General features: G+C 43.3%; 8 protein-coding genes and 2 pseudogenes across 12 annotated transcripts; 5 read left to right on the plus strand and 5 right to left on the minus strand.

Moving 5' to 3' along the window:
• Positions 1-4,899: 4,899 nt before the first annotated feature.
• On the minus strand, positions 4,900-7,255 carry tyw3 (tRNA-yW synthesizing protein 3 homolog; the record flags this gene model as incomplete). Its single annotated transcript, XM_084182769.1, is given in 6 exon segments — positions 4,900-5,025; positions 5,551-5,616; positions 5,732-5,803; positions 6,002-6,064; positions 6,066-6,154; positions 7,204-7,255. Coding segments are annotated over 6 exon segments (468 nt in total).
• Positions 7,256-7,877: 622 nt separating this feature from the next.
• cryz (crystallin, zeta (quinone reductase)) lies at positions 7,878-12,422 on the plus strand. The gene is made up of 9 exons (XM_084183054.1): positions 7,878-7,985; positions 8,266-8,376; positions 8,570-8,722; positions 8,980-9,143; positions 9,497-9,548; positions 9,734-9,883; positions 10,162-10,263; positions 11,810-11,905; positions 12,016-12,422. Exons 1-9 carry the CDS (start codon positions 7,983-7,985, stop codon positions 12,175-12,177), a joined length of 993 nt encoding a protein of 330 aa, XP_084039180.1. The 5' UTR covers positions 7,878-7,982; the 3' UTR covers positions 12,178-12,422.
• An 805-nt stretch (positions 12,423-13,227) lies between these two features.
• Positions 13,228-20,156, plus strand: lrrc53 (leucine rich repeat containing 53). The gene is made up of 6 exons (XM_084183100.1): positions 13,228-13,385; positions 13,610-13,729; positions 14,153-14,781; positions 15,017-15,209; positions 15,441-15,929; positions 16,062-20,156. Exons 1-6 carry the CDS (start codon positions 13,379-13,381, stop codon positions 19,655-19,657), a joined length of 5,034 nt encoding a protein of 1,677 aa, XP_084039226.1. The 5' UTR covers positions 13,228-13,378; the 3' UTR covers positions 19,658-20,156.
• A 2,437-nt stretch (positions 20,157-22,593) lies between these two features.
• Positions 22,594-33,284, plus strand: fam151a (family with sequence similarity 151 member A). Its single transcript, XM_084183927.1, has 9 exons — positions 22,594-22,858; positions 28,083-28,371; positions 28,669-28,818; positions 29,109-29,258; positions 30,938-31,100; positions 31,374-31,598; positions 31,726-31,865; positions 32,306-32,440; positions 32,613-33,284. The coding sequence occupies exons 2-9, from the start codon at positions 28,146-28,148 to the stop codon at positions 33,257-33,259; spliced, it is 1,836 nt and encodes a 611-aa protein (XP_084040053.1). The 5' UTR covers positions 22,594-22,858; positions 28,083-28,145; the 3' UTR covers positions 33,260-33,284.
• A 76-nt stretch (positions 33,285-33,360) lies between these two features.
• On the minus strand, positions 33,361-56,924 carry LOC311147258 (acyl-coenzyme A thioesterase 11-like; annotated as a pseudogene). Its single transcript, XR_014615613.1, has 19 exons — positions 56,431-56,924; positions 56,075-56,258; positions 55,749-55,864; positions 55,133-55,345; positions 39,820-39,977; positions 38,339-38,408; positions 38,060-38,120; positions 37,823-37,924; positions 37,511-37,646; positions 37,208-37,361; positions 36,700-36,819; positions 36,196-36,334; positions 36,027-36,082; positions 35,847-35,913; positions 35,363-35,446; positions 35,049-35,182; positions 34,661-34,825; positions 34,394-34,520; positions 33,361-34,185 (listed from the first exon to the last, which is right to left on the minus strand). The product of XR_014615613.1 is annotated as an acyl-coenzyme A thioesterase 11-like (transcript).
• A 2,663-nt stretch (positions 56,925-59,587) lies between these two features.
• Positions 59,588-63,574, minus strand: LOC311146817 (piggyBac transposable element-derived protein 4-like). Its single transcript, XM_084183416.1, has 5 exons — positions 63,388-63,574; positions 62,861-62,958; positions 62,588-62,722; positions 61,898-62,188; positions 59,588-61,695 (listed from the first exon to the last, which is right to left on the minus strand). Exons 2-5 carry the CDS (start codon positions 62,932-62,934, stop codon positions 59,667-59,669), a joined length of 2,529 nt encoding a protein of 842 aa, XP_084039542.1. The 5' UTR covers positions 62,935-62,958; positions 63,388-63,574; the 3' UTR covers positions 59,588-59,666.
• A 302-nt stretch (positions 63,575-63,876) lies between these two features.
• On the plus strand, positions 63,877-70,470 carry LOC311146389 (calreticulin-like). The gene is given in 17 exon segments (XM_084182888.1): positions 63,877-63,941; positions 64,386-64,449; positions 64,631-64,679; positions 64,816-64,880; positions 65,078-65,131; positions 65,320-65,388; positions 65,571-65,643; positions 66,010-66,703; positions 67,021-67,122; positions 67,381-67,519; positions 67,521-67,582; positions 67,737-67,831; positions 67,920-68,129; positions 68,379-68,492; positions 68,664-68,807; positions 69,021-69,113; positions 69,418-70,470. Coding segments are annotated over 10 exon segments (1,224 nt in total). The 5' UTR covers positions 63,877-63,941; positions 64,386-64,449; positions 64,631-64,679; positions 64,816-64,880; positions 65,078-65,131; positions 65,320-65,388; positions 65,571-65,643; positions 66,010-66,615; the 3' UTR covers positions 69,595-70,470.
• A 13,437-nt stretch (positions 70,471-83,907) lies between these two features.
• On the minus strand, positions 83,908-98,542 carry LOC311146871 (histone deacetylase complex subunit SAP130-like). 2 transcript variants are annotated; one of them, XM_084183486.1, is made up of 19 exons: positions 98,484-98,542; positions 96,972-97,099; positions 96,543-96,820; positions 96,302-96,463; positions 96,057-96,162; positions 95,634-95,877; positions 93,187-93,425; positions 92,426-92,521; positions 92,062-92,173; positions 91,677-91,795; positions 91,012-91,290; positions 90,585-90,759; positions 90,415-90,465; positions 89,728-90,080; positions 89,276-89,500; positions 88,879-89,004; positions 86,832-86,935; positions 86,420-86,533; positions 83,908-86,028 (listed from the first exon to the last, which is right to left on the minus strand). In XM_084183486.1, exons 2-19 carry the CDS (start codon positions 97,078-97,080, stop codon positions 85,870-85,872), a joined length of 3,051 nt encoding a protein of 1,016 aa, XP_084039612.1. In that variant the 5' UTR covers positions 97,081-97,099; positions 98,484-98,542; the 3' UTR covers positions 83,908-85,869. The 2 variants fall into 2 exon arrangements, with proteins under 2 accessions (XP_084039612.1, XP_084039613.1); XM_084183487.1 differs by having other exon boundaries at positions 96,302-96,457; positions 98,484-98,538.
• A 465-nt stretch (positions 98,543-99,007) lies between these two features.
• Positions 99,008-115,850, plus strand: LOC311147259 (ATP-binding cassette sub-family D member 3-like). 2 transcript variants are annotated; one of them, XM_084183928.1, is made up of 22 exons: positions 99,008-99,140; positions 99,758-99,794; positions 102,188-102,283; positions 102,447-102,535; positions 105,671-105,740; positions 106,168-106,265; positions 107,180-107,303; positions 107,521-107,577; positions 107,737-107,879; positions 108,005-108,074; positions 108,507-108,576; positions 108,682-108,779; positions 108,869-108,960; positions 109,547-109,641; positions 109,800-109,872; positions 109,977-110,040; positions 110,198-110,275; positions 110,374-110,529; positions 112,400-112,519; positions 114,357-114,461; positions 114,721-114,777; positions 115,013-115,850. In XM_084183928.1, the coding sequence occupies exons 1-22, from the start codon at positions 99,031-99,033 to the stop codon at positions 115,088-115,090; spliced, it is 1,980 nt and encodes a 659-aa protein (XP_084040054.1). In that variant the 5' UTR covers positions 99,008-99,030; the 3' UTR covers positions 115,091-115,850. The 2 variants fall into 2 exon arrangements, with proteins under 2 accessions (XP_084040054.1, XP_084040055.1); XM_084183929.1 differs by lacking the exons at positions 105,671-105,740; positions 106,168-106,265 and having other exon boundaries at positions 99,024-99,140.
• Positions 115,851-118,553: 2,703 nt separating this feature from the next.
• LOC311147032 (tissue factor-like) lies at positions 118,554-121,589 on the minus strand (annotated as a pseudogene). The gene is made up of 6 exons (XR_014615614.1): positions 121,407-121,589; positions 120,234-120,348; positions 119,760-119,953; positions 119,360-119,541; positions 119,052-119,220; positions 118,554-118,796 (listed from the first exon to the last, which is right to left on the minus strand). The product of XR_014615614.1 is annotated as a tissue factor-like (transcript).
• Positions 121,590-143,551: the final 21,962 nt, after the last annotated feature.

Here is a 143,551-nt window from a genome sequence, read left to right on the forward strand (position 1 = left end):
CTGGAAGGAACAATGATAATTCTACATGCCCTTTAAAGTACAAGGCAATTTGCTCTCTGTTCTATGAGGGCCAATTTCTGTCAGACGAAGGGGGAGGAGATTGTCCAACTAAGGTCAGATTGACAGTAAGAGCAGTAATTACTTGGAGTGACTGAGGAACGGACTCAGCTATCCAATCAGCCACTGAAGGGACATCCAGCAGTCCAATCAGGTGTAGGACCCTAGTCACTAATCTGTAGCAGAATAGCCCACTTGACAATGAGACAGGAGGATTCCCAATTCAAAACTGATTGCAGAGTTCCTATGCCTCCCCTTGAAACCCTCAACCAACCCCACCAGCCTAGAGACACTGCCAATCCTAATCTCTCACAACAAGCCACCCTGGACGTATAAGGCTCTATCAGTGAAGGGTGCATGCAGAATAATGATGCATTCAGGTGTCTCTACAATTTCCCGCTCGGTTAAAATCAATTATAGTTTATTTGTCTTATCCACCTTGAGGTCTGTGGCCAGCCACATGTTTATACTGCAGCATACAGATTAAAAGGCACTCTAGCCTCCTCTTGAGGCCAAGTCCAAACATGGATGCAAGTGAAGCTGCAGTGTGACCCATATCATACAGTTCTCTGCTGATTAGCAAAACGCCCTCTAACATTTTTGTCATTTAGCAGATGTTCTTATCCAAAGAGCAATTAGGGTTAAGTGCCTTGCTCAAGGGCACATCAACAGATTTTTCACCTAGTTGGCTCGGAGATTCGAACCAGGGACCTTTCGGTTACTAGCCCAAAACTCTTAACCGCTAGGCTACCTGCTGCCCCAAGCATGATATTCACATTTTCTTAAACAATAGCAAGGCAAATTTATTCAGACAGGTGTGCTATTGAGTCAGGCGGGGGGGGGCAAAATAATAGTAGGTCAAACACTGAACCATAAATGGCCTCTGACATCAAAATGTTATATTGAAACGTCTGTGTAACACTAGGGGAAACCCTGAAGTGAAGCTGGGCCTCCTGGTGGTTCAAAGCAGAGCCGATGCAGTTATTCCTGGTTAATGAGGCGGGTCTCCCTAATGAAGCATGCAGCAGGAACCAACCGGCCCTGGGCAGAACCTGACTGACTGGGTTCTGATCCGCAGGAAATGGGCTCTTAACCGCATGCCATATCCCCATCAGAGATGAAAAAGGTGCTCGGTGGTCTGTTGATGTATTACCCTATAGTACTAATGAGTACTAACATCTCTCTCTTCACAGGCAAAGAGACCATCAGAGAGCGGCTGACTTTGTACTCAAATACAAAGTACAAATACATACACACATGGATGTACCTATGCTCGTGTGTGTGTGTGTTCTCCTGCACACTTTGAGACATGATGGTGGGTGGTTTAAGCTAAAACAGACTGGAGGAAGTTGCACGGGAAGAGAAAGCAAACACGAACCTGCACTTAGTTTTTTTGTTACACAGGCGCCAGTTATCAAAAACAAAGGGAAGAGGTGGATTATTTAGTGAGATTAGATTCACAGTAAATTTACATCAAGGAAAAATATGCATGCACTCCAGCCTTTGTTTTATGGCTATGTCTGTGACTGACCTTGTCATAGACTTACACTGTGGTTGGCAATGGATCTTTAAATGTCCTTCTGCTTTAGTCTGCGAATAACACCATAGTTGTATACACTCCACTCTTTGTTCTGTCTAGACTCTAGAGCAGGGGTATTCAACTCTTAAAGACAATTGATGCTTGATCTGGAAATGTGGTCAGAGGCTCCGTATGGAGGGTGTGACGCAATTGCGGAGCCTCCGGAGGCATGCAGAGGCCAAATTGAGCTCCGTACCTCATCACCGTGCGCCTACCATATTTTTTAACTACGCGGAGGGCTCCGAATATCTCCGCATTAACATGATTGGTTGACGGTAGGTGGGGGCGGAAGGTCCTGTGTAAACACAAACTCACTTCCTTGACAATAGCTCTACTCAACAGCTCTGCACTGCTCCGCGAAGTACAATAAGTATGAATACCCTGACTTCTGCAGAGGCATATCACCGTAAATGCTAAATGGCCAATGAATTCTACAGGAGAATGTCAGACCATCCGTCTGTGAGCTGAAGCTGAAGTGCAGCTGGGTCATGCAGCAAGACAATGATCCAAAACACACAATCACGTCTACATGAACATTGCTAAAAAGCAACAAATTGGAAGTTTTGGAATGGCCTAGTCAAAGTCGAGACCTAATCCCAATTGAGATGTTGTGGCAGGACTTGAAACGAGCAGTTCATGCTTGAAAACCCACGTCACTGAGTTAAAGCAGTTCTGCATGGACGAGTGGGCCAAAATTCCACCACAGTGACGTGAGAGACTGATCAACAACTACAGGAAGCATTTGTTTGGATTCATTGCAGCTAAAGGTGGCACAACCAGTTATTGAGTGTAAGGGGGCAATTACTTTTTCACACAGGGTAATTGGGTGTTGCATAACTTTGTTTATGAAATAAATGAAATAAATATGTAATTGTTGTGTTATTTGTTCACTTATGTTCCCTTTATCTAATATTAGGTTTTGGTTGAAGATCTGATAACATTCAGTATCACAAATATGCAAAAGTAGAGAAAATTAGAAAGGGGGCAAATACTTTTTCATAGCACTGTAGACAGATGTGGGCCTTTCCAAATCATGTCCAATAAATTTAATTTACCACAGATGCTCCAATCAAGTTGTAGAAACATCTCAAAGATTATCAATGGAAACAGGATGCACCTGAGCTCAATTTCGAGTCTCATACCAAATAAGGTATTTCTGTTTGGTTTTTTATATATAAATTTGCAAAAATGTATAGAAACCTGTTTTCGCTTTGTCATTATGGAGTATTGTGTGTAGATTGATGAGGATTTTTAAAAATTTAATCCATATTAAAAATAAGGCTGTAACGTAACAAAATGTGGAAAAAGTCAAGGGGTCTGAATACTTTCCGAATGCACTGTATGTGTATATTATGTGTGAGTGAGCTGATGATGGAGTGAGTGTAGGTGTGAGTGTGTAGGGCCCTGTGAGTGTGCATAGAGACGGTGCAAAAATAAAAATAAAAGGTAAATAAAGATACAAGGTTAACTCTGTGTAGCTGCAGTGTGGGAAAAAAGTATTTGATCCCCTGCTGATTTTGTACGTTTGCCCACTGACAAAGAAATGATCAGTCTATAATTTTAATGGTAGGTTTATTTGAACAGTGAGAGACAGAATAACAACAACAAAAATCCAGAAAAACGCATGTCAAAAATGTTATAAATTGATTTGCATTTTAATGAGGGAAATAAGTATTTGACCCCCTCTCAATCAGAAAGATTTCTGGCTCCCAGGTGTCTTTTATACAGGTAACGAGCTGAGATTAGGAGCACACTCTTAAAGGGAGTGCTCCTAATCTCAGCTTGTTACCTGTATAAAAGACAACTGTCCACAGAAGCAATCAATCAATCAGATTCCAAACTCTCCACCATGGCCAAGACCAAAGAGCTCTCCAAGGATGTCAGGGACAAGATTGTAGACCTACACAAGGCTGGAATGGGCTACAAGACCATCGCCAAGCAGCTTGATGAGAAGGTGACAACAGTTGGTGCGATTATTTGCAAATGGAAGAAACACAAAAGCACTGTCAATCTCCCTCGGCCTGGGGCTCCATGCAAGATCTCACCTCGTGGAGTTGCAATGATCATGAGAACGGTGAGGAATCAGCCCAGAACTACACGGGAGGATCTTGTCAATGATCTCAAGGCAGCTGGGACCATAGTCACCAAGAAAACAATTGGTAACACACTACGCATTGAAGGACTGAAATCCTGCAGCGCCCGCAAGGTCCCCCTGCTCAAGAAAGCACATATACAGGCCCGTCTAAAGTTTGCCAATGAACATCTGAATGATTCAGAGGAGAACTGGGTGAAAGTGTTGTGGTCAGATGAGACCAAAATCGAGCTCTTTGGCATCAACTCAACTCGCCGTGTTTGGAGGAGGAGGAATGCTGCCTATGACCCCAAGAACACCATCCCCACCGTCAAACATGGAGGTGGAAACATTATGCTTTGGGGGTGTTTGTCTGCTAAGGGGACAGGACAACTTCACCGCATCAAAGGGACGATGGACGGGGCCATGTACCGTCAAATCTTGGGTGAGAACCTCCTTCCCTCAGCCAGGGCATTGAAAATGGGTCGTGGATGGGTATTCCAGCATGACAATGACCCAAAACACACGGCCAAGGCAACAAAGGAGTGGCTCAAGAAGAAGCACATTAAGGTGCTGGAGTGGCCTAGCCTGTCTCCAGACCTTAATCCCATAGAAAATCTGTGGAGGGAGCTGAAGGTTTGAGTTGCCAAACGTCAGCCTTGAAACCTTAATGACTTGGAGAAGATCTGCAAAGAGGAGTGGGACAAAAACCCTCCTGAGATGTGTGCAAACTTGGTGGCCAACTACAAGAAACGTCTGACCTCTGTGATTGCCAGCAAGGGTTTTGCCACCAAGTACTAAGTCATGTTTTGCAGAGGGGTCAAATACTTATTTCCCTCATTAAAATGCAAATCAATGTATAACATTTTTGACATGCGTTTTTCTGGATTTTGTTGTTATTCTGTCTCTCACTGTTCAAATAAACCTACCATTAAAATTATAGACTGATCATGTCTTTGTCAGTGGGCAAACGTACAAAATCAGCAGGGGATCAAATACTTAATTCCCTCCCTGTATTTTGTTAGCTATTTATCAGTCTTATTGTTTGTGGATGGAAGCTGTTCCAAGAACATGCACCAGTACCGCTCGCCATGCGGAAGCAGAGAGTCTGAAAACATGGAGGTCTGACAAGTTTTCAATTCCAATAAATTCAGAGCACTTTTTGTAAATCAAGTCATGAACTTAACTTTGATCATAATCTTACACAGTGATATCTAGCTAGCTGCTGTAGTTGGTAATGGACAATTGACCTCTCTATTCGTTTGAGATTTTCCTCCATTTTCTGATTGGCTACTTCCACCAGGAAACGTATATAGTCCTCCACCAGCACAGAGAGGAAGAGGAAGAGAGAAGCCGAACTCGGAGGGAAATCTGTCTCCCTCCAGCAGGTGGCGATTTTTCGTTGTTTCGCCCATCAAGCAAAGAGTTTTTGTATGGAGGTCAATGAGAGAGTGTTGAATTTGGTAATCACAAAAATGAATGGCTTATTTGCTACTTGAGGTGTATTTGATTGAATAGAAGTTTTGTAATGCTTAAGTTGTTACAAGTGTACTGATATAAGTAGGACACGTGACATCCCGGCAACTTTGAGAAAAAAACTATTTATATCTGAGTTGTCTCAAGATGGCTATGTATATTCATGGCATGAGGCTAGTTGCATAAAATACAGGCGGTTGACATCAACAACCCTCATCGAATATTCCAAAAAGGAGTACAATAATGAGACGTAATCCACCAATCCAAAGAAAGGATAGGCGGAGCTAGACAGCCCGACGTGCCGCTTTGTGGACAACGACTCCCACTGTTAGGGAAGAGAGACATGTATCTTGTCAGTATATACATATTCTTTGACCAGGACCTGTCCTTTGTGGCTCAGTGGAACCTTCTGACCATGGGTACTTTGGACTGCCTAGAGAGATATCACACTCAGAATAAAACACAGAACCACCTCTGTTACACAAGCATATCAGTAAGGCACTTCATACAGAATAATTAATTAATACATGAAAAACTAAATTACAAACCGATATGATTTTTCCCTTCTTGCTGACAGTTAATCCGGAGTTTCTAAAGCCAGAGTTTATTGCCACAGAGTGCTGTAAAATAAACATCAGCTCACATGAACAATCACAGCTGTGTCTTTCTGGCAACAAATGAAGATCAATCCAAAGTTCATGGTACAGTAGTTTCAATATAAGCAAGGATACACAGGCAACTGTAATATGTTGTAAACTAGTCTGGAGAGTTTGATATTTTCAATGAGAACTACAGAGCAGGAGGGTTATCTGATTTACCAGAAGCTGCGCTTCATCAAGCTGTCTGCATTGGACATGAAGCACAATAGGCTCAAACTTCACATGACTTCTCCAAACCAGACACAAAATCTCCCATTTTACATGTATTGTGTGTGACAAAAAGCCAGGAGCAGATCAAAACAGATCTGATCCCTACACAGGCTCGAGGGGAACCTGGGAGGGTGGGTCTTCTGGCGCTAGTACCCCTTGCAAGTCTTCAGATGTAAAATCCTTCAGTCCCAAAAATGTATCTGCCGCAGCCACAATAATGTCCAGTTTCTTAGACTTCTTTGAGACTTGTGTTGTACAGTTTATAACTGTGGCAGACAGGGTATCTTTTATCTGGCAGCAAACATTTACTACAGGCTGTGGTGCGTCCACTACCATATCTTCACTAGCATCACTTGTTTTCTCAATTATTTTAAGGAGATTCGATTGACCGCTCTAACTTTTGCCACCTCAATCTCCTTCACCCTTGCAGGGCAGTCCAGGAACTCAGGATCATGACCCCCACCACAATTGCAACACTGTCGTCCTTCTACACACCGTTCTTCAGTATACTCTGTTCGTCTGCACTTCACTTGAAACATGGCCAAATCCTTTACAATTCTTACACTGCAGTGGTTTGGGCGTATCTTACATAACCAAGCTTCACATGTGTAGATATTTGCTCTTTATCAAAAAACAACAGGACCTACAGACTTTCTTATTTTTCTCCATTCACCCAGCAGGTCAGACACTTTTTACAGCATGACATCACAATCAGAACACGATCAGAACGATTGGGAACTATTTCATGCTGGGAAGATTTTTACATGACACTGGGCACCAACCACACCAGGAATTCTCTTCAAGTATTCAACCTGAACATCCGTCGTCACCCCTGAGATGACTCTTTTTACGGGTGCTCTACTCCGAAGTTCAAAACACAAAACTTATGTTGTCCGGATTCTTTTGAGGCCCACTGCAATCTTCCTCTGCTCTTCAGAAATACAATTAATCCAAATAAGACCACTCCTGGTCTTCACAATTTGACACCTCAAACGGGTTTCCCACATATGCATCCTTACTTAACAAACGCATCCCAACAAGATGCGATTCATTATCATTCACACACATATCCTCCGCTGCAATTTTAGACAATTTCCATTTTGTTCCTGTTTTCGATACTACTGTCGTCCATTCAGAACATTCGTCTTCACCAAATTTGCTCGACGCGCTGCTTGATTCGAACTCAGCATCAACTTCCGCCATCTTCCCCCTTCTTGCCTAATGTTGTTTCTTCTTCTTCTTCTTCTTCTTCTTCTTCTTCTTCTGTGGGTTTTATGGCGGACTACATCCAAAAGTTGTATTGCCGCCACCAACTGGACGATTTGAAACCAAAATAAATAAATAAATCCATACTTAATAGTGATTCTAACAATCCACCCTAATAAAGATATTACATTTCCAAAACAAACAAAACTCCCACTTCTTCCTTCTTTTAGTTCTCCATATCTCGCTTCTCAGGCTCTAGGACCTGAGAAGGTGTTACAGCTTTTGCTAATATTCCATGTAAATCCTTTGCTGTGAAATCTTTCAGCCCCAGGATCCGCTCCACCGCAATCACAATGATTTCAATCTTCCTAGATCTTTTCTCCACCTTGGCAGTGCCATTTATCACCATTGCGATAAAGGCCACAAAGTCCACCTTTTTAACCTTTAAAATGTCAGGATCCTCTTGGTGTAAGACAACCCCTGCAGCCTGCAGTGAAGGCCTATCCACTACAATGGACTCTTCTGGTGCAACATTCAAACCCTCAACCCTTTTCATTGCATAATGTTTTGAATGAAATGCAATATTTATCAAATGAGAAAAGCGTTTTACGGTGGCTGAGAGTGTCAAATTCGGATGTTGATAATGTCATGCTGTCGCCACCGTGAGGCAAGTGGGGAGGATAATTATTTTGGGACAGAAGTTACTAAAAGCTTTCTTACATAAATGGTGAGTCCGTTTTGACTTTCATTGCCTTGATATAAAGTTTATGCTAGTTGTATTTTTAGAAACATTATAGTATTTGTACTCAAACGTCCTGCTGAAGTGATAGCTAGGTAACCAGACAGTACAGTTGCTCGTTTGGTAACGTTAGCTAGCTAATGCCACTGCACTGTCCCAAAGTCCATAAGCCACTCGTGTGTCTTCTACTAACGCTACTACTTGCCAGCTAACGTTAGCTGCATGTAAAGGTTTTAGCCAACTAGTTAGCTACTCGATTTGTGTGCAGATGGCAACAACGTCCAAGTTAATGAGAGCCATTCGAGTGAGTGAGTTTGGCGGACCCTCCGTTTTGAAACTCTGCTCCAACATACCTTTGCCAAATCCAGGTCAGAAACAGGTAAAAAAAATATTTCAAAAACTTGAGTAACTTACTATTACTTTTGCTAACTGTAAAGTGCAAAAGACAATGGATGCCTTTTACATTTATTGTATTGCACTTCTACCTGTAGCTGTTTTCTATGTTGTATTATGTTACTTAATTCTAGGTCTGCAGAAGGTTCTCTATGTATGAAACAGCCTGTGTTCTCCAGGTGCTAATCCGTGTGCATGCGTGTGGAGTGAACCCTGTGGAGACCTACATCCGCTCTGGGACCTATGCCAGGAAGCCCAGCCTGCCCTACACTCCAGGGACTGACGTGTCAGGGGTCGTGGAAGCAGTCGGAGACGGGGTCCAACTCTTACAGGTGCTGATCTTACTGTACCATCCATCCCTAGGCTACCTGTAACATTATGATCACTGATGGTAATTGGTAACTATGCGCATGCGGCATGTGTAGTTTGTGAGAAAGTAATTGCCCACCAACATTTTGCTTTCAACTCTCCTTGATTATATAGACTGAAGTACTATGAGTACTCATTGTGTGAATGTGTTCATATTGAGTTTGTGTATGACTATACCATTAGGCGCTGAAGTGGAAGTCTGGTCTGTTTCACCTTTCAGGCTGGTGACCGTGTGTTCACCACTGCCACAGAGACAGGAGGGTATGCTGAATACACCGTTGTGTCTGAGGACTGTGTCTACCGGCTGCCAGACCCCTTAGACTACAAACAGGGAGCTGCCATTGGGATCCCCTACTGCACAGCATACAGAGCTCTCTTCCATAAGTAAGACACCGGCATTTTTTTGTTTAGTTTAAGGAGAACGGAATTCTGAGCGTATTATTTTTATGACAGGATAGGAGCAGAAGCAGGGAGACAGTAGAAGTGTTTAGGGCTCACCGCTCCCACACCAATGCTTTGGTTGAGGTCTTTGGATTTGACATGGTTAAACAGACTCAGCATCACAATCAAAATTATGTTCAAATCAGTTGAGATTCATCGACTCTGCTGCAAAATAAGACTTTTGTTTTATATTATTGAAATCTGTATGTCTGTTATTTTACTAATAGTCTTTGTTGGTGGGGCGTGTACAGTATGATGAGTGACGGGGTCTTGTGATCCATTGTCTTATGATCCAGAGCACATGCTAAAGCAGGCGAGACAGTACTCATCCATGGAGCCAGTGGCGGGGTAAGATCAATGCCCTCTTCTGTTTAATGTCTGTGCAATAGTTATTTTCCCCCATTTTCATTTAATAAAGATCAAATGAATCCAAATGACCTTTATTGCACTGCTTAAAGACAAGTGTTTTTGGGGGGTTAATTTACTAGGACCCAGTGTTTGTGACCTTTTCTTGGTGGTGTGTATCTTGTCAGGTGGGGGTGGCAGCGTGTCAGATGGCCAGAGCCTTGGGCCTGAGGGTCCTGGGGACAGCAGGAACCCCAGAGGGACTGGAGCTGGTCCTGAGGAATGGAGCTCACCAGGCTTTCAACCACAGAGAGGAAGGATACACTAGCAAGATCATGGTAGGTGGGAAGGAGTCATAGTGGCGGTCTCCTTTAGACCTGAATTAATTTTAAGGACATTTTGTGTATGTCTTTCAGTGAGTGACTACTACTAGGCTATACATTGTAGCTGCTAAACCAGAGTGGGTAAAATAAAACACTTGTTATTACAGATGAGGTGTTAATTTTTCTCATTTCTAACATGCCATGTTAGCCTAGGATAAGTTAAGAACTGAGGTGCCGCTTTTGTAAACACAGGTTGTCTTAATGAGTTATGTCTGGGCAATTTGTTTTTACAGGATGCTACCAAGGGGCAAGGTGTAAATGTGATTGTGGAGATGCTGTCTAATGTGAACCTCAGTAGTGACCTGCAGATGCTGGCCTACGGGGGGAGAGTGACGGTCAGTATACAGTGCCTTCGGAAAGTATTCAGACCCCTTGACTTTTTCCACATTTTGTTACGTTACAGCCTTATTAAATAAATAAAAATCCTCAGCAATCTACACAGAATACCCCATAATGACAAAGCGAAAATAGGTTTTTAGACATTTTTGCAAAAAATAATAATAAAGATAAACTGAAATACCTTATTTACAGAAGTATTCAGACCCTTTGCTATGAGACTCGATATTGAGCTCAGGTGCATCCTGTTTCCATTGATCATCCTTGAGATGTTTCTACAACTTGATTGGAGTCCATCTGTGGTAAATTCAATTGATTGGACATTATTTGGAAAGGCACACACCTGTCTATATAAGGTTTAAAAACATATGGAAATGTCTGCTCTACCCAAAATTACAACCAAATAATTGCAGCCTTACCGCAAAAATGGAAGAGGAAAGTGGAAGGGGGAGAAAGTAAGGAACTTGTCTGTCGGCCTTGCATTAAAGAACAAAATTGGTTAAGGAAAACTGTGATAAATAAAAAAGAAATCAGTTTCATTTAAGGAACAAAGGATTGACAGCCGTCCCATATAGATTGCAAAATAGTTGGGAAGAGATTTTTGACGTACCGATCCCATGGCATAGTGTTTATGAACTGATACGCAAAACGACACCGGATTCAAAACTTAGAATCTTTCAATTTAAATTATTATATAAAATTCTTGCTACCAATAGAATGTTATTTATATGGGGGATACAATCTTCCCAGCTCTGCAGATTTAGCTGCGAAGAGACAGAATCATTAGATCATTTGTTTTGGTACTGTCCATTTGTAGCTTGTTTTTGGACACAGGTCCAGGAATGGCTAAAGGATTGCAATATTTACCTGGAGCTAACCTTGCAGATAGCATTACTGGGTGATCTGAAAAGTCATAGTCAATCGATTAATAATATAATAATACTTTTAGCAAAAATGTTTATTTTTAATTCACAATCTATAGAAACAATGAGAATAGAAAGGTTCAGAACTTTTGTAAGACATCACAGTACAGTTGAAATATATATGGCAAATATAAATCCTATATGGATGGTGTTAAGAGATAGATGGGAGGTGTTGAATGGAATTGAAGGATGGGACTAATAACAACTAGCAACGCTCCCCATCCAACCTGACAGAGCTTGAGTGGATCTGCAGAGAAGAATGGGAGAAACTTCCCAAATACAGGTGTGCCAAGCTTGTAGCGTCATACCCAAGAAGACTCGAGACTGTAATTGCTGCCAAAGGTGCTTCAACAAAGTACTGAGTAAAGGGTCTGAATACTTATGTAAATGTAATATTTAAACATTTATTTTTAATAAATTAGCAGAAACTTATAAAAAGCGTGTTTTTGCTTTGTCATTATGGGGTATTGTGTGTAGATTGATGAGGGGGAAACAACTATTTCATCCATTTTAGAATAAGGCTGTAACCTAACAAAATGTGGAAAAATTCAAGGAGTCTGAATACTTTCCGTTAGCATGTGTAATTTATTTTAGACTTTTATTTTTCTCTTTTGTTGTTTAGGTTGTTGGCAGTAGAGGCCCTATTGAAATCAACCCTCGAGACACCATGGCCAAAGAGTCCAGCATCATTGGTGTTGCCTTACCCTACGCTACTGTTGTAAGAGTCTAGATTCCTAGTATAATGTTGATTCTCATTCAGGCAGTAGTCATTCTATAAATCATACATTATATAGTCTAAATTATATTTTCTGTCTCTCACCTCTACAGGAAGAGAAGGCTGAGTGTGCCGCAGCCCTGTTTGCAGGGTTGGATGCTGGTTGGCTGAAGCCTGCAGTAGGAAAACAGTACACCCTGGACATGGCCTCCCAGGCCCATATTGACATCATAGACTGCCCTGGGGCTTCTGGGAAGATGGTACTGACCATGTGAATGGAACATCTGTAGGACTACTGTGAAATGTTACTGATTGACAGTGGGATGAAATTCTGATTACTTTACATGCGTTTCATGCATATGGAATTCAAATTGCTTGAAATCTTGCCACAGACGAAGATGATGGGGCTCACTTTCGGTGATCTTCTTGATTAATCATGTGAATTTCTAAACCAATTTGTTGTCATTTCAATGCATTGGGTCGATAAGAAAAATTTGAAATAATAAATATTTTCATTGAATGCAATTTTTGTAAAATATTACAAAGGGAATTCCTCCTTTTCCAGAGTAAATAATAGCATTGAAGTGCTCAATCTTTTACCTCTGTCAGACACAAGTTAAGTCAGGGGTGTGTGTGACACCGTCCCATCCGGTGCCATCTCAGGTAACAGACCTGCGAACTGAGCATGCTCAGAGAAGCACAGGTAACCTTACCCAGCCTCTCCAATACGAACACAGACTGTTGACTGTGAAACAGTAGGAGTGACAACCGTAACCTGGGTTGGTCAATGTTGAAATGATGAAGCACAATGAGTGCTTATATGATGTTATATTGGACTGGTTGTAGAACTAATGTTTTCACCTGTAATGGGACTCGCAGCTGATCTGTGAGCGGTCTATGACGGTGTTTTTGGATGGTTGGATTCTCTGGTCCATTTAGGCCTGCAGGTAAGACTTGATCTGGATCATGTTTATCTATGTATGACTCAGATAGGTAACATGGGTGAACTGAATAGACTCCAGGGGGGTCATCATGCATGTTTCATTTTAATATGCCATTTAGCAGACGCTTTTATCCAAAGCGACTTACAGTCATGCGTGCAAAAAAAAAATGTTTTGTTTATGGGTGGTCCCGGGGATCGAAGCCACTACCCTGGCATTACAAGCGCCGTGCTCTACCAGCTGAGCTACAGAGGAATCCCAGGTTTCATGAATCCCAGGTTGTTACCATTGCTTTCACCCCAGTTTATTTGGTCTCCTAGCAACACAAGCCAAATTAGCAAAGTATTTGTTACTGAGCTGAATATGTTTTTATAAAAAAATATATAATAATTACATATTATTAAGACGGTGGTTATATATCTGTAGGAGCAGTATGACCAGACCTGTAAAGGAGTTGAGACAAGATGATAAGGCCCTGAGACCACTTACATGGGAGAGCCAACACAACACCATGCAGCCTGGCCAATAACAAACCATGAGAAGTATGTCTACCGTAACATTTCAACACCGATTTGTCAATATTCAACACATGAAAGGTATATTCTCTCTCTACACGTGCTGTTCAGGTATTGGATTAATGCTTCACAATGTAGGTCTATTGAATGTGTGAACAGCTAAGATATTAAATATACCGACAAGAAATGTTGATATACCATTCCCCCTCCAAGCTAACCAGCTGTGTGTGTGTGCCCTTGGTGAAACCCAGGTGTTTTCCTGATGCTGATGCTGTCAATCACACATACCCAGAGCCTCTCCTCATGTCCAGCCTCCTGTGTGGTGTGTTCTGAAGATGCTGTCATCTGTTACAAGCTCTCCAACATCCTAGGTAAGAATGATCATTGACTGCCGAGTTGAGATTAAGAAATATCGCCCTCTACTAATGATCTAAGATGGCATTCATTTGAGCAAGATTTGTTGGAATGTCTTGCTCCACACTAGCCTATGGTTATCATCACACCCGTCGCTATGGGCGGGCCATAGGGGGCCGGGCCCGCCCCCAAAAATGCTTGTGCCCCCCCCCCCCCCCCCCACTTGAGGGAATTTATTATTAAATATACGTACTGTAGGCTAATAATAATTGTGCCCTGCCCTCCCATGCATTTCATATGCCCCCCTTAAGACTGAGGTCTGGCGACGGGTCTGGCTATCATAAAGATCCTGACTCTTTGTGTCAAAAGCTATCTGTGTAGCCAGCCCTATTAAAGCAGTAATGATTGACAACCAGGTCTGTGTTTTCTTCCACCTCTAGAGGCCCCTGAGACCACCAAGGCCCTGATGCTAACCGACGGCTCCATCGTGTCCGTGGACCGCCACTTCCTGTCTGACATGTCCAGCATGACCGTGCTGTCCCTCAGCCACAACGCTATCGCCACCATCTCCCACGACGCCTTCCAGAACCTCACTGTCCTCCACACCCTCCTCCTGGACCACAACCGCCTCTCCAGCCAAGCCCTGGGGAGGGACACTTTCTCCTGGCTGCCCAGGTTGGAGATCCTCCAGCTGGGGAACAACGCCCTGGGGGAGGTCAACGGCTCCTGGTTCCACGCCGCTGGGGCACTGCGGACGCTGCAGCTGGAGGGGAACCACCTCTCCAGGCTGGATGCCACCACCTTTGCCTCGGCTGACCTCCAGGGGCTGGAGATCCTGGATCTGTCCGATAATCTGATCACATATCTGGGGAGGGATAGCTTCCGGGGCCTGCTGGGGCTCCGGAGTCTGGATCTGTCCAGGAATCAGCTCCGGAGCGCCCCGACAGAGGCGTTTTCGTACCTGTCGTGGATGTCTAGTCTGAACCTGGAACTAAACCGGTGGGACTGTACGTGTGAGCTGAGGGAGCTGGCGTCTTTCCTCACCAGCTATATGGAGGCTGCGGATAAGGTTGTTATCTTCAGTTTTCTTTTTATACTTTGATTTATTGTATTCCTTTTTTTACCAATGTGTTTTATTATTTTGAATTAGGGGTTACACATACGTTGGCTGCCTGCAAGTATTATAAGAAAGGTGCTTTATGAATCTATGGTGTATAAACTATATTGTATGAAAGGTGCTATGTAGATGTGTGTTGTTATCATTGTTGTAACAGGATGATTGCTAAAATAACATTCTTGTTCAGGTACTGTTCAATGGGCGTAGGATGGTGTGTGTGAGTTCTGACAACCCGGCAGTGAAGACTGTGCTGGAGCTGACAGAGGCCAACTGTGTTCCGCCCAATCAGAACATCACAGTGCAGGTTGAGGCTAAGAACTCCATCTCCTCTCAGCGCTATACCAGAGACCTGGCTCTGGCTGCAGCCTTCTGCTTCGCTGGTCAGTACCTCAGAAACTACATCCTCCATGGCCACTTTCTAGCCACACGTAACTTTTCTCTACTCAAATAGTGGTAAATATATGAAATTGTATAGGACAATGTGACTTCTGTATCATGCAACTCTGTAAAGTGTATCAACACTGTAAAATAAAGTGTGTTTTTTATTTTATCCCACTACATAAAGCTTAGGTCAGTCAGCTGTAACTCATAACTATGCTAATAACGTATAGGTGGCGTTGGACTCACCCTAGCTGTGGTGTATATCGTTTACCGTAAACTGGGGATGAACAAGAGCCTCAAGGTCTGGAGAGACAGGACTGGAGCTAAGGAGGAGGAGAGTGGGAGGACAGCTCCCACCCAAACAGTCACCCAGTGGGATCTGAGCAGGGAGAATGAGGCCCTACGTATGGCTCAAATGGGACTGGAAACCAAGCTGATGATTCCCAATAGCCACCTTCAGCCCTGGGACAGGGAGAGAGCCATGTTTGACCTGAGAATAGGCAAAGATGGCAGCCATTTTACATGCCCCCATTGTGGCCCTACAGTCAGTGGGTCTGCAATTGAACAGGGGGTAGGAGATGGACACTTAGGGGCAGCCCTGCACATGCTCAGACAAGGAGGAGGCCAGCCCAACAAGATGGAGAGTCTGGCCATGACAGAGGAGAGCGATGAGAGGAAGAGACATGTGCCCCAGCAAACACTCATGTCAAAGACAGAAGGTGAGCATGTTTTGATTCATATTTCACTGCATAGACTGATTAGGATTATATCAGTGATGAGACTATAGGCAGACACACGCACACAAACTGCAGATGCTTTGTCTAACTCTCTTTCCCTGTTGTCATTCACAGATCTAAGGGGTCAAAGGTTATTGGTCGGGCCACCAGAGGGTCAGAGCAACCATATTCTTAGTCAGGAGGAGTTACTCTATCACCAGCAGGGTTTTAATATAAAAAGCCATGATGGTCCTAATGGCAACAATAAGCTATTGGGTGGCAGCAGTTACTATTCACCTCCACATAGAAACATGCCCACACATAAAAGTCTAAAAGATGAGATGGTAAGGCCTGGAAATCACGTAGGCCTTGACTACAGACCGTCAAAAATGGACTTCCAATCAGAGCATGGTAGACCTGTACCTGACTACCAACCCCAAACCGTCAGCTGTGTGAACTGTTACAGAACCTATGAGTACGGACAGCCAGGGGAGAAAGTCAGAGATGTATTGTATGAAGTCAATTCAAGAGAATCTGCTGGGTATGATGGTTCTCCCAACCACAACCCACTGACAAGACTAAACATCCGAAGGAACATGAACTACAACCAGTCTAATATGGATATCTATGCAAAGCATGCAATCAAGCAGAGGAGTGTGACTTTTGACTTGGAAAGATCTGGAGTGCATGTCGTTGATGTACAAAGGATGAACCATGATAGGAAAGGTAAACATGACAGGATTAAAAGTTATAGGAAAGCGGAATATGGTGATAAACAGATCCTGAGCTATGAAAGCATTGGACGATCTGTGAGGAGTAATGGTCTTGAAAGAGAGGACCACTCCAAAAGGGATAAACATAAAGCCCAGTCAGATGGTTTACTAAAAGTGAAGCTCAACCTTAACCCTCTTAAGAAAAGCAAGGTCCATCCAGGGAAAAACAGCCACGAGAAACTAGAACAGGGTGATAGAGAACGAACTGACTCCAAGAACCGAAAACAACTGAAAACGAGGGGTAAATATGCCAAAGGCAAAAGGCACAACCAGGAAGAGTCTATAGAAAAAACAGACAAATCCAATAAAGGAAACTCGTCTCACAAAAACAAAGCCAATCAGTCATCCAAAAAGATATCTACCACCACTAAGTCTAAAGAAACTGATGACAATGAAGATGATGATGATCAGGAGAAGGAAGATCCAGTGCCACAGGAAAACAATGCATCCTCCAAGCAAAAAAAGACAACCTCAAAATCAAAATATCAGGAGGGCTCGAATGGTGACCATTCCAAGGAGAGTAGAGCGGCTCAAGATCAGAAGACCGAAGTCTCACAAGATAAAACTGGAGGAGAAACAGAGGAATCTGGTGGAGCACCTATACCAAGTAATGTGAGTCCTTACCAGTCATACCTCAACAGAGCTGGTGAGAGTTCAACCCATGGGCAACAGGTGGAACAATACAGAAATGGACAAGGCCAAGCACTGATCACTGAGGTGCCCCAACACCCCGGTTACCTAAGCGATGGAGTGACTCTTCAGAGGGCATTGAGTAGCCCACAACTGTCAGCAGCAAAGTCCCTCAAAGGAATGGAAAGGACTTCCAGTTACAGTAACCTTGCTGTCCAGGGAGGAAACTCTATACTATTACAAAACACTGTTGCACCAAACACCATTTACGGTGGCAACTCACAGGCTCAAAGTCTGAGTAGACAAGGCAGTTTAGGTCCGCCATCTTTACTGACTAACATCCCACACACATCCCCACTATATACAGGCAATGCAGGGAGCTCACCTGTAAATCCACTGATTCAGCTGTTGTCACAGTCAGTTCCAGGCAACTTTAACCAGGGGGCCATGATCGGCTCTCAGCCAGCCCAGTTTCCAGTACTCCAAAGAGTGGTAGATCTCACTCTGCTTGCCCAGGGTCCAGGCTCACTAAATGGGCAGAATATATTGCCGCTTGCACAGGGTCCTGGTTCACTAAATGGGCAGAATATCTCTCCACTTGCCCAGGGTCCTGGATCACTAAATGGGCAGAATATGTCTCAGGTTGCCCAGGGTCCTGGATCACTAAATGGGCAGAATATGTCTCAGGTTGCCCAGGGTCCTGGATCACTAAATGGGCAGAATATCTCTCCACTTGCCCAGGGTCCTGGATCACTAAATGGGCAGAATATATCTCCACTTGCCCAGGGTCCTGGATCACTAAATGAGCAGAATATATCTCAGCTTGCTCAGGGTCCTGGATCACTAAATGGGCAGAATATATCTCAGCTTGCCCAGGGTCCTGGATTACTAAATGAGCAGAATATCTCTCAGTTTGCTCAGGGTCCTGGATCACTAAATGAGCAGAATATCTCTCAGCTTGCTCAGGGTCCTGGATCACTAAATGAGCAGAATATCTCTCAGCTTGCTCAGGGTCCTGGATCACTAAATGGGCAGAATATCTCTCAGCTTGCTCAGGGTCCTGGATCACTAAATGAGCAGAATATATCTCAGCTTGCCCAGGGTCCTGGATCACTAAATGGGCAGAATATCTCTCAGCTTGCTCAGGGTCCTGGATCACTAAATGAGCAGAATATCTCTCAGCTTGCTCAGGGTCCTGGATCACTAAATGAGCAGAATATATCTCAGTTTGCCCAGGGTCCTGGATCACTAAATGAGCAGAATATCTCTCAGCTTGCCCAGGGTCCTGGATCACTAAATGAGCAGAATATCTCTCAGCTTGCTCAGGGTCCTGGATCACTAAATGGGCAGGTAATCTCTCAGCTTGTTCAGGTTCCTGGATCACTAAATGGGCAGGTAATCTCTCAGCTTGCCCAGGGTCCTGGATCACTAAATGAGCAGAATATCTCTCAGCTTGCTCAGGGTCCTGGATCACTAAATGGGCAGGTAATCTCTCAGCTTGCTCAGGGTCCTGGATCACTAAATGAGCAGAATATATCTCAGCTTGCTCAGGGTCCTGGATCACTAAATGGGCAGAATATATCTCAGTTTGCCCAGGGTCCTGGATCACTAAATGAGCAGAATATCTCTCAGTTTGCTCAGGGTCCTGGATCACTAAATGAGCAGAATATCTCTCAGCTTGCTCAGGGTCCTGGATCACTAAATGAGCAGAATATCTCTCAGCTTGCTCAGGGTCCTGGATCACTAAATGGGCAGAATATCTCTCAGCTTGCTCAGGGTCCTGGATCACTAAATGAGCAGAATATATCTCAGCTTGCCCAGGGTCCTGGATCACTAAATGGGCAGAATATCTCTCAGCTTGCTCAGGGTCCTGGATCACTAAATGAGCAGAATATCTCTCAGCTTGCTCAGGGTCCTGGATCACTAAATGAGCAGAATATATCTCAGTTTGCCCAGGGTCCTGGATCACTAAATGAGCAGAATATCTCTCAGCTTGCCCAGGGTCCTGGATCACTAAATGAGCAGAATATCTCTCAGCTTGCTCAGGGTCCTGGATCACTAAATGAGCAGGTAATCTCTCAGCTTGCTCAGGGTCCTGGATCACTAAATGAGCAGAATATCTCTCAGCTTGCTAAGGGTTCTAGTTCAGGTCCAGGCTCACTAAATGTAGAGAGTCTCTCTAACAACAACAGTATGAACCCCGTGGCCGCCCCTGTTCTACAGGAGTACCTGTCCTCAGCAGAAGGCTCACCCAGAAGGATTAGACTGGTGCTGCCTGAGAAAACCACTAACAGACCGCCAACTGCTCTGGAGAGGAAAATCCGATAATAAGTAGATTTGAATTGTCCAATTGGGTTTTCTTATGGACTCAAAAAAGGGATCACTCAAAAATAACACTTCATCTTAATGCTCAAGTGAACTTAGAATGATCCTGTCTATGACAGTGTCACGATCGTCGGGAACAGAGGACCAAGGCGCAGCGTTGAATGCGAACATACTTTTTTATTAGTGATTACACGAACAAAAACAACAAACGATAACGTGACGTCCTCGGTCTAACACAAACCACACTGGAAACAAGATCCCACAAACACTGTGGGAAAACTGGCTGCTTAAGTATGGTTCCCAATCAGAGACAACAAGCAACAGCTGATACACGTTGCCTCTGATTGAGAACCACACCGGCCAACATAGAAATACAACACTAGAACGGACACAACGAGCACAAAACATAAAGAACACTCACACCCTGGCTCAACATACAAGCGTCCCCAGAGCCAGGGCGTGACAGTACCCCCCCCAAAGGCGCGGACTCCGACCGCGCCAACAGAACACCACAGGGGAGGGACCGGGTGGGCACTCCGCCTTGGCGGCGGATCCGGCTCTGGGCATGATCCCCACTCCCTCTCTAACCCCCTACAGTACCCCTGGTCCGGTCTGGCCCTGCTGGCCGGAGCTGGACTGAACACTGGTGGAGCGGATTGCTCTAGCTCCGACGTGGAGCAGCTGACCGGTACCGGACCAGGCACCGGTGGAACAGGCACGGGCTGTGCCGGACTGACGACGCACACCACTGGCTTGGTGTGGGGAGCAGGAACAGGCCGAGCCGGGCTGACGAAGCGCACCACTGACTTGGTGCGGAGAGCAGGAATGGACCGGGCCGGGCTGGCGACGCGCACCACTGACTTGGTGCGGGGAGCAGGAACAGGCCGGGCCGGGCTGGCGACGCGCACCATAGGCTTGGTGCGGGGAGCAGGAACAGGCCGGACCGGGCTGGCGACGCGCACCATAGGCTTGGTGCGGGGAGCAGGAACAGGCCGGGCCGGGCTGGCGACGCGCACCATAGGCTTGGTGCCGGAGCAGGAACAGGCCGGGCCGGGCTGGCGACGCGCACCATAGGCTTGGTGCGGGGAGCAGGAACAGGCCGGGCCAGGCTGGCGACGCGCACCATAGGCTTGGTGCGGGGAGCAGGAACAGGCCGGACCGGGCTGGCGACGCGCACCATAGGCTTGGTGCGGGGAGCAGGAACAGGCCGGACCGGGCTGGCGACGCGCACCACAGGCTCGATGCGGGGAGCAGGAACAGGCCAGACCGGGCTGGCGACGCGCACCATAGGCTTGGTGCGGGGAGCAGGAACAGGCCGGGACGGGCTGGCGACGTGCACCATAGGCTTGGTGCGGGGAGCAGGAACGGGCCGGACCGGGCTGGCGACGCGCACCACAGGCTCGATGCGGGGAGCAGGAACAGACCGGACCGGGCTGGCGACGCGCACCACAGGCTCGATGCGAGGAACAGGAACAGGCCGGACCGTACTGGGGACACACACCACTGGCCCTACGCGGGGATCAGGAACGGGCCAGACCGGACTGGTAACACACCCCAGTACCTCTCGCCGTGCCTCTACACTTTCCTTCCCCTTTGTGACCAGTGGCCCCCGTAACCTGGCGGCCTCCTCTGCCAACCCGCTGGACCGCTCTATCGCGGCCTCCTGCTGCCCCGTCGTCCACGGCGTGAGCCCCCCCCTAAAAATGTTCTGGGTGTCTCTCCTCCCCGTGGACCAGGCCTCCATATCTCTCGCCAGACTCTCACCCCACTGCTCCAAAGTCCAACCTCTCTGCTCTTCACTTGGCTTGGCCCAGTCGAGACTCTTACACCACTGCTCCAAAGTCCAACCTCTCTGCTCTTCACTTGGCTTGGCCCAGTCGAGGTTGCAAAGGCGATCCGCTAGAGATTCCCCTGGCGATGGCTCCTGGACACGCTGCTTGGTCCAGTTTTGGTGGGATCTTCTGTCACGATCGTCGGGAACAGAGGACCAAGGCGCAGCGTTGAATGCAAACATACTTTTTTATTAGTGATTACACGAACAAAAACAACAAACGATAACGTGACGTCCTCGGTCTAACACAAACCACACTGGAAACAAGATCCCACAAACACTGTGGGAAAACTGGCTGCTTAAGTATGGTTCCCAATCAGAGACAACAAGCAACAGCTGATACACGTTGCCTCTGATTGAGAACCACACCGGCCAACATAGAAATACAACACTAGAACGGACACAACGAGCACAAAACATAAAGAACACTCACACCCTGGCTCAACATACAAGCGTCCCCAGAGCCAGGGCGTGACAGACAGTCTAAGCACCTCTCTTCATAATGTACATGGAATATTTACTGTATCTGTCAGCCAATGCACTTACTCAACCTGTCTTCCTATTGTTAATACCTGCCTCAAAGCATTATAAACTATTTAATGTTTGTCAAGTGTGTGGATTGGTAGGTGACTTGCTTGTATTTTTATAAATTCAGTTTAACACAGGGTAGACACATGGCAGTATATAGGGTTTAGTTTGAAACCCCTATTGACCCCTAATTGAAACCCCTAATTGCCCCACAGCTGTGGTGCTGTGCAGGTTGAAGTGGAAGGTTGTGCTTTGTCTGCCTCTGTTGAATTATCATGGTCTGTAGGCCAAAACAATCACATATATGTGTAGTTGAACAGAAACAACTTAGAACTCTCCATGTAATTTGTCCTGCGATGGCAGTGACGATCTGTAAATGCATAGAATATTTCTTAAATTAATGAACATACAGGAAATCTCTAACACATTATATTGAGTAATTTAAGTGTTTACTAAAAGTGTTAACATAATTAAAAGATAAAGAGTGATTTGAAAATCTACAATTTGATCTACATTTTGTCATTACAAATCTATAGTTTTACATTAAATATTACCTGGTGTATTTTCATTGTTCCACGGATCGTCTCGTGACGATCTGGTAGCAGGGGATCCATTTTCTCAATCTCTTTCTCTGTGACGTAAAAGAGCTTCACATTTGACTGCTCTTTTGAAAGTTCCCCGTAGAAAACTTTTCCGTTCTGAAGGTCCTTTTCTTTTGCCACCATCAAATCAGCTTTTCTCTTCACAGCTGCACCGATTCCATCCGCAGGACCTTTCCCATGTCCAGCCTCCAAAAAATCCCATGTGATCTTCTGAAACCCCAGTTGAAGTGGAATTGTGCTCAGGTAGAATACATTCTTCTAGGATCTGTACTGTGTGGTTGGTCCATCACTTACAACATGGAGGACAGTGGCAGATGGATTCAACTCACAGAGGTGGGAGAGAATTTTGGAGAGGTGTCAAAATTGCTGAGGGGTCATGACGCATTGATGAGCTTACTGAGCACACTGACACAACACCTTCTTTAGTGCATACAACCCCAGTGTGAAGTGTTGTCTGCTGGTGAGAGTCACCAAAATGCACCGCCAGTATTTCAGAGGCATACATGCATAGGTAGTTCTCGGCGAAATCCACATGAAGGATTAGGTCAACTTCTCTAAGATTTTCTCTGACCTTTTAATGTGGAGTACTGATGTCTGATATTGTCTTTCACTGATGGATTGACAATCCTAAAGGGACATCTTTTGGTGAGCTCTGTGTATGACAGTTTGACCTCTGGTAGTTCTATCTTGAACTTCTGATAGAGTTTTGCCAGTGTGTCGTTCAGTTATCACTTCTGCATTTTATTATTGTGTCTTGTCAATGTGTCCCTTTTTCCTTTTGATGCTTGACTGTTATCACATTCAAATAACCTTTTTATTTAATCTTCTATTGCTGGGCTGATTGCATTCAAATGTTTATTTCTTGAGTACTGCAGACAGGTTGGCCGTTTGTTGTTTACCCGCATTGTCTTCGCGGAGAATTCAAATTATCTTTGTGCCATTTTCACCATGCAATACTTTTTCAGTATTTTCCCAGCCAAAACCTTGCATATCACTTGTTGGTCTTTTGCACTCTGTTGCTTCTGGTATTTCTCTCACAGCTCTGAGATGATGGTGTTATGGAACAGAAGTATTCTTCTCAGATTCTGTGGCTTTGACCGCATTTGGTGTTGTATTTTTGATCTGGGGAATCCAAAATGCGGATCTTCTCTGACAATCTATCATATATTGTTTTATACTTTCTCAGTTTTCTTTCCGCGGCCTCCAACTTCATATTGTTCATACATACAGTGATGGAAAAAAGTATTTGATCCCCTGCTGATTTTGTACGTTTGCCCACTGACAAAGAAATGATCAGTGTATAATGTTAATGGTAGGTTTATTTGAACAGTGAGAGACAGAATAACAACAACAAAATCCAGAAAAACGCATGTCAAAAATGTTATAAATTTATTTTGCATTTTAATGAGGGAAATAAGTATTTGACCCCCTCTCAATCAGAAAGATTTCTGGCTCCCAGGTGTCTTTTATACAGGTAACGAGCTGAGATTAGGAGCACACTCTTAAAGGGAGTGCTCCTAATCTCAGCTTGTTACCTGTATAAAAGACACCTGTCCACAGAAGCAATCAATCAATCAGATTCCAAACTCTCCACCATGGCCAAGACCAAAGAGCTCTCCAAGGATGTCAGGGACAAGATTGTAGACCTACACAAGGCTGGAATGGGCTACAAGACCATCGCCAAGCAGCTTGATGAGAAGGTGACAACAGTTGGTGCGATTATTTGCAAATGGAAGAAACACAAAAGCACTGTCAATCTCCCTCGGCCTGGGGCTCCATGCAAGATCTCACCTCGTGGAGTTGCAATGATCATGAGAATGGTGAGGAATCAGCCCAGAACTACACGGGAGGATCTTGTCAATGATCTCAAGGCAGCTGGGACCATAGTCACCAAGAAAACAATTGGTAACACACTACGCCTTGAAGGACTGAAATCCTGCAGCGCCCGCAAGGTCCCCCTGCTCAAGAAAGCACATATACAGGCCCGTCTGAAGTTTGCCAATGAACATCTGAATGATTCAGAGGAGAACTGGGTGAAAGTGTTGTGGTCAGATGAGACCAAAATCGAGCTCTTTGGCATCAACTCAACTCGCCATGTTTGGAGGAGGAGGAATGCTGCCTATGACCCCAAGAACACCATCCCCACCGTCAAACATGGAGGTGGAAACATTATGCTTTGTGGGTGTTTATCTGCTAAATGGACAGGACAACTTCAACGCATCAAAGGGATGATGGACGGGGCCATGTACCGTCAAATCTTGGATGAGAACCTCCTTCCCTCAGCCAGGGCATTGAAAATGGGTCGTGGATGGGTATTCCAGCATGACAATGACCCAAAACACATGGCCAAGGCAACAAAGGAGTGGCTCAAGAAGAAGCACATTAAGGTCCTGGAGTGGCCTAGCCAGTCTCCAGACCTTAATCCCATAGAAAATCTGTGGAGGGAGCTGAAGGTTCGAGTTGCCAAACATCAGCCTCGAAACCTTAATGACTTGGAGAAGATCTGCAAAGAGGAGTGGAACAAAATCCCTCCTGAGATGTGTGCAAACCTGGTGGCCAACTACAAGAAACATCTGACCTCTGTGATTGCCAACAAGGGTTTTTCCACCAAGTACTAAGTCATGTTTTGCAGAGGGGTCAAATACTTATTTCCCTCATTAAAATGCAAATCAATTCATAAAATTTTTGACATGCGTTGTTCTGGATTTTTATGTTGTTATTCTGTCTCTCACTGTTCAAATAAACCTACCATTAAAATTATAGACTGATCATGTCTTTGTCAGTGGGCAAACTTACAAAATTAGCAGGGGATCAAATACTTGTTTCCCTCACTGTAGATCCCTGTAGACTTTGGATCTGTTTTTTTGCACCTTTCTACGGCCTCTCTGTCTAAGGGTTTTCAAGTTTGAACAGGAGGGGGAATCCGGTACCATTTGAGGGGCAAAGTCACTCAATCAGCCTAACATAATACAAAATGTAATGGTCTTATTTAGCAAATAAGTGTTCAATTTCAACTTAACCATAATCATAGGGCCCGAGTGGCGCAGTGGTGCTAGCTGTGCCACTAGAGATCCTGGTTCGAATCCAGGCTCTGTCGTAGCCGGCCGCGACCGGGAGACCCATGGGGCGGCGCGCACAATTGGCCCAGCGTCGTCCAGGGTAGGGGAGGGAATGGCCGGCAGGGGATGTAGCTCAGTTGGTAGAGCATGGCGTTTGCAACGCCAGGGTTGTGGGTTCGATAAAATAATGTATGCACTAACTGTAAGTCGCTCTGGATAAGAGCGTCTGCTAAATGACTAAAATGTAAATGTAATGTAATTTGTGTGCATTTTCAGGTCTTAATGTAAGTAAACATTTATTAACTAATACATTTTGTCATTACCACCACATTCTGTCCTTACCATCACAGTTTATTATGTGGTGGTAATGATGTGTGGTGAGAATGTAATTTTTACAGTATTTGGTCATAAATAGCAGGGATTCTAGCACGCTAACTCCAGTTGAACAGCTAGCATACAATGTATCATAATTTGATGAAATTATAGCCTATTTGGTAACGATATTATCTTCTCAAGTCATATTTACCTTTATTTTTCTATCCTTTCCCGGCATCAAAATTTGAATCTCCCTCTGTGACATCCATGTGCTCACTATTCATATCCATGGTAACTAAGAACACAAACCTTTGAAAAAACGTTATCATGTTATTTGCTTGTGGTGGTGGTAATGACACAATACTTAGAGAGGACTGTATTTTGTGTATAAAAAAAAAAAGTAACTAATTGCTTATGCACATCTAATATGTATATAGTTTCCATTTATTTGACTTATTTGAGGTGCATTCAATATTTTATAATTATCAAGACTTTTGTAAGTGTAATACATAACAGAATGTCAAAAGTATGGGTGTGAGAAAGGACAAACACTGTGCAAAACAGTGAAATATACAAAATTGAAACATATTGGAAGCTGAAAAAAAAAGTTAAAGGTTATTTTAGTCTCTACTTAATGTCAGTGAAATAACAAATACAAAATACAAATGTTATCTTAAAAATCTAACCCTGAGACACAAAAAGGCCCATATTTGCAAAATCACCCATATATAGAAATAATCACGCTCAAATTGAAAATCATTAAACTAAATAATTTATATCAGTCTAATCGAGGTATAGATTAGGCTACATCTCACATTCCAGTGTTCAAACTTGTAAACATGGCTGCATGGGGTTTCTCTTAAATCGACTCCATGCAGCCAATGGCAGTGTCCCTTTTAGGTAGGCCTATAATGCCAGGAGCTGCTTGTGGATTTGACAGCTCTAACACAGTTCCACCTCTGACACTGCCAAAACAACCGCTATGCTGAAGTTGGCTAAAGCGGATCTGATTGAATAGAGGCCTAACTCTGTAACCTTCTGTGTTATGTAACCATACCAAACGTAACATATCATACTCATTTTTGATTTACGTTTACTATGATACATCTAGTCTATGAGACGGCTGGTTTACCATGGTCAAAATACATACTGGGCATGGACGTCAATTCAACATCTATTCCACGTTGGTTCATCGTAATTTTGTTGAAATGACATGGAAACGATGTTGATTCAACCAGTGTGTGTCCAGTGGGTATGCTGTCGGTGCAGTATGGGACTGTCTGTCCTTCACACGGTTCATCAGTGAAACACTGGGTCATGTTCATTAGGCACCAAATGGAAGAAAATGGATTGAAACAGGGAGGGACTACCTGGACTAGTCCATTTATAAACGTACATTTTTGTTTTATGTTGCAAAATATTTTAACGTTTTCTATTGCATGCAATAATGAACACAACCCTGTTGTCTGGAGAAAAACAATGTTGGTCCTCTGTAGCTCAATTGGTAGAGCATGGCGCTTGTAACGCCAGGGTAGTGGGTTCGATCCCCGGGACCACCCATACGTAAAAATTTATGCACACATGACTGTAAGTCGCTTTGGATAAAAGCGTCTGCTAAATGGCATATTATTATTATTATTATTATTGTTCTGATTAGCTGAAAGAGTGACATTAGAATACAGTGTGCTGGACAATCAACTCCATATCACACCTGTAGTTATCAATAAATATCTTCAGATAAAAGTGTATAAATAATTAATCCATCACTTATTGGATAAATGTATTTGGTTATAAATCATTAGGCCACCACACGTTTATCTTCTAAGTTCATCCTTGACCCGTGAAAAAACAATAGGCTAGTTCTCCCTGAATCCAAGGGTAGAGAGTCATAAGAATGAGATGAGAGAGGTGAGATAGTGCTCTGTATTCTCTATATCTGCTCTGTAATCACTGTGATCTCTGGTCCATAGATAACACTCATTGGCTGGCCCGTGCAGGAAAGTAGATAGCACACACACAAACACACACACACACACACACACACACGTGTTCACTCATTATAAAACACTACACTTTCTCCCCCTCGACAACAGTCCAACATTCCTTGTCTGCCTGTCTGCACTGACTGACTGCACTTGTCACAGCTTAGAGATCTCATGGAGGAGGAAAGGACAGAGAGAACGTATGCAGAAGGGAACGATGCATTGAGAAAGAAAACATTTGAAGAAGGAAAGAAGGAAGAGGAAGAAGAGCATAAAGATCAGAGGAGATACGGTCGATACTTTACTAAAGAACAGTTGGTCATGCTGTGTGTCGGTGTTGCTCTGCTTGTGCTGCTTCTGATCATCACCATTACCTCTGTTGTCCTGACTCAAAATGGAGGTAAATCTATCCTTAAAAATATATATATACAATCAACAGTTATTTACTTACTGAACACAGAATACAAATTAATCAGCATAATAATCAATTTAAATATATAATCTGTTGATCTTAATAACAATTTCAATATTTTTTACAATAATGTTGAAATGGCCTTTGTATCTACTGTAATCTACGTTACGCCTTGCTTGTATTTTTATCACTAGAACTACAGTTTCCATATCGATAAGGGCTACAGGTTACGATAGCTAATCATCTGTGACTGGAAGATAATAACTGTCCCTGTGCCTACTATAGGGACCTCTGAGACGGTCCTGCCATTCCCTACTGATGGAGACATGATGGACTTCCTCGTCCAAACTGGAGACATCAGGGAGAGAGACGCGCTGCACGCCACCTGGTATCACCGTGCCAACAACAAGTCAGAGATGAACAAAGCACTGCAAAGTAATGTTTATTTTTTTATAAAAGATGCATTGTTCTCTGAATTCTATGAATTCTATGTAACTTTAGCAGGTATAGTACAGAAAGTGTAAACATCAAGTCTACATTTGACAGTATACAGAGGGGATTTGCAGTAGCATTCATTTAGGACATACCGTAGCAAAACTTTTCCCAATGGAAAATGAAAAAGAGTGTTTCATATTGGACACATTCAGGTAGTCCCTCCCTGTTTCAGTTTGTTTTCATCCATTTGGTGGCTAATGAACACAACCCTGTTCTGTCCCCCTCTCTAGGTTCTATCATGGTTCTGGAAGCTGATGTGACTGTACAGGGATACGCCACGGTCAACGTGACCACCATCCCCATCATGGCTCATCCTCCTGCTGTCTACAGTGACAACACTCTGGACCAGTGGCTGGACGCCGTGCTCCAGTCAAAGAAAGGTATCAAACCTATCAATACGACTTTAGATATCAATTCAACTTTAAATATCAGTTAGAGCCTAGTGAAACAGCTTCTTCTGGTCCTTTAGTACCAATCTATAAAGTCAATCAATTATCCAAAAGGATCTTGGCTCACATCAACACCATTATCCCAGAAACCCTAGACCCACTCCAATTTGCATACCGCCCCAACAGATCCACAGATGATGTAATCTCTATTGCACTCCACACTGCCCTTTCCCACCTGGACAAGAGGAACACCTACGTGAGAATGCTATTCATTGACTACAGCTCAGCATTCAACACCATAGTGCCCTCAAAGCTCATCACTAAGCTAAGGATCCTGGGACTAAACACCTCCCTCTGCAACTTGATCCTGGACTTCCTGACGGGCCGCCCCCAGGTGGTAAGGGTAGGTAACAACACATCTGCCACACTGATCCTCAACACGGGGGCCCCTCAGGGGTGCGTGCTCAGTCCCCTCCTGTACTACCTGTTCACCCATGACTGCATGGCCAGGCACGACTCTAACACCATCATTAAGTTTGCCGACGACACAACAGTGGTAGGCCTGATCACCGACAACAATGAGACAGCCTATAGGGAGGAGGTCAGAGACCTGGCCGTGTGGTGCCAGGATAACAACCTCTCCCTCAACGTGACCAAGACAAAGGAGATGATTGTGGACTACAGGGAAAAAAAGATGACTGAGCACGCCCCCATTCTCATCGACGGGGCTGTTGTGGAACAGGTTGAGAGCTTCAAGTTCCTTGGTGTCCACATCACCAACGAACTATCATGGTCCAAACACACCAAGACAGTCATGAAGAGGGCACGACAAAGCCTATTCCCCCTCAGGAGACTGAAAAGATTCGGCATGGGTCCTCAGATCCTCAAAAAATTCTACAGCTGCACCATCGAAAGCATCCTGACTGGTTGCATCACCGCCTGGTATGGCAAATGCTTGGCCTCCGACCGCAAGACACTACAGAGGGTAGTGCGTACGGCCCAGTACATCACTGGGGCCAAGCTTCCTGCCATCCAGGACCTCTATACCAGGCGGTGTCAGAGGAAGGCCCTCAAAATTGTCAAAGACTCCAGCCACCCTAGTCATAGACTGTTCTCTCTGCTACCGCACGGCAAGCGGTACCGGAGTGCTAAGTCTAGGTCCAAAAGACTTCTCAACAGCTTCTACCCCCAATCCATAAGACTCCTGAACAGCTAATCATGGCTACCCGGACTATTTGCACTGCCCCCACCCCATCTTTTTACGCTGCTGCTACTCTGTTAATTATTTATGCATAGTCACTTTAACTCTACCCACATGTACATATTACTTCAACTACCTCAACTAGCCGGTGCCCCCTCACATTGACTCTGCACCGGTACCCCCCTGTATATATAGCCTCCCTACTGTTATTTTATTTTACTTCTGCTCTTTTTTTCTCAACACTTTTTTGTTGTTGTTTTATTTTACTTTTTTATTAAAAATAAATGCACTGTTGGTTAAGGGCTGTAAGTAAGCATTTCACTGTAATGTCTGCACCTGTTGTATTCGGCGCATGTGGCCAATAAAATTTGATTTGATTTGATTTGATCTAAGCTATGCATAATCACGTGAAATTTGATGTACTTTCGTATTACGTACAACATGTCTGTAATACAAATGACTCCTTCAGGTATAAAGCTGGACTTCAAATGCATCCAGGCGGTGACTCCTTCTCTGGACATCCTGAGCATGAAGAACCAGACTAAAGGCATCAACCGGCCGGTGTGGCTGAACGCTGACATCCTCCCTGGTCCCAACGTCCCAGCCTTCTGGCCTGTCATCGACGGACCTGAGTGAGTAGCAAGGAAAGAGCAATCATATTAGCCAGATCCCAGACCTGTATTTTGCTTTATGCTTTAGCAAACTCCTTTCACATACAGATCTCGGACCAGCAGGATGGATTGCCAAGTACAATTTAGTTTCAACCTTTTCTTTCACAATAATCATGACCAGATTGATTTATCTTATTCAATTTAAGATACCAGTGCTTTATTACATGTCACTGTCTGACTTGGAGATCTAACATGATCTCAGGGTTTATACCCAACTATCCTGGCTCCATTCAGGTTCTTGGCAATGATCCAGCAGAGTTTTCCAGACGTGACCATCTCTCCTGGATGGGCGGTTCTGTATCTGCCCCAGTTCCCTAACGTCACTTACACACAGGCCATGGTGGGGGACATGTATGCCATCATCAAAAATGTCCCTCAGACAGTCACCTTCCCCATCCATGCGCTCATGGCCAAGAACGGATGGCCTCACATCAGCTGGCTGCTCAGCCAGTCACCAAGGTAACTGGAACAGGTCCTATACAGTAATTTATCTAGTCGTGACTTTCATATCTTCCAATCACACTGGTGGAGGCTACGCTTTTCTGAATAGTGGTCAATGAGATAAGCTGTCTGTCCCTGTGTACAGGTTCAGTCTGACTCTGTGGCAGGGCCAGGAAAAGAACCCCAGTGTGAATGACCTGCTGTTCGTCAGAGACAACACCAACCCTAAGCGGGTCTACTATGACATCTATGAACCTGTCCTGTCCCAGTTTAAAGAAGCTGCCAGTAAGGCAAAACCCTGTGAAACTCACAAATCCTTTACCTCATACAATCTACAGCAGTGGTTCTCAAATCTCTCCTCTGGGACCACCAGACGTTTCAGAATTTTGTTGTAGCTCTGAACAAGTTAACCTGATTCACCAATTTAAGTGCTTGATGATTAGTTGACGTGTTGAATCAGGTGTGCCAGCTCTGGAATAGATCAAATACGTGGAACTGCTGGGGGTCCCCGAGGAGAGGTTTGAGAACCACTTATCTACAGTGACTTATGTACAGTCATACAAATCATTAGCTTATTCTTTCTTATTATTACCATTTTACATTCCTGTCTTGAAAATGTATTTCAAAATGAGGTATTTTCAACAACAACTAGTAAAACCAAATGGTATTTCCAACCAGTCCATCCTGATATGAATGTAAACTGGACTGAGTTTGTGTGACTGCAGAGCAGAGAGATCGGCAGAGGAGGTTCTACCCTGGAGGAGACCTGATTGACTATTTCCAGCCGAAATATAGAAATGGCCTGTACATCCAGTGGAACACAGTCACAGACAGAGCCTCACTGCTTTCTCTGCTGTCAGGTAGGAGTGATGATGATGATGAAGGTGTAACCAAAATGGCAACCTTAGAGAATTGAAATGATCGGTTCTATAAAGATTTTTTAGTTTTTTTGTCCAGTGACATTCATACTGTCTAGAGTTGAATATTGAATACAGCGGTCAAATCTCCTGATGGAATCATAATCTCTTGCAGACAGTGCCTGTGGCATGCTCATCATTCCAGTGGGATCTGGTTCCGCCCAGCCTGGGGTCCCAGTGGTGGAGGGCTCCCGTCCAGAGTTCCCTCTCCAGGACTGCCTGAACCTGGTTCTGGCCTCTCCAAAACCCTGTGGTATCTACTTAAGGATCCAGTCCCAGAGCCAGCTGGAACCCTCTCTCCACCTCCTCAGCTCAGCCTACCACAGCGACCTCCTGTACCGCCCCGTCTGGGTCAACATGGCTCTGTCCCATGGAGCCTTCCAGACCCAGGGCTACATCTCTGGGAGGGAGTTCCTCCACACAGTCAACCAGGTGTTCCCCTATGTGACCCTGGCCCCCAGCTGGCCTCTTGAAGCCCTGAGGGAGGGGTATACCAGGGCCATGGTGGATGACATGGAGGTTTTACTGAAGAGGTCATGGCAGGCCGTGTCCCTGCAGGTGAGGGCGGAGCAACTAGGGAGGTCTGTGGAGGGACAGAGGAGGATTCGGGAGGTGCAGTCATGGTACTCACTCACAGTGGAGACCGGGATAGAAAGTGGGATTGATGAGGAAGCAGGACCACAGGCGATCATGGATAACCTCTCTGGGAGCAAAGACAGAAGCTTGTTTTTTATAACTGAGAACTACTGGTCTAAGATGTGAAGACATGATCACCTCTTAAATGACAGTTTGCTACATTTTCATCTAATATTTTGTTGTATTTAAAGTAATTTAAAACCAATGAAAAACAACTATTCAATTTAATTTTAAAATATTTATTGTAAAATTATTAGCAATTATTTTGTACAATCATCTTTGTAGTTTCGATTTTTTATATATATAACTTTTTTAATGCCCGTAGTTTAAGATATGATATTCTTATCGTATGTGTAACTTAGCTGAAACTTAGCTGAGCTCTTCTCAGTAAAAAACAACAACATCTAGTTAGTATTCTTTCTCTGAAAATCTCATATCATTTTCACAAGTTATAATTGGAGATGCAAAACGTTGTTAAAAACCATCAGTGCCCGAAAAAATGTTAAGTATAGTTTTTCATACTAATAATTCTTATATTTCACATATTTAGGGATGATCATGAGCATTGCTAACATCCCAAAAAACGTTCCAGGTACTGGATTGAGCCCTGTTTAATCCACTCAATTTTACTGTAGATACTCCAAAAATACTCTTTCATTAGCCTGGTCCCAGATTTGTTTTACCAACTCCTACGGTCATCGTCATTGTCAATGGCCATATGAGCTGGCAAGACAGCACAAACAGATCTATGAACAGGCTCCTTACATTACTCAGTCTAATAAAATAAGACTTGAATATCATCAGATCATCTAATGGCAGTCTGTTCAATCCATCGAGGGTGAGGGGGTCAGAGTGGTGAGGAGAGGGGGTTACAGTAGTGTACTTTTCAGTGTTGAGGAGGGTGGTTGGTCTTTGGGGGTAGGGTCGTCCCTGTTGTCTTGGAGGAAGGTGCTACAGGTGCAGAAGGTGCCGTAGAAGCTGGAGGAGAGCCCAGCGATGTCTGTGGAGATGTAGGGCAGGACCTCGGGAGACGCCTGGTTGAAGTAGGAGATCTAGGAGGGCCAAATACAGGATAGGAGTTGTCCTCATCATTAATGTTGCCATCTGTCATGTTCATTTTCCCAGGGGTAAGTCAAGGTACTACAAACACATTGGGCAAACAATTACATTTGCCAAGACCCCCTCCCCCCCTTTTGGTTTACAAACGAGTGCAGATACAGAACTTTTGAACTAAAAGTTACAGTTTGCACACTTTCTTACCTTGGATACAGTTTTGGAGACCTCCAGGATGCTGAAGCCGGCACACAGCACCTCCCCTCTGTTGTAGCCCTCTGTAGGAGGGTGAGTGGGTAGAGTGACCGAACGCAGAGCAATAACATAAGGGTCCCTGGAAGAACAATTTTTTTTATTTCTATCACAGTCTCTCCTCTATTTTTCTGTCTGTCCGTCTGTCTGTCTGTTTGTCTGTCTGAATGCCTGCCTGCTTGCCTGTCTGTCTGTCTGTCTGTCGGTCCATCTGCCACTCACCCGCTGTCACACGGCGGTCTCCTGGAGGCCAGGAGAATGAAGTCCTGGACCCTCCCTCCCTGATTGCCTGAAGGGCTGCTACTGACCCCACCCCGGCATATGGAGGGAGTAACCACGCGGTACAGAAAGTCATCATCGTCCACCCTATGAATCAGCTCACACCTCCTACACAGGGAAAGTAATGAAATCAGGAGAAGCCAGAGTGACACATGCTATACTGGAAATGTGCGGGAGGCTGCAGTGTATACTCTTGGGGCCTTATAAGTCACTTAAGAGAGGGTCCTGTGTTAGTGTGTCTGTCTGTCTGTGTGTGTGTGTGTGTGTGTGTGTGTGTGTGTGTGTGTGTGTGTGTGTGTGTGTGTGTGTGTGTGTGTGTACAGATACTCACTCATAGTTTGGGTCCCACTCCACTCTCTTGCTGAGGTCAGAGAGCAGCATGAAGGCCCTCTCAGCCGGGATGTCTGCCTCAAACTCAATCTTAAAACTCAACACCTGCTTCTGTTCCAGGGTGTACAGGCTCACCTGGGGGCCAGAGGGGCATTACATAAGCCATGATTAGAGCCCTGAATTTAACATGAGTCTAGTTAGGCACTGAGATCGAGAAAGACTCAGGGCCCCCATGGCCATAGCCTGTGTCCCACAGTGGCTCCCTATCCATTATGCCTTGTGGACAGCCTAAATAAAAGTCTCAATCCAGCTCACCTTGTTTTTCTCAGAGTTTAACACCCAGTTGTTTCTGGCGGCCAGCATTTTCAAAGCAGACACGTTGTTGTAGCTTAGGTACACCTGCAGCCATTCACAATACATTCAAAGAAAATTATTCTTCACATTTGACAGTCGTTCAGCTTCAAACACAGTAAGTACAATGTTTTCATTGGGAGAGTTAGACATGACATGGCACTTTAGCACTAACACTATCACCTTGCGATACATTTTATATTTGATTTCAAGGCCCAAGTGATTGGACAGCCCATAAAATCGGCCCATGCATGTATGACCTTTGGTCTTACTCGTGACTGAGATGTGCTTATCATTCTAGATCAATCTTGGATCTTAATCAGCATTTCAACTCTAACGTCTGTACTATTCTAAACTGTTTCAACTGCTACGTTGAGTGAGAACCAGAATGAGAACCAGAGGGTGTATTCAGGACTGTGTGACGTTAGGGTCTCTCGTCGTCCTTTACCTGGTTGCTGAGGTCCCACGGCACAGATAAGGGCACCTCGGTCTGCTTGCAGGATATGATGTACTTCCTGAATGGACACACAGAGATCTGTTACGATATTCTATTGTGTGCACCATATACTTTGCAGGCTACATTGCAGTCACGATTAAAGTTGCTCAGAGGAAGTATCCTTCTCTTCACCTGTCAAGTCGTATCTTATTTCTAGCGATGGCCTCCTGATACCGTCTCCTTCCCTCCTGTCAGTGAAAGAGGTTAAATAAGACAGGAGGACAATATTGTGAAATTATTACTGTTCATGAACTACTAATAAAAATCTAAATAAGAATGTATTCACTAATTTCACTCTGACCAGAGGTTCGGGTCGTATTTTTGGCAAAATGCAGGGCTTGCCATCCCTGTCGCAGACCTCAAAGGTCATGAAGGCGCTGTTGATGTGCCTCAGAGGCTCCTCCCCCTGATAGGCCTCCGCACACACGCCCACCTCCATGCTGTGACATCAATCAATCAATCAATCAATTTTATTTTATATAGCCCTTCGTACATCAGCTGATATCTCGAAGTGCTGTACAGAAACCCAGCCTAAAACCCCAAACAGCTAGTAATGCAGGTGTAGAAGCACAGGGACACAGCCAATCACGTGACCATCTCAGCTCAGCTCAACATTCCAATGGAAGTTAATGAGTGAAATTTGAACTTATTCAAGATTAATCAATCAATGACTCAGTAAATCAATCAATAATGTGAGCACAAGTTCTCCCGATCCTTATCACCATTGATTTGAAAGACTCAAATACAAAAAACTGTCAAACCAATTTATAGCTTTGCTTTATACAGTATATGATTTAAAGCTCACCTGTTCTTGAATGCGTTGTTTACGATGGCTTTGAGGACCAGCCGGTCGCCCACTTGTGAGGGACCCCTGAAATGGAACATGTCAATGCTCCGCAGGGTGGGGTGGGCGTTACACAGACGACTGTAGAGGAGGAGTGGAGAGCAGGAGGAAGAGGTGGAGGAGGGAGAGCAGGAGGAAGAGGAGGAGTGAGAAGAAGAGGAGGAGGAGGAATGAGAGAAGGAGAAGGAGGAGGAGGAGAGGGAGGAAGAGGAGGAGGAAGAAGAGGAGGAGGAGGCAGAGGAAGAAGTGGAGGAGGAGGAGGAATGAGCGAAGGAGGATGAAGAGGAAGATGATGAGGAGGAAGAGGAGGAGGAGGAGGAGGAGTGGATAACACAGAGGATCAAAAAGTAAGTGTCAGAAAATGTTACATTACTGTGTAATTACATTCTTATTACACTGTGCTTGTGTCATGTTTTCTGTTCATGTTTAACAGTGTGTGTGTGTGTGTGTATGTCCATGTGTGTGGTACCTAGCAGCGATAGTAGCCACGTTCTCCATCCAGGCCATGATCTGTCCTCCGAACGTGTTGACCTGGTGGTTGGCATGAGGCGGGAGAACCAGCTCTACACTCTCTACCCGTGTCCTCTCTGCTGGCACCGCCTTCTCAGCCTCCTGGACCTCCACTAACACACACACACATAAACACACAGGTTATTACAGCACCTGCCAGCATACACAAACTCAACATTACTTAGCATAAAGTGGCATGCACCATTACAGTTCCTATAGTGATGATATTCCTCTTGCAGAGGTCGCTGCCACAGCGACTGACCTTGTTGAAAGGCCCTGTTGGTGAGCAGATCCTTCATGATGTCAGCGTGGACCAGCCTCATCCTCCTCCTCTCAGCTGCTAGGCTGTGCTCAACCTGCTCCGCCTGGGTACGGGGGACCAATGGACGCAGCTGCACCTGTTGAGTGCACACACACACACACACACCAGGTTAATATAGTACCTGTAAGCATATGCACACACAGTCATCTCAATATTACTCAACATCAACACTTACACACCATCACACCATCTGTATAAAGGCATCCTTTCATTAATGCTCTTCCACACACTATGTCCCCAATCAAATCTCACCTTTCCTCCCGTAGTGCGCTGGGTGACAAACGTGGCAAACGCCCGACACACCCTCCAGTGGCTATCGCTGAACATGTCCTCACATTTCACCACGATGCCAACCTTGAGACAAAGCATTACACAGGATAAAAATCACAGGAATTAAACTATTGTCCAGTCGGAAATCCACCCGTTAGGATTTTGACTTATTTGGTATAGGTTTTATTAAGGTGTTAAAGGGTTTGAACGTGGCCTGACCTCCATGCTAGTGTTGAAAGCTCGGTTGACTTTGGCCTTGATGTTGACCACCTGTCCAACACTGAAGAAACACACACACATTTCCATTAGTGTATTATGTCTACCACACTAGGCATGGTAAAAAATAATGATAACTGAATCTAAGCTGTGGCTATAGTTCTTTACTGTATGTGTAAAGGTATACCACCAGGACTAAGGCCTCTTCCCAAAGACCACCAAGTCCAGAACGACTTCGATGACTTCCAATGAGGAAGGTGAATCAACACCACAGACACTTACCAAATAGTGTGTTCAAAGTGGATGTCATCGACCGAGGCGGTGACACAAGGACACCCAGCATGCCTTTCAGCTGTGGTGAGTAAGAACACAGTGACGTGTCACTTCCTGTCTAGAGGGTGTATGTATATAGCTACTTCAATTACCTCATACCCCTGCACATCGACTCAGTACTGGTACTCCCTGTATATATAGCCATGTTATTTTTACTCATGATTGTTATTCGTTATTCACTGTGTATTTATTCCTTGTTAATATTTTATTTTTTCTCCCCAATTTCGTGATATTACGATGTTGTCTCATCGCTGCAACTCCCTTACGGCCTCGGGAGAGGCGAAGGTCGAGCTATGAGTCCTCCGAAATATGACCTGCCAAACCGCTCTTCTTAACACCCGCTCGCTTAACCCGGAAGCCAGCCGCAGCAATGTGTCGGAGGAAACACTGTTCAACTGACGACCGAAGTCAGCCTGCAGGCACCCGGCCCACCACAAGGAGTCGCTAGAGCACGATGAGCCAAGTAAAGACCCCCGGCCAAACCCTCCCCTAACCCAGACGACGCTGGGCCAATTGTGTGCCGCCCTATAGGACTTCCGGTCACGGCCGGTTGTGACACAGCCTGGGATCAAACCCCAGGCTGTAGTGACGCCGCAACAGTGCGATGCAGTGCCTTAGACTGCTGCGCCACTCGGGAGGCCCCGTGTTACTATTTCTATTTAATATTAATATTTTGTATCTTTATATATCTTTAACTCTGCATTGTTGGAAAATAACCCGTAAGTAAGCATTTCACTGTTAGTCTACACCTGTTGTTTACGACGCATGTGACAAATACATTTTGATTTGTTGATTTAAAGTCAAATCACAATTTATTTAAAGTTAATTTAACAAAGTCACAACACATTTTACATAATAATAGATATATTACAGTTAATACTGTATGGACTACTGCTCAACATTACAACATACTTAGCCTTGTGTACCAAGCTTAGGTTCTAGTGAGTGTAAGAGTCATTTTCTCATGACAGCCATTTACGTCACAGCAACACATCAGTAGGAACAGTATGTTCTTTCAGTCCCTAAATGCTGTACATATTTGACTGGATATTTTCCCCCTAAACTGAGTAACAAAAGTTACAAGTCTACAAATAATATTTAATCTGTTATCATCAGCAGAGTCTATTACTCCAGAAGTTTAGGTGACAGTGACGTTGAAGTATTCAGATGTCCTAGGAACGTCTCAGCTCTTTTAATCTGTGAAGAAATGCTGGTCAGTGTCACAAAATATTACAGTGTTACATTGTGTTTATGTTTCATAGTGAGAAACTATGCCATCTTTGTCTATGCAAAGGCCTTACTGAGCATGATGTGGGTGTGTATGAGATATCGTTCAATCATCCAATCTATAATCCAAAACTGGACCAATAGGCCTATTCCCACAAGCTCTTTGTGAGCAAGAACACACACAAACACAGACAGACACAAACCTGAAAGACAGGCTGTAGAGTCCATCCATTTAAGCAGCTGACCCACGCTGAGCTCCTGGCGGTGGTTGGCATGGCAGGGCATCACTATCTGGCTCTTCTTCACCTCTGTAGGGTTCCTGTACACCTCCTCCCCCTCCTCCGCCAACTCATCTTGGGGTCTGCTCATTTTAGTATCACAGAGAGCTTATGTCTCCTCTCTAGGAAAGGTAATATAACGTTGGTCAATGAAAATGCATTTCATTTGAGTGACCAACAGTGACCAACATGTTATCCATGCACAATTAGGCTATAGCCTAATACATTTTTAAGAAGAATACAGAAACGCCTACCATTTAAAAATAAATGCATGGTTTATAATCCCTGGGTCTTCAAAGGGTTAAACAGACTGAGAGCAATAGCAAAGAAAACTCTGTGATAGTAGTGCTTGTCTGCCCCATGACATACCTGACCTCAAATATACACAGGAGATGTGACAGATTATTGCACAGTGACTGCAAAATCTTGTTCCGGTATAGGAGCTTCCCTAACCTAGCCAGCTAAATAGCAATGCTAGTTCATTCCATTTGACAGCTGCAAGTACCGTTGTATAAAGTTCAGCAGCATATTTTCATATAAAGACTATAAGTGTATAGCTAAGCTATCTGAGCTACCAGCATGAATGGGCATAGCTAAGTACCTCAACTCTACGATGATTCCATCTACGGAGTTGAGCGTAGACTAGAGTTTTTTAAATGAACCTCTGACTCCTTCGAGTCGCTATGCAGCCAATACTTGAATGAGTAGGTGTGTCCAAACTTTTGACTGGTAGTGTATATATACAGTGGGGAAAAAAAGTATTTAGTCAGCCACCAATTGTGCAAGTTCTCCCACTTAAAAATATGAGAGAGGCCTGTAATTTTCATCATAGGTACACGTCAACTATGACAGACAAAATGAGAAAAAAAAATCCAGAAAATCACATTGTAGGATTTTTAATGAATTTATTTGCAAATTATGGTGGAAAATAAGTATTTGGTCAATAACAAAAGTTTCTCAATATTTTGTTATATACCCTTTGTTGGCAATGACACAGGTCAAACGTTTTCTGTAAGTCTTCACAAGGTTTTCACACACTGTTGCTGGTATTTTGGCCCATTCCTCCATGCAGATCTCCTCTAGAGCAGTGATGTTTTGGGGCTGTCGCTGGGCAACACAGACCTTCAACTCCCTCCAAAGATTTTCTATGGGGTTGAGATCTGGAGACTGGCTAGGCCACTCCAGGACCTTGAAATGCTTCTTACGAAGCCACTCCTTCGTTGCCCGGGCGGTGTGTTTGGGATCATTGTCATGCTGAAAGACCCAGCCACGTTTCATCTTCAATGCCCTTGCTGATGGAAGGAGGTTTTCACTCAAAATCTCACAATACATGGCCCCATTAATTATTTCCTTCACACGGATCAGTCGTCCTGGTCCCTTTGCAGAAAAACAGCCCCAAAGCATGATGTTTCCACCCCCATGCTTCACAGTAGGTATGGTGTTCTTTGGATGCAACTCAGCATTCTTTGTCCTCCAAACACGACGAGTTGAGTTTTTACCAAAAAGTTATATTTTGGTTTCATCTGACCATATGACATTCTCCCAATCCTCTTCTGGATCATCCAAATGCACTCTAGCAAACTTCAGACGGGCCTGGACATGTACTGGCTTAAGCAGGGGGACACGTCTGGCACTGCAGGATTTGAATCCCTGGCGGCGTAGTGTGTTACTGATGGTAGGCTTTGTTACTTTGGTCCCAGCTCTCTGCAGGTCATTCACTAGGTCCCCCCGTGTGGTTCTGGGATTTTTGCTCACCGTTCTTGTGATCATTTTGACCCCACGGGGAGAGATCTTGCGTGGAGCCCCAGATCGAGGGAGATTATCTGTGGTCTTGTATGTCTTCCATTTCCTAATAATTGCTCCCACAGATGATTTATTCAAACCAAGCTGTTTACCTATTGCAGATTCAGTCTTCCCAGCCTGGTGCAGGTCTACAATTTTGTTTCTGGTGTCCTTTGACAGCTCTTTGGTCTTGGCCATAGTGGAGTTTGGAGTGTGACTGTTTGAGGTTGTGGACAGGTGTCTTTTATACTGATAACAAGTTCAAACAGGTGCCATTAATACAGGTAACGAGTGGAGGACAGAGGAGCCTCTTAAAGAAGAAGTTACAGGTCTGTGAGAGCCAGAAATCTTTCTTGTTTGTAGGTGACCAAATACTTATTTTCCACCATATTTTGCAAATAAATTCATTAAAAATCCTACAATGTGATTTTCTGGAGAGAAAAAAATTAAGTGGGAGAACTTGCACAATTGGTGGCTTACTAAATAATTTTTTCCCCCACTGTATGTGTATGATTTCAATCAGTTGTGTTGTGACAAGGTAGGGGGTATACAGAAGATACCCCTATTTGGTAAAAGACCAAGTCCATATTATGGCAAGAACAGCTCAAATAAGCAAAGAGAAACAACAGTCCATCATTACTTTAAGACATGAAGGTCAGTCAATACGGAACATTTCAAGAACTTTGAAAGTTTCTTCAAGTGCAGTCTCAAAAACCATCAAGCGCTATGATGAAACTGGCTCTCATGAGGACCGCCACAGGAATGGAAGACCCAGAGTTACCTCTGCTGCAGAGGATAAGTTAATTAGTTACCAGCCTCAGAAATCGCAGCCCAAATAAATACTTCACTGAGTTCAAGTCATAGACACATCTCAACATCAACTGTTCAGAGGGGACTGTGGGAATCAGGCCACCATGGTCGATTGCTGCAAAGAAACCACTACTAAAAGGCACCAATAAGAAGAGACCTGCTTGGGCCAAGAAACACCAGCAATGGACATTAGACCGGTGGAAATTTGTCCTTTGGTCTGGTGTCCAAATTTGAGATTTTTGGTTCCAACCGCCATATCTTTGTGAGACGCGGTGTGGGTGAACGGATGATCTCCGCATGTGTAGTTCCCACTGTAAAGCATGGAGGAGGAGGTGTTATGGTGTGAGGGTGCTTTGCTGCTGACACTGTGATTTATTTAGAATTCAAGGCACACTTAACCAGCATGGCTACCACAGCATTCTGCAGCGATACGCCATCCCATCTGGTTTGGGCTTAGTGGGACTATCATTTGTTTTGTCAACAGGACAATGACCCAACACACCTCCAGGATGTGTAAGGGCTATTTTACCAAGAAGGAGAGTGATGGAGTGCTGCATCAGATGACCTGGCCTCCACAATCCCCCGACCTCAACCCAATTGAGAGGGTTTGGGATGAGTCGGACGGCTGAGTGAAGGAAAAGCAGCCAACAAGTGCTCAGCATATGTGGGAACTCCTTCAAGACTGTTGGAAAAGCATTCCAGATGAAGCTGGTTGAGAGAATTCCAAGAGTGTGCAAAGCTGTCATCAAGGCAAAGGGTGGCTATTTGAAGAATCTCAAATATAAAATATATTTTTGGGTTACTACATGATTCTGTGTGTTATTTCATAGTTTTGATGTTTCACTATTATTCTACAATGTAGAAAATAGTAAAAATAAAGAAAAACCCTTGAATGAGTAGGTGTGTCCAAACTTTTGACTGGTACTGTATATATATATATATATATATATATATATACATATATATATACACTACCGTTCAAAAGTTTGGGGTCACTTAGAAATTCCCTTGTTTTCGAAAGAAAAGCAATTTATTTTTTGTCTATTAAAATAACATCAAATTGATCCTGTAGCTCAGTTGGTAGAGCATGGCGCTTGCAACGCCAGGGTTGTGGGTTCCATTCCCACGGGGGGCCAGTATGAAAAATGTATGCACTCACTAACTGTAAGTCGCTCTGGATAAGAGCGTCTGCTAAATGACAAAAATGTAAATGTAAAATGTAAAATGTTGATCAGAAATACAGTGTAGACATTGTTAATGTTGTAAACGGCTGATTTTTAATGGAATATCTACATACAGTGGGGAGAACAAGTATTTAATACACTGCCGATTTTGCAGGTTTTCCTACTTACAAAGCATGTAGAGGTCTGTAATTTTTATCATAGGTACACTTCAACTGTGAGAGACGGAATCTAAAACAAAAATCCAGAAAATCACATTGTATGATTTTTAAGTAATTCATTTGCATTTTGTTGCATGACATAAGTATTTGATCACCTACCAACCAGTAAGCATTCCGGCTCTCACAGACCTGTTAGTTTTTCTTTAAGAAGCCCTCCTGTTCTCCACTCATTACCTGTATTAACTGCACCTGTTTGAACTTGTTACCTGTATAAAAGATACCTGTCCACACACTCAATCAAACAGACTCCAACCTCTCCACAATGGCCAAGACCAGAGAGCTGTGTAAGGACATCAGAGATAAAATTGTAGACCTGCACAAGGCTGGGATGGGCTACAGGACAATAGGCAAGCAGCTTGGTGAGAAGGCAACAACTGTTGGCGCAATTATTAGAAAATGGAAGAAGTTCAAGATGACGGTCAATCACCCTCGGTCTGGGGCTCCATGCAAGATCTCACCTCGTGGTGCATCAATGATCATGAGGAAGGTGAGGGATCAGCCCAGAACTACACGGCAGGACCTGGTCAATGACCTGAAGAGAGCTGGGACCACAGTCTCAAAGAAAACCATTAGTAACACACTATGCCGTCATGGATTAAAATCCTGCAGCGCACGCAAGGTCCCCCTGCTCAAGCCAGTGCATGTCCAGGCCCGTCTGAAGTTTACCAATGACCATCTGGATGATCCAGAGGAGGAATGGGAGAAGGTCATGTGGTCTGATGAGACAAAAATATAGCTTTTTGGTCTAAACTCCACTCACCGTGTTTGGAGGAAGAAGAAGGATGAGTACAACCCCAAGAACACCATCCCAACCGTGAAGCATGGAGGTGGAAACATCATTCTTTGGGGATGCTTTTCTGCAAAGGGGACAGGACGACTGCACCATATTGAGGGGAGGATGGATGGGGCCATGTATCGCGTGATCTTGGCCAACAACCTCCTTCCCTCAGTAAGAGCATTGAAGTTGGGTCGTGGCTGGGTCTTCCAGCATGACAACGACCCGAAACACACAGCCAGGGCAACTAAGGAGTGGCTCCGTAAGAAGCATCTCAAGGTCCTGGAGTGGCCTAGCCAGTCTCCAGACCTGAACCCAATAGAAAATCTTTGGAGGGAGCTGAAAGTCCGTATTGCCCAGCGACAGCCCCGAAACCTGAAGGATCTGGAGAAGGTCTGTATGGAGGAGTGGGCCAAAATCCCTGCTGCAGTGTGTGCAAACCTGGTCAAGACCTACAGGAAACGTATGATGTCTGTAATTGCAAACAAAGGTTTCTGTACCAAATATTAAGTTCTGCTTTTCTGATGTATCAAATACTTATGTCATGCAATAAAATGCAAATTAATTACTTAACAATCATACAATGTGATTTTCTGGATTTTTGATAAAAATTACAGACCTCTACATGCTTTGTAAGTAGGAAAACCTGCAAAATCGGCAGTGTATCAAATACTTGTTCTCCCCACTGTAGGCGTACAGAGGCCCATTATCAGCAACCATCAGTCCTGTGTTCCAATGGCACGTAGTGTTTGCTAATCCAAGTTTATCATTTTAAAAGGCTAATTGATCATTAGAAAACCCTTTTGCAATTATGTTAGCACAGCTGAAAACTGTTGTGCTGATTAAAGAAGCAATAAAACTGGCCTTCTTGAGACTAGTTGAGTATCTGGAGCATCAGCGATTGTGGGTTCAATTACAAGCAACAGTGAAGAGGCGACTCCGATATGCTGACCTTCTAGGCAGAGTTGCAAAGAAAAAGTCAAGTGTCTGTGTTCTTTTGCCCATCTTAATCTTTTCTTTTTATTGGCCAGTCTGAGAATTGGCTTTTTCTTTGCAACTCTGCCTAGGTCAGCATCCCGGAGTTGCCTCTTTACTGTTGACGTTGAGACTGGTGTTTTGCGGGTACTATTTAATGAAGCTGCCAGTCGAGGACCTGTGAGGCGTCTGTTTCACAAACTAGACACTCTAATGTATTTGTCCGCTTGCTCAGTTGTGCACCGGGGCCTCCCACTCCTCTTTCTATTCTGGTTAGAGCCAGTTTGCGCTGTTCTGTGAAGGGAGTAGTACACAGCGTTGTACAAGATCTTCAGTTTCTTGGCAATTTCTCGCATGGAATAGCCTTCATTTCTCAGAACAAGAATAGACTGATGAGTTTCAGAAGAAAGTTATTTGTTTCTGGCCATTTTGAGCCTGTAATCGAACCCACAATTGCTGATGCTCCAGATACTCAACTAGTCTCAAGAAGGCCAGTTTTATTGCTTCTTTAATCAAAACAACAGTTTTCAGCTGTGCTAACATAATTGCAAAAGCGTTTTCTAATGATCAATTAGCTTTTTAAAATGATAAACTTGGATTAGCAAACACAACATGCCATTGGAACACAGGACTGGTGGTTGCTGATTATGGGCCTCTGTACGCCTATGTAGATATTCCATAAAAAATCAGCCGTTTCCAGCTACAATAGCCATTTACAACATTAACAATGTCTACACTGTATTTCTGAACAATTTGATGTTATTTTAATGGACAAAAAAATTGCTTTTCGAAAATAAGGACATTTCTAAGTGACCCCAAACGTTTGAACGGTAGTATATACAGTGGGGAAAAAAAGTATTTAGTCAGCCACCAATTGTGCAAGTTCTCCCACTTAAAATGATGAGAGAGGCCTGTCATTTTCATCATAGGTACACGTCAACTATGACAGACAAATTGAGGGAAAAAAATCCAGAAAATCACATTGTAGGATTTTTAATGAATTTATTTGCAAATTATGGTGGAAAATAAGTATTTGGTCACCTACAAACAAGAAAGATTTCTGGCTCTCACAGACCTGTAACTTCTGCTTTAAGAGGCTCCTCTGTCCTCCACTCGTTACCTGTATTAATGGCACCTGTTTGAACTTGTTATCAGTATAAAAGACACCTGTCCACAACCTCAAACAGTCACACTCCAAACTCCACTATGGCCAAGACCAAAGAGCTGTCAAAGGACACCAGAAACAAAATTGTAGACCTGCACCAGGCTGGGAAGACTGAATCTGCAATAGGTAAGCAGCTTGGTTTGAAGAAATCAACTGTGGGAGCAATTATTAGGAAATTGAAGACATACAAGTCCACTGATAATCTCCCTCGATCTGGGGCTCCATGCAAGATCTCACCCCGTGGGGTCAAAATGATCACAAGAACGGTGAGCAAAAATCCCAGAACCACACGGGGGGACCTAGTGAATGACCTGCAGAGAGCTGGGACCAAAGTAACAAAGCCTACCATCAGTAACACACTACGCCGCCAGGGACTCAAATCCTGCAGTGCCAGACGTGTCCCCCTGCTTAAGCCAGTACATGTCCAGGCCCGTCTGAAGTTTGCTAGAGTGCATTTGGATGATCCAGAAGAGGATTGGGAGAATGTCATATGGTCAGATGAAACCAAAATATAACTTTTTGGTAAAAACTCAACTCGTCGTGTTTGGAGGACAAAGAATGCTGAGTTGCATCCAAAGAACACCATACCTACTGTGAAGCATGGGGGTGGAAACATCATGCTTTGGGGCTGTTTTTCTGCAAAGGGACCAGGACGACTGATCCGTGTAAAGGAAAGAATGAATGGGGCCATGTATCGTGAGATTTTGAGTGAAAACCTCCTTCCATCAGCAAGGGCATTGAAGATGAAACGTGTCTGGGTCTTTCAGCATGACAATGATCCCAAACACACCGCCCCGGCAACGAAGGAGTGGCTTCGTAAGAAGCATTTCAAGGTCCTGGAGTGGCCTAGCCAGTCTCCAGATCTCAACCCCATAGAAAATCTTTGGAGGGAGTTGAAAGTCCGTGTTGCCCAGCGACAGCCCCAAAACATCACTGATCTAGAGGAGATCTGCATGGAGGAATGGGCCAAAATACCAGCAACAGTGTGTGAAAACCTTGTAAAGACTTACAGAAAACGTTTGACCTGTGTCATTGCCAACAAAGGGTATATAACAAAGTATTGAGAAACTTTTGTTATTGACCAAATACTTATTTTCCACCATAATTTGCAAATACATTCATTAAAAATCCTACAATGTGATTTTCTGGAGAAAAAAAATCTCATTTTGTCTGTCATAGTTGACGTGTACCTATGATGAAAATTACAGGCCTCTCTCATCTTTTTAAGTGGGAGAACTTGCACAATTGGTGGCTGACTAAATACTTTTTCCCCCCACTGTATATATATATACATATATATATATATATATATACACACACACTACAGGTCAAAAGTTTTAGAACACCTACTCATTCAAGGGTTTTTCTTTATTTTTACTATTTTCTACATTGTAGAATAATGTGTAATGATAATGCTATTTAATCAGCTTCTTGATATGCCACACCTGTCAGGTGGATGGATTCTCTTGGGAAAGGAAAAATGTTCACTAACAGGGATGTAAACACATTTTAGAGAAATAAGCTTTTTGTGTACATGGAAAGTTTCTGGGATCTTTTATTTCAGCTCATGAAACATGGGACCAACACTTTACATGTTGCTTTTATATTTTTGTTCATTATATTTAATGGCTTATATTTTTCATAAATTGATTTATAGCACCCGGGGACATGGCAAAAACGCCTACATCCACTAAAAACAAAATGCATAAAATTCACTTTGACAATCCTTATCTTTGCCTTTTTATGGTAAAAGACTCCTAACTTGATATTTAAAGCCCTTTGGAATCCACATCTTTCACTAAATAAGAGGTGATATTTCCTGGGGACATTAAAGGCACAGGATGGTAGGAATGACCCAGGCACCTAGCTAATGTTAGCCACAACAAGTTGGAATTCGTAACATATAATACGAAATGGATGATGGACATCCACAAATTAATACATACCATGCCAAACGTAACATATCAACATATCAATAAAATTGCAACAGAGCAACGAGGACACAAAGAACAGAATGGTTCTTTTGTCGATGCACTTACCTCAAGTTATAACACGCACAGGAATATCGCATTGGGCTTTTCAGCTTGTGCACTCTGACCATATACAGTGTTGACTATCTCATGCTTGTTTCAGCTTGCTTTGCAGCGTGGCATAGGACATGGTGCAGCATGAAATGGCTACTGCTGCCAACACCACCTCCCACCCAAACCACATTTTAAGGTGGAATGGATAATTTCACCAACACATTTCATTGTAGTTTGAGGACGACATACAGTCCACCTTAATTGTGTGACATCTGTATCCATTCAATAAGTTCTGAAAACAAATAAAGTATCTTAAATGAATGTGTTTATCATAATGACATACATAGCTACATTTTCACAATGCTTTTTATTTATTTTCTTAAACAATAAGAGATATATGGTTCACAATCCACTTCTACAGATGTAATTCAAACCCACAGCAGTCCGAGCCGAGGGTAGAGATGAAACTTTTGACTCTGATGAGCTATAGTATCTAGGGTCTCTTTAATTTCAGATATTACAGTAATGACAGTAGAAATAATAAGGTTATGAATGGTGGAACATTGTTGTTTTGGTGCCGTTTTATGTAGCTAGTTCACACAGCTCCATGCAGATAGAGCGACAGGAACTTCTGGAAGGTTTCAGGCTTGTACCCAGATAGACCTGGAGGTATCTGAGGGGGCAAAGCAGAGAGAACAAAACCTGGTCATATTGATGTTTCAAATACCATTTGTATAAAATCTAAGCTACTAAGTCAAATGGATTCACTGTTACTATCCATTTCTGTTTATAACAGATGTGGGACCCTATACGGGTGTACAGTGTATTTTATAACTGTTAGATTATATCACTTTTGAAAAAGAGAAATAAACAAAGTAGTTCTTACCTGCACCACCCTCTTCTTGATGAGGGGGCGGACCTTGGCGAAGTCGTACAGCAGCTGGTCATCCTCCACCCACACCTGGTTCTTGACCCCCTCGTCAGCCTGCAGGTCTGTGGTGTTGAGCTGGAACACCACATACTGGAACATCCGGCCGTTGGTGGCCACCGACTGGACCACGATGGGCTTTTCCAGCACCCCAGGCTTAGTCTGAAGGGAGGGGGAGCGAGGTAACAGACAAATAGTGCTGAGCTATTAGTGCTTTTTAAGGTGTTTCGGTTCGATTACCAAAAAATGATCACGGTTTTCCATTATATATATATATATATATATACAGTGGGGAGAACAAGTATTTGATACACTGCCGATTTTGCAGGTTTTCCTACTTACAAAGCATGTAGAGGTCTGTCATTTTTATCATAGGTACACTTCAACTGTGAGAGACGGAATCTAAAACAAAAATCCAGAAAATCACATTGTATGATTTTTAAGTAATTAATTTGCATTTTATTGCATGACATAAGTATTTGATCACCTACCAACCAGTAAGAATTCCGGCTCTCACAGACCTGTTAGTTTTTCTTTAAGAAGCCCTCCTGTTCTCCACTCATTACCTGTGTTAACTGCACCTGTCCACACACTCAATCAAACAGACTCCAACCTCTCCACAATGGCCAAGACCAGAGAGCTGTGTAAGGACATCAGGGATAAAATTGTAGACCTGCACAAGGCTGGGATGGGCTACAGGACAATAGGCAAGCAGCTTGGTGAGAAGGCAACAACTGTTGGCGCAATTATTAGAAAATGGAAGAAGTTCAAGATGACGGTCAATCACCCTCGGTCTGGGGCTCCATGCAAGATCTCACCTCGTGGGGCATCAATGATCATGAGGAAGGTGAGGGATCAGCCCAGAACTACACGGCAGGACCTGGTCAATGACCTGAAGAGAGCTGGGACCACAGTCTCAAAGAAAAGCATTAGTAACACACTACGCCGTAATGGATTAAAATCCTGCAGCGCACGCAAGGTCCCCCTGCTCAAGCCAGCGCATGTCCAGGCCCGTCTGAAGTTTGCCAATGACCATCTGGATGATCCAGAGGAGGAATGGGAGAAGGTCATGTGGTCTGATGAGACAAAAATATAGTTTTTTGGTCTAAACTCGCCGTGTTTAGAGGAAGAAGAAGGATGAGTACAACCCCAAGAACACCATCCCAACCGTGAAGCATGGAGGTGGAAACATCATTCTTTGGGGATGCTTTTCTGCAAAGGGTACAGGACGACTGCACCGTATTCAGGGGAGGATGGATGGGGCCATATATCACGAGATCTTGGGCAACAACCTCCTTCCCTCAGTAAGAGCATTGAAGATGGGTCGTGGCTGGGTCTTCCAGCATGACAACGACCTGAAACACACAGCCAGGGCAACTAAGGAGTGGCTCCGTAAGAAGCATCTCAAGGTCCTGGAGTGGTCTAGCCAGTCTCCAGACCTGAACCCAATAGAAAATATTTGGAGGGAGCTGAAAGTCCGTATTGCCCAGCGACAGCCCCGAAACCTGAAGGATCTGGAGAAGGTCTGTATGGAGGAGTGGGCAAAAATCCCTGCTGCAGTGTGTGCAAACCTGGTCAAGACCTACAGGAAACGTTTGATCTCTGTAATTGCAAACAAAGGTTTCTGTACCAAATATTAAGTTCTGCTTTTCTGATGTATCAAATACTTATGTCATGCAATAAAATGCAAATTAATTACTTAAAAATCATACAATGTGATTTTCTGGATTTTTGTTTTACATTCCGTCTCTCACAGTTGAAGTGTACCTATGATAAAAATTACAGACCTCTACATGCTTTGTAAGTAGGAAAACCTGCAAAATCGGCAGTGTATCAAATACTTGTTCTCCCCACTGTATATATTATTTAATTAATGCACTATGCATTATGTGGGATGAATGCTGTAACACAGAATAAAACAATTAATAAAATTGCCATGATGGTAGTGACTGCCCATTACTGCTTATCACTTAACCATAATTTATTCACATTACTTTAATAAAATATTTCATTTGTTCTGTATATTACATTTGTTTTATTTTATGACTTTATTATTTCATTCCAAGTCATCATCTCTATAGAGCTGCTGCCTATGCTGTCTGACAAATACAGTGGGGGAAAAAAGTATTTAGTCAGCCACCAATTGTGCAAGTTCTCCCACTTAAAAAGATGAGAGAGGCCTGTCATTTTCATCATAGGTACACATCAACTATGACAGACAAATTGAGGGAAAAAAATCAAGAAAATCACATTGTAGGATTTTTAATGAATTTATTTGCAAATTATGGTGGAAAATAAGTATTTGGTCACCTACAAACAAGCAAGATTTCTGGCTCTCACAGACCTGTAACTTTTTCTTTAAGAGGCTCCTCTGTCCTCCACTCGTTACCTGTATTAATGGCACCTGTTTGAACTTATTATCAGTATAAAAGACACCTGTCCACAACCTCAAACAGTCACACTCCAAACTCCACTATGGCCAAGACCAAAGAGCTGTCAAAGGACACCAGAAACAATAATAATAATAATAATATGCCATTTAGCAGACGCTTTTATCCAAAGCGACTTACAGTCATGCGTGCATAAATTTTTGTGTATGGGTGGTCCCGGGGATCAAACCCACTACCCTGGCGTTACAAGCGCTGTGCTCTACCAGCTGAGCTACAGAAGACCACTAACGTGTAGATCTGCACCAGGCTGGGAAGACTGAATCTGCAATAGGTAAGCAGCTTGGTTTGAAGAAATCAACTGTGGGAGCAATTATTAGGAAATGGAAGACATACAAGACCACTGATAATCTCCCTCGATCTGGGGCTCCACGCAAGATCTCACCCCGTGGGGTCAAAATGATCACAAGAACGGTGAGCAAAAATCCCAAAACCACACGGGGGGACCTAGTGAATGACCTGCAGAGAGCTGGGACCAAAGTAACAAAGCCTACCATCAGTAACACACTACGCCGCCAGGGACTCAAATCCTGCAGTGCCAGATGTGTCCCTCTGCTTAAGCCAGTACATGTCCAGGCCCGTCTGAAGTTTGCTAGAGTGCATTTGGATGATCCAGAAGAGGATTGGGAGAATGTCATATGGTCAGATGAAACCAAAATAGAACTTTTTGGTAAAAACTAAACTCGTCGTGTTTGGAGGACAAAGAATGCTGAGTTGCATCCAAAGAACACCATACCTACTGTGAAGCATGGGGGTGGAAACATCATGCTTTGGGGCTGTTTTTCTGCAAAGGGACCAGGGCGACTGATCCGTGTAAAGGAAAGAATGAATGGGGCCATGTATCGTGAGATTTTGAGTGAAAACCTCCTTCCATCAGCAAGGGCATTGAAGATGAAACGTGTCTGGGTCTTTCAGCATGACAATGATCCCAAACACACCGCCCGGGCAACGAAGGAGTGGCTTCGTAAGAAACATTTAAAGGTCCTGGAGTGGCCTAGCCAGTCTCCAGATCTCAACCCCATAGAAAATCTTTGGAGGGAGTTGAAAGTCCGTGTTGCCCAGCGACAGCCCCAAAACATCACTCCTCTAGAGGAGATCTGCATGGAGGAATGGGCCAAAATACCAGCAACAGTGTGTGAAAACCTTGTGAAGACTTACAGAAAACATTTTACCTGTGTCATTGCCAACAAAGAGTATATAACAAAGTATTGAGAAACTTTTGTTATTGACCAAATACTTATTTTCCACCATAATTTGCAAATAAATTCATTAAAAATCCTACAATGTGATTTCCTGGATTTCTTTTTCTCATTTTGTCTGTCATAGTTGACGTGTACCTATGATGAAAATTACAGGCCTCTCATCTTTTTAAGTGGGAGAACTTGCACAATTGGTGGCTGACTAAATACTTCTTTTCCCCACTGTATCACCATTTTGTAGTTCTTCAAAGTAGATAAGGCATACTTATATGAGTCCTGAATACCAACTATCAATCATTTCGATTATTTATTTTCAGGTAGATACCTCGCGAAGCAACAGCTGCTCTCTATATCACTTCACGATCATGCATTCTTCGGTCTCTTCTGTAGCAGGCGTAAAATAAACAGACCGGACAAGTAGATGCTTCATGGATTATGGTCATTGTAGTTAAACTATGTAGAATATTGGCCTGTTGGAAACTACAACTCTACTACATTGCACAGTTAATCTCTAGAGAAACTGTGCAATGTGTGCAATGAGCTCACAGAAAAAAAACGAACAAAATGGAATTCAAATCCGAAAAAATCACAGATATTTCGGTTAATCGCTCAAGACTACAGACACGTGACCCACATCCACAATCAGTGGAGGGGAAAAAAATCGGTGGAGGGTGTTTTCATTGTTGCAGCTTAATTTCAATGAAAGTCACGTTTGCAATCATATTGTGTGGAACAATGCACGGGAACTCTGTCAGGGTGGAATAGTCCATTATTATGAACCAGTCCGTGGGTGATTAATGGCATTTGTTTCTACCATTATGAACCAGTCCGTGGGTGATTAATGGCACTTGTTTCTACTATTATAAGAAAAACTAGAATTTATATTTTATTAATTATTATTCAGCTGTATGGATTCACATACTTTTTTTTGGCCTTTTTTGTCAACAATGTGGCTGGCCTCATTAACCTGGGCACAGTGCCCAGGCAAAACCTCCATCCCTCCCCATTTCCTTCGCAACTTTAAAGATTTGCGCAGATTTTGCTGCTGCTGAACCAACCTGCTGAAGCAAGACAGAAATGAGAGCGATGAGCTGAGAAGCTCACGACAGCGGGTCGTTTGTCGGGTTGGGAGGCCTCGAGCGGAGCATTGGGGGGGGGCAGAGAAATATATTTTTTTAATGATTACTAGTATTCTTCTTTTTTATTACGCCCAGCTCAGGAGGCCCCTTGATGATGTGAGGCCTGAGGTAATTTCCCCTTCTGCCTAATTGTAAGTCTGCCACTGTTAGCAACCTTCAGTGCATCATGCCAAGCAGACATCCTGATCAAATCTCTATCCCATTCAATCACTTTTTATAACTTCTGTTTACTTTGTGGGTAGGGATACAAATGTGTAACTACTACCCCTGTGTAAAAAGTATTGGACATTACACCATTATGTAATTAATTTATGTTTAAGGTTACAAACAGCCTTTACCCCGTGGAGTGTTTGAGCACGAGCCAGGGCGTTCCCGAAGGCGAACATGATCATCTTGGCACGGAGCTGCTCAGGGAGGAGAGTAACAGGGGTGTCTCCTGCCTCCAGGAGGAAGAGGGTGTGGGCATGAGGGTAAGGGTAGTCCTCCTTGAAGCCTGAAGGAACAGAGGTTTTATTGTGAGTTCATTCCTGACCTGATTTCAACATTTCCATTGTTCTACATACAAATTGTATGAATCTGTAGGTGTATTGACTGGTTGATTGCCAGACAGTAGTATTACCTGTATGGTTCAGCTCCTCGTAGACCTGAACACTCTGCAGGTCGATGGTGGGAGAGATTGGGTAGAACGTCTCCAGGACGTGGTCGGCCGTGCTCTGAACCTCCTCTTTCCCAGCAAGCACTGGGAGAGGGGCCATGCTGTTGAGCAGCAACCCATTCTGCCCTCGCACCTGGAACAAGTCTTCACCTGGAGGACAGGTGACCAGGAAGAGGTGAGATAAAACAGCTAAGCTATTGGTCAATGGTGCGTAGTAGTAGCCTATGTACTGTGGCTATCTTGTCTATCTCATAGATATTAAATAATGGGCCCTGGACATGTTACCTACTAGTGGGGCATAGGGGTTTATTTTGGACTGGGTACAACTTGATGAGGAGATGGGCAATAGTGTTATTTCAGTAACACTAAAACAACAAATACATTCAAAGTCCAGTATAATACCGTATTTACCACTATTGCATAATGCTATTGTATGAGGTCAGGGGTCACGGGCCTACCTCTGCTCCAACAAATACATTCAAAGTCCAGTATAATACCGTATTTACCACTATTGCATAATGCTATTGTATGAGGTCAGGGGTCACAGGCCTACCTCTGCTCCATGTGGCAGCCAGACTGTATTTCTCCGCCATGATCCTCCTGCCAAGCCCAGGATGACTAACCTGTAGGCTCCCACACAGGTGGATCAGGCTCCTCAGCAAAGCCACGCTAGAGAGACAAAGGACAGAAGAGAGACGCCACATGTCAGCACAGTGGATTTGAATGTTCAGAGACTCAAGCCGACCCAGCCATGTATTTTGTGCTTCTGATGTGAATGAAAACCTGTGACACCAGACAAAGACAATTATGGGTCATGGACTAGTCCGTTTGCGTTCATCTGTAGACTGTATGGCTTGTGAGTAGTGGTCGACTACTCACCAGAACTTTTCTCTGGGCGGTCGTTCCTCTGTGGTGTCCCAGAAGCGAGCATGCCTGATGGCATTCTGAACTCGCTCATCCTGGTTTTCAATCTGATTGGCTGCATTCTCAGACAATGACAGAACCTTGTCAGGAAGTCCCTTTGTCAGCTTGGATTTAGTGAGCCACAGTGCTTGCCTGACACCTGTAACACAGGAATAAGTATTAAAGAGAATACACACAGTTGATTAATTCGATGTATTTTATTGATTTCTATATTTTGGCCTCCGATTGACAATTAGTGGCATATCTTTCATTTGTCTAATACAGGATCAATAATAGGAGCCAGCAGTTTATATAACTTTAATATAAAATACCTTCAAGTGCGTTTGTCCTTTGGTTAAATATGAAGCAAGGCTTCTCTTTATGGAGTGGCATCTCTTCCTCTTTCGGCGCATAGTAATGAGAGGGGTCGTTCCAGTCTCGCACCCAGGTAGGGAAAGAGGGCTTTGCCAACCCAGGGACATAGTGCATTCTATCGCCATAGGTAATGCGCTCGAGTCCGGGTATGTCCACCTTGACTCTCGGCTTTTTTCTCGGCGGTACCTTCGCACATAAGCTGCAGGTGACATTGAAATATCGATACCCGTGGACACTGCTCCCTCCATGCGTCGAGCTGATTCTTATTTCTTTCAAAAGCGTCGTTTGCGCAAGCAAAGGAGCTGCGGCCTTAAAACGTTGTGCAGTTTCTTTAAACATTTTGCTAAGTATTATTTATCTTTAAAAGTAATGACAGTAATAATTATCTACAGCATCTTCTCGTTACACGTATCACTGTAGGGCGCCGCCATCTTTTTCACCCGTACTGAGGTTCAAAGCAGTTGGTAAACGACCAGTGTGGTACACTACCGCCTCCATCAGGATGGGAGTGGAACCCACATGCAAAATGGGCCTTGTCCAAAAATAAAAGCGTTCTTTTTACTCCTTTCCCAATACTTGGTGGAAGGAAACATGCATTTTGAGAGGTGAGAAATGCTGTACAATTAGTTTATCTGTTCAATCATATCATATATGTGAATACATTGATGAGAAGTATGGCCTTTTAATATTTTTGGATGGAAATAGAGAACATCATTTGATCTAAGTCTGATGGCAATGTACTGTCAGCATTTTCAGATTTGATCAATGTAATTCCAGTCAATCATAATATTTGTGTCCAAACTGAATCAATGATATACTGTTCCTATCAGATAATGTCGTTAACCCATCAAATACTATTCCCCCATAATATGGTACATTATTGGAGACATAAGATAATACATTTCAAAACAGACACCTAAAAAAATAAACATAGTTCAATTAGTTGCATACATTTCAAAATGTAATTTAATGAAACAATGAAATAAAATGGAAAGAATACAGAGGGAATGTTATAGATTTTTTTCTATTATTAACCCAAACCCTGGTAACCAAAGCAGGCAAGCTGAGATATTCCCAAAGTGGCAATTCCAAACCATAAAGGTGAACACCAAATTCAGAATGATCAGAAACAATTTCCAAAATGCTCAATAAAAACAGTTGCTCATTTTCTAATGGACAGCAAAATGTTACTTTTTTTGTTAAGCAATTCCTGATATGTGATATAGAAAGCATTGTTGAGCTTTTGGCAGTTATAGCAAGCCATGTGTTCGCCGCACAAAACTATTGGCAACCATAAGCAAACATTTGTGGTGAACACAAATACATTTGAATAAAAAAAATGAAAGTGTTATTGTCATATACCCCGGATAGGTGCAGTGAAATGTGTTGATTTACAGGGGCAGCCATAATAGTATGGCGCCCCTGGAGCAAATTAGGGTAAAGTGTCTTGCTCAAAGGCACGTCGACAGATTTTTCACCTTGTCTGATCGGGTATTCGAACCAGCGACCTTTCGGTTACTGGCACAATGTGCGACAATATATAGGCGCAACAATTCCCTATACAATGAGGGGAAAAAGTATTTGATCCCCTGCTGATTTTGTACGTTTGCCCACTGACAAAGAAATGATCAGTCTATAATTTTAATGGTAGGTTTATTTGAACAGTGAGAGACAGAATAACAATAAAAAAATCCAGAAAAACGCATGTCAAAAATGTTATAAATTGATTTGCATTTTAATTAGGGAAATAAGTATTTGACCCCCTCTCAATCAGAAAGATTTCTGGCTCCCAGGTGTCTTTTATACAGGTAACGAGCTGAGATTAGGAGCACACTCTTAAAGGGTTACCTGTATAAAAGACACCTGTCCACAGAAGCAATCAATCAATCAGATTCCAAACTCTCCACCATGGCCAAGACCAAAGAGCTCTCCAAGGATGTCAGGGACAAGATTGTAGACGTACACAAGGCTGGAATGGGCTACAAGACCATCGCCAAGCAGCTTGGTGAGAAGGTGACAACAGTTGGTGCGATTATTCGCAAATGGAAGAAACACAAAATAACTGTCAATCTCCCTCGGCCTGGGGCTCCATGCAAGATCTCACCTCGTGGAGTTGCAATGATCATGAGAACGGTGAGGAATCAGCCCAGAACTACACGGGAGGATCTTGTCAATGATCTCAAGGCAGCTGGGACCATAGTCACCAAGAAAACAATTGGTAACACACTACGCCGTGAAGGACTGAAATCCTGCAGTGCCCGCAAGGTCCCCCTGCTCAAGAAAGCACATATACAGGGCCGTCTGAAGTTTGCCATTTGAACATCTGAATGATTCAGAGGTGAACTGGGTGAAAGTGATGTGGTCAGATGAGACCAAAATCGAGCTCATTGGCATCAACTCAACTCGCCGTGTTTGGAGGATGAGGAATGCTGCCTATGACCCTAAGAACACCATCCCCACCGTCAAACATGGAGGTGGAAACATTATGCTTTGGGGGTGTTTTTCTGCTAAGGGGACAGGACAACTTCATCGCATCAAAGGGACGATGGACGGGGCCATGTACCGTCAAATCTTGGGCGAGAACCTCCTTCCCTCAGCCAGGGCATTGAAAATGGGTCGTGGATGGGTATTCCAGCATGACAATGACCCAAAACACACGGCCAAGGCAACAAAGGAGTGGCTCAAGAATAAGCACCCAGACCTTAATCTCCAGACCTTAATCCCATAGAAAATCTGTGGAGGGAGCTGAAGGTTCGAGTTGCCAAACGTCAGCCTCGAAACCTTAATGACTTGGAGAAGATCTGCAAAGAGGAGTGGGACAAAATCCCTCCTGAGATGTGTGCAAACCTGGTGGCCAACCACAACAAACGTCTGACCTCTGATTGCCAACAAGGGTTTTGCCACCAAGTACTAAGTCATGTTTTGCAGAGGGGTCAAATACTTATTTCCCTCATTAAAATGCAAATCAATTTATAACATGTTTGACATGCGTTTTTCTGGTTTTTTTTGTTGTTATTCTGTCTCTCACTGTTCAAATAAATCTACCATTAAAATTATAGACTGATCATGACTTTGTCAGTGGGCAAACGTACAAAATCAGCTGGGGATCAAATACTTTTTTCCCTCACTGTACATCCCACCAATTCAGAAATCCTGTAGGCCTAACCCCTGGAACGAAAATAAACGATTAACTTCAATCTTGCTCGTCATTGTCTTTTTTCACATGCCATATCCTGAAGCAGTTCCTATCTGGTATTATGCAGAGTGCCACCTTGCAGGACTCGCACTGCCAAATGGTCTTGTGCTTACACAAATGACACTGCCTCCTTCCCTCAGAAGCTTTATTACATAACGCAACCGTGATGGGATCTTTTGTGGGCACAGGACAGCACAATAAACCAACTTCCACCTCTTCCTCTTCTTCACCCTGCTTTTCACCCTGCTTTTCATCCTGCTTTTCATCCTGCTTTTCATCCTGCTTTTCACCCTGCTTTTCCACTCGCTGTTCGCTCGGTTGTTCCTTATGCTCCTCCCCCCTCTCCTCCTGAACATCCCCTTTCAGTGCAATGTCAGCAAGCTGCGAACACAGCTTCTCCCTGAACTGTTTTTGGGCCATAGGCTTTGTATTCTTTGTCACAGCCATGTCCTTGTGCATGAGCCAGCTGTTCACCACAGCAACATCTACAAAGTGGTAGAAGAAGGTCTTGTACCACTTCATGGTTTTCTGGGCCACACTGTAGCATTTGATCAGGGCATCAGACAGGTCCACACCCCCCATATACTTGTTGTATGGCTTGATCGGCTCTGGGGCGGGTACAGGCTGTGTTGTCCAGGTGCCATCCTCTAACCTCTTACGTCGTTGCACCTGCTCCTTTGCGAAAGCTTTATGGATGGTGGTACACATGGTGACTGGTCGTGCATCCATCCACTTGGTGAAGAGCAGCTCCCCGTCACGAAGCCAGCGGATGGTCCCTCTCTTTGCTCTAGGAGGCATGCTGTTCTCTTGCACACCAGCGAGGCCCACACGGTTTTCACGTATGGTTCCACAAGCTCCTAATTTCTTATTGTACAGGTCACGGAAGAGAGTTGCGCTGGTGAAATAATTATCAAGGTAAATGTGGTACCCTGTGCCCAAGTGAGGGACATTCAACAGGTCCATGACAGCGTCATAGCACTCCCCTTTTCCTGAAGCAGATGGGTTCTTGCCCACAAATACACTGAAGTCGCATGTGTAGCCATTTCTTGAATCTGCTAAAACATAGACCTTGAACCCATACCTGTAGGGCTTGGATTTAATGTATTGTTTGAGGCTGTGGCGGGCCTTGGAGTGCACCATGCGCTCATCAATGGAAAGGTTCTGGAATGGGTGGTAGAAGGCCCTGCATGCCTCCAATATCTGGTCTTTGAGAGGTTTGATTCTCATTAGCTGGTCGTACTCTGCAGTCCCCTTCTTCTTATCGTTTTCCTCCTCCTCTGCTGGGTCACTCATGTGCAGTGAATAGGTGATTGCCCGAAATCTTGTCATAGTCATGACTGTACGGCAAAAAGGAATACCATACAACCTGTTCGGGACCCAGTAGTCTGATACAGTGTGCACATTCAGCAGACCCATATAGATTACAATGCTGAGGTAGTTGTACATTTCCTCCACGGATACAGGTTTCCATGGTTCTTTGATTCCCTGTTCCTGTCTTCTCTTGGCGTTCTTGTTGGTGTTTGAGCAGAGCGTATCAACAACGTCATTACTGAAGAAGAGCTGGAAGAGCTCTAGAACAGTGTAGTTCTTTGAAGTGTCTAGCTGGGGTCCTGGAGTCCTAGCTGGTTCGAAGGGGAACAGTTTAGGCTCTTGATCTGGTTCATCCTCAGTCCTCCACCTCCTCTCTGACCCAATGATAAGAGGTATGGCTGCATGAGCGTTCCTTCTGGATTTGGCAGGGCTGGATATCCAGAGGGGAGAGGATGTAGGCCTGGCCTTCTTTCGCCCCTTTTTCTCTTCTGCTTTAGGGCTGGAAATGTTTTTTCTCTTTTTTGAAGCTCTGGTCTCTATGGCTTCTGTCTCAAAGGAAAGGTCGTCTTCATCCTCCTCACTGGACTCTGAAGCCTCAGTGGAGAGAGGGGAGGAACCCCTTACTCTGGGCTGTGAAGAGTCTGTCCCATTGGACGGGGAGTCATTCCCGTCTACAGTCTCTGAAGGTTCTGTCCAGCTGTCTTCATCTTCCTCTCTGAAACGTATCAAAGACAAAAAAGTGAGCAAAATCAGTTAATTGTGACATCCCTAGTACATGCAAATATATAATAGTCAAGGAACAAATGTATGTGTGAGAAAATAATCATACCATCACTTGAAGGCATAATATCACATGTAGTGGTCAAGTGATGGCATTTTATGAGACAAGTTATAATACTGAAACTAATTCAACTCACTGGTCCAAAAGTCGATCCAACTCTTCTTTGAAATCGGAATCTATTAAGGAGGAAGGGGGGGGGGCCCATACTCTGGACTGTGAAGAGACTGTCGCTTTGGGAGGGGAGTCTTCCCTCCCTCTAGTCTCTGTTACTGCTGTCCTACAGGGAGGAGAATCACTGCCCACTCTAAGCTCTATAACTTCTGTTCCATTGGACAGGGAGTCTTCCCTCCCTCTAGTCTCTGTTACTGCTGTCCCATTGCTGTCTACAGTCTCTGAAGGTTCTGTCCAACAGTCTTTATTTTCCTCTCTGAAAACAAATCAATGAAAAAATAGAGTACGGGTGAAACAAAATCAGTTCACTGTGACATCCCTAGCATAAGCAAATATGAAATATCTTTAATAGTCTAGGAATATAATTCAGTGAATTTGTTCAAATCAATCCTAACATCATTTGTAACATCTGTAAGTCGCTCTGGATAAGAGCGTCTGCTAAATGACTAAAATGTAAATGTAATGTAAAATTTGAAAGCATGATAATACCACATGCTTACTGTGAATGAGTGGCCCAACACAAAAACATATTTTGAGGTGTATGCTGCATTCCATAAGATTTGCACATACAACTAGCTATATGATATGTATCAGTACTATAGTCATCAAGGAATGACGTGAGAGAAGTCGTAACAGTGAAACGTATTCTACTTACGGGTCCAAAAGTCGATCCAACTCATCTTCGAAATATGATATGTTGCTGTCACATTCATAGTTTTCATTCCAGTCTTTCTCTTGTACTTCCCCACCCTCCTCATCGGTGCTGTTTTCTCGTTGCCTTCCATCCTCCCTGTATGGCATTTTAATCAAATATTCAATTAAGGGTGAGAAGATCATGCCCAATTTGTTAAACAGCGATGAGTGACATGGTAATGATTTTGAAGAGCACTAGACAACATCTATAAAACATTCATTAGCACACACTAACCTCTTATTGTTGCATCTAGAGAGAGAGTGTCTGGCCTGACCAATTGTGTCTGGCATGTCCTCCTGCTCCATCATTACCCAAGGTCTATTCTCCACAGCCTGAATCCACAACACATACACACCAGGGGGTAAGTTTAGTTACAAAGGATCATTGAGTTACCCAGCTAACAATACAATTTCTGTTGGCACTGAAATCACACCATAGCTAACTTTCCAACATGTTTTTTTAAATGACTTTAGCTAGATTTCAGAATTCATAAATACAGATGACTTGAAATGGTTGTCTAACAATAGACTACACACTCCTAATATTATACTTTTTAGGGCTTTAGGAAACAGCAATTCAAAACAAGCTATTGTTTATCAGTTAGCTAGCTGGCCTGGCTATGATTTTCATTTGTGGCCGTGGTTAGGGTTATCAGGTCTGTCAAACAATGCCCCCACAGTGTGGGACCCCATGCAGATTTCTAACCAGCTACCCCACCTAGCTAGCTAGCTAACACATTCACTGTCTGTTCACTTAGCTACCTGGTTAGTGCTGACGGCTTGCAACCATGTATTTCGCTTCTCCACGTTTAGGTGGCTAGCTATGTTTAGGTAGAATCATGGCATTATATGGTAGACGCCATACCAGTAGCACCATAAAGGTTCTCTGACAGAAAGAAACACCAGCGATTGGAATGGCGTGTGACTAGCTACAAAAAATGGTTTAAGTGCTATCTGGGATCTTTGGAACGTCCCTACCCTAACCTTAACCTTAACCTTAACCTTAACCTTAACCCCTACCCTAACCGTAACCCTAACCTAACCCTAAACTTAACCCTAACCTTTACCATAACCATTTAAAAGTGTAACTTTAATGAGGTAACGTCAGAGTTTGGACGTCCCAAGGATCCCAAATAGCACACATATCCCCCCCAAAAAATCACTATAGCGCTCTACGTTGTGTAATGTGACGCCAATTCTACCCACAAGCCAGCGGGGCCACAGTACAAAAACCATCGTCACCCCTTCTGGAATCCTCTTCCGCGCAGAACTCAGCAGTCAACATGTGGAGGTCGAACTGTGCACTTCAAAAAAGGGTAAATATTCCATTATGTTTGTATAAGATATTTTAACGTGACATGAAGAACTATATACAGTATTCAATAAAAATTAACATTTTGCTTTGTGGCCCACGTGGCTATTAGTATTTTTCTTCCATGCAAGTCCTTGGTCATGCGTGGCCTGCCATGTGTGCAAGAAGTTGCTAGTACCAACTAACTAGCTTGGCTACATGTTTCTCACCACAGCCGACTTTAATTTTACTTTATTTAGAGTGTGTGAATTCTTAAGTATTGAGTATTTAAGAATTTGTCAGGAATTTAATCCATGTCTGATATGATGAAGAACATGTTGGTAGGGACATCTGAGACATCTGAGGAAACGCCAACTTTACTGACCAGACATGGATTTGAGTTGAACTGTTAATTCCACTTACCAAGACGTTGCCTGTGATATCTAACCGTGCCTCTGTAAACTTTCAGATTATCAAGTACGATACACGTGATCCAGGATGACTAATGTCTCAGCATAATGGTTTATAATCAGGTATGGCACATATTGATGACAACTCATTGTAATTTAATATTACGCCTGTGATGAATATTTGAATAAGAGTAGTGGACAGAAGTGTTTTCTGACACATTTTCAAACTGATGGCTATCCATTAAACTATGTGATTGACATGTTATGACTGGACACATTTTAATAGTGAATGTTTTCCTTTCAGGTTAACTTCTTGCTGACCCTGTGAGAAACCAGGAGATCCCTCGATCCTGGTATGTTTTCATGCTGTTTTGGATATTTTTTCTCTCTGAGACTGAAATAGATTTTAGATCACTGAAATGGTATGCTATACTTCTCTAAAATGCCACCCCTCGTTGTGAAGCTAAATCTTCAAACTTTGTTAATCAGGTTTGCCTCCAGTTGGAGTGCCATGGTCTGACCTTCCAGCCATAATGATAGAGGAACCATTGATGGTGAGTCCTGTGTACTTCGGCTGCAAGCGCCATTTTCAACTTGATACAATGATGAGCGCATAGTTCAGCAGATTAACCATGAAGAACTATCAGCATTGTCTTTCGCTCCTGTCTGATGTATCCACTGTTAAATAAGATCATATGATTATTTTCTCTCCCTGGTTCAATTTTATTAATGACCTTTGTTTGTTCTTCAGGTCGGGGTCACCTGGGCAGAACCTTTAGTCTGACTCATCACATAACAGTGGCTGGTAAGTAATGTTTACTGCAGCTGGAACACTCAACTGCCGCTGATACAATGATGACCGCATAGTTCAGCAGATTAACCATGAAGAACTATCAGCATTGTCTTTCGCTCCTATCTGATGTATTGGTTATTAGATTTGATTTTGAAGATTGCTTCTTTCTGCTCTTCCTGACTCATTTTTCTCAATTTCAGGCATGGCGGAATGGGAAGGTGACTGATCCTGTTTCTCGATGTCAAAGTTGTGATGGACCACAACTAAAAGTAAGGACTTGAGCCACACTACTTTTACAGTTCAAATAGCCGGCGATGAAAAGATTCTGCCATATGAGTACACTGATTATACTCCAACCGTTCCATTTATTTCTGAGGCTTTAATGGTGTGGATTTATCTTCTTTTTTTGTGTGTGTGCTGCTCCTTAACCCTTTCCTTATTTCCACTCCAGGTTCCAAGGGGGTGTTGGAAGACTAGATGAATTTGCAATAAATTCCCTAGACACGTGACAATAAACTGAGCAGGTATGTTATTGCAGGCAGAAAGTGTCTTGTTCAGTCTGCCACTAGCTTACTGATTCAGTGTCTCTGATCTGTTACATGAGGGTTATATTTAAGTGGGCTCAATGAGTTGGTCTGCAATCTTGCCTAAAATATTCAGAACTTTACTGTGCCAATTTCAAGATTAGCTTGTAGTATACCCCCCCTCTGGTCTGTAGGATTAATTTATATTGTGGGGTGAGCAAATGATGATTCAATTCTTGAACTCTCTCCCTGAGATCTTGATGACGATAAGAATACTGATTCTCCCCCCCCCCATCACCTGAATCCTATTGGTTCAGACTGCCAGTGACTTCATTTGGCTCACTTGTTTTTTTTTCTTCCCTCCAGTGTTTCGTCATGAGGGTGTGCAAGAACTGTCATGACCACTGACTCAACAGTTGTCCTGAAGAAAGCGGTGAATCACTGGCTTGAATTTATAATTTAACGATTTGTTAGGAGTGATGTCAAAAATAAACTGCCAATGCATACATGTATTCTATTTCAGATTGGTAAATAAAACCAGTCCAGTCGTTGACGTTTCACTTCATTGTCCAGAACCAATAAAGGGGTTTATGTACATAATCGAATTGTGTCATGTTTCATAATTGCTACATTATCAATCATTTATTTGCTGAGGATTTGACTATAGTATGGTTCCTGTAAATCAATGGTGGGTGCAGGAAGTTGCTCTAGCCAAGCATAAATACTTACGCAATACTAATTGAGTATATTCTTCGGCAATTTTACGGAAAGCAAATTTGTGTAGATCATTTTAGAAATACAGGCTATGGTACATTCAGCCACAACATTTAATGTATCTCAGCTTCACTGTCAACCAATGAAAATCGGACATTTGTTGAGAGACTGATTGGTCAGACGGACAGGGAGTGGGGAAACGTTGCATTTAGCAGGGTGGTCAAAGCTTTCATTTTGTTAAATTTAGCAAGCCACGTCATGCGAGTGTCGATGTTATTGAGTGCACTGATTGCACTAGCCAGTGCCGAACCATCGCTGTATTTTAAAGAGCAGTTTGACGATGGGGGTGAGTTCCATTCATTTCGTGTAGGCTGCCGTTATTGCCAGAGTCGTCTGGCTATTGCGAACTAGCCTGGCAGCTAGCTGGCAATATTTTAGTTAACTCCGTGAGCTAATCTAACAATGATGAAGCAACAATGCATGTCTAGTTTGCATTTTAGCCACACCGAGTCACTTGCAAAAATAGCTAGTTAAATGTGACTACCTAGCCAACTGATGACGCTAGCCTAATTCTTAAATGAACCTTTAGCTACATTGGTATTATTCAACCATGCCAATGTTGTGGCCTTTGTTGCTAGTACTTGATTATGTTTTTGCTATCAGATGATTGGAATACCCGGTGGGTTGAATCCAGCCATAGGTCTGACTATGGGAAATTTGTCCTGACAGCTGGGAAATTCTATGGAGATCCAGAGAAAGACAAAGGTAGCTATCGTGTCATGAACCTGAGGCTTCACGCAGTTTAATAAAAAAATCTGCACGCTAAAGATAAGCTTGTTCAATATTTTTATTCTGCTAAAGTTGTGATGAAATATCTGCTCAGTCAGTTTTGTGACCCCCACCATTGTTCTGAGAATTTCAGAATCAGTCTGTCTCTTACACATTTCTGCTTATCTTCTCCACCGTGGAGCAGGAGACAACTCTGAAGTTGAAGCAGTCCAAAACATATCTTATTCCCCTCAGGTCTCCAGACCAGCCAGGATGCCTGCTTCTATTCTTCTTCTGCCCGATTTGAGCCCTTCAGCAACCAGGGCAAGACCCTGGTGATCCAGTTCACTGTGAAGCATGAGCAGAATATCGACTGTGGAGGAGGCTACATCAAACTTCCCCGCTGACCTCGACCAGGCAGACATGCATGGAGACTCCAACTACAACATCATGTTTGGTAAAGTCCACCATTACCAATGAGATAATGATGGTACTAGCATATGATTGATAACCACTTTCTCTTCGTTGTTACCGTACCCTCATTCAACAATTAGATAAATGGTTGTATATTTCATTTGTATCGCTAATCATAGTGTTTTTCCCATCTCCAGGTCCAGACATCTGTGGCCCAGGCACCAAGAAAGTTCATGTCATTATCAACTACAAGGGCAAGAATCACCTCATCAGCAAGGACGTCAGATGCAAGGTACAGCATATGTCACAAATGATATTTTCCCGACATGTGATGTCCTCATCGGGTGGATCAAATCAATCTTCTTTTTTTTGTTTTCCAGGATGATGAGTACACTCATCTGTACACTCTGATCCTGAATCCTGACAACACGTACGAGGTGAAGATTGACAACAAGAAGGTGGAGTCTGGAAGTCTGGAGGAGGACTGGGATATTCTGCCTCCTAAGAAGGTCAAAGACCCAGAGGCCGTGAAGCCAGACGACTGGGACGAGAGGGAGAGGGTGGAGGACCCGGATGATAAGAAACCAGAGGTGGGTAGATACCGGTAGACACCTTGTCTGTCTAGACCCATGGCTGTTTCTGCATTCAAAAATGCTACGCTAGCAAGCCACATTATTGTATTGGCAGGACAATGGCAGAAACAGACTGGCTGACCAGGTATCTAGCCAGCTACTCTGATGCAAAAGCAATCCCTTTTGTTGATCTTTTATGAGTAGAATGTCTTTCATGATTTTGCTTTGTTAATGTGTGGTAAATGATTCAATGTTGTCATTTGTCAGGACTGGGATAGGCCAGAGAACATTGCTGACCCTGACGCTAAGAAGCCTGAGGATTGGGACGATGAGATGGACGGTGAATGGGAGCCACCCATGGTCTCCAACCCTGACTATAAGGCAAGCAGTCAGACACTTCATAACTGGGGCTACAGTGTTTTCCTGGCCCTACTCCCTTGGCAGGACCACATTTAGTTTTTTTATTATGTGACATAGAGTATGACAGTCGTTTTCTCTATTGCTGCTTCAGTCATATGAACAGCTGTTTCATTGATTTGTTTGCCTTCGCAGGGCGAATGGAAACCCAGCAAGATCGATAACCCTGACTACAAGGGCAAATGGGTGCATCCTGAGATTGACAATCCAGAATACAGCGGAGACTCTGAAATCTACAGATTCGACAGCATCGGCGTCATTGGCCTGGACCTGTGGCAGGTACTGTGGAGGACCTTATTCAGTCGTTTCAATACCTTAATTATTGATAAGTAATGTTAAAGAGTGGAATCTTATTGAAAAGGATTCCGTTTGTGATCATTAGTTTAAAAGGCTCTATCTTTCCATTTAATTGAAAGAGAAAATGCGTCCCTGAAATAATATTTTTGGCCAGAAATATTTGGACTAATTCAGACGTGTTCATTGCTGTCACAGGTGAAATCTGGGACCATCTTTGATAACTTCCTGATCACAGACGACGCTACGCTGGCAGAAGAGGTTGGCAATGAGACCTGGGGTCAGACTAAGGTCAGTGGTACTCACCTCTCAGGTTCAAACTTTAATACATACCCACTGGGCACAGATGTCAATTCAACGTCTATTCCACATTGGTTCAATGTAATTCATTAAAATGACGTGGGCACAGACGTTAATTCAACGTCTATTCCACGTTGGTTCAATGTAATTCATTAAAATGACGTGGAAACAACGTTGATTTCAGATCCTTATGAAGACATATTTGCAACGTTGCCTAACAGCACACTACAAACTGTAAAAATGCTAATTCCTGTGGTTTGTTAAAATGGCTGTCTCTCTGTTTCATGTTCTATAGGATCCAGAGAAAAAGATGAAGGAGTCCCAGGAGGAACAGGAGAGGAAGAAACTAGAGGCGGAAGAGATGGGGAGGAAAGAAGAGAAGGAGGAAGAGTTAGAGGACCGTGAGGAGGAAGAGGAGACTGGAGCAGAGGAAGAAGAGGAGGAAACAGACTCTATAAAGGATGAACTTTAGAAGACTTTCTCATTGGGGCAAATCTTCCTTTGAGCCTGGGGGGGGATTATGCGTCATTTCGCTTTACCATCCAGTCAGTCAGGCCTCAAATTAATAATAATATGCCATTTAGCAGACGCTTTTATCCAAAGCGACTTACAGTCATGCGTGCATACATTTTTGTGTATGTTAATGTTGAGAGAAGGGGAGGTGAAGGAGTAATTGAGGTTTTACTGCAAAATCTATGACATTTTTTATTTTAACTTATTGGATTTTTACTCACTGGTTTATCCCGTTATTAATTAAAAACTCTGACCCTTTTTGTTATTGTATAAAACAAATGTTTTTACTGTGTGTTTTTTTTTAACAAACTCTTGCTAACCTATTTCTTGTATGATTTTTATAGTCTGTTGCTCCACCAAATATTACAGATGAAGTCAAATTGAATGAGGCTTGTGTGTTTGTTTTCTTAATTCACATTGAGTGAATATGTATGCCATGTGAATCCAACTCGAACTTGACATGCATAGCGATAGTTTCCCATTCAATTTCCATTTGCTAATTAAATTCAGTCACACGCTGGCATACATACTATTAGGTAGAAGTAGCATCCATAATATCACCTAGACACATTCTTTCACTAACCTCTTATTCCACTGACATTCAGCCATGAACTACTGTGAGCCAAGTCATCAAACGTTTACTCCATTGTGAGTTTGCACTGTTGTATTTTGTCTTAGACAGTAACCTCATACTTCCTAATGTAGCCTATTGCATTTGTTCACCCTTATTGTTTTTGTATATATTTGTATCCTTATTTGGAAATTATGATGATTACAGATATTGTTGTGCAAAAATACTGTACAGTAGTAAAACAAGAGGGTTGTTTGGATTTTACATGTGTAAAGTGTGCCCTTTGTTACAAATCATCATCATAGCCTATATACTATACTATTTAGGATACAGGCAATTAGAAGCCAAGCTAATTAAATAGCACCATATGCTTCTAGGCATTTTTCTACAGAACATAATTAATCACAACAAATATTATGACAGCTTTTCATAAAATCTCCTTAGAAATTATTTGTCTTTCTGTGTGTTGGGAGTTATTACCTTGCTATTTATAGGAGAGTGTGAAAGGCACGCAGTTTAATTTCCTCTATTGTAGCTATTGTCACTCCAAAGTGCGTATTTGTATCACCAGCATTCAGCAGCATCCTGTCTCATGGTCCAATGTGGCTAATTGGAGGTTTATCTGCGTCAGCATTATAGCCTGTTATAAATATACATTTTGCATCTTACAAAGATAGGTCTGTATAACTTCTGTCATGTACCACAGTGACAATTTAAACAGCGCAAATAAATGATTGTGCCGCGCCTCTGAACTCAGCCAGTCTCAAGGGTCGACTCCCTCACGTGATGAAAAAGCAGCTACCTCTCAAATGATGGAGTCGGAAGAGGCAAGGATAAATTGTTAAAATTTAGGAGAAGCGCCAGTTTACTCAAAACAGAGTCGACCACGGTTATTTCAAGGTAGATAACCGAATGACCAAAACCGCTTTGGGATCTCACGTTGTGCACGGGACCGCAGCCAAGATCTAGTCGGGTACCTCGGGATGCGATGGGAGAGCGAGGACCGCAGAGATGATGCGTTTTGTACTGGATTGCTTGCGGACGCCAAGGCAACGGGCACCATGCAGTGAAAGGTTGGTAACGATAATGGATTAGGAAATGCTTAGTTGACGAAAATCTCCTTGTAGGCCTACATACATTGACCCATCATCCATACTAGAGTGAGGTCGTGTTTTAGGTTAACTTTTCAGCCCCATCTATGCAATTTCAGCAGTATAATCTTTTAAGGAATGCTTTTTCTAATGAATGGCCAGTAAGAGGCAATAAAGCAGCGAGTGTTTCACCTCTTCTCAATGTACAGTAGCTGGTCAATGTATGCAATATTCACGGACATACACCTGCAATAACATATATTTTATACAGCCAGACAGCAATTGGTTAATTTTAAATTGACTGGAATTAATTAAATTCTAAAATGGAATTCTTGATCATCACCAAAAGATTAATAGGATGCCACAAATTTATAGTAGGCTATTGAATAGCCTTTTAACTGCACCTTGTATTATTTTTTATATAAGCCTACTGTAGAATTTGCACTGGGCCGAATGTTTAAATCTATCAGTAAGTAAACTCTTTCATAGAATTGTATTGTATTGAACTGTATTGTATTGAACTGCACGATAGGTGAGAATCGTCAGGTGAGCCAATAGTGTTTAATTGACACTGCAGTCGTATTTATATTATAGTCATTCTCAAACGAGGCTATTTTACTATAGCCCTCTGAGCCCTGAGATTTCCACTAGGCAGTTAGGCTTCAAATTGGAAAGTCACAGCACATAGGCATAGCCCATTCTGCAGCTTGGAGAAAACAGTCATTGGCATAGAGAGACAGCGAGGTTAATACAGTGTAACACAGCACTGTGATATTAACTCTGCAATGACAGATACATTCGGTGTCATGGAAATGGTTAAGGAACATTCCTTGAGGAAAGGCACATTCCCATTATTTCTTATGATTGTTAACCGTTCACGGTACTGAATCAAGTATGGGAGGAGGAGAATTATGGTGTAAGAAGAGGAGGAAGAGGTAGTTCATTCTCCTGTCATGGATGGGTAAGCTTTTTATGGCTTCCCTGGAAATACGACTGCCCCTCTTTTTCCTGTCCTCTCCTTCTTCTCTCATCCCTCTCTTCCCTCCCTCTCTCTCTCTGACTCATTCTCCATCTACACGTAACCCCTCTGCACATGCTCAGTTGGTATATTCTCTCTCTCTCTCTCTCTCCCCTTCTCCTTCCCTCTTTTACTGCTTGGTGTCCACACACACACACACACACACACACACACACACACACACACACACACACACACACACACACACACACACACACACACACACACACACACACACACACACACACACACACACACACACACAGACACACACGTTCACGGACAGCCTGCCTCTGGTTCCATATGCAACGTCTGTTTGACTGTCAGACTAAAGAGAATGGATGGAGTGGCAATGGAGGATGGGGAATAGGGGAAGAGAGAAGGGGGAGGAGGTGGAAATGGAGGAAAGGGAGGATGGTTAGGTGCAGCCCTCCTCAAACATTCCTGTCTTCTCTGCTGGTCCCCCAGGGACCAGGACTTTGTGGAACAGGACGAGTGTGTCATTCAGAAGACTGGAGAAATCAAAGTAAGGCTACACGTTTCTTATATTGTCCAGTGTGTGTGTGTGTGTGTGTGTGTGTGTTTGAATATGTGTGTGTGTGCGTGTGTGTGCGTCTGTCTGTGAATGTGTGTGCATGAGTCTGTGAATGTGTGTGCGTGAGTCTGTGAATGTGTGTGTTTGTGTGTGTGTGCATGTGCTCTCATGTTTCACTGCATAAGGTGTATGTGATAGTGCGAGCCTGATTATATTCTCCTGGACTGATCAAGACACCTCCCACTGGGCACATACATCAGTTCAACATCTCATTTTGATTTACATTTGATTGAATTGTCAACTAACGTGAAATCAATGTGAAATCAACAAAACATTTTACCATGTCATTGGATTTAGGTTAAATGTTGGGTGAAAAAAAGACTGAAATGCCCTTATGTTGAAGACATTTTGCAAATCCAAATAGTTTCCCATGTTGATTCAACGTCATCACAGAGATTGTTTTGGTTGAAATGACGTGGAAAAACGTTGATTCAACCTGTTTTTGCCCAGTGGGTTGGTTTTTCAAATGGCACCACACATGAGAATGCAGTATGTATTTAATATGTTTGTTAGCTGAGAGGCCTCTGTGTTGTTGTGTGGTTCTGTGTATGAGGATTGAGGAAGGCGTGCCGAGATTAAAGTATAGGTATTTGTATTCCTTCGGGAAATCGGTAGCCTTTAATGACCAGATTCCATTTTCCTTTACACATCTCTAAATGCCCGTTTTTAGAGAAGGCTATCTCTGTATTTACAGAGCCAAATGCATACAGAGTACCATCAGGCCATTAGAACACAGATCATGTCTACTGGCGTCCTTCAGCATCATAGGAAAGACCATCATTATTTTAACTACTGGACACTGTCAACGCTGTCCGTGCACCACTGCCTGCTGGGATGTCATTGTGATGTATGATATTTTATTTTTGTAACCCGGCAACAACCTGGTATGGAGCTCTATATAATTTCAGAGAGATGGCCCAGACGTGATCTCACCAAAAACTGATTTCCTGTCTCTCAGCTAGTGGTATTATTAAAAATATTATTGTTGCAGATGTCTATGCTACTGGGCCCATATTAAAAAATGAGTGCGGATCTAAGATTAGGTCATTTGTGAATACATTCTCTGATACACTGGGTTTTCTGCTGTCAAATAGCTGCAATGTATTTGGTATTTTTGGTATTTATTAGGATCCCCATTAGCTGCTGCAAAAGCATCAGCTACTCTTCCTGGGGTCCACATGAAACATGACATAATACATAGTACAGAACATTATTCGTCAAGGACTGAAATACATACATTTAAAACATCACACATAGCCTACATATCAGTACATACACACAATATCTAGGTCTAATACATAGTACAGTGCAAATTACAATACAATATTTATAAAATGGCTGTGTCTCTTCACAGTTCCCTTTGTGCAGTAAGCTGTTCTTTTATCTGTTTTTTAAAACTGGTTTTATTGCTAGCTTGAGTTACCTGGGGTGGCAGAGTGTTCCATGTAGTCATGGCTCTATGTAATACTGTGCGTTTCCCAGCCTCTGTTCTGGATCTGGGGACTGTGAAGAGACCTCTGGTTGCATGTGTTGTGTTGTACCGATGAGAGTCCAAACTGTGTGCCAACTGCTTGAACAGACAGTTCGGTACCTTCAACACATCATTACCTCGCACAAAGACCAATAGTGATGTAGTCAATCTCTCCTCAACTTTGAGCCAGGAGAGACTGACATGCATGTTACTAACACTTTCCTTCCATGTACATCTAAGTGCAATACGTGCTGCTTTGTTCTGGACCAACTGCAATTTACCTATGTCCTTCTTTGCCGCACATGACCACACAGCTGGGCAGTAGTCCAGGTGCGACAAAACTAGGGCCTGTAGGACCTGTCTGGTCGACTGAGATGCCAAGAAGGCAGAGCAATGCCATATCATGGACAGACCTCTTCCCATTTTAGCAACCATTGAGTCTATTTGTTCTGACCATGTAAGCTTGCTAACTAGGGTAACACCCAGCAGTTTAGTCTCCTCAACTTGCTCAATAGCCACATTATTCAATAATAGATCTAAATGAGGTTTAGCATTGAGCGAGTGATTTGTCCCCAAAATTATGCATCTAGTTTTTCAGATATTTAGCACCAGCCTATTGCTAGTTACCCATTCTAAAACTGACTGGAGCTCTATGTTAAGTGAATCAGTTATTTATTTTACTGTTGCAGCCGACGTGTATACTGTTGAGTTGTCAGCATACATAGACACACAGGCTTTATTCAAGGTCAGTGGAAGGTCATTTGTAAAAACAGAAAACAATAATGGCCCAAGCCGGCTGCTCTGTGGTACACCACACTCAACTGGATTTGCATGAGAGGCTTCCATTAACAAAAACCCTCTGTGATCTATTAGATAGGTAACTCTCAATCCATAATAAGGCAGAGGATGCAAATCCATAACACCTACGTTTATTCAGCAAAAGTTATGATCAATGACATCAAAAGCTGCACTGAAGTCTAACAAAACAGCTCCCACAATCTTCTTACTATCAATTTCTTTCAGCCAATCATCAGTCATTTGTGTCAGTGTTGAGTGCCCTTCCCTATAAGCATGCTGAAAGTCTGTTGTTAATCTGTTGTCTGTAAAATACCTTTGTATTTGATCAAACACAATTTTTCCCAAAATTCACAGTGCAGAATGAACTGCTTTTACGTGCATACATGGTAGTAGATGCATGATAGATGCATTGTAGCATTGTGAAAGTTACTCAAGTGAATTAACTTCCCATCATCCAAGATAGCAACTGACATTAGGTCAATTTCAGATTTGGTTGGCAAGATAGCAAGTTGGCCTTAAATAGTCCCTGTGTCAGCTTGCTATCTGGGATAATGTTCCAAAATTATCACAACTTGATCCCCCGGTGATATCTCTTAGGACCTTGAGCAGAAGGGCCAAAATCCTTTCCAGACATTAGCCAACTGTCAGGATGAGCTGTGCTTATTGTGCCTGAGTGAAGCAGCTCTCTCATTGTGTATTCAGGTCTAAGTCACTACAGTGAGATTTTCTCTCCTCTCTACTTCTTTCAGTAGTTATAAATATACTACATAGCTCTTTAGTCTTTAACATTGAAAATAGAACCCTCAAAGTGTGACATGCCAGAGGTTGAAGTGTTGATATTGCCTGTGAATATAAAGTGATTTATCCGTGTTAGTACAGCACATTGTCATTCATAACACCTCTTGTTCTAGTGTTTGGAGAAGCACATTATCAGAATAATCATGCGTGTAGAGCCCTTGACACTCTTTAGAAAAGTCTGAAGTGCCTCAAGCATTGAACTGTGGCTCTTACAGCCTCTCTCTCTCTCTCTTTCTCTCGCACTACCCTCCTCTCCTTCCCACTGTCCTTGCCCTTTCTATTTCTGCTCCCCCCCCCCCTTCTTGGCAGTTTTCCTTCCTGCCAGTTGGATTTCTAATCATTCCTCTTTTTAGAATGGAGATCAGGTTTGATACTGCTGTAAAATTAATGGAAAAGGATCGCCTCAAGTAAGCTTTATTTCTGCAGTGAAAGGGACTTTGCATAGCTGTCTGTCTCTAGCCTCTATTTCCTCAGCTTTTCAGTAACCACTGATCTCTCTCTTCTCTCTCTCTCTCTCTCTCTCTCTCTCTCTCTCTCTCTCTCGCTCGCTCGCTCTCTCTCTCTCTCTCTCTCTCTCTCTCTCTCTCTCTCTCTCTCTCTCTCTCTCTCTCTCTCTCTCTCTCTCTCTCTCGCTCGCTCGCTCTCTCTCTCTCTCTCTCTCTCTCTCTCTCTCTCTCTCTCTCTCTCTCTCTCTCTCTCTCTCTCTCTCTCTCTCTCTCTCTCTCGCTCTCTCTCTCGCTCTCTCTCCCCTCCCTCCTCTCTCTGTCTCTGCTGCCTCTACTCCATCTGCTCCTACTAACTCTCCATCATTCCCACCCCTCTCCATCTGCCCCTTGTTTCTTTAACTCTTCTTCCTCTCTCTCTGTCTCTCTTTCTCTCGCACTTTCTCTCTCTCCATTCCCTCTCTACCTGTCCTTCCGTTCTTCCATCCCTCCATTCTCTCTCTACTCCAACTCTATCTGCCCCCTGCTGTCCCTCCATCCCTCCATCCCTCCCTCCACCTGCCTGTGTGTTCCACCCCACCAGGACCTGCAGGATGCGGTGCAGCAGGAGGGCGTTGAGCTGCAGGAGCAGCGGGGAGACCGTCGGGAGCTGGAGGAGACCCTGGAGAAGCTGGAGCAGCACAGGGGGGAGCTGGAGGAGCAACTCAAACTGACCAGGCTGGAGTGTGTCCAGGAGAGCCAGCAGGTCAGACACACACAGAGATGAAAGCTGCTATGACTGCTGTTACTGAATAAAACATAACAAATAACAGTTTTTATGCGTAATGCTCATTTCTATCAGTGAATGTTTATTGCATGTTTTGTCATTTTTATGCAGTCATCTGCTGTGATGGTGAGACACTGAACAATAAAGACATTTACCAACCATAGACAGACTTGGTTGGTTTGTGGTCAGTTCAGGCCTCTTCTCCAATCTTCAAATGAATAAAGATTATATTCATCCAAATTATCCTTGCTACCCTTCACTGCTCCGAAGTTAGCGCCCTCTGACTCGGCTGTCTCCTCCTTTTCTCCTCCTCTGTCCCCTGTGCCTCCTCTTCCCAATACAGATCCTGTCCCTGCAGGCGGAGGAGGTGGCCAGGGAGATGAAGGTGGAGGACTATGAGCAGGAGCTGGCCAGGGCCAGGAGGAAACTCAAACAGCTGAAGATGGAGGTCAGAACGGCCCAGGGGAAGGTGGAGGAGGCGGGTGAACGCACCATTCCGCTGGAGGAGTCCATCAGCCAATCATACGATGAGATTTTACAGGTGGGTGTTGAAGACTAATCCCTTCCATATACTGTATGTCACCCTCTGGCTATGAACTCAATTCATTGTCCTTCAAAATGACTGCTACAGAAGCACTGGATTGATGACAGCATTGCGATAGGCTAGTCTTTCATGTATCCAGTCATTAATCCAGTCCTGCAGTTATAAAAAGGGACAGTGGTCACAAAAGACAGCATACATGCCCTGGGCTATGGTCATAAGGGAGAGCATTCAAGCTTGAAAAGCCCATTAAGAGAATTGGACCACGGCCTCTGATATTTCCTGCCACTGTGTCTCCTGTTGTACTCCTCACATGGCAGCTGGAAGCCTGGGAGGGTTAGCGAATAAGATAGTCTCGCTTGCCAGGCTTCTAGGGTTCTCCTAGAATGCCAGGATGCAGAGAGAATATGAGAATATAGTATCATAGGAGGCTGGTGAGGGGAGGATTCCATTCCAGCCATTACAATGAGCCCGCCCTCCCAACCGCCTGTGCAATCAGACTATATGCGTGTGTGATCGACTGGGGTTCAAACAAAGGTCTCAGTCAGACCATCAGGTGATGGTGGTAGTGATTCTGTGTTATTTCAGTCCCCTGCTGACAGGTGATTACTGTGTAGCCTTCATCATGCCCCCAGTGTATTGATCTGTGTTGTCACGGTAGCTGCACCATGCAGACGAGCTCCAACCCCCCCGTGGGACTGGAAGGGTGAAGAGGCTGGTCACATCGATCCGTTATGTGTGCCATTAATCCTCCATGTTGATTTTTGCTCCTTTTAATCATACTGCGCCTTTAGAGAAAAGCCTTCAAGCTGTAATAGACCAATATATAATATCAGCTGGATTTCTTTTGTTTGCTGATGATGTACCAGAGATAATCTTTAAACAGACAACAGTCATCGGTTCAGAGAGTTCAAAAGGTCTATGTTATTGGATAGACAAGCACAGTGTCTTTCAACAGCCGTGTGCCTGGCACTTAGGGCCAACCACTTACTTACTTGGCTTCCCTCTATCTCTTCCTGTTCCGGGCAAAGCTAACACATATATACACTTCCCTGAGATGTATCATATGTATTTGACAAATAGTGGCTTTCGTTGATGTCTGCTGTGGACTAGGAGGAGCAGACGCTCAGTACACTGAGGGGGGAGCGGATGGGAGATGCAACACTGCCAGACCACCAGCAAGTGGAGTCAAACGACACATCTCCCAGCAGCCTCAGGACAGAGGATGGAACTCTGGACATACCCGATGTACCAGCCAGGTCATGGGGCAGGAGCCAATCACTGCCTGTCTATGCTGAAATCCTGGTATGTGTCATACAAATGGGTTTAAATCCGACATAATTTCCATCATAACCGTAAAGTTTGGGCGGCCTATTCTCTCTTTTCACAGGCAAACCTTGGGTGCGCGGCTCGCGCTAAGGACGGATTGTCTTATACACAAGAAGAGGAGGAGGAGGAGGTGGAGACACCTACACCAAGCACACCAAAGGTATGACTACCAACTCAGTAAAGTATTGTAAACCAATAATCATTTGGAGAGACTGGCGAATTACTAAATTAACCTTTCACTGCACTGGGCTGTATAAGGGTCACACAGAGTGTTTCTTGGTAGTCTTAAACAAATCTACTTTGAAACAAAATTATACACCTCACACACATGGTTATGGGCTTTAAAAAAAGAAGACACCTGCACCATGTCAGATATAAAGTTGAAATATATTCAATTTTGAGTTTGCATCCCAATATTACACTTTATATACATTTACATTTGACATTTTAGTCATTTAGCAGACGCTCTTATCCAGAGCGACTTACAGTTAGTGAGTGCATACATTTTTTTCATACTGGCCCCCCGTGGGAAACGAACCCACAACCCTGGCGTTGCAAGCGCCATGCTCTACCAACTGAGCTACACGGGGCATCACAGAAGACTGAACTATAACAATACTGTTTGACATAGAAACACCTGATCTTTTTATTTATTTATTTAAATAATGTTGATTAATTATGAAATTATGAAACATATTAATAACATTCCACCCATGAGGCCACTAGGTCATTTGAATGCAGGGCTATAGTGTATGCTGGATGTATGAGGAAAAGTCCCTTCATCTGTGAGAAATGTTTATCCTATACCTCTTTAGCAGATACATAAGGGAAAAGAGGAAGAGAAAGTGGAGGAGGAAGAAAATATTTCCCAGACACGATCCACCAGTAGCATCGCAGTCGAAGATCTAGACTTCTACCACCCCGACCCCTTCATTCACTGTGAATCTGAATGTGAGCATCTGTTCTCTGTTCCATATGCTTTGATGATGATGATGGTACGGATGAAGATGATAACGGTGAAGATGATAATGAAGATGATGGTGGTGATGATGATGATGGTGGTGGTTGTGGTGATACTGAAGATAATGATGCTTGTGATTATGATGATGATGATGGTGGTGGTGCTCATTTTCTTTTTCCAGATGACCTTTTCAAAGATGATAACCTCTTTGCCAAGACATATAAATCTGGTGAGTGACATTCATATATAAAACTTTGAGAATATGATTGATTGATTATGATGATATGCTACAGCATTATCCAGGCCTCTAATTCTATTGCGACTGATCCTTTCTCCTAGATGATGACCCGTTCAAAGGCACGGACCCCTTCGCTGCAGACATCCTCTTCCGAGAGGGGACAGAGGAGCCATATCCATCCACTGACCCTTTCCCAGACACTACTGCCCGCCTGGAACCTGGATCTAACGAGGTGACAGACAACAGCCTCTCCTGCGCTGAAAACAAAGCCTCTACCGGCACCCAGTGCTTTGAGTCAGAGTTCCCCGACGAGGATGAATCCAGTGACATAGAAATCAGTTACAGCAGGGAGGATCTGGACACTGTTCACACGGACGCTGTTGAACTCTCCTTCGTTGAGCCCAAAACCTTGATCATGACCGAACGCTTGGGTTTCAAGCCCATCTACGCAGCTCAAACCTGTTCTTTGGACACTGAATTAGATGACGTAGATGAACGCGGCGTAGCTTCGGGACGCAAACCCTTCAGTGAAGCATCCAGGGCCAACACCTGGGCTGCCGGGCCCAACTTCTCCACCGAATCGGACCCCAATGGATACGAGTTTAACATCAATGCAGTATCCCCACCTTCCGACATAGAAGAGATCGACATCACTCTTGGATCTATACGGGTTGACTTTGACGTTGTGTGTGACTCTGTGGAACTCAGCTACCCTGTTGGGATTCAGGCTTGTGACTCAGAACCTGCCGGAACAGGTGGATGCGACCTTCCTGAACCCAGCCCTCCTGTGCCCACCCGCCCGGTCCGTCCACCTAGACGCCTCAAAGGGGGAGCGTCAGCTGACCTTGTAGAAGAGCCAGACACTCCCAAAGCTGAACGCTGTGATCCAGGTTCTTCCAACCGCTCAGCTGATTCAGAGCTGGACAGTGCTATCGGGATGGACCCTCTCACCAGCTCAGCTGAACACAACAGTAAATTCAGCTTCAGCAACAACAGTCTCGAGCTGAACTATGAACCCAGTTGTCAAACTTCTTACAACTATGGATTCAAACTCAGCCCCGAACACCACAGTGAAGAGATTCTCGATCCTTTTGGCACTGAACTAAGTGATGAAGAAGCCGACAACCAAGCTTCATTTGATCCGTACGAATTTGAGCCTACCGCTCAACCTGAGACCCAAGACGAGTTTGACCCTTACGAGTTTGGACAAACCTCTCATGCCACCAACCAAGACACATTTGACCCCTATGGTTTCAAACTCGTACGTTTTGAGACTGACAACCAAGCTATTGTCGACCTACACAGCGGCGATGGTACCAACCTTAAAGACAACAATAACAGAACCAAAAGGGACCCCTTTAGCTTTGATTTCAGTAACGCAGCATCAATGGACCCCTATAGTTCAGAACCCAGTAATACTGCAACAATGGACCTCCTAGGTCTGGAACTCAGCAGAGCCAACAGTGTTGCTGAGTCAGACTGTAACAATCCTACAGCGTCTGACCCATTAGGAACAGTACAAACCATGGCAACTGGAAGCAACCTATTAGACCTGGACCTTGTGTTTGGAAGCAGTAGTTATGGTAACCCTGAGGTCGCCCCTGACCTCGACCCCTGTGAGCCTAGACCGGGAAACCCCGCTGGTCCAGACAACTTTGCGTTCAGAGCGAGAGACACCGCCCACTCTGAGTCTGTTTCTGACTGGATGACTATTAAGGTCAGTGGCTCTGTTGTTTGATACTCTGGGAACATGTGTGTACTGGATGTGTGAGTGTGTTTACTGTATGGTTGCGCATGTGGTGTACTGTAAGCAGGGGTGTGTAGCTGTGCGTTCGTGTGCAAGAAAGGCGTGTGTGTGTGTGTGTGTGTGTGTGTGTGTTTGTTTGTGCATGTGTGCATATTTGACTGTTTACGATCCAGTGACAATAACTTCATTTGTATTCTTGCCTCACAGACCAACTCCAGGGAGTCCTTGTCCTTCGGGCCAGTCAACCCCCGCACACGCAGCCTGGACAAATGAACCATTCCCTGGGAAGAAGTCACCAGTCTGGCCAGGAGTGTACTGCAGGATAGCCCAACGATGGGGAAGTAGATGGAAAGATAGGAGGTGAAGGAAGGAATGAGAGAAAAAAGAGAGTGTCTCTTTTCACCAAGCTGGCAGGATTCACCTTCACCCCTAGTCATTGCATTGATTTAAAAATGATCGATATGTTCATTGAAAATCATAATTTCATTGTTCTAATCTATGAGTTATTAATTGATGATGGTTGCTTTGCAGTTGTAAGGCGTTGGTTCATTCTACACCCTGTTATAGGTGCAATATAGTACTGAATCTGGGTCCAGATATAGGTAGAGGTGAGAATATACAATTCCACATCCCTGAGACCTCAAATGTAAGTTTATTATCCTGTTTATCTTGAAACTCTTTAACCATCCATCCTTTATCCATCCTTTATCAGAAATATATGAGGTGTCAAGGGATAGGGTAAAGGGTGGAGTGAATAATTTGGAATTGAGCTTTCTGCAAATACAACCAATAATATTTGATGGAGGTGAGCAAACCAGGTTGGTAGAATGCAGGGTCTGAGCTTTTTTATGTTTGAGCATTATGTGTCAACTGTAAATTAATAGTTGAATCGTTTTTAAGTAAAGCCAACTGTGGCTAATACAAATTGTTAGATTAATGTTTAAAACCCCTTGGACCTTGCACGCCCGATTTGCCCTCCTGGTTAGCTATATTATATTCTAACGACCAATGTGACATGGTGTGAGCCATACCTTCAACAAATGTGTGTCTATGTACATCTGTATGTACTTTCTCAGACCCCCTGGGCCAGTAATACATAGATAAATGTAGGAACTACAAGGTGAGTGAGTGTCTGATCTTACACCCATCTTACACCCTTGTAACTTAGGGCTCTATTCAATCAGATCTGCTTTAGCCAACTTCAGCATAGCGGTTGTTTTGGCAGTGTCAGAGGTGGAACTGTGTTAGAGCTGTCAAATCCACAAGCAGCTCCTGGCATTATACATTTTAGTCATTTAGCAGACGCTCTTATCCAGAGCGACTTACAGGAGCAATTAGGGTTAAGTGCCTTGCTCAAGGGCACATCAACAGATTTTTCACCTAGTCGGCTCGGGGATTAGAACCAGCGACCTTTCGGTTACTGGCACAACGCTCTTAACCACTAAGCTACCTGCCACCCTACCTAAAGCAGACATTACCATTGGCTGCACGGAATCACATTAAGAGAAATCCCATGCAGCTTTGTATACAAGTTTCGAACACTGGAATGTGAGATGTAATCTACACCTTGATTAGGCTGATAGAAATCCTAATTTTGTTTAATGATTTTGAGCATAATTATTTCTATATATACACACTTTCTCGTTCTGAACGTCTAACGCGAGTGGGACAGATGTGGCTTCGTAACAATGATCAAGAGCAGCTGCTCACCGATTTGAGAGCTCCAACGCAGTTACTCCTCCGACACCGCCAAAACATCAGCTATGCGGGTGTCGGCTATCGCCAATTAACGCTTGATCTGATTGAATCTAGGCCTTAACTGTTCGTCCAGTGTGCAAATATATGTCGTTACAAAATGGATTCCCATTTCTGCATACTGGTACTGCAAATATAACATGCCATATGCTTAGTACAAAGTGTCTTTATTGCAGTGATTGGGAATGGCAAAAGAAACACAAACAGAAAGTAAGAATCTAGACCCAACTGCATGTAATACACATTCAGCTACATGAAAAACACACAAACAAACCTGCTTGGTCAAATTAAAATGAAGTGCATATAATCAAAGAAAACTAAATCTACTTTATTTTTTACACATAAAACATTAAAGAATGTATAGATACATTGTGTGTATATGCACAATATGGGCCTATGTAGACAATTTCAGCTCGTTTCATACCGTTTTTAATCCAAATTTTATACTCAAAACTTGATTTAGTTGATACTATACAGCATCAACAAGATGGCTTTTAAAAAATGCACACAAAATAACCTTCCTGCCACTGAGAATCGTGTTCAGAAGCTACAGCTGACCTTGATGTAATCAACTACCATACCCCACAATGGTGTCGGGAGTGCAAATAATGGCATCGCTTTTGATGAGTGGGTATACTAATATATTCACAGTTCATATTGCCCGTACAAAAAAAGATTGCAGTTTTGAAACTGCAGTCTACTGTGGTATTTTGGAGCAATACTGCAGTTATACTGCACTCAGACTGCAATCTTTTTTTCGTAAGGGTGTTTTGAAAAACATCCACTCACCCTTAAATAACTTGTGTTCTTCAGCAAATAACTTTATAACGAGACACTCCTCATTGACTGTCCAGCAATATTTTTGCATGATTAGATACTTAGAATTAGAACAGCAATAGACATGTAGTGACTATGAGGACAACAGATCTTGATTTTACTTTTATGTAGACTCATGGAGTCAACCACCATCAGAGGCATCATACTGCATGATTGAGGAGATTTAAATGTGCCATGCGGTAGAAACATCAGCGCTTTCGAAACGGGGACCTAAACCTAAGAAGTTAACTCGGACAACTGAGGCACCTAAACAAGGCACTGAACAGCACAGAGCACAGAGCTTGTATTGTTCCACATAATGTGATGGAAAACTACTCTCTGCTATTTCTTCATTTGAAATGTCAGACTGACAAGAATAAACACTTGCAGTTTTAGTATCTTTCCGTTTACCCAAAAAACCAAAATAAGACTTATTCAACATTCCAAGCTTACGCCCCAGAAAGTACATTGTCCCGATAGGAGTTTGATTGGGTTTATAGACAGTGTAGTCAAAAAGGCACCCCTTAAACATTTTACTCCCAAATGACAGTTGCACTTTCTTTTACAATCTGTATTTACTAGAGAATACATTTAGCCTGGGGTCAAATACTTAAGCTGTACTTGATTTAGTTTGCCAGACATCTAACTCAAAGTTAAAACAAGCACATGGCAAAGTATTTGACATATATTCGTCCCAAGATCTATTGAATACTGTGATATACAACACTCTTTCCTTGGACTGTAGTGACATTTCCAATGACTGAACTTGGTAGCATACTTGTGATTTTTCAGGAGTGAAGTATGGATAAATACACTACTGATTTACACATTTATTACACAATAAGTACTTGATGATAGTTTAATAAACAACCCATATTGATCACACAATGTTCCAGGGTATCAATTGAACAGACACGGCATCCCCGCTAGACCATCCTTCAACCAATCGAAATCATAATAATTCTGCCAACCATCCAATCAACAACTGAGAACATACCAACGTCCTGATACGGGCTTAATACTTGTACATTCCTGTCCTTTGACAAGCTCCTCCCTTGGACGTAGTGGAAGCGTGTCTGTTCCTAATCGGTTCCTTCTGCCGACCACTTGGTTATCAGTTCTAGGTCAAGCGTAGTCGGACGGTTGCGCACACCTAACGAGTAACCCCAGACACCATACTGACTCAAATCTACCAGTGGTCCATGGTCATATCAGTGAGGGGTGTAGACTAGAGCCGTTCTCAGAAAGACAAGGGTACAGGTGGTTAGCCTTTGCCCCCCCCCTCCCCCCTCTGTTCTAGGCTTTGTCCTTGCGCTTCAGCTTGTTGACTTTCTTCGCTCCGCCGTTCTTGTTGATTAGCTTCATGACTTTCTCCTTGTGGTCCAGCACCTTCATCATGGCATCTCTAGCCTCAGTGATCTGGTCCATCACCAGCTTACAGCGCTGCATGTTACCCTGGGGGAGGGGAGGGAGAGACAATTCAAGATGGCTGACTGACATTCATAACAAAGGCACAGGTAGAATTTCCATTGAGCCCTCAGAAATTATATACACCTGCCTGTGGAATTGATTAAAAAATGAGACCAAATACTGCTACAGGGCGGCATGCCTGGTTTTAATCAGAGTGTAGTAGCAGTGTTTATGGGAATAGTGAGTTCTTAGATATTGTGATTAAACTTGTGCTCAGTCAGATAGTGATGAGAAAAACCTGTTTGGTTTGTAGGTTATAACTAAGGCCTAGAGTTTTTCCTGGTCAAGTCAAGCGGTCTGGGAAAACTCTGGGTCTCCCCATGAGCAGCAGAAGTGCATGGATTTCCTTTGTGTTGTTGCGTGTATGACCTCTGACCTGTATGAGCTCGTTGATACGGTGCAGGTCATCATCTGACCCGGCCTTCTTCTTTGGGATCAGGCCCTCTTGGAGGGTAGTGAGGCGGCTGTACACATCATGCTCCAGATTAGTCTGGGGATAGAGAGGGGAGACAACATGACTGATGTCACTACTGACTGCTAATCGGGAGGACAGTTACTGTATCTTGTATAAGAAGATTTAGATATATAGAGCCCCTTCATTGTCTTCTGACAGCTACATCATATAACGTGACGCGTTGCCATGAAGCACCATCAGTGAGACAATGAGATCCACTTGGATAACATTTTCAAGAGTCACCCCTTTTCGCTCCATTTTCATAACTCTTAGGTTCTCTTTTCGTCGTGCTTAAAATTCAGCATACTGCACGTAAAAGGGAAGTGTTTCTCACCAGCTGCATGAGCTGTGCAGCACACAAGTGCATCTTCCAGCCCTGGGCTCTGCACACCACCCCCTTCTGATTGGCTACGTCCTGCAGGGTGCCCTTCTTCTCCTCTGAAACCATGACAACACACCAATAACCCAATGAGTCCCACACCATTAACCCAATGAGTCCCACACCATTAACCCAATGAGCTACAGACTTCCGTGTTGTACCATTGGATTCGTCCAGTTCTTCTGCATCCGTAGATAACAGGGGCTGAGCTAGAATGGTGTTTGAGACATCCCTGAATGGTTTGAGCTACGAACTATTAAAAAGCTATTTATGAAAAGACTCAAGAACATGTAACATGTTTTGCTCTATGACGCTCACAAGCCACACAAGAGCCATTAGAAGGTAAGGGGTTCTTCTACATTGAAGATTGTAGGAAATCCCAGGACATAGTGTCTATAATACTGTAATAAGCTCACAGGTGCTGTCACAAACTCCAAACAGTTGTCACGGACTAGTTGGATTTTCCAGTGAGCAAACAATTTCTGTACTTACAGCATTCATATAAATTAATTTTGAAATCAGGTTTTGGCTTTGGCAGATATTTTTCTTATTGACATTTGTCAATACAATTCATGAATGCAACGGTTTGTCAAATTGTTTTGTGTTCTACTTGTAGCCCTGGTTATCCTGAAAATAAAATGGTAAAACACTTAATTGTGAAGCTAAATAGAAGGGCTGGACATCCACATAAATGAAAGTCAGATAAATGAAAATCCGATTTTTGCTTGGGGCTCGGGACTGATAGGGTTAAGGCATATTCTAATATAATCATACAGTATTACCTTCAACAACACACCATTAAGCCATATTATAATATAATACAGGTATTTTTCTGGATCAAAAAGGGGCGTCAGTGCGGGATCTTTTAAATAACATTTTAGAGGCCCCCCATCTTGGCGGTGTAGACATTTTAGCATTTAAGCCAATTTCCTACAATTCTATAAATTTCCCCATGGAGCTGAGAATTTTTTTTGCAGTTTTAAAGCTAGTTTCCTGCAATTCTATGCATTTTGCCATGGCTTGTGGTGTTCTTTTGCTCAAACATAATAACAAAATCAATGCTGATAAAATCATTGTTTTTGGAATTTTCAATTCTCCCTGACTGTCTAGCTTTTATTTTGGTGATTGTTAGTTCTCAAGGATTATATTATTTAAAGATATATAGGTCCATTATCTTTTCTACATCCTTTATATCTGGTTTTAGTCGTTTAAGTTTACACTGAAAGCGTTTTTCCATCCCGAAAATGTAGAAATATATAAAAAATATTTTTACCACTGTTTGGACTTGGCGACCCGAGAAAAAACATTTAGGTGGCCCGCCCAAGGATTATATAGGCAGAAAAATCCCTGTAATAATACAGTAATACCTTCAACAACACACACCATTAAAATATTTAACTATAATTAGGGCCAGGAGTTTTTCCTGGTCAGGTCAAGTGGTTAGGAAAATCTCTAGACCCTAGTCATACAATATTTGTGCTTTGAAAGTGACTGGTCAATTGCTAGCAACCAACGCTGGAGACTACTAAAACAGAACAGTGGAATGAACTGGTGTTTTTCTCCCACTAGCGTTGCTAATGAAAAGTTCTAACAATGATGTGATGCCAACAAATGACACATTTGCTTTCATAGCATACTAATAATTCCTTTCGGTTTTGCTTCACAGTGCACATAGCACAATAGAAAGAAGTCCTCTTGGTTTGTGTGTATGCTAAATGTTTTCCTATGTATGCACTCTGGTGAGAATAATAACCTTGTGTGATGTTGTAATAATTGTTGTGTCATTTAGATTGTCCAAACAAAACAATGAATAAACAGTTCAACGTCAAAAAGCCTCCATTTCAGTCCACAATAAGCACTTTTCAGTCCCACAAGAAGCGCAATTCAGTCCCACAAGAAGCACATTTCAGTGCCACAACAAGCTCTTAGAACCCAGAATGTATGAAAATTCTTTATAAATACAGTTATCATTGAATGTTATCAATAATAAAGACGGTCTGACCTTTGACCCGGATGTCACTGTATCTCTGGAAGTGGTGGTAGGCAGCCTTCCAGGGGTTCCTGTAGTGGCGGAGAAGGGTGACCGGGGGGCGAGCACGGGTGGGGACATAACGCACACCCTCCTCATCTGCAGGGCAGAGAAACACAGTGGTCACTCACGGGGTTAATATGGCTGTTCTTGTACAAGTCTTGTCCTTACAGACTAGTGAATCTTTAGACATGACATGCACAACCGGAGTAGACTCTAGCCAATTATGATTTATTGTCTGAAAATAAGGAGAATGCAATAAACATTATGGAAGACTGCAGTTAACTTGAGCCCCTTTCCAAGTTACTGAGGCTAGTTTACCGTTCACTTGAATAAATCGCTCACACACCCAAAAGGGATGTTCCCTTACCTATGTACTCCTTGGGGGGCGACTTGCGTTTCTCAGGCCTCATGCTGTGTGGTCTGACCAGGACCTTCTCCTCGTCTGTGCTGTTGGTCTCCATCATCTCGCTCTCCTCCGTGGAGATGACGTGCTGCTGCTTCCGGGGCTTCTTCCTGGGGGAGGCCCCGGGGATCCCGTCCCCACCGGGCATCATGGACAACATGGGGGTGCCGCCATGGGGCATAGGGGGACCTGGAGGGAGAGGAGGGGCCAGGAAGGAAGAGATGTTCAGGGCCCGTATTCACAAAGTGTCTCAGACTAGGAATAATGATCTAGGATCAGGCCCGCCACCTTATTCATTATGATTTAAAAGGTAAACCGATCCTACTGTATATCAGCAATAGGACACCAATAAAAAAAAGTTTTACAGACGATATAGGTTTTGGAGGTGACAAATACATTTTTCTATTCAAACAAACCTGCTTTGGAGGAATCCATAGGCTCCACTTCCTGCTTTATCTTGATCTCAGGGAGGGCGGAGCTTATTCCACATGCCGCTGTGCTACTGGCCGCTGCCTGTGTAGGCGGAACCACCACATTGGCCATAGACGAGATTGGTGGAGTAACGGCAGACATGGCGGGGCCAGGCTGGGAGTGTGGGGGTGCGGACACTGAGAGGAGGGTCTGGATTGGCTGAGAGGGGTGCTGGTGTGGCGGGGCTCTGGGGTGCTGCTGCTGCTGCTCATTGATCTGATGGCTGGGCAGCGCTTCCATGGACGACGACGTCAACGGTGGAGCCAGGGACACGTGGAGATCAGGCTTGTGCTTCATACTGGGTGAACAGGAAAAATATTAACCACACAATCATTTTAAAAGGTAATTCTTAACTACAAGATGTAGTTAAACGATACCAGCGTGTGTAATCAGCATGTACTGAGGATACCAGCGTGTGTAATCAGCATGTACTGAGGATACCAGCGTGTGTAATCAGCATGTACTGAGGATACCAGCGTGTGTAATCAGCATCTACTGAGGATACCAGCGTGTGTAATCAGCATGTACTGAGGATACCAGCGTGTGTAATCAGCATGTACTGAGGATACCAGCGTGTGTAATCAGCATCTACTCTGATCAGGGCCTACTAACAAGGTGCTGTGATGTCCTACCCTGATGCAGGCCTGATGGCCTCTGGGATCAGGTTCTTCCTCACAGCAGACCTTTATAGGGCAAACAGAAACAGGTTAGTGCTGGGCTGGAACAAAAACATACACACCCTGTAGCTCCCCAGGACCAGGATTTGTGAGTAGTAGCATCCAGAGGGGTTTTCTAAACTCACCCTTCGTTGGCAGGCTTCTTGCGTAGGATGCTAGGCCGGGGGGAGGACACTAGGGTGGGAGCACCAGGCCCAGTGTTCTGTGGGTGTGTCTGCCCCACGGAGGTGGGAGGGTGACCGCTGCCGAACGTCTGGCCAATGGGGTTGGCTACCAGAGTGGAGCCGTCTGCTAACACAACTAAGTAGAAAGAACAATGTTGATCTTAGCATACTTACCTTTCTCTGGATTGTGTGTCACATTACCGTGTTTTTTCCTCTCTCAAACAGATGACTAAATTATTTTGAAATAACAAATGAATATCATGAGAACTTTAGACAAGAAAGTGGACGAAATCTGTAGAATAGAATCTGATATGTATTCTATTCATAATATGTCAATCTCAGACCAGACACAAACTCAAAACTTAAACAGCTTTGTTCACCAACTCACCTGAGGTCTTGTTGTCATTGGCTGGCTGCTGTTGGTTGATGGGCGCTGGTTGGATGTTTTGCGCAGTGATCTGACCGGTGGCGGCATGCAGGCCCTGGGCGCTGATGGTGGTTGACTGGATGCCCTGCGTGGCCATGGCAGCGGGCTGGATGTTCTGCGTGTTGATCTGAGCGATGCGGTCCACCGTCATCAGCTGCATGGGGTTGAGGTGCACCGCCGACGCTACGCCCACACTGGTCTGGGTCTGCATGGCCGTGCCACTGGGGGCCTGAGGGGTTACTGTAGGGGTGACAGGAAACAGAGATGAGGGGTTGGGGTTGACACACAGGGTTGGAGACTTGTTTAGAGACAGATTAAACTAGCTCACAATTGGGTCGGACTCTGGCTTGGGAAGCAAGAACTAGAAACTAGTGATTTAATAATACAAAATGATAATTTGTCTTGATTGAAGTGAGAGTTGGTTCAGTACTTTGCATTATCTAGCATTATTAGCATTATCTAGCATTATCACCATCGAGACTATTATCAACATCTAGCATTATCATCACCATTATCACCATCATCATTATATAGCATTATTAGTCACACCCTGATAATTCCAAATATCTGATTGGTTACAGAGTCATATGGAAGCAGTGATTTAAATTGGGAGAGGTGAGTGGTACCTGGGTACTGTCGGATGGTGGACACAGAGCTGGTGATGGGGGTGTAGGTGTGTGTCAGAGGGTACGACGAAGAAGGATAGGTAGGCAGGAAGTACTGGAACTGCACTGGCACTGATTGCCTGTGGGGGGAAATGCATACCAAATAAATAAGATAAAAAACATAAAGCTTAAGTTTTCATAACATTTTCAACTTTCAACTACCAACCAGAAATGTAATCCAAGTACAGCAGAAATAAGGAGAAGAAGCCATTTGATATGAAGCCCAGGACAATCAAGCACCATCTAAGTGTTTTAATGTGCTATCCTCTGGGATCAGATACTCATCTTGTTGATGCATGTATTATCATCAACCCAAAAGAAAAATAAATCCGACCCCGTCTCTGACCTGTTGTCACTGCGGGCCTCCATGGTGATGGGGATCAGGTTGCCCCTCTCTCCAGGGTACTCCGGCTGGATCCTGGGCGAGGTGTGGGCTATCGGCTGGGGAACCACTTTAGCTGAAGAGGGTGGAGGTGGAATGGGTTACAATTAGTGGGGTGCAATTTTCATTTCACAACATAAAACCACTCCTTAGGGACTGGTGCTATCAATTCGGCAGTTGATAATTTAATGTGTCACTGTTTTTAATAGCCTCTCTACTCATATCAATTACTTATTAGATAAGTAAACATGACATGAAATGTGGAGTATGTTACTCCAGAGAGTAGCCTGGTGCCTTTGACTCCAACATTAATGATTGAGATACTTACCCACAGGGATGTTGGACGTGGTGACTGCTGTGGCGTGGGAGGAATGAGAGGGCATCGCCATGGTGACGATGTTACTGTTGGGGTGGGGTCCTGAGCCTGATAATGTGGTTATTACACCATTAAAACAGAATAAAGGAGACATTTAGTCTTGATAACTGTTCCCTATGCGTTTGCACAGCAAGCCGTATCGGTGCATTAAGTCTGACACCAACAGGCTCCTGAACAGCTTCTATCCCCAAGCCATAAGACTGCTGAATAGCTAACAGAATGGCTACACGGACTGAGTTGACCCTTGTATTTTTGCACTGATCTATGCACACTCACAGGACTCTACACACACACACCGACACACAAATAACATGCACACATTTATACTGACTCTACACACAAGCACTCACATACAATCATAATTTACACTGCTGCTACTCTTGTTTATCATATATCTGATGCCTAGTCACCTTACCCCTATACATATCTACCTCTATCACTCCAGTATCTTTGCACATTGTAAATATGGTATTGGAACTGATCATGTATATAGCTTTTTACTTTCTTGTGTTCTTATTTCTATTCCTCGTGTGTTTTTGTTCTACCTAATGTTATTTTTAGTACTACATTGATACTGATTACTACATTGTTGGGTTTGGAGCTTGCAAGAAAGGCATTTTACTGTACTTGTGCACGTGACATTAAAACTTGAATGATGCTGAAATGAAAATAGATGAGTTAGACCTATCTCTATCACAACAGTAGCATCATACCCGTAGTGCTAGGCGATGGAGCAGTATTGGTGGCTAATATGGGGGCAACAGTTGCTGCAGCGACAGGAGTCACATTGCTGAATATGGACTTCTGTGCCATGGTGTTGTACAGCTGGGGTTTCTGACCCCCAATGGCAGGGTGAGAGGGCAGGGTGATGCGTGTGGGGGTCTCCCGAGATTGGGGAGGACGCTGGATGCTCAGAGTGGCTGGAGGGGGGTGAATGGTCAGCCCTGGACGCCTGATGGAAGACAGCAAGAGGAGGGTTAACATTGGTTTTACATACACCTGCAATAGCTGATCTTACATACACTTGCAATAGCTGGAATAGCATTGGGCTCCAAAGAATTAACTATCTTGATACATTTACAAAACGTGGAGCTTAGTTGGTAGAGCATGGCGCTTGCAATGCCAGGATAGTGGGTTTGATTACTGGGACCACCCGGACATAAAACATTTAAAAAGACTGATGTATGCACTCATGACCAAGTCGGTTAGAATAAAGCATCTGCTAAATGGCATATACATTATAAACTTAGCAAAAAAAGAAACGTCATCTCACTGTCAAGTGCGTTTATTTTCAGCAAACTTAACATGTGGAAATATTTTTATGAACATAACAAGATTCAACAACTGAGACATAAACTGAACAACTTCCACAGACATGTGACTAACATAAATGGAATAATGTGTCCCTGAACAAAGGGGGGGTCAAAAGTAACAGTCAGTATCTGGTGTGGCCACCAGCTGCATTAAGTACTGCAGTGCATCTCCTCCTCATGGACTGCACCAGATTTGCCAGTTCTTGCTGTGAGATTTTACCCCACTCTTCCACCAAGGCACCAGCAAGTTCCCAGACATTTCTGGGGGGGAATGGCCCTAGCCCTCCGATCCAACAGGTCCCAGACGTGCTCAATGGAATTGAGATCCGGGCTCTTCGCTGGCCATGGCAGAACACTGACATTCCTGTCTTGCAGGAAATCGCGCACAGAACTAGCAGTATGGCTGGTGGCATTGTCATGCTGGAGGGTCATGTCAGGATGAGCCTGCAGGAAGGGTACCACATGAGGGAGGAGGATGTCTTCCCTGTAACGTACAGCGTTGAGATTGCCTGCAATGACAACAAGCTCAGTCCGATGATGCTGTGACACACCGCCCCAGACCATGACGGACACTCCACCTCCAAATCCATCCCGCTCCAGAGTACAGGCCTCGGTGTAACGCTCATTCCTTCGACGATAAACGCAAATCTGACCATCACCCCTGGTGAGACAAAACCGTGACTCGTCAGTGAAGAGCACTTTTTGCCAGTCCTGTCTGGGCCAGCGACGGTGGGTTTGTGCCCATAGGCGACGTTGTTGCCGGTGATGTATGGTGAGGACCTGCCTTACAACAGGCCTACAAGCCCTCAGTCCAGCCTCTCTCAGCCTATTGCGGACAGTCTGAGCACTGATGGAGGGATTGTGCGTTCCTGGTGTAACTCAGTTGTTGTTGCATTTACATTACATTTTACATTTTAGTCATTTAGCAGACGCTCTTATCCAGAGCGACTTACAGGAGCAATTAGGGTTAAGTGCCTTGCTCAAGGGCACATCGACAGATTTTTCACCTAGTCGGCTCGGGGATTAGAACCAGCAACCTTTCGGTTACTGGCACAACGCTCTTACCCACTAAGCTACCTGCCGCCCTGTCCCGCAGGTGTGATGTTCGGATGTACCGATACTGTGCAGGTGTTGTTACACGTGGTCTGCCACTGCGAGGACCATCAGCTGTCCGTCCTGTCTCCCTGTAGCGCTGTCTTAGGCGTCTCACAGTACGGACATTGCAATGTATTGCCCTGGCCACATCTGCAGTCCTCATGCCCCCTTGCAGCATGCCTAAGGCACGTTCACGCAGATGAGCAGGGACCCTGGGCATCTTTCTTTTGGTGTTAGTGTCTTAACAACCGTTCCACAGGTGTATGTTCATTCATTATTTATGGTTCATTGAACAAGCATCGCAGTGCTAACTTTGCCACTAGAGATCCTGGTTCGAATCCAGGCTCTGTCGCAGCCGGCCGCGACCGGGAGACTCATGGGCGGCGCACAATTGACCCAGCGTCGTCCAGGGTAGGGGAGGGAATGGCCGGCAGGGATGTAGCTCAGTTGATAGAGCATGGCGTTTGCAACGCCAGGGTTGCGGGTTCGATTCCCACAGGGGGCCAGTATAAAAAAAATATATATATATTCACTAACTGTAAGTCGCTCTGGATAAGAGCGTCTGCTAAATGACTAAAATGTAATGTAAAAAACAGTGTTTAAACCCTTTACAATGAAGATCTGTGAAATTATTTGGATTTTTAAGAATTATCTTTGAAAGACAGGGTCGTTTCTTTTTTTGCTGAGTTTATATGTTACAAAATAAAACAGTAAAAAAACAGTTCAAAGTTAATGCTTTGAGCATGTCGTACCCATGAACCATCTCTGCGGAGTGCGTGGCTGAGCTAACCACTGGGGACTGAGGCCTGGTGGCCGTTACCGGGGCAACCACCGTGGGCAACACAGCAGTGGACGTTGTTACTATTGGCCGGGACTGGATAGGCTGGTGGATGATGTGCTGGACAGTAGGTGGGCCAGTACCACTACCAGGACCTGTAACAGGTCTCAGTACGGTGGGTCCTTTGGAACTGGACATCACAGCAGCTGCAGCAGCTCCTGGAAACACACATGAACAACAGTTAGACATGTCTGTGCTTAGGATGTTTCTGCTGAGGACCTAGAGTGGGTTAAAATATGAACCAACCACTATGGTGTACTTTCTTTTGTCATGGTAAGCACCTTGACCATTTTCCGAATTATAAAAGTTTCTATCTGCTATGGGCTACGCAACTGACCTCTGGGTAGATGGGAGGTAAAGGTGTGCTGGGGGGTGCCGAGCTGCAGGGGCGGGCCGTTGCTGCGAATGATCTGCACATGATGGTGCAGGTTACTGGGGTTGCCCTGGAAACGCCACGCCCATGGACACAAAGCATTATAGATTTGGAACCACAATTTTCATCACGTCATCACATTGGGTAGACCTAAATAGGGTATATTATTTATAGGGTATATTACAACTGTAAACAACACCAGTCCTTACCTGTTGGCCACTGATAGTTGCTACAGGGATGCCAGGGGTCGGAGGCACAGTGCTCTCCAATGTTACAGTGACGTGGCTTGGCACCTTGGGTGGCAGGGAGATGTTGGCTGGTGCTGGGGCAATCACTCGACTGGGCATGGGCGACTTCAGAGATGACTGCACCTAAGAAAAGGTGAAAGATGAGATCAGGTAGGTTGAGGGCTAATGCAGCAGACAGAACTCTGAGCTCCCTCATCCATACCTTTATGGGTCCTTCAGCGAAGGCCAGAGGAAGGCCTTGGGGGATGTGTGGTGGAGGGGCTGACACTGTGACGGGCATGCCCTGCTGGAGGGGCAGGTGCTGAGGTAGTGTTGGGTGGTGACCCTGGGGGGGGCCGTGGACCTGGGCTTGGGGGTAAGGCCGGACCACCACTGTCTCCTGCTTGTCGTCTTTGAAGCTCGGTGCTCCACCACCACCGCTTGGGCGGTCATAGGGACTGTGGTCTGGGTGAGGGTCACGGCTGCTATCGTCTGCCCCACCTGTGGTACAAAGAGTTGGAGTACTAACCATTGTTATGCAGCAGACTTGACTGACCAATGCTTTCCCACACTTACTAACCACTGCAAATAGTTGTGATACAAAGCGAGATAGTTTTGCTGCGAGTTAGTTCAGCAGGTTGCATGATATTACCTATTGTGTTTGGTTGACTACTAGACACCATTGCAGTGTTTCCTCCAGGAATCTGTTTTTTTCCCATACCAGGAGGTATTCCCGGTCGTGAATATTGATGCGAACTCATCTTCTGACACAATTGATATCTATGCAATGAAGAGAACAATATTAAACTTGAAAGGTACAGGTAACTGCCAAAATAAAGGCGACACATTTTACATTACATTTTAGTCATTTAGCAGACACTCTTATCCAGAGCGACTTACAGTTAGTGAGTGCATACATTTTCATACTGGCCCCCCGTGGGAAACGAACCCACAACCCTGGCGTTGCAAGCGCCATGCTCTACCAACTGATCTACAGGGGACTAACCAACATAAAGTGTTTTAATAGGGCGTTGCGCCACAAAGAGCCACCAGAACAGCTTCTATGCGCCTTGGCATAGATTCTACAAGTGTCTTGGAACTCTATTCGAGGGATGCGACACCATTCTTCCACAATAAATTCTAGAATTTGGTGTTTTGTTGGAGGTGGAAAATGATGTCTCTTGCGCCGCTCCAGAATCTCCCATTAGTGTTCAGTTGAGATCTGGTGACTGAGACAGACACACACACTTTAAACCCCCTATGCTCCTTTGAGTCTCCTCTTTCAAAGTCACAGATCTCTTCTTATAGCCATGGTAGCCAAAATAATGGGCAACTGGGCATTTTTATACATGACCCTAAACATGATGTAATGTTAATTGCTTAATTAATTCAGGAACCAACCACACCTGTGTGGAAGCACCTGATTTCAATATACTTTGTATCGCTCATTTCCTCAAGTGTTTCCTTTATTTTGGCAGTTACCTGTGTGTAGCTAGCTATAGGTTCACAAATGAATTTAGTCAACATCTAAGCAGACATTATGAGTTCCATCTGACACAGTCAATGCTGTAATGCTTAGCTAAGTGCATTGACATCTGCAAGGATTTCTCTGCAAGTTCCAACCATATAGACATCAATAACTAGCTAACTTGATGGCCAACCTTTTGACTATGAACACTGTTTGCAGTGGACTGGATTCAAGCCAAGGATAACATTAGCTTACTACAACTTGAAAGCAGTCACTAGTTAGCAACTGTATAACGTTAAGTTAGCTTACTAGTCACTGACTTGCTAGTTTGTTGTTACTTCCATTAAGCCAGTGTGGGCTAGCAACTAACTAACCAACCAAGTTGAACAGACAGCTGAACTAACATCAGCTATTTTAGTCGATTTAAATCAAGGAAACAATACAAGTGTGGATGCTTCACGGAAGTCGTAGTAGATACAGTACACAGCTAGCTAACTACTAACATGAATTGAAATCGCGCCCTACTAGCTAACAATGCTAGAAGCTAGCTAAATTGTGCATTATGTCATTGAACTAACAATAATCAACACTTTTTTGATCAACCCATTCATCAGAAAGACGTACATTCATCTGCAATTATTATTGGTGGTTACTAAGAAACAGTACGATTATATTCAACCAGCAACAAGAACATACCTTGTTTGTGATCAGGAATCTCCATCCGTGTCCTTCTACTACGCGCGTGTTCCACAAGCATCACTATTTCAGAACTTCCGGTTTTCAGTGATTTTTTTTAGCCATATTGCAAAAATAAAAGTCATATGAAAAATAACGCTACAATAAGGAGGTTGCTGTAGCATTCTATAGTTGCTCGTGTTCATAAGAACTTTGAATTTTCTTCATTAGTATGTAGTATTTTTGCCAGAGTCCTTCCTACTTTTAATTTGAAGGATTGGCTTCCGGCTTTCTCCTGCTGCCAAATGTCGCTGAGTTTGAAATGAAAACAAAAGTGAAAAATGCAATGTTGACACACATAGCTAGCATGATTTATAGCAGATAAAGGACATGTTTACTTTTTTGTCCTTGGCTTAAACAGTTTATTCATACAATATTTGCATTGCATTGCTCTGATGTACTGAAATGTCGCACCATATAGCTCATTTTGCTAGCACGCCAGCCAGGTAGCTAGTAGCTACCCCAGCATGCATCTCGTTACTTCCTTGGTCGGTCGACAGATGGAAACATGGCGGCGATCAGTAAATACTTGACAGCTAAGAACTGCTCTATAGCAGGCGCCACAATTGTTGCCTTGTATCTTCTCAAGAGGAAAAGACATGCTGCCAAGATAAATGGGTAGCTAAGTTAAGCTTGACAACTATTTCGTAGCTAAAGTAAGATTAGCTTGGTGACGACCATCATAATGCTAAACTGATGTAGCCAACATTGGCTAGCTAGTAATGCTGCGTTCACAACAACTGGGAAGTCGGGAAAAATACGAGATCAAATCATGACGTCAGTGATCTTCAGGTCGGAAAGTCGGAGCTCTAAAAACAGGCGCGAGTTCCCGAGGTGGAATTCCGAGTTGGATGACCGTTCTAAACGATTTCCTCAGTCGGAGATAGTTTTTTCCAAAGTTCCCAGTTGTTTTGAACGCACTGAAGTCGGAGATGTCCGAGTTCCCAATTGTTTTAAACGCTGCATTTGTCATACAACATTTGTAACTGACTAGTTGCAGTATGATGACGTTGAACCAGAGCTTTCTGTTATGTTATTTTAACACTATTTTAGGTAGGTAGTAGTTTATGGAGTTAATTTTCTCTACTGATACTCACAGAGGTGGTAGGGGATATAATTGCATTGCCCGTTATAGCTGGGTTGTCAGGATTGCAAGGTCTAACTAACAAAGTAATCTACGTTTGCTGTGTGTCTTTGGCTACCATAGATTGGCTTCATTCCTGTTTTATGTTTAGGGTGAAAAGATCATCAGAACTACATTTGAGCAAAGATGTAAGTGTTTGTATCCAAGAAATGTTACTAACTACTGAGTTGTAAGATTCTTACCACACTCAATGTTGAAATCACTCTCTCTTACCACAGTGGTTCCCAAACTATGTGGGGGGAGGGGCGCAGGGTTTTATATATACACACAGTGGGGAGAACAAGTATTTGATACACTGCCAATTTTGCAGGTTTTCCTACTTACAAAGCATGTAGAGGTCTGTAATTTTTATTATAGGTACACTTCAACTGTGAGAGATGGAATCTAAAACAAAAATCCAGAAAATCATATTGTATGATTTTTAAGTAATTCATTTGCCTTTTATTGCATGACATAAGTATTTGATACATCAGAAAAGCAGAACTTAATATTTGGTACAGAAACCTATGTTTGCAATTACAGAGATCATATGTTTCCTGTAGGTCTTGACCAGGTTTGCGCACACTGCAGCAGGGATTTTGGCCCACTCCTCCATACAGACCTTCTCCAGATCCTTCAGGTTTCGGGGCTGTCGCTGGGAAATAGACTTTCGGCTCCCTCCAAAGATTTCTATTGGGTTCAGGTCTGGAGACTGGCTAGGCCACTCCAGGACCTTGAGATGCTTCTTACGGAGCCACTCATTAGTTGCCCTGGCTGTGTGTTTCGGGTCGTTGTCATGCTGGAAGACCCAGCCACGACCCATCTTCAATGCTGTTACTGAGGGAAGGAGGTTGTTGGCTAAGATCTCGCGATACATGGCCCCATCCATCCTCCCCTCAATACGGTGCAGTCGTCTTGTCCCCTTTGCAGAAAAGCATCTCCAAAGAATGATTTTTCCACCTCCATGCTTCACGGTTGGGATGGAGTTCTTGGGGTTGTACTCATCCTTCTTCTTCCTCCAAACACGGCGAGTGGAGTTTAGACCAAAAAGCTCTATTTTTGTCTCATCAGACCACATGACCTTCTCCCATTCCTCCTCTGGATCATCCAGATGGTCATTGGCAAACTTCAGACGGGCCTGGACATGCACTGGCTTGAGCAGGGGGACCTTGCGTGCGCTGCAGGATTTTAATCCATGATGGCGTAGTGTGTTACTAATGGTTTTCTTTGAGACTGTGGTCCCAGCTCTCTTCAGGTCATTGACCAGGTCCTGCCGTGTAGTTCTGGGCTAATCCCTCACCTTCCTCATGATCATTGATGCCCCACGAGGTGAGATCTTGCATGGAGCCCCAGACCGAGGGTGATTGACCGTCATCTTGAACTTCTTCCATTTTCTAATAATTGTGCCAACAGTTGTTGCCTTCTCACCAAGCTGCTTGCCTATTGTCCTGTAGCCCTTCCCAGCCTTGTGCAGGTTTACAATTTTATCCCTGATGTCCTTACACAGCTCTCTGGTCTTGGCCATTGTGGAGAGGTTGGAGTCTGTTTGATTGAGTGTGTGGACAGGTGTCTTTTATACAGGTAACGAGTTCAAACAGGTGCAGTTAATACAGGTAATGAGTGGAGAACAGGAGGGCTTTTTAAAGAAAAACTAACAGGTCTGTGAGAGCCGGAATTCTTACTGGTTGGTAGGTGATCAAATACTTATGTCATGCAATAAAATGCAAATTAATTACTTAAAAATCATACAATGTGATTTTCTGGATTTTTGTTTTAGATTCCGTCTCTCACAGTTGAAGTGTACCTCTGATAAAAATTACAGACCTCTACATGCTTTGTAAGTATGAAAACCTGCAAAATCGGCAGTGTATCAAATACTTGTTCTCCCCACTGTATATGAACTCAGTCCGGCTTTAAACTTACTCTTGAAAGTTGTAATAGTAGAATGCACAAGGTGCTATTTCATAATTGGGTAGTGCGTCATAAGTTCCTCTTGTCATGTTAGTCATTGCATACCTTAGAGAGCTATTTATAACTTGTCAGAAATGTCCAGATCAGCTAGCCCATGTCAGCTAACGTTTTTCATTTAGGTTTTTTAGCCCATAGATTTGTTGTAATTTTTTTGTTACTCAAATATCACATGAATACATATGCCAAAATGTATAGAATTGCTTCAAAATGTGCTTTAAAACTGCAAAATGTTCTTTGCACCCCATGACAAATTGTGTAGAATTGCAGGAAATAAGCTTGAAACCTGCAAAAGTCTTTCCACCAACAAGAGGGATGAGAACAGTTTGTGTCATGAACAGTGCTTGTGCCCATAGAAATAGGGGGCACGGGATCTTACCCAATGCTGGAAGGGGGGCCCAGAGTGAAAAAGTTTGGGAACCCCTGTCTTACCACACCCAGGGACAACATTTTGGCAATAATGTCAATATCCACATGCCTTTACCATAATAACAAGTAGGACTGAGCTGGTGAGATTTGATGTGGTTTATTTATCTCATTAATCTGTGTTAATGTTTGGTATGATGTGTGGCAGGAGGCCAAGAAGGAAAGGACGGTGGTGGACAAGGTGTTCTTTGCACGTATCCTGAAGATAGTGAAGATCATGGTTCCTGGAGTGTTCTGCAAAGAGGTATGAGCTCTTCTACAAACTTGATGACTTTGAATGCACTCCAACATTTTCATCTTGATTGGAATTACATTTCACTTAATGTAAGGAAGTGTATTGTTTAACATCTCAACAGATCTCCCAATCTCTTGTGTTGACCTATTTCTTGTAATCTACTGCTCCCCAGTCAGGATACTGTCTCCTCATCGCTGCCATGCTGGTGGCCAGAACCTACTGTGATGTGTGGATGATCCAGAATGGCACCATGATCGAGAGGTAGGTAGGGCTGGGAGATATGTCTAATTAATTGAAATTAATGTTTTGGCTCGATGTTCCAAATGCCTGTATCGCAAGAATCTAGGTTTTTATTTTGTGTTCGTTTTTATGAGTGTTATGTCTTTTTGGTCTCGTCTCCTTCACTCCTGTGCTGTGTGCACTGTGCACCTTCCCACTCGCACACAGACACCAATACCCTCCCCCTGCCACCCACAACAACAAAGACGAAAGATAACTTCTCCCTGACAACAAGCAGTTTAAACTCAGTATTTGCATTTAAGGTTTGGTCCAACAGAATCGGTCGTATGGACACCGAAATGCTTAGAGACATTATTTTACTGTAGTAGAGGAGAACTTAACCTTTCTAACGATACCCTTTTTATCTGAGGCGGCGCACAATTGGCCCAGCGTCGTCCAGGGTAGGGGAGGGAATGGCCGGCAGGGATGTAGCTCAGTTGGTAGAGCATGGCGTTTGCAACGCCAGGGTTGTGGGTTCGATTCCAGTAATAAAATAATGTATGCACTCACTAACTGTAAGTCGCTCTGGATAAGAGCGTCTGCTAAATGACTAAAATGTAAATGTAAATGTATCTCAACTCCCAAAATGTAGAACAGAGCAGACCCTACTAAAACGAGAGTATCAATGAACATGTTGTGGAAAATGAATGCTCAGTTTCTGTCGTGTGCGGCATTGCAGTACCACGTACCGCTAGCAGCATTTTAGCCACAGACTGTTGTGCTAGCTGTCTAGTCTGTGTTTTATGAATGTGCAATGAGCATAAAAATACGCATTTATATAAGGATTTGGCAACACGTTCTCATTCTGATAAATAATCTTATCTAGGTAGGCCACTTGATTTCAATATCTAAACAAAGTGAACAGGCTATGTTGTTCAAACAGTTTAAGATGGACAGGAGGGTCATAACAGTTCAATTGTTCTTCCTTGTTAGCAAGCAAATAGATCCAAGTTGGCTAGACTTGAAATATAAAGATTAGCTGGCTACTCACTAGCACGTGGGCTTGTGCTTCAGAGATTGTTCATGAGACCTACAAGAAGTTAGTCATTATTAGCGGATGTGCATTGTGCATGGTTCCGGTGATATCTGTAACAAAAATTGCATCTTCATAGACAGACTTGAAAGCCAGATCAGTGGTTATTGCAACAAAAGCAGGTTAAACTAAAATAATAAAATGATTAGTGGTCTTATGGTTGTGGAAGGCGTATATTTAGCCTAGGTATATAATTTTACAAGCCCTGAATTAATTCGATTATTTCTGACCTGACTGTTTGAAATGCAGTGTATTGACCTTTAATTCTTCAACAAAGTTTATTAAGAGAAAGCGTAAAAAAATAAAATAAAGATGTATATCGTGAATCGCCCATAAGTTTGAATAAATCAAGATATGATTTTTAGGCCATATCGCCCAGGCCTAGAGGTTGGACTCCATAGAAAACCCTAGCACACCAACATTAAAGTTCTCACCAGCGACATTGCCAGCAGCAACTTCAACATAGCTTTGCAGAATTATTGTTACTTATCATATTTGACAGGTTGTAATCATCTCCTCTTAATTCCTCCACAGTGGAATCATTAGCAGAGATGTCAATATTTTCAAGAAGCACTTTTATTACTATATTGCTGCCATACCGGGGGTAAACTAGTGTCCAGTGCTACATTTGCATGGATTACTTTGTGTTGCTTGGGGTGCCTGGAAGCAGAATATGATTAAGTGCTTATGAACTCACTTGTGCATTGTTGTTGTGGTTTAATTGCATTTGTGGGCATCACTGGTCTTGAAGGATTGCGGGCTTGCAAATATTTGAAATACTGTATTTAGCCTACCTTCTAGTCAGTTATTAACATAATCCTGGTTATTTTCTAGAGTGGGTTTTATTTTGTGTTTGGGGTGGAAAAATTGATCCTGGCAGCCCTACAGGACTAGACTGGGCCAACTTATTAATGAGACTTATTATTATTATTTTTAAATCTTATTTTGCACTCCTCATCCTGCTGTGTTCACCTTTCACCAGTGGCTTTTTCCACTGTTCAGTAATTGATCAGAGTACTGGTGATAGCCTTTCGCAAAATCCAGTGACTCACTCTCACCCAGCTAGCTGGGTCAGTTTAAAGAGCGACTGCCTTTAAAAAGCAACTAATCCCTTTGATAACGGCCTATTGGGCTCCCGAGTGGCGCAGCGGTCTAAGGCACTGCATCTCAGTGCTTGAGGCGTCACTACAGACCCCCTGGTTTGATTCCAGGCTGTAGCTCAACCGGACGTGATTAGGAGTCCCATAAGGTGGTGCACAATTGGCCCAGCGTCGTCCGGGTTTGGCCGGTGTAGGCCGTCATTGTAAATAATAATTTGTTCTTAACTGACTTGCCTAGTTAAATAAAGGTAAAATAAAAAATAAAAAAATGTGTCAGAGTCAGAAGCGGGTATTCTAGACTACAAAGTGTAAATAGGATAATTTAGGTCATAAAGTCAATCTCATCTAAAACGGAGTTTGTAACATCTGTGCGTCACAGCGGGTTAATAAAGGTTGGGTTTTGATTTGACGATGTCCATTTGCCCACTAACATGGGGTGAACAGCTGCGGTGATTGCTCTCTATACAATAGAATAGACAGTGAGGCAGACCTGCTCAGCAGCTCCGACTGTTTACATAAGACAACACGTTGTGCATTTTTTTACTTGAGAAATACTGCACCAAGCACCATAGTTAGATGTAAAATTGCGCAACTAAAACATCCTCGGCAAAAACGTTAACTCAAGAAATGTATAATTATTTTTATCTTAGGTTCATTCTAGGGATTTTGAGGAAGTCAAATAGGCTTCCGAGTACAGTGTCTCATGGGGGACAAACATCATTAACCAAACGCGGAATCGGTCAGGAAACACACCTCCAAGACTGAAATCTTGTTTTTCGAATGAGAGAAAAACCCGTGCCAATCGGCGTGTTCAGTGGCTCTTTAAGGTGCGGACAATCCAGCTCTTCCAGTGTTGGGTTTTCTGGACGCTAAAAAACACTGAAAAAAACACACACCTTTGGTTTACAATGTAGAATGACCCCACTTTTTGCCCTGTATGTGACATTGTGAGTGTGTGTTCACTTTGTGCATGTTGGTTTGCAGTGCAATTATTGGTCGTTCAACAAAAGATTTCAAGAGACTCTTGTTCAACTTTATAAAAGTCATGCCATTTGTAAGTGCAACTTTCCTACTTCTATTTTTGTGGTTAATTTGTTGTCTTAATTGTCTCTACCACCCGTATATTAAAACAAAATTATAATGCGTAATTCTACACATTACACTTTCTCAATACAGTATATTTGATAATAAGCTAATGAACTTGAAAACAGTTAACCTCATGATTTGGGAATGGTGGTTTACGTTAGGATTAGAATTGTGCCCAATTGGGAGAGCGTTTGTTTGTATTTTTTTGTCAATACTAAAACTGCCTGATAACTAACAGACTGGTGATCCCTGGCCTATATTTATTAGAGGTTTTATGAGGTGTTTATGATTATTTACTCAGTGCATAAATTCCATTGAGTGGTATACTCGCACCATAAAATGTCATGCACTGCTTTTAAATGAGACTGCTATTATGGCCCGTTTGCCTGTTTCAGATCTCACTGGTTAACAACTTCCTCAAGCTGGGTCTGAATGAACTGAAGCTCTGTTGCCGGGTTCGACTCACCAAGCACCTCTATGATGAGTACCTGCAGTAAGTCCTGCTGATCACTCATTCCCAAGCCTACTTCTTGCAGAATATTAGTTCTGAGAGATCAAGAGAACATCTGTCTGTCTGCCCTTAGCTGGTCTCGTGACAGACGTTAACATTTACATCTAACCCAAATCACGTAGCGGGAGATTTGGTTCTGGGTGACAAGATTAGCCCAAGGTCCCAGGGTTCCGGACTGGAAGCACGCTTTCGGCTGTGCCCAGAGGACAGCATCGGTATTGTAGTTTAACTGAAGTCTGGCCCAGAAAGGCAATTCCCATAGACAGCCCCATAGAGAAGTCACATTTGAAAATTCCTAATAAGACACTTAAGTCCTCACCTTTGTGCACGAAACTACCATTGAAATATTCAAATAATTGGCGCTGAGGCCTATTTTTTTCTTTTTCATCACTCACAGCCGAAGATACGAAAACATTTAATTCATGCTGGCCATCGACGTGCCGTTTGGTTTGTGTAGCCGTCCACGTGCATGGCACTCTCTGGCAGAGTTCCCGGAGCATGTTCGCGCGGTACTGCTGTCTGTCCAGTGCGCAGGCGTTGTCGTCCCAGTAAAAACGGATATAGAAAGATGGCAGCAACTACGAAACAGCGAATGCAAACTTAAGTAGATTACGCTGAAAACAACAAGCGTCCATTTTGGACGCTGTCTCTAGTTCATATATACCTCAGTGGATTAGCCTTTAGCAATAGAGGTAGTTTGAAATGATTTTTCCCTTGATCAGATTTCATTTTACAAATGTCCTAGCCCCACTACTTACAGTGTAGTGACCCTGTTACAATGGTGTAAGGAACAATGACTTCATAAACTCAAAGTGATAGAAAATACATAAAACACCTGCCAAACCCTGTTTCATGTTTTCACCACACCATCCTCCCATCCCACATCTCCTCTCCAGAGGTTACACATACTATAAGATTGGTAACCTGGACAACCGCATCGGTAACCCTGACCAGCTGTTGACCCAGGACGTGGAGAAGTTTTGTAACAGTGTGGTGGACCTCTACTCCAACATCAGCAAGGTAACCTGCACTTAAATAGCCTGGTTATACTAGACCAAATTCTGCACTCAAATGAAACAATGCTGAGTTCAGAATTCAGTCTGGTTCAACCAGGCTATTAAAAAATACCTCTGTTGTAGAGACAACTAATGCGGCTCAAAGCCTGATACAATCTACTGCTATTGACAGTACACTGAACCTGGGATGATAATCAAACAGGTTTTGTCTCTTCCTTTAGCCTCTATTGGACATTGGTCTGTACATCTTCAAGTTGACCTCGGCCATCGGGCCACAGGTGAGTCTTGCTTTGTCTAATGTAGCCTTCTATGGATCTCTGGAATTGTCCTACATTTAGGCTTATATGTAGTTTCAATTGAAAGAATGAAAATGTTAATCCCCAATGCATCCGCACAGTAGAATAGAGTTTCTACTCTACTCTCCTCTTTCCCCTCAGGGTCCTGCCTGTATGATAGGCTACCTGGTGTTCTCTGGGCTCATCCTGACACGTCTGCGGAGGCCCATCGGCAAGATGACGGTGATGGAGCAGAGATACGAGGGAGAGTACCGATTCGTCAACTCACGCCTCATCACCAACAGGTCAGTCGGGTCGCACATCTATCCTTACTACTGTTCCTCTCTTCTCCTTTTTAAGACAAAGAATTTCTGTTTCATGTTCTTTTTCCACTGTGAAAATAACTGGTTTAATGTTTTGTTTCCCACAGTGAAGAAATTGCCTTCTACAATGGAAACCTGAGGGAAAAACAGACCATTCACTCCACCTTCCAGAAACTGGTGAGAGGGTTTGGGGCTTTAAATCTATCAGTGGCGGTAGTTGACTTACTATGGCAGGGATCATCAACTAGATTCACCCGCCTGACAATTTTTTTCTTGGGCGGATGTTCAGGAGGCAGGAACATAATTACAAATAATTTGTCGATGGCAAATTGACCACAAGAAGCCCAAACAGATATAACATTTGACTAAAACATAATAATTTCAAACCGTACTTACATTTGCATACGATCACATATATCTCTCTATTATGCGTGGGAATACTTGTCTACAGATTTCCTAAATTAAAATCACTTGGAGCTGATTTGCTAGGGGTTTGTCTTTTATGCTCAGAAAACTTTGGGGGCCAAATAAAATCACCCGTACTATGGTATCACAGAGGATCTGTACTACAATGCATATCAATGTCTTACGTTACATTCTCTCCCATAGGTGGATCATTTGCACAATTTCATTTTCTTCCGCTTTTCAACTGGTTTCGTGGACAGCGTCATTGCAAAGTGTGAGAATACTCTTTGATTTGAAGTTTGTTAATTACTTTATTCATACTCTCATCTGATGTGGTTTATAGCTGAATTAAATACTTGTGGTTTTCCCACCTCTGTAGACATTGCCACTGTTGTGGGGTACCTGGTGGTGAGCAGGCCGTTCCTGAACCGTACCCACCCACGCCACCTACACAGTACCCACGCTGAGCTGCTAGAGGTGAGGAGAGACAAAGAGTGTGTGTGTGTTCTGTATGGTTCAGATCCTAACTTCCCTGTCTCCCCTCTCTCCCTCTCTTTCTCCTCCAGGACTATTACCAGAGTGGGCGTATGTTGCTGAGCATGTCTCAGGCCCTGGGCAGGATCGTCCTGGCTGGCAGAGAGATGAGCAGGCTCTCAGGGTCAGTCATACACAATGCTCTTATCACACAATTGGTTCAACTGGTTCGGTGGTGCACTGGTAGCCTGAATGCCAGTTTGTTAGCGCTATCATGCTATCTCTGTCAGTTATTGCAATAGAGTTCCAATATTTGCATAACCCTTGCGATTGGAGGGTAGTTGTGGGGGTTATCGAATTAGGATCCAATCCTCTGTTCTCCTCAAGCTCATTATTGTTCATATTTGAAGATTGTTGTGAGGCCAGACTGTTTGGCTTGGTAAAGACAGCAATGGAGTAGGTAAGAGCACAAACAGATCTGGGACTAGTTCAGTGGTTCATTGGTTTGTTGGTTCAATTGTTCATTGGGTTAATGGTTTAATGGTCTCAGATCACTCCACTTGTTCTTCTTTCCCTCCATCTGCTGTCCCCTCCTCACTGACTCCTGCTGTCCCCTCCTCACTGACTCTTGCTGTCCCCCTCCTCACTGACTCTTGCTGTCCCCCTCCTCACTGACTCTTGCTGTCCCCCTCCTCACTGACTCTTGCTGTCCCCCTCCTCACTGACTCTTTCTGTCCCCCTCCTCACTGACTCCTGCTGTCCCCCTACAGGTTCACAGCTCGCATCACCGAGATCATTAAAGTCCTGAAAGAGCTGAACTCTGGGAAATACGAGAGGACCATGGTCTCTCAGCAGGGAGGCAGAGGTGCCCGCTGCATGTTCCCTGATAATGTATTGATGCTGATATTGTTGTTAGATAGCAGTCTCATGTGGCAGTAGTCTAACACAGGAACAGGATAACATTTTACTAGTTTATGTGCGAGATGATTGCTTTTGTGATTTTTTTCTTTGTCACATTTTCAGATGGTGAATTACAAGATAGAATCACCTTGGTCCCAGGAAGTGGTGAAATCATCCACAAAGACAAGATTATTAAGTATGTATCTGACAGATACATGTATTATAGCAATACAATAAACATGATTAACATGCTTAATGAAAGTAGGTACTACCTGGTTTGATGTTGTACTTGTGTCTCAGGTTTGAGCATACACCTCTTGCAACGCCCAATGGGGATATTCTTATCAAAGACCTCAGCTTTGAGGTGAGTATCTCAATACCACCTAGGAGCAACTCCGTACTGAACCAATTTATAAAATTCATGAAATCTAAAGACTAGACTTATGATGAAGGTTGAGGGACTGTTTAATCTGGAAGTGCAGACGGCTGAACTGTGCCTTCCCATCCCCTGCTAACCTAAGGTGACATCAGGGACAAACGTCTTGGTGTGTGGCCCCAACGGCTGTGGGAAGAGCTCACTCTTCAGAGTCCTGGGAGAGGTATGAGGAATCAACAATTGCTGAAAAAGCCTGTTATGTTGCTGTAGTGTTTTACTGTTTTACATTCATGAGTAGTAATGGATGTGTCTGTTTCTCAGCTCTGGCCTCTGTTTGGTGGCCGTCTCACCAAACCTGAGCGAGGGAAGCTCTTCTATGTTCCCCAGAGGCCATACATGACCCTGGGCTCTCTGAGGGATCAGGTGATCTACCCAGATACAGTGGAGGACCAGAGGAGGAAGGGCACCTTTGATAAGGTAGCCTAACTATCCAATCATAGCAGCCCTTTACTGGACCATACATGTACACTACCAGTCAGAAATGTGGACACACCTACTCATTCAAGGGTTTTTCTTTATTTTTACTATTTTCTACATTGTAGAATAATAGTGAAGACATCAAAACTATGAAATAACACAAATGGAATCATATAGTAACCAAAAAAGTGTTAAACAGATCAAAATATATTTTATATTTTAGAATCTTCGAAGTAGCCACCCTTTATATTGATGACAGCTTTGCACACTCTTGGCATTCTCTCAACCAGCTTCACCTGGAATGCTTTTCCAACAGTCTTGAAGGAGTTCCCACATATGCTGAGCACTTGTTGGCTGCTTTTCCTTCACTCTCCGGCCCGACTCATCCCAAACCATCTCAATTGGGTTGAGGACGGGGGATTGTGGAGGCCACGTAATCTGATGCAGCACTCATCACTCTCCTCCATGGTAAAATAGCCCTTACACAGCCAGGAGGTGTGTTGGGTCATTGTCCTGTTGAAAAACAAATGATAGTCCCACTAAGCCCAAACCAGATGGGATGGCGTATCGCTGCAGAATGCTGTGGTAGCCATGCTGGTTAAGTGTGCCTTGAATTCTAGATAAATCACAGACAGTGTCACAAGTAAAGCACCCCCACACATAACACCTCCTCCTCCATGCTTTACGGTGGGAAATACACGAGGAGATCATCCGTTCACCCACACCGCATCTCACAAAGACACAGCGGTTGGAACCAAAAATCTCAAATTTGGCTCCAGACCAAATGACAAATTTCCACCGGTTTAATGTCCATTGCTCATGTTTCTTGGCCCAAGCAAGTCTCTTATTATTATTGGTGTCCTTTAGTAGTGGTTTCTTTACAGCAATTCGACCATGAAGGCCTGATTCACACAGTCTCCTCTGAACAGTTGATGTTGAGATGTGTCTGTTACTTGAACTCTGTGAAGCATTTATTTGGGCTGCAATTTCTGAGGCTGGTAACTCTAATGAACTTATCCTCTGCAGCAGAGGTAACTCTGAGTCTTCCATTCCTGTGGCGGTCCTCATGAGAGCCAGTTTCATCATAGTGCTTAATGGTTTTTGCCACAGCACTTGAAGAAACTTTCAAAGTTCTTGAAATATACTGTATTGACTGACCTTCATGTCTTAAAGTAATGATGGACAGTAGTTTCTCTTTGCTTATTTGAGCTGTTCTTGCCATAATATGGACTTGGTCTTTTACCAAATAGGGCTATCTTCTGTATACCCCCCCTCCTACCTTGTCACAACACAACTGATTGGCTCAAACATATTAAGAAGGAAAGAAATTCCACAAATTAACATTTAAGAAGGCACACCTGTTAATTAAAATGCATTCCAGGTGACTACCTCATGAAGCTGGTTGAGAGAATGCCAAGCGTGTGCAAAGCTGTCATCAAGGCAAAGGGTGGCTATTTGAAGAATCTCAAATATAAAATATATTTTGATTTGTTTAACACTTTTTTGGTTACTACATGATTCCATATGTGTTATTTCATAGTTTTATGTCTTCACTATTATTCTACAATGTAAAAATAAAGAAAACCCTTGAATGAGTAGGTGTGTCCAAACTTTTGACTGGTAGTGTATATCCAAACACATCAGCTCTTTACTATACCATATATCCAATCACAGCAGCCCTTTTTTTGACCAATGATTTGTAATGCTTCTCAAGTGTGCTGTACATGGCCTCTGTCAGTAGGATGTGGTATGTCAGAGGATAGCACTAAGCTATGCACGCTGTTTGCTGACAGTGTGGTATGCTGGCGTTTTTGTACGTATCTGTGCGTCTCTCCGTTTCTGTGTGTGTGTGTGTTCTGCTGGGCAACAGGTGCTGAAGGAGTACCTGGACAACGTCCAGCTTGGTCACATCCTGGAGAGGGAGGGCAGCTGGGACACCGTCCAGGACTGGATGGACGTCCTCAGTGGAGGAGAGAAACAGAGGATGGCTGTAAGTCACTGCTCATTTCCTAAAGAAAACAACAGTGAATAGTGAAGACACATGTAGTTGTTTTGTCTCTTTCTATGCCAGACTAATTCTGCTAGCTGCATAGCACTGCACTCCATTTATGTTGCCATGACTTTTAAGACCATTTTCCAAGCACATACAGCTGTAAAAAAGTATTTGATCCCCTGCTGATTTTGTACGTTTGCCCACTGACAAAGAAATGATCAGTCTATAATTTTAATGGTAGGTTTATTTGAACAGTGAGAGACAGAATAACAAACAAAAAATCCAGAAAAACGCATGTCAAAAATGTTATAAATTGATTTGCATTATAATGAGGGAAATATGTTTTGCAGAGGGGTCAAATACTTGACTTAGTACTTTGTGGCAAAACCCTTGTTGGCAATCACAGAGGTCAGACGTTTCTTGTAGTTGGCCACCAGGTTTGCACACATCTCAGGAGGGATTTTGTCCCACTCCTCTTTGCAGATCTTCTCCAAGTCATTAAGGTTTCGAGGCTGACGTTTGGCAACTCGAACCTTCAGCTCCCTCCACAGATTTTCTATGGGATTAAGGTCTGGAGACTGGCTAGGCCACTCCAGGACCTTAATGTGCTTCTTCTTGAGCCACTCCTTTGTTGTCTTGGCCGTGTGTTTTGGGTCATTGTCGTGCTAGAATCCACGACCCATTTACAATGCCCTGGCTGAGGGAAGGAGGTTCTCACCCAAGATTTGACGGTACATGGCCCCGTCCATCGTCCCTTTGATGCGGTGAAGTAGTCCTGTCCCCTTAGCAGAAAAACACCCCCAAAGCATAATGTTTCTACCTCCATGTTTGACGGTGGGGATGGTGTTCTTAGGGTCATAGGCAGCATTCCTCCTCCTCCAAACACGGCGAGTTGAGTTGATGCTAAAGAGCTCGATTTTGGTCTCATCTGACCACAACACTTTCACCCAGTTATCTGAATCATTCAGATGTTCATTGGCAAACTTCAGACGGCCCTGTATATGTGCTTTCTTGAGCAGGGGGACCTTGCGGGCGCTGCAGGATTTCAGTCCTTCACGGCGTAGTGTGTTACCAATTGTTTTCTTGGTGACTATGGTCCCAGCTGCCTTGAGATCATTGACAAGATCCTCCCGTGTAGTTCTGGGCTGATTCCTCACCGTTCTCATGATCATTGCAACTCCACGAGGTGAGATCTTGCATGGAGCCCCAGGCCGAGAAAGATTGACAGTTCTTTTGTGTTTCTTCCATTTGCGAATAATTGCACCAACTGTTGTCACCTTCTCACCAAGCTGCTTGGCGATGGTCTTGTAGCCCATTCCAGCCTTGTGTACGTCTACAATCTTGTCCCTGACATCCTTGGAGAGCTCTTTGGTCTTGGCCATAGTGGAGAGTTTGGAGTCTTGATTGATTGCTTCTGTGGACAGGTGTCTTTTATACAGGTAACAAGCTGAGATTAGGAGCACTTCCTTTAAGAGTGTGCTCCTAATCTCAGCTCGTTACCTGTATAAAAGACACCTGGGAGCCAGAAATCTTTCTGATTGAGAGGGGGTCAAATACTTATTTCCCTCATTAAAATGCAAATCAATTTATAACATTTTTGACATGCGTTTTTCTGGATTTTTTTGTTGTTATTCTGTCTCTCACTGTTCAAATAAACCTACCATTAAAATTATAGACTGATCATTTCTTTGTCAGTGGGCAAACGTACAAAATCAGCAGGGGATCAAATACTTTTTTCCCTCACTGTAAAGGTAGCTTTTCATTGATTGGACTCCTCTTCTCTTCTCTTCTCTTCTCTCACACACACATCTCATCTCATCTCTCTGGTATCTAGATGGCCCGTCTGTTTTACCATAAGCCCCAGTTTGCCATCCTGGATGAGTGCACCAGTGCTGTGAGTGTAGATGTGGAGGACTTTATCTACAGCCACTGCAGGACGGTAAAATACAACACTGGACTATTATTCAGATTATACATTAAATAGGTCATTTGTCAATCTTTTTAATTTTTTTATTCAAGTTTACAAAATGTACATCAATGTAAGTACAAAGATTTTGCCATATCCCAACCATTTGTCAATATGTTGATGATTATTGAAAAATATTTTATTTATGTGCACATTGTGAAAGAGGAATGAAAAAGAACCAAGCTAACTGATGCATGGTAGCTTATGGGATGTCATATTTACCTTTCCTCAGGTGGGCATCACGTTGTTCACGGTTTCTCACAGGAAGTCTTTGTGGAAGCACCATGAGGTAAGTCCTGTCACACCAAATGATGAAACATAAAATGACTGTGCATATAATAATATAATGCAGGTGAATACTAAAGCCCTGTTCTTTTGTCCTTTTTTTAATTCTAAGAGCGTTTACTTGTTTACATCTATTTTGTAGGAGCATTTTATTTTATATAGATTAAAATACATTCCAAATATCTAAGAGGGCCTTTAAGAAAGAACACCTTCTAACCAGTGATTTCTGTCTTCTCCAGTACTACCTGCACATGGATGGAAGGGGAAACTATGAGTTCAAAGCCATCACCCAGGAAACTGTGGAATTTGGGTCATAACGACCTCACCACAGCCAATTATTGTGCACAGAGATGGTCCTAAGTAATTCTGCACTAGATGAAGCATAGAAAACAGAGAAGTCAAGTCCTAACATCTTAAAATGTTACGCTACATTATGAAGAATGGGAGCTCTCTCAAAGTCAAGAGAGAAATACCTTTAATACATTAAAGGTAGAGTCCACAATATGACATCATCATACAGAGCAGGGTACACTTCCTGCTTACAGAAATAAACAAAACAATTGAATTCTGCCGAGATTGACCGTATTGGCTCTTCCTAAGGGCAGATATTGAATTCTGTTGTTGTTTATGACTGGAAGCAGGAAGTCGCCCCACTGTGTATGATGATGTCATATTGCAGAGTCTACCTTTTAAGGACGTGCGTGTCTGTACATGAGAGTTTTAATTGTATATGAAGCAAATAATGTACTAAGAAAGCTAGCCTTACCGATTTGTATGTTTTAAAATGTTATTTCCATTAATATTGCATTGTTTTTTATTATTTAAAATGGTCCATTTTTATGTCAAGTTTAATGTCAAGTTTTGATGTTGAGTTAAATTTAATGTTTTGTTTTGTTTTTTTAAATGTTAGTCTAGTGCTGTTTGTTGAAACACTGAAGTGCATTCTCCTTTCGTGAAGCCAGTTACTGTAACTGTAAATGACATTAAGCAAAGCTAGTCCGAATACGTCAACTGCAGTACATAAATGTAATATGTATTTTTTTGTCTCCTATATAAAAATTATCAGCGTCTGCCTCAGTTTTGTAAGGTACTGTAGTTATTCTGAACCATACTGAATTAAGCTTTGATTATTTCGTAAAAGGGGATCGAGGACGTGGGAATTCTTGTTAACATAGGATATTTAAAATGCCATTACTATGAGCTGAACTAGAAATAAATACAGTGGCTTGCGAAAGTATTCACCCCCCTTGGCATTTTTCCTATATTGTTGCATAACGACCTAGAATGAAAAGAGTTTTTGGGGGTTTGTATCATTTGATTTACACAACATGCCTACCACTTTGAAGATGAAAAATATTTTTTGGGGTGAAACAAACAAGAAATAAGACAAAAAACCAGAACTTGAGCGTGCATAACTATTCCCCCTCCAAAGTCAATACTTTGTAGAGCCACCAAGTCTCTTGGGGTATGTCTCTATAAGCTTGGCACCTCTAGCCACTGGGATTTTTGCCCATTCTTCAAGGCAAAACTGCTCCAGCTCCATCAAGTTGGATGGGTTCTGCTGGTGTACAGCAATATTTAAGTCATACCACAAATTCGCAATTGGATTGAGGTCTGGGCTTTGACTAAGCCATTCCAAGACATTTAAATGTTTCCCCTTTAAACCACTCAAGTGTTGCTTTAGCAGTATGCTTAGGGTCATTGTCCTGCTGGAAGGTGAACCTCTGTCCCAGTCTCAAATCTCTGGAAGACTGAAACAGGTTTCCCTCAAGAATTTCCCTGTATTTAGCACCATCCATCATTCCTTCAAGTCTGACCAGTTTCCCAGTCTCTGCCGATGAAAAACATCCCCACAGCATGATGCTGCCACCACCATGCTTCACTGTGGGGATGGTGTTCTCTGGGTGATGAGGTGTTGGGTTTGCGCCAGACATAGCGTTTTCCTTGATGGCCAAAAAGCCTTCTTCCATAGGTTTGGGGAGTCTCCCACATGCCTTTTGGCGAACACCAAACGTGTTTGCTCATGTTTTTCTTTAAGCAATGGCTTTTTTTCTGGCCACTCTTCCGTAAAGCCCAGCTCTGTGGAGTGTACGGCTTAAAGTAGTCCTATGGACAGATACTCCAATCTCCGCTGTGGATCTTTGCAGCTCCTTCAGGGTTATCTTTGGTCTCTTTGTTGCCTTTCTGATTAATGCCCTCCTTGCCTGGTCCGTGAGTTTTGGTGGGCGGCCCTCTCTTGGCAGGTTTGTTGTGGTGCCATATTCTTTCAATTTTTTAATAATGGATTTAATGGTGCTCCGTGGGATGTTCAAAGTTTCGGATACCTTTTTTTATAACCCAACCCTGATCTGTACTTCTCCACAACTTTATCCCTGACCTGTTTGCAGAGCTCCTTGGTCTTCATGATGCCGCTTGCTTGGTGGTGCCCCTCTGGGGCCTTTCAGAACAGGTGTATATATACTGAGATCATGTGACACTTAGATTGCACACAGGTGGACTTTATTTAACTAATTATGTGACTTCTGAAGGTAATTGGTTGCACCAGCTTCATAGCAAAGAGGGTGAATACATACGCATGCACCACTTTTCTGCTATTTATTTTGTAGAATTTTTTGAAACAAGTTATTTTTTTCATTTTACTTCACCAATTTGGACTATTTTGTGCATGTCCATTACATAAAATCCAAATAAAAATCCATTTAAATTACAGGTTGTAATGCAACAAAATAGAAAAACGCCAAGGGGGATGAATGCTTTTGCAAGGCACTGTATATTTCATTGATATAACAATTTCAAGACCCTTGGTCTTCTGTTCTGCAGACTACTCATTGTGTTGTTCTCTTTCAGTTAGATATCAGAGCATAGTTTGTGCATCCCAATACTCTAAAGTGGCTTCCTCTTCCTATCTCCTTTCATTCATCCACGGATGTTGTCACTTATCCTGTCTTTTCAGATTAGTGCAGATGCATGTTACCCCAACACAGTGCAAGACAAATATAGGGTAACTAGGAATAGGTTACAGTGACATTTAAGGTCACTTTTTTATTATTATTATTGAGCTGCATCCATGACTTGGACCTTCTCCAGGGCATGTCTCGGAGGTCTCTGGCACCATGTTGCCAATGTGACTGTGGTGTCACCCCTCTGTCTGGGTATTCCTATGGTTCTCTGGGTCATAAGCTGATAAGCAGGCATTGAGCTACAATCAATCACTCTGAAAAGGCTTTCCTCTTGTCTCATCAGTTTCAAACATAATACAAAGATTACATTAGATGGCGCTGTAAATCAAATTTCCTTCACAGGGATATTGTTAGACAATAGACATGAGAATTGACTCGTATCAATCCATTTTAATTGTAAAAAAGTACCACAATGCACAACAGTGATCACAAGTAATAATTTTCCTGCTGTAACCTTCCATCTCATCCAAAAGTACCAAATCCATGTTCCAGCAGCACAGAATAAGGACGAATCCAATTCAACATGAACTACACATCAACATATTAGACATACAAAATAAATATTTAACATACAAAACATTGATTGAAATAAATAAAAATGGCCAAGTAATTAAATGTTTATTTCTACATAGTGGCAAAAATATGTATTTCTCAAGAATTCATCTAATTTACTAGTTCAACATTAGTATAAAACAAATAAGTAGTGTAAAAAATGATCTCCCCATTTAAAAGAACCAACTAATAATGAGATTTAAAAAGGCAACACGACCACAGACCTTTTGCATTTCCAGTGTTAGATACCTTTGTGCTAAATGATTGGGAGCACAGCTCCCTCCCTCTGAAAGGGTTGATTTAGTCAAGTACCATTATTTATAAGACACACGCACACACATATACATACACACCTTTACACTGGACTAAACTGCAGGTTCTCCTTGTCCACTGTTTTTTTTGTTTTTGTTGCAGGAGCAGCATTTGCAGCACACCACGGTTAGAGTGATGAGGATGATGAACATAGCCAGCATGATGCCGATGGCACCTGCGATCACACCAAAGTGGAATTCTGAGAGGAGAGAAGAGAGAACGAATACATAATTGAATTGATGATAATTTAATTGATGTTCTTGAAATTGCTACACATTGTAGTCTACAGTAAAAAGGGCTATTGCCCAAATTACAGTTTATCTTTATAGATTGGTTGTAGTTACTCCATCCACTACACATTTAACTGAATATACTGAATTTCCCCCTACTTCAATTCCTTCTACCCCATCTCAACCCCAACACACCATGTACTTTGCATTGTGGGGTCACATACCCTCAAAGATGGACTTGCTCTCTCTGGGTGAGCACTGTGGCTTGCTCCAATCTCCCAGTCTCTTCTCCACAGAGCGAGAGGGGATATAGGCTGCCACCATGAAGCAGTAGCTCTCTCCTTTATCCAGGTTGGTCAGCTCTACATCTCTCAGGTCTGACATTGTCTCTTTCTGTGGACAGAGGTTTAGAGTTAGATACAGTATTATCTCAAGTCGCACACTGTTTGTGTTGTGTCATTAGTGGGAATCAACAGGTAGAGTCTCATAAGCAATGCATTTACAATCTATTGACTATGACTGTTCAACTCACCTTTCCTGTGCTCCCGGCTTTGTTGTATACGACACTGTACTTCAGTTCATTCTTAAAGATGTCTCTGATAGTCAACAGCTGGTCATCCCTGTAGAGGGGAGTGAGAGGGTCCTGGATGTGTAGTGTCATCTTGGTCTTGTCTTCACTCTGCTTGATGTTGAAACTGGGTGCTCCTATTTGCGCTAAAAGTAGAACGAGACAAGTTAGGCACCACAGACAGAATTTATTTTGGGAATTTATAGTGAAATCAACCTTTTTAATATTACAAATTAATGCTATAACAGTATTATTATACAATGCAATAACAAGGTGCTTAATGACCCAGGTTGTTACTGTGTGAGTATAAATACAATAATAATTTATTTACTACTGTAATAATAATGTAGCTAATAACACTCACTGTCTTTGTAGGGGCAGAACCTCTCGGCCCGGGTGTAGGGGAACTCTACAAGGTCAGAGTTCACGCCAGGCAGGGGTTCTGATAGGACGTCGGCAGAGTAGGTCTCCTCCAGGTTCCGCAGCTCGTTGGTGAGGTCACACTCTGTCCCCGAGCTCCGTATGCAGTATGGGTTCCTCTGTCTGTCCTTGCCGACCCTGAACACACAACAAAGCAGTCCCACATCAGACAGTCTTTGAACTGTGCTTGCCCTGTCATACACTGCAAATGAATGTGAAGTTGTAGTGTGTAGTCATGTGTTAGGTACGGTTTGTACACTCAGTTTTAAGTTAATTCTGCTGACATGAAGGAAGGTATTCATCAATAAAAGTGTTCAATTTGTGCTTGTGCGGACAGGACTTTTGTTTTCAACGATGGTGTAATGAAGAACAGAGCAGTGCAGACTGAGACTGCAGAGACATGATGTAGGCTACTTACTCAGAAAATTCAACGGTGTATGTGTAGTTGGTAGGTTCAGGGCCCCATGTTAGAATAGTCTTGAAGTTATTGGACACCCATTTAACATTCTGCGCCTCAGGGAAATAATCCTCACCTGTTAACCCAGGAGAAACACGGCATGATTAGTTATTTAGTTTAGTTTAGTAAAATGTATTTGCACCAAAGAAAACAAGTGATAGACAATAACACAGATAAAAACAAACCAACAAAACAAAACTGTGTGCAGGTGTGGTTAGAAGCCCAAGGGCTTATATGGAATCCACACCACAACAAAACAATATACAGTCGTGGTCAAAAGTTTTGAGAATGACACAAGTATTGGTCTTCACAAAGTTCGCTGCTTCAGTGTTATGAGATATTTTTGTCAGATGTTACTATGGTATACTGAAGTATAATTACAAGCATTCCATAAGTGTCAAAGGCTTTTTATTGACAATTACATTAAGTTTATGCAAAGAGTCAATATTTGCAGTGTTGACCCTTCTTTTTCAAGACCTCTGCAATCCACCCTTGCATGCTGTCAATTAACTTCTGGGCCACATCCTGACTGATGGCAGCCCATTCTTGCATAATTAATGCTTGGAGTTTGTCAGAATTTGTGGGTTTTTGTTTGTCCTCCCGCCTCTTGAGGATCGACCACAAGTTCTCAATGGGATTAAGGTCTGGGGAGTTTCCTGGCCATGGGCCCAAAATGTCGATGTTTTGTTCACCGAGCCACTTAGTTATCACTTTTGCCTTATGGCAAGGTGCTCCATCATGATGGAAAAGGCATTGGTCGTCACCAAATTGTTCTTGGATGGTTGGGAGAAGTTGCTCTCGGAGGATGTGTTGGTACCATTATTTATTCATGGCTGTGTTCTTATGCAAAATGATGAGTGAGCCCACTCCCTTGGCTGAGAAGCAACCCCACACATGAATGGTCTCAGGATGCTTTACTGTTGGCATGGCAATCCCACTGAGCATCAGCACTAAGTAATTGTGCATATTATATAATGTGGAGTGCAAAAACTGTGCCAAGGGATTAAACAGAAAGGTTTATGTAGAATCAGCTGAAACTGTTTATCCCTGCCTATTTAGCCAGCCTTGGGTAAAAAAAAAGTTGGCTATATGTTTTTGAGATGCAACTCATAAAAAGCCGTATGTAAAACTTACCAGATGCTCCAATCGTGAATAGTACCGATAAGAGTAAAACTCCAAAGTGAACAGAAGTCCTTACATCCATCACAATCCAAAATGTTACAGTAAGTAGCCTCTTACAAGTGAACGCTGATTGTCCTCCCTTGATCCAGTGTAGATAGTATTCGTCTAAAAATAACACTTCAAAGTGTATCGGATAACTGCACACAGAGCTGCTGTTGCCTCGCTTTTAAAGCCTATCCATTGAAGTTGCGAACGGTCGGAATTTTAGTTATGACTCATTCAACAATAGCTCCACCTCCCTTACAACTCTCCTCGAGCATGGGGTTTTGTCCAATGGTTTATACACATCATTGGTTTTGTCACTGGTTGAGCATGCTGCCCATACAATCTGTCAAAGCATTTATTGTCCAAATATGGTCATCCGGATAGTAAAACTTTACCTGTAGCTTGCCATATAATGTAGCAGCGGCATGAATGGAGAGGCAGACATGAAGCTCATGGACATTTTAGAAATTTGAGTCAATGTAAGATTTGTTAGAGTCCTCTTTTGAAACTGTCATTTGTGTTCTTGAAATAACTAGAATGATGAGTTGAAATGTAATAGTACATTGTGTTATAACTATAAATAACTATTATACATTATTTTGTTTAAGTACTTGCAAAATGGTTTGTGATAAAGTGTGATGAAGAAAAGTATGATAAAGGGGATATAATCTAATTATTTCTGAGCATACAGTGAACCGAAAGCAATTTGTTGGTTCTGAAATGTTTTGGGAAACCCGATATGCTTGTAAACAGATTACGATACAGTAGCCTAAACCCTGAAATCCCAAAGCAGTGACTGAAACACAGAGTTTGCTGATGACTGAATCTGTATCCATTAGGAGAACAAGCTGTGAGTCAGCTAGGCCTCTCTGAAGTGTAGGATTGTTGTGATATTGTGGTTATAATTAGTTACATGAAACAGTGACATAATGAGCATTTCTAAGAACTGACTACTAAGGCAAGAATAGGACTACAGTCCAGACCTATTTTAGCAATATTTAAGTCTTGTCCACCTATATGAATAAATTAATTCAGAATGTTAAAAATAAATTAAATCTACAAGTTACCCAACCTGTGATATATTTAGTTGTACGTTGCCAAATAGGGGTGATTTAGTGCCTGAGAGAGTGAGCGGATAGATGCAGCATGGTGAATTAGTATTGTGAAAGACAGAGTGAGATACTGGTGTACGTGCATCGCCACATACTTACAGACTATTTATATATTCTAGCATTGAGTTGATTGATAGGGCTATTCTTTACAAATCTATGCCAAACCACAGCAAAACGTTTTGATATCTTTTGATGTATGTTGGATTTTTGGATTTTGAGAATATCCAATCGGATCAATCTCTCAAGTCATATTCAGAGAATGAATGGTGGTTATCTTTACCCATAGCCTACTGTACTTCCAGTTAAAATGTATAATTCATCGTTGATTAATCACAATTCTGCTATGCACTCTCTGTTCCATTGAGGAAAAGTAAAGTCTTCCTCTGCCATCACTGTTATTTCGTGAATATGCTGAATATGACATTACATCATATACTATAATTTGTGGTATAATTGAGAATACAGTATCACCCTACACCAGGGATGGGCAACTTTGATGGGGGTGGGGCCCACAAAAAAACGGAACTCATCATGAGGGGCTGTTGTGAATCGTGGGTCTGTGTACCCACAAAACAAAGTAGTCTGTCAGAAGTTTCCATGTCTTTTTTCCATCTATAATTCATTTCCCAGGTAGCCCCTCTCCCCCAACTGAAATATAACTTCAGAAAACAGGGGTTGAAAAAGGATTAGGAAGACTGATGAAGACATTTCGCTTTACTCTAATCAGCCCAGTCTTGATGAGGACCCATTTCGATGTTTCTATTTACTCCACTCCAATCAGCCATTTTATTGAATGGTTCATATGGTCTGAGATACTATTGACCTTTAACCTTTGACTAATGACCTTTGAAATAAATATTGTAATGGATACATTCAATCCTTGACTTCCATCACCATTACTGATCTAACTGTGTAATGCATCACAATGTCCTTTGCAACCCCACCTTTCAACACAAAGTTAATCCAAAATTAATCTCAAGAAAACACTCATAGACATCTTATTTACAATCCTTTTCAATGAAAACACTTTTTGTGTCAGTCAAGGTGTCATAAAACATTAATAGCACTTTAACAATGATAATTAGTTATAACACTTCACTACTCTAAAATCAACTCATATCTACTAAAAATGATTTCCTATTCTCATCTCCAAGAACATGTTACTCATGTAGGATAGTCCGGTAGTCTGGTGGGCAGGGAACAAACATGTGACTCCAGCTGGAGACCTCTGGACCTTCGGGATTAGCTGTCCTCTTGACAACCTTTTCCAACCCTCCGCCGTTTTGTCACGGATTCAGCCGAGGCTGCTCCTCCTCCCTGCTCGGGCAGGCTTCGGCGTTCGTCGTCCCCGGAGTACTAGCTGCCACCGATCTATGTTTCGGTGTTTGACTTGTTGTGTCTGATTGTGTACACTTGTTCCCCATTATGTTGTATTGTATTCCCTATTTAACCCTCTGTCGTGCATTGTGTGTTGTGTGTTATTGGTTGTGTCATCGGCAGTGTGCGGGTTGTTAGTTTTCTCCGTTGTTTGGAGACTGTTTATTTCACTGGCGACTTTGATTAAAGTACGGTTTCCCGTAGCTCTGTGTCCTGCGTGTGACTGAGCCTACCGCATTTCACTGTCGCCGTTCTGACACGTTTGCTGAAACGGTTTCCTGTTTAATATGTATATGGACACAAAAGAGCACTGTTGAATTTTACTGGATGGCCCCAGTGTGGGTCCATACGACATTTCACAGGGGGATTAAAGGATAATAAATAAAGGATTTGATTTAGGCTTAGCAGTTTTAAGACTGTTCTTTGTAGGCATGCTACCCAGTGTTACACGGGGCCCGTGTAGCTCAGTTGGTAGAGCATGGCGCTTGCAACGCCAGGGTTTTGGGTTCGATTCCCATGGGGGGCCAGTATGAAAAGGAAAAAACATGTATGCACTCACTAACTGGAAGTCGCTCTGGATAATAGCATCTGCTAAATCACTGAAATGTAAATGTAAAATGTTACCCCGTTTGAGAAAACAACTTGATCATTACTAAGCAATGGAAATTGTGCCAAATGACTTGTACTCCACCACACCCTCCTCTCCTTCTGGCTGACCTTGACTGCTGAGTAATACATCTCATTATGGGAAGTATGCAAAAATGAGCATTGTCCATAATAAGCCATGAAAATTAATAGTTATAATCAGGATCTGCAGAACAGTGGTCAGTGAATAAACCCTTATAGCTAAACAAAGAACTGCAACTATAATACAACCATGGTCAATGATAAAATAAACGTGTTATATTCTGGATCACTGGTGTATGGCTCTGTCAATCTCTTCTATCTTGAAAAGGTTTGCGTCTGGTAGCCTAAGACTTCCTAAAAAGCAACATGTGTGGAGTAATCCTTTCCTGCAGTCAAATGACCTAGTTGCCTCATGAGTGGAATGTTATAAATATTAATAATGTTTGTTGTTGTTTTTTACGCCGTAAATCTGGTGTTTCTATGTCAAACAGTTTTGTTTTATTTCAATCGTCTGTGATTTATATAAAGTGTAATATTGGGATGCAAACTCATATTTCAACTCTATATCTGACATGGTATGTGTGTCTTTTTTTTAAAGCCCATAACCATGTGTGTGAAATGTATACTTTTGTTTAAAAGTAGATTTGTTTAAGACAACCAAGAAACACTCTGTGTGACCCTGATTTAACCCACTGCAGTAAAACGTTAAACATTAGTTCCTGGCGTCTATCCGATGTGGATAATTCAATAGTGCTGTAATGTGTCATGTAGACAACACCTCATCTATTAGTCCTGGGTGTTGAAGTAAGGAGAGGAATGTGGGAACGTGGCGGTTAGTGGTTAGTCATAAGACTGCTAAATAGTTAATTAAATGATTACCCAGACTATCTGCATTGACCCTGTCTTGCACTGACACTACGCACACTCGCAATACTATATATACACTATATATACACTCACACACACTACACTGACACTCTCACACAAACCCACATACGCACACACACACACACACACACACACACACACACACACACACACACACACACACACACACACACACACACACACACACACACACACACACACACACACACACACACACACACACACACACACACACACACACACACACACACACACACACACACACACTTTCACACACACCATATGCTGCTGCTACTCTGTTCTTTATTTTACTCATATTATTATCTATCCTGATGTCTAGTCCTTAGCCCTGCCTTGATGTACATATCTACCTCAAATATCTCGTACCCCTGCACATTGATGGTACTGGTACTCCCTGTATATAGTTTCATTCTTGTGTATTTTATTCATTTTGTATAACTATTTTAATTTTTCATAATTTTTCAAACTCTGCATTTGATTTGATGTTGATATTTGGTCCAGCTAAAACTTCGTCATTTTTAATGCCTGTTTGGATAATGTAATCGTTTGTGTGTCTAGGGCTAAGTTGTTGTCATTAAATACAAGTAAAATGTCCTCAATATCCTGTGTGTTGACTAGAATCCACCCAGGAAGTAATTTACTCTACAATGCAGTTACTTAGATGTAATGGGATGTAAATGACAGAGCATGCGGTTGAGGTAAATTTCTAAGATGCTGCAATCTAAGGTTTGTCACTGGCACAATTCTTATGCCTTTTAGTGCAATTCTGATGTCAGGACTGAGTTCTTTCTTTAAGTAATCAGATAGTTTCCATTGTAATGTTACATGAAAAGTAGCATACCCCCTCATGCTTAGTCACATCTGGAACAAAAAATACCTAAATTAAGAGCAAAGAGTTACACAAATAGGCCTTAGAAGGCATGACAGGGTGGCACATGTTCCATTACTCCTATTAGTTGATATTGATGTATTCTATGTGTGTATTCATTACTTTCCATACACTGTGACAATGACCATAAAACCTATTCAAGATTTCCCTTTTTATCCCTTTTAATGTCTGTCTCTATATTTTTGTCATGACAGAAAGACTGACAGACAGACAAGCAGGCAGGCAGGCAGACAGGAAGTGATACATAAGTAGCCCCATTTGGTAAAAGACCAAGTCCATATTATGGCAAGAACAGCTCAAATAAGCAAAGAGAAGCTACAGTCCATCATTACTTTAAGACATGAAGGTCAGTCAATATGGAACATTTCAAGAACTTTGAAAGAATTGTAATGAAAACTCTAAACTGGTAAAACACACAGTACACATGAATTAAACAAGCCCTTGGGCTAAATTCAAGCACTGGAACAGTGTGCCTCAAATAATCAAAATATTTGAGCATTTGACCATCTGCGGTCTATGTAACAGACAAAATTGTTTGTATTTGTTTGACTTTTAAGTAAACCACAGAGTGAGGGATGTTTGTTCTGTCCTGAGTGCTGCTGTGGTGAAGTGGATGTTCCATCTATAAACCACTGGAAGTCTGGTACTAATTACCACACCACAGAGAGCCTTGCCTAGTCATCCTACAGATGTAGGATCTTAATATGATCACCTTGTTGAAGGAGAACTTTCCTGCAGTGCAGGAAATGTCAAACTTGTAGTGTAGGCCTATTTGAGGTTTAAAAAGGCTTCTGAAGTTTGTAATTTCCACTTTGAAATTTCAGACTTGATTTTCTCATACGAAAAGGGTTTCAACCCCTACAAAAATGTGCACTAATTATAATCCACATAATAATTCACATTTCCTGTTGCTGCAGGATTATTTTCCTCCTGTAGCAAACTGGCTCAAATGAAGATCCTACATCTGTATCAAATACATTCAAAATGGGTGAATCTTTCCCTTAAGACCTGGAGCTCCTTTAATAGACATAGACCTTTTATGGAATTCGCCATTAACAATTCTCGACATTCTCAACGTTTTCTTTAATTCAGACCAATGATCAACCAGGCTTATAATAAAATTCTGGGCCCATATTCACAAAGAATAGTATCAGCAGGGTTGGCTCTAGCCTTTTAGGGGCCCTAAGCGAGCAATTATAGGGTCATCTGCAGACCGAAATTGGGTTCAGGATAGGTTTTGGCAGCTTTTGTTTAAAACACTAAAAACAGCAAACTTGATTAGTTTTTTCATACTATAAGACAATTTGTAATCTAGAAGGACACGTTGTTGCTGTATATCCTCCATTGTTTGCATGTCCTTGTTTAGCCATATGCAAAGCTTCAGTGAAATCTAGGAAATGTACTCTCACGTAGCTTGTTCAAATCTGTTGAAATTCAACAACAGGAAGTGACTAGTGTAATTTGGGTGTAATAGTCTGTGAAACGGAGCAGAGTTCTGTGCTATCTGCACTGGAGGACACTCATAATTACACCTGTCAACAGGACCCTCTGGCCTAACTCTCGGGGATACAGTATATGCAGGTTTTAGCTGGATGGGATAAGGCCCCAGACTGTTTGGGATCATTATCAACAGATTGGCTCATTTAGCTGCCTGCCAGACACGATACACAAAGACAAAGTTTCCTTTTCCATGAAATACTCCACTACTCCAACAGTGCAGCCATGCAACGGTTTAACATTTACATAATTAATGGTTCTGGCCCTCACTATCAGATAAAGTAACCACAAATCCTGGTCAGACCATGACTCTTCTATTTCTCACTTGTCTAATCCAATATGTAGTGTTTTCTACAGTTCTTGATAGATTGCACTACACATTCCTGTTCACTCCCTCTGTCCTGGTGCATACAGAGTTTATTTTCAAGAGGACTAGACACCTTATTCACACAGTGGGAGAACATTGTTCAAGTGTACATTTGTCAATAATTTTTGTTCCTTCTTTTTATGAACTTTATTGTAGTGTAATATAGAGTGCAGGTTCATGTTTAGAGAGCCCATTCCAATGTTTTTTATTCACTTCTAATTTACACTGTAAGAAGTAGGCTTCATGTGTTTGATCATTCAAACACACACGGTATTATAAGGTTGAAGTTGAACATTCAATAGACATTATACCATGCCCTTGACATACACAGGAACAAACAATATGAGGTACCCCAGATGTCCTTTACGTAATAATACCCGCTCCTTATCATCCCATTCCAAAACAAATGTGTTACAAGCTGTGAGATCCGGAACTCTCCAGTCTAATTGGCACCAGGCTTTGGGTTGGTGCCAATTAGTCCACTCTTACCATAGATCAAGAGTGGACATATTTACAAAATTCCTGCCAGACACATTCGATGACCCACACTGGAGTTCTGTGTGTTTGAGAAGGGAAAATACAATAGGTTCACAAAGGTGGGTCATTGTCACGATCGTCATCTACAGAGGAGGACCAAGGCGCAGCGTTGAAGGTGAACATATTATTTATTTAGAATGATCACACGATCAAAACAACAACGATAACGTGACGTCTACGGTATAACACAAACCAAATCAGAACAAGATCCCACAAAGAATAGCTGAAAACAGCCTACCTAAGTATGGCTCCCAATCAGAGACAACGAGCAACAGCTGCCTCTGATTGGGAACCACCCTGACCAACATAGATCTATATGATCTAGAACAAAACATAGAAAACACAACATAGAAGCTACCCCGAGAAACTAAACATAGAAAATCCACACCCTGGCTCAACATTTCAGAGTCCCCAGAGCCAGGGCGTGACAGTACCCCCCCCCAAAGGCGCGGACTCCGACCGCGCCAACAGAACACCACAGAGGAGGGACCGGGTGGGCACTCCGCCTTGGCGGCGGATCCGGCTCTGGGCATGATCCCCACTCCCTCTCTAACCCCCCACAGTACCCCTGGTCCGGTCTGGCCCTGCTGGCCGGAGCTGGACTGACCACTGGTGGAGCGGATTGCTCTAGCTCCGACGTGAAGCATCTGACCGGTGCCGGACCAGCCACCGGTGGAACAGGCACGGGCCGTGCCGGACTGACGACGCACACCACTGGCTTGGTGTGGGGAGCAGGAGCGGGCCGAGCCGGGCTGTCGAAGCGCACCCCTGACTTGGTGCGGGGAACAGGCACGGGCCGTGCCGGACTGACGACGCACACCACTGGCTTGGTGTGGGGAGCAGGAGCGGGCCGAGCCGGGCTGTCGAAGCGCACCCCTGACTTGGTGCGGGGAACAGGCACGGGCCGTGCCGGACTGACGACGCACACCACTGGCTTGGTGTGGGGAGCAGGAGCGGGTCGAGCCGGGTTGTCGAAGCGCACCCCTGACTTGGTGCGGGGAACAGGCACGGGCCGTGCCGGACTGACGACGCACACCACTGGCTTGGTGTGGGGAGCAGGAGCGGGCCGAGCCGGGCTGTCGAAGCGCAACCCTGACTTGGTGCGGGGAACAGGCACGGGCCGTGCCGGACTGACGACGCACACCACTGGCTTGGTGTGGGGAGCAGGAGCGGGCCGAGCCGGGCTGTCGAAGCGCACCCCTGACTTGGTGCGGGGAGCAGGAACGGGCCGAGCCAGGCTGACGAAGCGCACCACTGACTTGGTGCGAGTGGCAGGAACAGGCCGGACCGTACTGGGAACACACACCACTGGCCCTACGTGGGGATCAGGAACAGGCCGGACCGGACTGGCAACACACGCCAGTACCTCTCGCCGTGCCTCTACAACCTCCTTCCCCCTGGTGACCAGTGACTCCCGTAACCTGGCGTCCTCCTGCTGCCCCGTCGTCCACGGCGTTAGCCCCCCCCTAAAAAATGTATGGGCTTCACTCCTACCCGTGGCCAAGGCCTCCATCCCTCTTGCCAGACTCGCACTCATCTCCTCCCACGTCCATCCTCTCTCCTCGTCACGCTGCTTGATCCAGTCAAGGTGGGATCTTCTGTCACGATCGTCATCTACAGAGGAGGACCAAGGCGCAGCGTTGAAGGTGAACATATTATTTATTTAGAATGATCACACGATCAAAACAACAACGATAACGTGATGTCTACGGTATAACACAAACCAAATCAGAACAAGATCCCACAAAGAATAGCTGAAAACAGCCTACCTAAGTATGGCTCCCAATCAGAGACAACGAGCAACAGCTGCCTCTGATTGGGAACCACCCTGACCAACATAGATCTATATGATCTAGAACAAAACCCAAAACATAGAAAACACAACATAGAAGCTACCCCGAGAAACTAAACATAGAAAATCCACACCCTGGCTCAACATTTCAGAGTCCCCAGAGCCAGGGCGTGACAGTCATCCACTCAGACAGAAAGATGGGGGGATTCAAACAACAATTTCTATGAGAGTGGCATATTTTGGGGGAATTTTCAGTTCAGTGCTTGGTAAAGGCTAACCCTTAGGCTTTTTAAAATGGTGGCCACAATAATGTAGACGCAGGGAGTAAGGAAGCAAGTGCAGTTAGTGAGTTTAATGACAAAGAACATTGAACGACACAAAACAAGAAAAGCGTCTAAACATGGAAACATAAACAATATTGCCCGGTGGGTAATAACAATGGAGTGCTATATAAAGGGGAAGTAATCAGGGAGGTGATGAAGTCCAGGTGTGCCTAATGAGGCGCAGGTGTGCATAAGGATGGGTTGCCAGGACCGGTGGTTAGTAGACCGGCGACGTCGAGCGCTGGAGAGGGGGAGGGGGAGTGGACGTGACAGTACCCTCCCCCAGCGGACGCGCGGCTCCAGCCGCATGACGATGCCGGCCTTGAGGACGGCCCCGAGGACGAGGAGCGGGCCAGTCCGGACCGCGAAGGTGGAAATCTCAGATGATGTTGGGATCTAGAATGTCGTCCACCGGAACTGAACACCGCTCCTCTGGACCGTACCCTTCCAGTCCACCAGGTACTGGAGCCGACGACATCAGCCAGGGGACCAGAAACTACTGGCATGAGGAGGGAAACGTGAAAAGAGGTTGAGATCCAGTAGTCGTCGGTAAGTTACCTCATTGACCCTCCAGAGGACTTTGAATGGCCCCACAAACTGGGGGCTCAGCTTTCGGCAGGGCAGGCGGAGCGGGGGGTTCCTGGTGGAGAGCCAGATGTGATCACCAGGATGGCAAACGGGTGCCTCACTGCGGTGGTGGTCCGCCTGCTCTGGACGGCGCACTGGAGCCTCACGTGGGCAGCATCCCAAACCTCCCCTGCACGCCAGAACCCCTCATCCACTGCAGGGGCTTCAGTCTGGCTCAGGGTCCACGGAGCCAGGGCAGGCTGGTACCCCAGGACACACTGGAAGGGAGACAACCCGGTGGAGGAGTGACGAAGTGAGTCCTGGGCGTACTCCGCCCAGGGAAGAAACCGGGCCCACTCCCACTGCCGGTCCTGACAGGGACTCCTCAGGAACCTCCCCAGCTCCTGGTTAGTCCTCTCCACCTGCCCGTTGGACTGAGGCTGGTACCCGGATGTGAGGCTGACCATGACCCCCAGCTTCTCCATGAAGGCTCTCCAGACAATTGACGTGAATTGGGGACCACGGTCGGAAACGATATCCTCCGGAAGTCCATAGTGCCAGAAGACCTGCTGAAATAGTGCCTCAGCAACCTGGAGAGAGAAGACCAGAGAGAGGGATAAAACGGCCGGATTTGGAGAATCTGTCCACAACAACCATAAGTGGTGAAACCATCAGATAGGGGAAGATCAGTGACAAAATGTATCGACAGATGGGTCCAAGGCCGCTGAGGCACAGGGAGGGGAAGGAGTTTCCCTGCTGGTGCGTTCCGGGGAGACTTGGTTTGGGCACATACGGAGCAGGAGTTGACATAGCGGGAGACAACCTGCACCAAGGTGGGCCACCAGTACTTAATGGAGATGGATTGAGTGGTGCGGGTGATACCTGGGTGTCCAGCAGCAAGGGATGTGTGCGCCCAGGTCAAAAGCCGATCCCTTACCTCCGTGGGAACGTAGGTGCGCTCCGGAGGACAGGTAACCAGTATGGGTTCCCTCTCCAGAGCCACAGGAGGCCGAGGACGACTTTGTGTACGGGTGCATGGATGATGAGGAAGGGGAGGCTTTCTTTGTGCAGGGGTCCCATGGCGATGGTGAGTGGTGCTGTGATGTGTGTGACTGTGCCAGATCCCAGTGGTCGGTTATCCAGTGATTAAACCTGAAACGGAGAGGAGAGCGGGTATGATGTTATGTTCAGGGAGGAGGCAAGGGCCTGGTCAATAAAATTCCCAGCGGCTACAGAGTCCACTAGAGCTGTGGAAACAACACATGAGAGACAGCCTGCTAGTGAAATCGGTACTAAGAAGGGTTTGGTGGAAAGTGAAGATGATGGAATAATCAGACCTACCCCAGGAGACGGATGATTACTGGACCGTCCCTCTGCTCTAGTGGCTCTCGGGTTAGAACGTAGCGGACACCGTTGAAGCTGGTGTCCCTCTTGGCCACAATAAGGGACAGAGCCCCAGTTGTCTCCGACGGTGTCGCTCAGCCGAGGGGAGGCATGTGGCCCCTACCTCCATGGGTTCAGGCTCTGACTCAGATCGGTCAACGAAGGAGAGAGAAAGGCGATGGGAGTGCCGACGCTCCCGAAGGAGGTTATCCAGACGGATGGCTATCGCGATGAGTGCGTCCAATGAGAGGGTGTCGTCTCGGCATGCCAGCTCCATCTGGACCTCCTCACGCAATCCTCTAATGAATAATGTGCAGAGCACCGGCTCATTCCATCCCCTGGATGCTGCCACTGTACGAAAGGTGAGGGCGTACTCCACAGTGGTCTGGTCCTCCTGCCGTAGTTGGAGTAGGCGCTCACCTCCCACTCTGCCCTCCAGTGGATGATCGAAGACTCCTCTGAACAGAGCCATGAACCTCCCATAGCAACCCAGCTCCTCCTCTCCTCTCTCTGACGGCCGTAGCCCATTCCAACGCCCACCCAGACAACAGGGAAATAACCGTGGCAACCTTGGACCTCTCGGTGGTGGGGGCTCCCATTTGATGAGCAAAATAGAGGGAGCCCTGGAGGAGGAAGCCACGGCATTTGGATGGAGTGTCGTCATATTTGTCTGAATGGACAAATGGTCATCGCTGACCTGGGCAGACTGCTAAATGGGCGGGGCTGGGTCGACTCATGGTAGAAGATCTTCCACTTGTTGGGGATGATGCCCCTTGGGGAAGATCTAGATGTTGAAGAACGTGGTGGACCTCATCCATCGCCGTCCCCAGTTACGCCAGCTGATCGTGGTGTTGGTGAAGTCTCCTTGTTCGCCAACCATCTGGGAGACGTCTCGGTTGGCTGCTGCTTCCATTCTGAGAGGCAATATTCTGTAATGTAAATGCAGGGAGTCAGGAAGCAAGTGCAGTTAGTGAGTATAATGACGACGAACATTGACTGACACAAAATAAGAAAAGCATCCACATTCACAGCCACATTCCTCATGCCGTGACTGTCCGCTCGGAGAAAGAAGCACTGCACTGCTGGAGAAAGAATTATAGCACCTGTGATGGGGATGCAGAATCTAGACTCCAGAGAACGTCAGAGGTTAGAGTAATGCTGTATCCTGTGCATTCCTCACAGTCTGCAGTGGTGGAAAAAGTACCCAATTGTCACACTTGAGTAAAAGTTAACATACCTTAATAGAAAAAGTAAAAGTGAACGTCACCCAGTAAAATACTATTTGAGTAAAAGTCTAAAAGGAGATGTTAGCTATCAAAATCAGATCCAACAATAATATCAAGAGATTAGAAATACAGGGTTTAAAAACAAAGGTGTCATTGTATGCTGATGATTCATGTTTTCTTTTAAAACTAGAATCCCTCCACAGCCTCATAGAGGATCTAGATACATTTTCTAACCTCTCTGGATTACAACCAAATTATGACAAATGTACTATATTACATATTGGATCACTAAAAAATAAAAAATGTACATTACCATGTAGTTTACCAATAAAATGGTCTGATGGTGATGTGGATATACTCGGAATACATATCCCAAAGGAAATAAATGATCTCACTCCAATACATTTTAATAGAAAGTTAGCAAAAATAGATAAGATCTTGCTACCATGGAAAGGTAAATACCTGTCAATTTGTGGAAAAATCACCCTGATTAACTCTTTAGTATTATCCCAGTTTACCTATTTGCTTATGGACTTGCCTACGCCTAGTGAACAGTTTTTTTAATTTTATGAGAAAAAAATATTCCATTTTATTTGGAATGGCAAGCCAGACAAAATGAAACGGGCCTATTTATATAATGAATATGAATTCGGAGGACAGAAATGATTAAATATTAAAGCATTAGACCTATCACTAAAAGCTTCAGTCATACAAAAGTTATACTTAAATCCGAACTGGTTCTCTAGCAAATTAGTAAGATTGTCTCACCCAATGTTCAAGAATGGCCTTTTTCCGTTTATTCAGATTACAACCTCTCACTTTCAGTTATTTGAAAAGGAAATAATCTCCCAAATATCACTATTTCTAAAACAAGCCATAGAAAGTTGGTGGCAATTTCAGTTTAATCCTCCAGAAACGACAGAACAAATAATGCAACAAATATTGTGGTTAAACTCAAATATACTAATTGACAAAAAAACGTAGGTATAATCTTTGTAAATGATATCATCGGTAGGACTGGTGGAGTTATGTCGCACATGCAGCTAACAAAAACATATGGAAATGTCTCCTCTACCCAAAATTACAAGCAAATAATTGCAGCCTTACTGCAAAAATGGAAAAGGAATGTGGAAGGGGGAGAAAGTAAGGAACTTGTCTGTCGGCCTTGCATTAAAGAACATAATTGGTTAAAGAAAACTGTGATAAATTAAAAAGTATACCAGTTTCATTTAAGGACCAAAGGATTGACAGCCGTCCCATATAGATTGCAAAATAGTTGAGAAGAGATTTTTGACGTACCGATCCCATGGCATAGTGTTTATGAACTGATACGCAAAACGATACCGGATTCAAAACTTAGAATCTTTCAATTTAAATTATTATATAAAAATCTTGCTACCAATAGAATGTTATTTATATGGGGGATACAATCTTCCCAGCTCTGCAGATTTTGCTGCGAAGAGACAGAATCATTAGATCATTTGTTTTGGTACTGTCCATTTGTAGCTTGTTTTTGGACACAGGTCCAGGAATGGCTAAAGGATTGCAATATTTACCTGGAGCTAACCTTGCAGATAGCATTACTGGGTGATCTGAAAAGTAATAGTCAATCGATCAATAACATAATAATACTTTTAGCAAAAATGTTTATTTTCTATTCACAATCTGTAGAAACAATGAGAATAGAAAGGTTCAGAACTTTTGTAAGACATCACAGTACAGTTGAAAAATATATGGCAAATATAAATCCTATATGGATGGTGTTAAGAGATAGATGGGAGGTGTTGAATGGAGTTGAAGGATGGGACTAATAACAACTAACAACAAATAATAACAAGATAACTAATAATGTAAGCATACTGTGTCCATTATAAGTATATAGGTTGTGGGTTGGGAGCTTTTGTGAAAGAGCACAGATAGGAAGATATGGCATATAGAAGCAAACTGGATGGACATCATGAAAATGATCGGAGAGGTTGAGAGTAGAAGAAGTTCAGGAGAAAAAACAAACAAAATATAATTATTGTAAAATTGACTGTGTCCATAAAATGTATATAGTAAGTATAAGCTGGAAGTAGAGGCCTAAGCATTGTTGTTCACTAGTTTACTCCAATTAGGGAAAGGGTGGTGGGGTTGGAAAGTAATAAAGGGGAATATATATTTTTTAAAGGATATGTATGTATGTATGTATGTATGTATGTATGTATGTATGTATGTATGTATGTATGTATGTATGTATGTATGTATGTATGTATGTATGTATGTATGTATGTATGTATGTATGTATGTATGTGTGTATGTATATGTGTGTGTATGTGTGTATGTGTGTATGTATGTATGTATGTATGTATGTATGTATGTATGTATGTATGTATATGTGTGTATGTATATATGTATATGTATGTATATATGTATATATGTATATATGTGTATATATATAAAAACATGGGGGATTGGAAGTGATGCAGACAATTACATTGATGGAAGTTACAATCTATCTGCACTATTAACCTTATCTACCCCCTAATTTTGTTTTTTAAAAATTAAAAAATTCTAAAAAGTCTAAAAGTATTTGGTTTTAAATACACTTAAATATTAAAAGTAAATGTAATTGCTAGAATATACTTAAGTATCAAAAGTAAAAGTGTAAATCATTTAAATTCCTTATATTAAGCAAACCACACGGCACAATTGTCTAGTTTATTTTTATTTTTTACGGATAGATCAGAGGCAGTAGGGATGACCAGGGATCAAATATAAATAGTAAAGTAAAGTAAAAGTACAGATAACCCCAAAAACGACTTAAGTAGTACTTTAAAATATTTTTACGTAAACATTTTTTTTTATCGCTTTGGTACTATTTTCACAAGTATTTGTGTGTGTGTGAGACAGCAAAATAATATACTACAACAGTATGTGTATTGAAGTGTGTGCTTCAGTTCAGTATGCTTATCTAAAACACATTCCAGTTCATCACTCTGTTCTGGTCTGAAAATTCTGTACAGTCTCACTGTGTTGTCCTCATGTTCCCTTGGCAGTGATTTCATCCACAGCCTCCTGCCCGGCTCCGCTTGGTACAACTCCCCCATGGTCCACAGAGTGAGGTAACACAAACTCACTGCTACCACCACTTTACTCCACTCCAGTTCAGGTGTTAAAATATTTTACTTTTTATTTTTTACAATTGTCATTTTAGCAGAAGCTCTTATCCAGAGCGACTTACAGTAGTGAGTTCATACATTTTCATACTTTTTCGTACTGATCCCCCGTGGGAATCGAACGCCATGCCCTACCAACTGAGTCAGATAATGTTGTGACCAGTGTTTAGTCAGGTTATCTGAAAATTATAAAATATCTGAATTCCCGTTGACGTTACACACTCAAATTATTACTGCAATTTCTTTTGAGATGAAACAAGAGAAAGACGTTGCTGTGGGTATAATAAATTCACACAATTATAACGTTATTCCCCTTTTTTGAGTTTTTGAGTTTAGCATCCAGCTATAAAAGTGGCCTTTGGAGATCTGTAGGTTTGGATATAAAATGTTGTCAAAAACCATTGACATCTGTAGATGGTTTGCAAGGCTGGCTCCAGGCATAAGCGACATAAGCGGTCACTTAGGGCCCCTGAACTTAGGGCCCCCCACTCCCACTCAGTCGGGGTCTCAACTTACTGTTGAGAGTTAGAAAAGTAGAATACATAAGGTGTAAGTTCAAAATGTGGTTGTGCATCAGCAGTTTTTCTCTTGTTTTGTCAGTCACTGACAATCACTCAATTAGCCACGTCAGCGAACAATTTTTAGATTGGTGAATTAGTCAAGCCAGTTATGTCGTGCCCAGTGGTCCTGACCTCCAGGGGGCCCCCATTGATTTTGTTAGTCACTTTCCCTCAGATATCACTAACTTGGCATAAGTCATGGCAAAATGTGTAGAATTGCAGAAAATGTGCTTTCAAACTGCAAAAATGTCACTCTGCCCAATGACAAAATGCGTAGAATTGCATGAAATGTATTTGGAAATTGAAAAATGTTCTCTCCGCCCCATGGCAATATGTGTAGAACTGCAGAGAACTTGCTTTAAAACGGCAAACATTTCTCTCTGCCCCATGGCAAAAAAAGTATAATTGCATGAAATGTGTTATAAAGTTGCTCCATTTTCTCTCCACCCCATGGCAAAATGTGTAGAACTGCAGAAAACTTGCTTTAAAACTGCTATATTTTCTCATGGCAAAATGTGTAGAATTGCAGGGAATTAACTTTAAAACATACACTAAAAAAATTGTCCCACTTGGTGGAGGGGCCTCCCACCCAAATCTCACTTAGGGCCCCCAAAAGGCTAGAGCGGCCGTGATGGTTTGACTCCCTAAATCACCATCATAATTAAATCACCATCATGCATTTTGGGAAAGGTTAACACATAGACATAGAACTGGAAAATATTAATTTAGTGGTACCCTCCCTTTCTCTCTTCCTCTCTTTCTCTCTAGCCCTCTCTCTAACAGTAAAACACATCAGTCCACCAGTTCTTCCGTAGTCCAACTCCCGTCTTCTACACTCTAACTCCCCCTTGTGGCTGACATGGGAATCATCTCTCAAGAGCTGTGGATTCTTTGAGAAACAGGAGACAGAAACTGGAGTGAGGAGTTTTTCCTGACCATTTGACCTGACCATTTAAAACTGTACCCTACTGTACCCTGTAGTTGCAGTAAACTATAACTAAGGCCAAACGTTTTTCCAGGTCAGATAATTTTGTCTGAGCCCTACTAACCTACACTTGGACTATACGACTATACCAGTAGTAGTAGACTGTGCCAAATATGATAGCCAACTGATAAGGTATGATAAAACTAAAGATGGTTTGGTATGAATTATGTAGAAACTGCTTCTCCAATAGAAATCCCTGATCACGTTTGTAGGTGATGTCATGGCACCGTTGCCTAGGTAAGCCAATGGGCTGGTTTGAGTGGTAAGGCGAAAGCAACTGGCTGTAGACGAAAGTCGAGGAGTGAAGTAGGGGAGGTGCATCTGCGAAAGCCGAAAGTCGGACACTGATGTGGTTTTCCAACAGCAAGGCTCAGTGCAACATGGCAGTGTTGCCATTGTTTATTAAAGTTGAACTTTATAATGTCGAAATAAACATGTCTCCAACCCCCATATCACACACTTACAAACAAACTAAAAATATACACTGAACACCTTCCTAATATTGAGTTGCACCCCCTTTGGCCCTCAGAACAGCCTCAATTCGCCAAGACATGGACTCTACAAGGTGTCGAAAGCATTCCACAGGGATGCTGGCCCATGTTGACTCCAAGGCTTCCCACAGTTGGCTGGATGTCCTTTGGGTGGTGGACCATTCTTGATTCACACAGGAAACTAATAGGTGTGGAAAAACCCAGCAGCGTTGCAGTTCTTGACACCCTCAAACCGGTGCCAATTCAAAGGCACTTAAATATTTTGTCTTGCCCACTCAACCTCTGAATGGCATACAAACACAATTCATGTCTCAATTGTCTCAAGGCTTAAAAATACCTACTCCTCCCCTTCTACACTGATTGAAGTGGATTTAACAAGTGACATCAATAAGGGATCATAGCTTTCACCTGGATTCACCTGGTCAGTCTATGTCATGGAAAGAGCAGGTGTTCCTAATGTTTGTCCACTCAAGTGTATGCATGTACAATGTACAATCAATTGATGAGAGACAGAGCCTCAAATATCACATTCATTTATAATAATAATAATAATATGCCATTTAGCAGACGCTTTTATCCAAAGCGACTTACAGTCATGTGTGCATACATTTTTGTACATGTCCACTGTATACATGAATTGCAGCAAAGTTGCAGCAAAGTTGGTTCATGTTTCAGTCACATCTTTGGTCAGGTTCTTTTGGGTCAAACAAAAACACCCTAATGATTGGTTGACAATAGAGCCTCCCGCAATGCAGGAAATGGCTACAGGATGAAGTTGGTGAAGAGCAACTGCAGCAACTTGCAGTCGACCTTTGATCACATTAATTTTGTAACGTTCATGCAGTCGACATGTAGGCGCAAGTCAGACAATTTTTATCCCCATAATGCAACACACTTTGAAAGGCGGTGACCATCGACAAAAGTGATCCATTCGAACGCGGCCAATAAATGTAATGCGCAGAAACACGTCATTGGGTCTAACGGTCGTCTCATGCCGAACTGCGCATGTGCAGGCCGTCAAATCGATATAAAGTTGTTTTTGACTAAAATGAAAACGTGTCAGTTTGTTACTTTCATGAGGTTGGAGTAATAACATGTTCAACTACTTAAGACATAGTCTCTAATCTAGGTTGTGCCTTTAGATTTAGAGAAAATGTATAACTAAGGAATAACCTTTCACTTCTCTTATTGACTTCTTAAACCCCAAACCCGGTCTGGCCTGCCGAGTCTGCTTGGTTTCCACTAGCTTCCATATCCCCAAAGTCAGATGCACAGCCAGTGGCGGCTCCTGAAAAAATTCTCAGGGGGGGCAATTTTTCTGATGATTTAGGTGACCTACACACATTTTAAAAAAGATATGTCCAGCAACAACATGAAGACAGGGGCAGCATATAAGTCAATGCCAGAAGCATTTATTGACTGATCTCAAAAGTGTTGGCTTACAAAAGCAAAATAAGTTATCACAGTAAAAATAATCAAGGGTGTTCTTTCACATTCCTCAACACTGCATAAACAAAATGCATTTCCATAAACAAATGAAATATCAGCTGAAAATACAGCATCTTGGTATTTGTTCAGATTGCAGGATCAACAAGAGCTTTTACCACATTTTTTGCCTCATGGTTGAATTGGAAATATGTGCACCTGAGCATAATTCACAACAAGCAAGCAGGAGCTTTTGATAGAGGCTACTGAAAACATTGATGCAAGTTATTGGTAATAAGAAATTTTTATAGACTTCCATATTCTGCCCTCTTGTATAGATTTGTGAAAATGAACAGTGATAGACATTTTGCCTGAAAACAGAATTTGAAAATAATTTATAGAAAAGGTAAACACAGCTATCTGTATGGCTTTGTAAAAATGAACAACCATATTCTGGCCAATTGTATAGATTTGTAAATATGAACAACCATATTCTGGCCAATTGTATAGATTTGTAAAAATGAACATTAACAGATTATTATTACTTTTTTACTTTTTTTAAAATGAAAAATAACTATTTTAAACAACATCAACTGTGAACTGATTTGGGCGTGTGTGTGTTAAAGAGACAGACAGGGAGGGACAAAGAGAGAGAGAGGCTACATTACTTGTACTGAAACTGTTCTCTTCTCTCTTTCAATGCAGCAAAGCGGTCAATGACTTTCTCATTGAAATCAGGCATGCTGAGGACTAGTTCACTCTCCATGGAAAGCATGGCCAGTGCATTCAGACGTTCCTGGCCCATTGAATTTCGCAGGAATGTCTTAACTCGTGTCAAAGTTGAGAAACATCTCTCAGCTTCAGCTGTTGTCATGGGAGTAGTTATGAGGATGGTCAACAGAGTCACAGTCTCAGAGAACGTCTCCTGGAGGTTGTAGCTCATGAGAACCTGGTACAGTGCCAGTGCACCACAGTTTGACTTTCTCGTCGTCGGCAAAAAGACTGTTCAGTCTCTCCAAAAGCACACTGGCGATTGAGACTGAGGTTGATTCCGAGATGGGAAGGAACTCAAAAAAGCGCTCCTGCACTTTGTGGTTGCTATCTATGTACCTCAGCACAAGCACCAGCTGTGTCTGTGTAGAAACGTCCGTGGTCTCGTCAGCTTGGATAGCTACGAAGTTCGCCGACTTCACCTCCTCCACAATATGTTCCCTCATGACCGCTAGCATACACTCCAGTAGCTCGTTTTGAATGGTCTTTGATGTGAACTTCTTTCAAAGAGACAATCGAGTTGCACTGAAGGCTAGCCATCTTGATAGTAGTACGTGAATTGATTGACGCTGCTACCCGCTCTTTTCTCTGGTCCTCTGTAGCTCAATTGGTAGAGCGCGGCGCTTGTAACGCCAGGGTAGTGGGTTCGATCCCCGGGACCACCCCCATACGTAAAAATGTATGCACACATGACTGTAAGTCGCTTTGGATAAAAGCGTCTGCTAAATGGCATATTATTATTTATTATTATTATTCTTAGTTACGTTCATGGTTATGTTACGTATGACGAAAGCGCGTAAGTGCAAGCCCTCAGAAACCCATAGAGATTGTATTGAAAGCTCTGATATTTGAAAAAAAAAGATTTTACATGACAGGCTATGAGAGACTTCTGGGCGATTTTCAAACTGACTGAAATCGCCCCAAAAGGGGCGGGGCCATTTGAAGCACGACTTTAGCCTGATTGGACATTTAGTGGCAGATCAGACGTCTAGATTAGAACACTGATAACTACTGTTGCCGTGATATAATTGATTAGAAAAAAAATCCCTTCCTTTTCCCGTTTGGCAGTGCGTCGCCCATATCGCCCTAATGAACACACCGCCCCTGTGCACAGCCACAGTCCAAATTGGCTACATAAATTAGCTTTTTGGTCTTCATTTAAGGTTAGGGTTAGGCATAAGGTTAGCAGTGTGGTTAAGGTTAGGGTTAAGGTTAGGGTTAGATTTAAAATAACATTTGAAGAAGAGAAATAGTAGAAATGGGCTGTGTTTAGGACTTTGTGGTTATAGAAGCTAATGGGCTCTTTTGAGTGGTAAGGCTGAAGCAACCGACTGTAGACGAAAGTCAAAGACTGCGACAGCATAAGTCGGACACTAAAGTGGTTTTCCAACAGCAAGGCTCAGATCAACATGGCAGTGTTATCTTTGTTTATAAAAGTATTTATTTTTAATATAAACATGCCTCCAACCCCCATATCACACACTCTCACACTGAAATCAAATAGTCACGTTCGCGTCGGTCAAGCAAAAACACCCTAATGATCGGTTGACAATAGAGCTTCCCACAATGCAACCGATGGCTGCAGGATGATGTTGGTGAAGAGCTACTGCAGTAACTTACAGTCGACTGCAGTCAAAACGTCATGACCTTTGATCACATGATTTATGTAAAGTTCATGCATTCGACATGTAAGCGCAAGTCAGACAATTTCTGTCCCCATAATGCAACACACTGTCACCGACTTCACAAAAGTAATCCGCTCGAATGCGCCCAGTGACTACCAGTCTGCTTGGCAAGCATTCCCGGAAGTCTTGCGATGTTGGGCCTCTGGGTTTAGAAACTGCGATAATACTGTACTCACCACAACCACAGTAGCTACATGATAGAAACCTCAGTTTCTCTACAAAGAATCATAGTGTTTGACCAAAACTAATTTCCACTCATGAATCACACATTCTGTAAAGCAAACCTAATCCAACAATCACAGGAGCATTCTATAGGCTTGGTCAAACACAGGGAACAGTGTCATGTGTCATTAACCCAATAATAATGGGTGTGTTCGAGCGGTAAGCCTAGCAAAGCCGACTGTAGAAACAAAGCCGACACTAGACAAAAG

Source organism: Coregonus lavaretus (genome assembly GCF_964263955.1).
Source record: "Coregonus lavaretus genome assembly, chromosome: 19".
NCBI lineage: Eukaryota > Metazoa > Chordata > Actinopteri > Salmoniformes > Salmonidae > Coregonus > Coregonus lavaretus.

Excerpts from the sequence above, each read along its gene's own strand:
- cryz (XM_084183054.1), top strand. Across the intron at positions 9,144-9,496 it reads TACAGAGCTCTCTTCCATAA|AGCACATGCTAAAGCAGGCG; the intron begins GTAAGACACCGG and ends CTTATGATCCAG. Across the intron at positions 11,906-12,015 it reads CCTTACCCTACGCTACTGTT|GAAGAGAAGGCTGAGTGTGC; the intron begins GTAAGAGTCTAG and ends TCACCTCTACAG.
- lrrc53 (XM_084183100.1), top strand. Across the intron at positions 15,210-15,440 it reads TGCAGCCTTCTGCTTCGCTG|GTGGCGTTGGACTCACCCTA; the intron begins GTCAGTACCTCA and ends AATAACGTATAG. Across the intron at positions 15,930-16,061 it reads ACTCATGTCAAAGACAGAAG|ATCTAAGGGGTCAAAGGTTA; the intron begins GTGAGCATGTTT and ends TGTCATTCACAG.
- fam151a (XM_084183927.1), top strand. The coding sequence starts at position 28,146 with ATGGAGGAGGAAAGGACAGAGAGAACGTATGCAGAAGGGAACGATGCA. Across the intron at positions 29,259-30,937 it reads CGTGCTCCAGTCAAAGAAAG|GTATAAAGCTGGACTTCAAA; the intron begins GTATCAAACCTA and ends TGACTCCTTCAG. Across the intron at positions 31,101-31,373 it reads CCTGTCATCGACGGACCTGA|GTTCTTGGCAATGATCCAGC; the intron begins GTGAGTAGCAAG and ends GGCTCCATTCAG.
- LOC311146817 (XM_084183416.1), bottom strand. The coding sequence starts at position 62,934 with ATGATGGAGCAGGAGGACATGCCAGACACAATTGGTCAGGCCAGACAC. Across the intron at positions 62,723-62,860 it reads TCTAGATGCAACAATAAGAG|GGAGGATGGAAGGCAACGAG; the intron begins GTTAGTGTGTGC and ends AATGCCATACAG. Across the intron at positions 62,189-62,587 it reads TTGGATCGACTTTTGGACCC|AGAGGAAAATAAAGACTGTT; the intron begins GTAAGTAGAATA and ends ATTTGTTTTCAG.
- LOC311146871 (XM_084183486.1), bottom strand. The coding sequence starts at position 97,080 with ATGAGTTCGCATCAATATTCACGACCGGGAATACCTCCTGGTATGGGA. Across the intron at positions 91,291-91,676 it reads CACCATCCGACAGTACCCAG|TAACCCCTCAGGCCCCCAGT; the intron begins GTACCACTCACC and ends TCACCCCTACAG. Across the intron at positions 90,466-90,584 it reads AAGAAGCCTGCCAACGAAGG|GTCTGCTGTGAGGAAGAACC; the intron begins GTGAGTTTAGAA and ends TGCCCTATAAAG.
- LOC311147259 (XM_084183928.1), top strand. The coding sequence starts at position 99,031 with ATGGCGGCGATCAGTAAATACTTGACAGCTAAGAACTGCTCTATAGCA. Across the intron at positions 107,304-107,520 it reads TCTACTCCAACATCAGCAAG|CCTCTATTGGACATTGGTCT; the intron begins GTAACCTGCACT and ends CTCTTCCTTTAG. Across the intron at positions 109,873-109,976 it reads CACAAAGACAAGATTATTAA|GTTTGAGCATACACCTCTTG; the intron begins GTATGTATCTGA and ends CTTGTGTCTCAG.